Source organism: Balaenoptera ricei, chromosome 7 (genome assembly GCF_028023285.1).
Source record: "Balaenoptera ricei isolate mBalRic1 chromosome 7, mBalRic1.hap2, whole genome shotgun sequence".
NCBI classification, from domain to species: Eukaryota; Metazoa; Chordata; class Mammalia; order Artiodactyla; family Balaenopteridae; genus Balaenoptera; species Balaenoptera ricei.
The window spans coordinates 55,259,756-55,403,934 of NC_082645.1; the positions used below are offsets into that span (position 1 = coordinate 55,259,756).

At 35.9% G+C, this 144,179-nt stretch overlaps 1 protein-coding gene and 1 non-coding gene across 4 annotated transcripts; one reads left to right on the forward strand and one right to left on the reverse strand.

The window, feature by feature from the left end:
* Positions 1-36,857: 36,857 nt before the first annotated feature.
* On the reverse strand, positions 36,858-121,286 carry SCN9A (sodium voltage-gated channel alpha subunit 9). 3 transcript variants are annotated; one of them, XM_059927215.1, is made up of 26 exons: positions 121,019-121,286; positions 116,001-116,119; positions 115,563-115,652; positions 114,873-115,001; positions 113,123-113,214; positions 112,132-112,341; positions 106,139-106,202; positions 104,741-104,882; positions 102,456-102,662; positions 100,526-100,813; positions 98,643-98,981; positions 95,719-95,848; positions 94,278-94,516; positions 92,039-92,212; positions 90,934-91,290; positions 87,706-88,182; positions 70,059-70,179; positions 60,807-60,961; positions 57,262-57,435; positions 54,452-54,574; positions 50,480-50,761; positions 49,624-49,681; positions 48,570-48,703; positions 43,012-43,116; positions 41,362-41,632; positions 36,858-38,050 (listed from the first exon to the last, which is right to left on the reverse strand). In XM_059927215.1, exons 1-26 carry the CDS (start codon positions 121,274-121,276, stop codon positions 36,858-36,860), a joined length of 5,931 nt encoding a protein of 1,976 aa, XP_059783198.1. In that variant the 5' UTR covers positions 121,277-121,286. The 3 variants fall into 3 exon arrangements, with proteins under 3 accessions (XP_059783198.1, XP_059783197.1, XP_059783196.1); XM_059927214.1 differs by lacking the exon at positions 113,123-113,214 and adding an exon at positions 113,330-113,421 and having other exon boundaries at positions 48,570-48,707; positions 49,628-49,681; XM_059927213.1 differs by lacking the exon at positions 113,123-113,214 and adding an exon at positions 113,330-113,421 and having other exon boundaries at positions 48,570-48,707; positions 49,628-49,681; positions 98,610-98,981.
* Positions 43,219-43,324, forward strand: LOC132369455 (U6 spliceosomal RNA). The gene has a single exon (XR_009504430.1). It is a non-coding gene; the product is annotated as a U6 spliceosomal RNA (small nuclear RNA).
* Positions 121,287-144,179: the final 22,893 nt, after the last annotated feature.

Consider the following 144,179-nt stretch of genomic DNA (forward strand, 5'->3'; position numbering starts at 1 on the left):
CTTCACTGACTCACAGGGGTTGATATTGAAACCTCTCCCCAGTAAACTTCCTGCATGAAGACCTCAGCATTGGAGCCAATTTCCAAGAGAACCCAATATTTGGCACAAGACTCTCCTGTGGACTATTTAGCATTTTGGCCTCATATTGTATGACTTCTTCCCTTTGCACTCTATTTTTTATCTGGTCTAACCTAATTTCAGTTCTTCAACTATATAGTGCTCTTTGAGCCTTGGCACTTGTCCTTTCCTCTGAGCTCTCTCCTCCCTCATTCTTTTGGTCTTTGTTTAAGTGTCACTTCTTTCAGGAGGCTTTTCTGATCCAGATTTTAGTTAAGTGCATTTCCTTTGTGTTCTCCTGGTATTGGGTTGGCCAAAAAGTTCATTCAGGTTTTTCTGTATGCTCTTATGGAATGAACTTTTTGGCCAACCCACCATTTCCTTCCTTACAACATTCATCACTTCCACGTTGTGTTGTTACAGCCCATGACCACATCTAGTCCATATTGTTGACTGGCTATAGGCTCTGAGAGGAAAGGGAATTGTCACCATTTTATCCCAGCACATTTTACGTTAGTCTCTCAAACATTACTTAATGAGTAAAAGAACAAGGTAATGAATGAACTGCTTTAAAATTTAAGTAAATATATACACATACATATACATATATTCTTAAAAATCTGCAAGCAGGCTAACTTTTTTCCCCTAATAAGTAATTCTTAAAACAGTTTCCTTTACCTCTCAGAGACAAGGATACCATCTATTTTGGCAAAAGCGGAGAAGCCCTTTGGGATGGACAAACTTGGCCATGTGGTCTTCTCTTTTCCCCAGGTCCCACCTGCCAGAGCTAGAGCTGAGCCACATGATAGGCCCTTAGTAACAAGAGTGAGTGTCCAGCCAGTGTGAAGGCAACCAGACATTCAGCCTATCAACCATGGGCCTGGAGACTTTCATACTCTCTGGAGAGCAAAGAATTGTCCAACTACTTTCTAGTTTAGCAATTGATGTGCTAAGTTTCTCAGTCAGTATTTAGTAGCGATTTGCATGTATTTTTAGTTTGACCTACATGATCTCATTTAAAATCCTTTCTAAACTTAAAGCTAATTTTCACTTCAGATTTTTTGCCTTCTCTTCTGTCCCAAAGATACATATTTAGATGATCTTTGGTTTTAAACTACAACTGTTTGGTCAGCCTGTTAACAAACACGGGTGGTGGTTTCAGCTGCAGCCTCTTATGATTCTACATCATTAAAAACAATGTGATTATAAACAAATCAAACCTTCACTGGATCTCTCTAGAATCTGACCATTGTGTGCTTCTATCGAGTTCCTATGCTTGATGAAAAAACTATATGGTCTCTCTGTTCACCACATCTGGTCTCTATAAAGCATTGTGCTACAGGGGTGGGAAGAGTCTTTAGGAGACAAATATTGACCAGGGGCTGACAGGAGAGATGAAGGAGCTAACAGGTAGATTTCTTTTCCTTTTCCTCCTCTTATAGACAGTTCCAAAACATGGTGCTGTATATAGCCTATCCAGAGACATCCCACATGGCTGAGTGACCAGTTGTGTCTCTTGATGAAGCAGGCCACAGCCATAGTGTACCACTTGAGTTTACTCCCCTATCCTCCCAACTCACTGCCATCTCTCTCTCAGTTGCTTTTCTTTGATTCCATGATGGCCTCAGGCTGTTTTCTAGTCAACCTTGGCTAAGACTAGAGCATAATCCCTTACCTACTGCTTGATGAAATAATTATGAAACACTGTAAGTTCCAACCAACACTCCTAACTCCAGCTTAATACTTCTTTTTAGGCTTTATTGTCACTAAGAAAATAGTAGCTATAAGCAAGAGAAAAATCAGGAAGGCTTAATTGAAAAGTAGTAACAATGGTTTTCATTGGTAAGTTTATTGGAGATTTCTAGTTTCTGGTTTGTTTTCTTTTTTTTGTATATTTCTATTTTCATTTTTTTCTGAAGTGCAGGTATTTACGCAGTTAAAGGACTATTAAAAGAAAGCAAATAAAAATATTTTATATTTTATTTTAAAATACTATAGTTATTATTTTTTTAATCTACTTTTAAGTATTAGTCTAAATTCTCCAGAAAGTGGGCAGAGAGGGAACATACCTTAACACAATAAAGGCTGTATACAACAAACCCTCAGTTAACATCATCCTTAACCGCGAAAAGCTGAAAGCATTTCCTCTAAGGTCAGGAAAAAGACAAGGATGCCCACTCTTACCAATTTTATTCAACATAGTTTTAGAAGTCCTAGACACAGCAATCAGAGGAGAAAAAGAAATAAAAAGAATCCAAATTGGAAAGGAAGAAATAAAACTGTCACTGTGGATGACATGATACTATACATAGAAAATCCTAAAGATGACACCAGAAAATTACTAGAGTTCATCAATGAATTTGGTAAAGTTGCAGGATACAAAATTAATATACAAAAGTCTGTTGTGTTTCTATACACTAACAATGAACTATCAGAAAAAGAAATTAAGGAAACAATCTCATTTACCATAACAGCAAAAAGAATAAAATACCTAGGAATAAATTTACTTAAGTAGGCAAAAACCTGTACTCAGAAAACATCTAAGATGCTGATGAAAGAAATTAAAGACAACACAAACAGATGGAAAGATACACTGTGTTCTTGGATTGGAAGAATCAATATTGTTAAAATGATCATACTACCCAAGGCAATCGACAGATTCAATGCAATCCCTATCAAATTACCAATGGTATTTTTCACAGAACTAGAACTAATAATTTTAAAATTTGTATGGAAACACAAAAGACCCTGAAGAGCCAAAACAGTCTTGAGAAAGAAGAACAGAGCTGGAGGAATCACGTTCCCTGACTTCAGACTATACTACAAAATTACAGTAAGCAAAACAGTAAGGTATTTGCACAGAAACAGACACATAGATCAATGGAACAGGATAGAGAGCCCAGAAATAAACCCACACACTTATGGTCAATTAATCTATGACAAAGGAGGCAAGAATATACAATGGAGAAAAGACAGTCTGTTCAACAAGAGGTGCTGGGAAAACTGAACAGCTACTGTTCAGCTACTGAAGAGTTCTAATTAAATTAGAACATTCTCTAACACCATATACAAAAATAACTCAAAATGGATTAAAGACCAGAATGTAAGACTGGATTCTATAAAACTCCAGAGGAAAACATAGGAAGAACACTCTTTAACATAAATTGCAGCAATATTTTTTTGGATCCATCTCCTAAAGTACAGGAAATAAAAGCAAAAAAAAAAAAAAAAGAGGGGGACCTAATTAAACTTAAAAGCTTTTGCACAGCAAAGGAAACCATTGATAAAATGAAAAGACAACCTGCCAAATGGGAGAAAATATTTGCAAATGATATGACCAATAAGGGATTAATATCCAACATATATAAACACCTCATACAACTCAACATAAAAAAAGAAACCTGATTATAAATGGGCAGAAGAACTGAACAGACAATTTTCCGAAGAGGAAATGCAGATGGCCAACAGGCACATGAAAAGATGCTCAGTGTCACTAATCATCAGGGAAATATAAATCAAAACCACAATGAGGTATCATCTCACACCTGTCAGAATGGCTGTTATAAAAAAGAAAACAAATAAATGTTAGCAAGGGTGTGGAGAAAATGAGACCCCTGTACACCATTGGTGGGAATATAAATTGGTGCAGCCACTGGGGAAAACATTATGGAGGTTTCTCAAAAAACTAAAAATAGAACTATCGTATGATCCAGCAATTCCACCCTTGGGTATATAAGCCCCCCCAAAAAAACACACACTAATTTGAAAGATACATGCACCACAATGTTCATAGCAGCATTATTTACAAACGTCAAGATATGGAAGCAACCTAAGTGTCCATCAAAAGATGAATGGATAAACAAGATGTGATGTATATATTTATTGATACAATGGAATATTACTCAGCCTTAAAATAGAATAAAATTTTGCCATTGTCAGCAACATTGATGGACCTGGAGGGCATTATGCTAAGTGAACTAAGTCAGAGAAAGGCAAATACTGTATGGTATCACTTATACGTGGAATCTTAAAAATACAACAAACTAGTGAATATAAAAAAAAGAAGCAGAACACAGATATAGAGAACAAACTAGTGGTTACTACCAGGGAAAGGGGGGGGGCAATATAGGAGTAGGAGAGTAAAAGTTACAGACTTATGTATAAAATGAACTATAAGGATATATTGTACAACACGGGGAATAAAACCAGCATTTTATAACTTTAAATGGAGCATAACCTTTAAAAATCGTGAGTCACTATATTGTACACCTGTAACATATATTATAAAGCAACTACACTTCAATAAAAAAATAATGATTAAAAATAATAGTATAGGGCTATTAAGTAGCCGATACTTGAATTATTTCTAGACTTTGGTTCCAGAGTCCACGCTCAATAAATACTTGTTGAACTAAGGAATCAATAAAAGAATGAATGAATTTTTTAAAAAGTTCTTTCATCTTAGAAATGTTATTCTGAAACCTCAGGCAGCTTTAATTTGTATCCAGTGAAGGAAAAACAAGCAAATGAAATACTTCCTTGATCAGAGTGCTCCACAAAGACTTCATATTCAACTACTAATTTTGCAAAATTGGGTAAGGGATAGGAAAATCCTTAGGAAGAACTAACTGTTCACTGCTTAAAACCCTCATATTGTGTTACCACTTGCTATCCTTTTTAAAAAGTGTGTTATAATCTTTCTGAAATTTTAAAATGCATTAGTGTTTCCACATTTTTGTAGTTGATGTTTTCTGTGTCTAATAGAAGTACACAAGTCTTCAAGTTGAGATGATTCCAGTTTTGCTTTTCTTGCAGGCAAATACTTGAGGTATTTCCCTGCAGAATTTAAGACTGGGATTCCCCAAAGCAATTTCTTCTAGTTAATTGCTTCACTGTGATCTGAAAGACCTTTCTCTCCACTGCTGCTAGAATCTTGACATAATCAGATAGTGAAGCAAGAGGTACTGACAACTGAGGCCGAGTGATGGCCTCAGCCTTGTCTTGGCACCTTTGTATGAAACAGGCTCTAACTACCAGCTGACAAAGAAGTCAGAGAGGTTGCTGCCACCAGAAAGCCCTTCCTGGAGTTAAAAATCTCAGGTCAGTAATCTCCAAGAGCTTTGGAAGCTACATTGAGATTTCAGTCTCTTCTACACTCATTCCCCCAAAACACACACTTTTATGCACCCCCAAAAAGTAATATGAAAGGTATATATATGTGTGTGTGTGTGTGTATAGAACATACACACACTAATCAAAATACATCCTAGTACCACATACATCCTAGTTCATTGTCCTGGGGATAGGGTATAAGAACATTTTTCTTAGAAGAAAGGACGATATATTTTAAAAGACATCCCCATAGAACTTTATTTTTGTAACATGTTTTCATTATTTTCCTGAGGTAGAAAGGACACTGTAGAGAACCAATAAAATTGCTAACATCCACATTGGTTTAATGTCTGCAGAGGGGATTAAAAACACTTTAATGTGCCCTCCAGTGCAATGTTACCACTTCCTGGCCATGTTTAAACTGGGTTTAAGTGCTTCGATGTCTGCCAATAGCAATATCCATGTTAAACAGTGATTGTGAGGCACATAAAATGGTTCACCAATGTTTTTGTCTGAAGTCTCCCAGGCTGTCTTTATAGAGAGGAACTAAGTACAAGATATTGGATATTTTCTGTGCACAATGGATGAAATATTTAAATATAGTTGTTGCTGGGAAGGTGTAACATTCAGATGTCTTAACTGCTCTGTATTTTTCTCTTTTATTTGTACACAACTATGGTGAGCTTCACTTTGCAGTAGAACACATCTCTTAATTTCCTTTTATTTCATGGCTAATTGGTAGAAAGGAAAGGGCAGATGTGAATCGATCTCCCTATTTAATCCTTAGAGCATCATAAAAATGAAAACTTCTCAGTCTTACTTTGTAGTCCCTTTGATCCAAGAAGTAAAATAATTGCACACATTAAATCACTCCTCCACAAGTGGTTAAAAGGTATGAGTATCATTTTTTTTAGAAATCAAGCTCTAAATATTTAATAACAGATTCAAAGATGTCTCATCAGTTTAGTGATGCTATTCTCTAACTGAAGTACCATATTTACCTATGAAAAATGGGACTGATTTATTGTCTTATTTCTTGTGTTATAAAAAATATCAAGCAACTATTCACTGGTTCTTGACTCTGTTCCACATGCTAAGAAAATGAAATGTTGATTTTTCTCTTCTCTACTTCTTTATGTTCCAATCGTCCTCTTTTTCTGTCTAGGTTTATTAAACTCACTAGTAAAATAAAATATCTTGCTCAGTTCTGATAGTATGTGTGACCAGAATCATTCCTTAAAGCATGTTCATACTGAGACTAGCTCTTCTTACTCTAAATGAATCTTATTTTCTCAATGAATTTTTTTGTGTGTCCAAGAAGACACAAGAGCTTTGGGATGCACTGCTAAGAGTAGAATAATTAAAGTCATCTTAAAAGTAAGCTTTGTACTCACTATTCCTTAAGATAATAGAAGCAGTTAAAACTAATACAAATATGAGAAACACACACTGTAGAAAAATTATCCTTTTTTTAAACTTCATACAATTTGTGGTTTATTTATTCTCAGGTTTAAGGTATTATTCTTTTTCCAAGATAAAATTATTTGATAAATGTTTTGAAAATTTATGAGTACATCCAAATACTAAATGAAAAAAAAAACAAAACAGCAGTTCTAAAATCTTTGTGTTTGGAGATACCTGATGAATAAGTGGGCAGCTTTTCTCACTCACTGTCTGTGTCCTTAAATACAATTCCATGCAACCTAGATGCCACTTGGGCACTAGAGATCCGTGTCAGGTACAGCATTGCTATATTTTGTTAATTTTTCCCTTTTCCCCTTTACCGTGAAACAATTACCTTTCACATATAAAGCTCTCATTAAATGTAAACCAGTTAGAATGATTACCAACATGACCTTAAAGGAGTATCCAAGCAGACAGTGAGGCCTGGATCCTGAAAGCATCCTCACCTGGCAACTTGCCCACTCTCTGCACTGACCTGATTGAGCTTCCAATCCAAAAGCTCATACTTATACTATGGGGTCAAGTCTGCCTCAAGGTTAAAGCCTCAGTACAGTATTCCAATTTTAAATAACCTCTTTGCTCCGTGTTCATTTCACCTGCTTTATGTCGAAACTGATTATAAAATTCATTCACTAGAATGAACCTTGTTCTACAAAACCTCACCATTATATTCACTGGACTATAATGTACATCAGTTCTACCAGCTGTTCTTTATTTGGAAGCCTAGTTTCCATTTTTCTTCTTTTGGTAAGAATGCCAGGATTCACTTTGGGCAAATAACCTCTCCTCATTTTTGTGCAGTCAAGGCATCTTGTCAAGAGGAAGAGTGAATGACTCAGGTTGGGCCAACTGGGTTTTCTCTCTTTAGATTTGTAACCTTGAGCAGGCTGAACACAAGGACAGAAAAAGTAGTCAGAGTCTGTTTATTTTGGGAATGGTACTCTTATGGTACCAAAGTGGTATTTTGGCCCTTTAGAGTCTTGTTCATAGCTTTTTCTCTGAGTCCTCTTTCTTTAGCCTTCCTGTGAATTTTGAACTACAAAATATCCTTATAATACATTATTTTCTCCTTAAGTTAGCCATCGCTGATTTTGTTGCTTATAACCAAAAGCTTCTAGCTGAAATATGTTGCTTTCTTGAGTGTAAGTCTGAACTGCATCTATATTCCTTATGGATTTCATCAACATAATTATTTCTGAATGTACACTTTTGGGAAAAGTTTGACAGTTTTAGAAATGGTTTCAGAGAGGACAGGATACCAGCTTGCATTTTAGGCCTAGTTAAAGATAAGAGTAAATTAAAATATAAGATTCCTGGTCATGTAATAAGTATTTGTTTGGGTGCCTATAAAGAGCATATTTCTATGTTGGTTTAAGACGGGGATATAAAATAAGAAAAGATCCATATCTCCATACTGAAGGAAGATTTAATTTAACAGTCTAATGAGGTTGTATTAGACATAATTACAGAAAGTTAAACAAAAATGTAAAATATCTTAAATAAAAATTAAACCACAATACAAAAAATGTCATAAGGCAATCACAGGATTCATTGCCAAATGAGAGATAGAGACAACAAGTGCTGTGATGTCAGAGGAAGGTGAGATACCTATGCTTCAAGGGAGCTAAGAAAGTTTCATAGAGGCCTGGAGGAGACTGGGTTGAACTGGACGAAGAAGAATAGGGTATCCAGTAGAGGAGTATTGTTAATTCAAGGGTATCCCTCAACTCTGCAAAGCATGCCAAACCACAAGAGAGGACAGCAGTAGAGGATACATAATAATTCCCAAACTGGCCTCTGGCACACTGATACCTCACTCCTTTTACATCCTCCAGCTCAACTCTCACATTAGCTTTCTGACTTTCTGTTTGCTCAGATCATCTGACTTGGCAACTCCTTTGATCAAATCTCAGGGCCCCCCACTTTACTCGAAGGTTGAAAATTGCCTCCTTCCTCCAGTATTGATTTTGGAGTGTCCTCTTGGTGAGGCCCTTCTTCCAACTGGCTCCTCTCCTGATAGAAAACTGTCCTTTAGAGTAGCACCTCCTGGGTTCGTGCCAAGCTCCTCTCCTTTACAGTCCCCATAGGCTGTACTCAAAAACTGTGAGGAGTTGGAGAGGCTGAGGGAAAGAGACTCCAGAGTGATAAAGTACAGGCAAAATAGCATGAGGCCAAGGGCAGAGGTAGAAAAGTTTATGATGTATTCAGGGGAACAGCTCTGACTAATTGAGGTGACAGGATTGAATGGGAGAATCGTGAAAAATTAAAATGATATAACGGGTTGGAGTTGATAACGGTGATGGAACCAGAATAATCAGTATGGATTTTATCTGTAGGTAATGGGAACACACCAATTGTTTTTAAGCAGCACCATCTATATAAACATTGACTGGATTTTAGAAAGATTAATTTGGGAAGGTTATGACTGCTAGATTGAAAACAAGATACTCTTGCAATAATCTAGATATGAAGAGATGAGTCCTTGGCTTGATGGTGACAGCAGATATGGAAATAAGTGACTGACATGAGAGGCATAATAATGTTCCTAAGACCCCAAATGGTTTTTATCATGCTGGGCTTATGCAGAATAAATTACCAGTGATTATTCTACAGACTTCAGAGCAAGCCATGATAATAAGAAAAAAATGATTCTTACTATTTCATCCAGATTGGTTGTCAACAATAGACTGATCTTCAAAATTCTTCTACTTGAGAGGCACAGACATAAAATAATAAGTATTGTTACCAAAATGGTGGCCTAGGAGACCCCAGCCTCCATCCTCCCACAAAGGTCAACCATGAGACAACTATCCATGAACAAAAACAGCTTTGGGAGAGCTCAGGAGCCCACTTAAGAAACTTCAGCAACACAGTAGAACAAAAAACCTGAGAACACAAAATTGGAAAGAAGAACAGTTTTATTTTGTCTGCATTATTCCAACCCCCAGGCTGGCACTGTTCCGCACCAAGAGGGAACTCCCCAGCTAGAAAGATTTTCCTTCCCTGGGAAAGGGTGAATGGGGTGAGCGACCTGCTTCCCCAGCCTTTTGGGGCACTGCATGAAGGACCCGCATTAGTTTCATAGAAGAGACCAGTAAAGCTGAGATGTATGGAGATGGCTAGAAACAAGGAAGGAGAGCCGGGGCTATCAATGTCAGCCCTGTAATGGGAACAACCAAGGCTCCCAGTGACCTGCCCTGGAGAGGACCCTTGTAGCTTTTGCCACTGAAGAAACCAATGGCTAGCATAGGCACTGCAGATCTCCTGCAGATTTCACTAGTTTTTGTCCCACAGGTATTAGCATCTGCATACACCCGCTGCCTGAGTCCCTTCCTGTCTCCTCTTCCCTGACCCTGCTAGAGCCCAGGATCTTCCCCAGCAGCCATCCTAGGCTTCTGCATCTGTGCGAGTGCAGGATGCCAGCCTAGATCCCCCACAGCTGACTTCCACCATCATGCCCTCACTCGAGGCTAGCCTCTAGCTGGGCTCCTGCACCTCGTTGGCCTGATGCTTGTCACAGGCTGTGTTTGTCTCTGTGGTGAGACCCTGTAGCCATGGAAGTGCATACCAACAGCCAAGGCCACCAGAGCTGTGTGTGGGCTCAGTTTTGGTCTTATCTCCTATTATTGGCCTGCACCACTGAGCTCAGCCGCAGCTAGCCTATCCAGCCAGGCACCTGCATGACCCCTGCCCAAATCCTGCCATTGGCCTTCACTGCTGTGCAAGTGCCTGGGGTGAAATCCTGCAGTCACAGGAGTACACACAGATAGCCAGGGCCCCCACAGCTGCCAGTAGGCCCCCAGTGACCCTGGCTCTTGCGGCTGACCCTGGTCCCACCACTATGTGCAAGTCTGCCACCAGTCCTACTACTAGTCAGGTTCTTGCAGCTAGGCTCCACAGCTGAGTGTGTACACACCACCTGCTCCAGCCACCACCACTGATTGCCATAGTCCCTCGCCGCTGGACCTATAGGTGCTGCCGAGGACCCTGACAGTCCTAGCAAATGCTGCAGACCACCCCCCCCCCGCAGTGCTCATCAAAGACCACAAATTTGTCAAAGCTGTGGAACCCAGCAGCCTGAGCTGAGCTGATAGTAAGACATCACATCCTCCCATACTTGAAGCTGCCACATGCTCCAGCACTTGGTGCCCTGCACCTCTAGACCTGGGGTCACAGCATGCTCCAGCATGCCTCCACTTACAGGTAAAGGTCTTTTCTTACTGAAGTTAAATCCATAAAGTCTGAAAGAAATGATTTCTTCAAATGCACAGACACCCACACAAAACTATAGGGATCACAGTGAATCAAGGAAACATGACACCACCAAAGGAGTACAGTAAATTTCCAGGAACTGACACCAAACAAATGGAGATAGATGAATTGCCTGACAAAGATTTCAAAATAAAAACTGAGCCCAAATTTACCAGAAGCAGGGATATAACAAAGATCAGAGGAGAAATAAACAAAATAGAGAACAGAAAAACAATAGAAAAGATCAACAAAACTAATAAGAGTTGTTTTTTGGAAAGAAACAAAATTGACAAACCTTTAGCTAAAAAAAGGAGAGAAAGAACTCAAGTAAAATTATGAGTGAAAGCATAGACATTACAACTGATACCACAAAAAACCACAAAGAATAACTATACACCAAAAATTTGGACAGCTTGTAAGACATGGATAAATACCCAGACACATACAACCTACCAAGTCTGAATTGTGAAGAAATAGAAAATCTGAATAGACCAATAACAAGTAAGAGATTGAATCAGTAATCAAAACCCTTACAACAAAGAAAAGCCCAGGACCAGATGGTTTCACTGGTGAATTCCACTAAACACTTAAAGAAGAATTAATACCAATTCTTCTCAAACTCTTCCAAAAAATGAAAGAGGCAGGAACACTGACAATCTCACTTTTACAAGGCCAACATTACCCTAATACCAAACCCAGATAAAGGTACTAAAAGAATAGAAAGGTAAGGCCACTATCCCTGATAAATATAGGTGCAAAATTTCTCAACAAAATACTACCAAACTGAATTCAAGAGCACTTTAAAAGAGTAATACAACATAAGTAAGTGAGATTTATCCCTGGGATGCAAGGATGGTCCAACATTCACAAATCAATAAATGGGATATATCACATTAATAGAATGAAAGGCAAAAATCATATGATTATCTCAATAGATGCAGAAAACTCATTTGACAAAATTCAACATCCTTTCATGATAAAATCTCAACTAATTGGGTATAGAAGGAACATAACTAAACATAATAAAGGCCATATATTATAAATCCATAGGTAACATCATACTTAACATTGAAAGATTAAAGGTTTTCCTCTAATATCAGGAACAAAACAAGGATGCCCATTCTCATCACTCCTATTATAGTATTAGATGCCCTAGTCAGAGCAGTTAGACAAGAAAAAGAAAGAAAAGGCATCCAAATACAAAAGGAAGGAATAAAATTGTTCTGTTTGCTGATGACATGATCTTGCATATAGAAAATCCTGGACTTCACCAAAAATCTGTTGGAACTAATAAAGAATTTAGTAATGCAGGATACAAAATCAACATACAAAAATTAGTTGTATTTCTATACATTAAAAATGAACTATCTGAAGAAAAAATAAAACTCCAATAGCATCAAAAATGATACTTAGGAATAAATTTAACCAAGGAAGTGAAAAATCTATACACTGAAAATGACAAGACATTGATGAAAGAAAATGAAGACTCAAATCAATGGAAAGATATCCATGTTCACAGATCAAAAGAGTTAAAACTATTAAAATGGCTTTACTTCCCAAAGCCATCTATAGATTCAATGCATTTCTATCAAAATTTCAATGGCATTTTTCACAGAAATAGAAAGAATAATCCTAAAATTCACATGAAACCACAGAAGACCCCAAACAGACAAAACAATCTTGAGAAAGAGCAAAGCTGGAGGCATCAATATATTACAAAATTATAGTAATCAAAAGAGAATTATATTGCCTTAAAAAAGACACACAGACCAATGGAACAGAATCGAGAGCCCAGAAATAAACCCATGCACATATGGTCAACTAATATTTGACAATGGAGCCAAGGATACTGAAAGGAGAAAGGATAGTTTCTTCAATAACTGGTGCTGAGAAAACTGGGTATTCACTTGCAAAAGAATGAAATTGAATCCCTATCTTACACGACTTACATAATTGTCTTGAAATGGATTAAGGACTTAAATATAAGACCTGTAATCATAAAACTCCTAAAAGAAAATATAGGAGGTAAGCCCCTTGACATAGGTTTTGGCAATAATTTTTTGGACATGACACCAAAAGCAGAAGCAACAAAAGCATAAATCAGAAAGTAGGAGTACAGCAAACTAAAAGCCTTCTGCACAGCAAAAGAAACAATCAACAAAATGCAAAGGTAACCTACAGAATGAGAGAAAATACTTGCAAACTATGTATCTGATAAAGAGTTAATATCCAAAATATGTAAGGAACTAATAATTCAATGGCAAAAAATCCCCAAAACATCTGATTTAAAAATGGGCAGAGTATTTGGACAGACATTTTTCTAAAAAACACATGAATGACAAACAAGTATGTGAAAAGTTGCTTAACATCACTAATCATTAGGAAAATGCAATGTAAACCACAATAAGATATCACCTCATAACTGTTAGAATGGCTATTATCAAAAAGAAAAGAAAAAATGAATTCTGATGAGGATGTGGAGAAAAGGGAATACTGTTGCCTTGCTGGATGGGAATGTAAATTGGTGCAGCCCCTCTAGAAAACAGTATTGAGGTTCCTCAAAAAATTAAAAGTAAAACTCTCATATGATCCAGCAAATTCACTTCTGGGTGTATCTCCAAAGAAAATGAAATCACTATCTCAAAGAGATATCTGTACTTCCATGTTTAATGCAGCACTATTCACAACAGCCAAGACATGGAAACAACCTAAGTGTCAACTGATGGATGAATGGATAAAGAAAACATGGCAAATATATCTATAACAGAATATTATACAGCCATAAAAAGAAGGAAACCTGCCATTTACAACAGCATGGATGGACTTTGAAAGCATTATGCTAAGTGAAATGAATCAGAGAGAGAAAGACAAATACTGTATAATCTCGTGTGTGAAATCTGAAAACACTGAACTCATAGAAATTAGAATGGTGGTTGCCAAGGGCTGAGGGGTAGGGGAAATGAGAAGATGTTGGTCAAATGCTACAAGCTTTCAGTTAAAAGATGAAAAGTTCTGGTGATCTAATGTACAGTATGGCAATTATAGTTAATCATACTATATTCTATACTTAAAGGTTGCTATGAGAGTAGAGTTTTAATATTCTCACCATAAAAACAACTACAAAATGGTAATCATGTGAGGTGAAGGATGCGTTTACTAACCTTATCTGGTAAACATTTCTCAGTATACACACACACACACACACACACACGTGCGCGTATCAAATCGCCTCATTGCCCACCTAAATTTACTCATTGTTATATGTCAATTATATTTTAGTATAGCTGAGAAAAAAGAATAATCAGTACTGTAATATTATAGTAACTCACATTCTAAAGTCTACTTAATGAAGTTTTCTTCCAGACAGGAATATTTTCTCCAATTTTAATATAGTTTGAAGCATTTTCGTATAAGCCTTGGCCTCTGTAGAGGGCAGTTTGGTATTACTTTTTAATGATTAAGAATACATAGTCTTCAAGTATCTTCAGGAATGTGATATGAATCGGGTAGGATGCTACTTACCTAGTCATGTTGTAGTTTTGATTAAAGCTTTTCCAGATCCATTGATGGAGGCAAGGAAATCACGTAAGTCTCTGAAGTGAGCCTTGGAAAACAAGGTATTATTCACGTTGCTGCCATATTCAGAAAGACAAATGCCATATCATTTTCTATGAATCATTTGAATTGTTCCCGAGCAGGTGACACATGGCAAATAAGCCTTACTCCATAGGAGAGGCCTGTGTTTGCTCCTCCGTGTCCTGGTATCACCGCCCTCCACTTCCCACTTACTGGGGCATAGACACAAATGCGGCCAGGGCAAGTGCTTTGCTGAATTAATCACTTAAAACTTTTTGTTTTGTTTTATTTTTAAAATAAACTAGAAAATATCTTTTTTATGCTGATAACAGTAACTCATATTTCATTTTTTAAAAATTCAAGCTAAAGGTGAAATTCATAAAAGTACAAAAATTCAGAAAGCACATCCAAATACCAACACTTAGAGACACTAGTGTATGATGTATATGCTTCTACACATTTTTATGAATTTACACACACATGAACTTATAAGAGTTTTAAAGAGTTGAAAAATGGTTAAAATAAGTAGAAATGTTTTCAAACACACTCCCCTTTTTGGTATTTTCAAACACATACACATACACCCATTCCAACTGTGATTATAAGAACAATACATGAATAGATATGGGAGGGTGCTTATGATGAAAATTTTGACTCTCATAGGGGTCTGCCCCAGGACCAGAGGCTGATTTAGTAAATGTTTGTAACTGAAGGTTTCTATACACATTTTATTTAAAAGTGCTCCCCTAGGTAGATTAATATTTGGAAGCAAGGCTGTTGATAATTTTGTCTTTGCTACCACTAAGAAGCAGCACACAAAATCCAGCTTCAACCCTCTGTCCACTGGAGTCAAGTAAATTAAATAGTATAGCTTCCATACGTGGGAGCAAGGAGTGGGGACTCTTCACCAGCATCCGTGCCTTCACTGCTGAGAGAGAGAAAGAAAGAGAGAGAGGCATGCAGAGATAACAGAGACACAAAAGACAGAGATGGAGAGACAAAGAAAATCAGAGAAAGCTCTATAAGACGAACCAAACATAGCACTGAGCTGCCAGCTGACAGATTTAAGAAATAAATGCTCTTAGATTACTCTGTAACACATGACCCTATCCAGAATACATAAAAACACAAAAATCAACTTTACCTACATAGAAAAAAATGACTGGGAAGAAATGTATCATAATACAATAATTGTTTATTTCAAGAGACTATGACTTTACAGAAGTCCCCTACATCCGAACCTTCAAGTTGTGAACTTTCAAAGATGCTAACTTGCATTCACACGTCCAGTCACCTAAGTTAGTTCACGTGTCTGGCATACACTGTCACGTGCGTGCATCCTCTACAAGTGGTTGTGCTTTTGTGTATTTTACTGTATAGTACTGTAGAGAGTACAGTAGTACAGCATCTTTATTTCAAGCCCAGGATGTCTGGAAGCAAGCATAAAAGCAGCGGTGATGCAGCTGGTGCTGCTAAGAAGCACCAAGCAGTAACGATGGAAACAAAAGTGAAAATAAATGAGAGTGAAGCGAGGTGAAAAGATGGTAGACATCGCTCATTCTTATAACATGAATCATTCAACCATCAGCACGATTCTAAAGAACAAGGACAAGATCATGGAACATGTGAAGTCTGCTGTGCCAATGATGTCGACAACAATATTGAAGAAGTGTGGAAAAGTGATGGAGGAGATGAAGAAACTTCTCAGTGTGTGGATGCAGGATGAGCATCAGTGTCAAGTACCGCTCAGCTTAATGCTGATTCAAGAGAAAGCTAAAAGCCTTTAGGAAGTCTTTTTTTTTTTTTTTAACATCTTTATTGGAGTATAATTGCTTTACAATGGTGTGTTAGTTTCTGCTTTATAACAAAGTGAATCAGTTATACATATGTTCGCATATCTCTTCCCTCTTGTGTCTCCCTCCCTCCCACCCTCCCTATCCCACCCCTCTAAGTGGTCACAAAGCAACGAGCTGATCTCCCTGTGCTATGTGGCTGCTTCCCACTAGCTATCTGTTTTACATTTGGTAGTGTATATATGTCCATGCCACTCTCTCACTTTGTCACAGCTTACCCTTCCCTCTCCCCATATCCCCAAGTCCATTCTCTAGTAGGTCTGTGTCTTTATTCCCGCCTTGCCCCTAGGTTCTTCATGACCTTTTTTTTTTTTCTTCTTAGATTCCATATATATGTATTAGCATACAGTATTTGTTTTTCTCTTTCTGACTTACTTCACTCTGTATGACAGACTCTAGGTCCATCCACCTCACTACAAATAACTCAATTTCGTTTCTTTTTATGGCTGAGTAATATTCCATTGTATATATGTGCCACATCTTTATCCATTCATCTGTTGATGGACACATAGGTTGCTTCCATGTCCTAGCTATTGTAAATAGAGCTGCAATGAACATTGTGGTACATGACTCTGGTTTTTTAATTTTTATTTTATCAGGTTTCTAATTTCACTTTCAGATTTTTCATCATTAGTGTATAGGTATGCTAGAGATTTCTGTGCACTAATTTTGTATCCTGCTACTTTACCAAATTCATTGATTAGCTCTAGTAGTTTTCTGGTAGCATCTTTAGGATTCTCTATGTATAGTATCATGTCATCTGCAAACAGTGACAGCTTTACTTCTTTGTTTCCGATTTGGATTCCTTTTATTTCTTTTTCTTCTCTGATTGCTGTGGCTAAAACTTCCAAAACTATGTTGAATAACAGTGGTGAGAGTGGGCAACCTTGTCTTGTTCCTGATCTTAGTGGAAATGGTTTCAGTTTTTTACCATTGAGGGAGATGTTGGCTGTGGGTTTGTCATATATGGCCTTTAGAGGAAAGTTCCCCCTATGCCTACTTTCTGGAGGGTTTTTATCGTAAATGGGTGTTGAATTTTGTTGAAAGCTTTCTCTGCATCTATTGAGATGATCATATGGTTTTTCTCCTTCAATTTGTTAATATGGTGTATCACATTGATTGATCTGTGTATATTGAAGAATCCTTGCATTCCTGGGATAAACCCCACTTGATCATGGTGTATGATCCTTTTAATGTGCTGTTGGATTTTGTTTGCTAGTATTTTTTTGAGGATTTTTGCATCTATGTTCATCAGTGATATTGGCCTGTAGTTTTCTTTCTTTCTTTTTTTTAGTTTTTTTTAGTTTTCTTTCTTTGTGACATCTTTGTCTGGTTTCGGTATCAGGGTGATGGTGGTCTCGTAGAATGAGTTTGGGAGTGTTCCTCCCTCTGCTATATTTTGGAAGAGTTAGAGAAGGATAGGTGTTAGCTCTTCTCTAAATGTTTGATAGAATTCGCCTGTGAAGCCATCTGGTCCTGGGCTTTTGTTTGTTGGAAGATTTTTAATCACAGTTTCAATTTCAGTGCTTGTGATTGGTCTGTTCATATTTTCTATTTCTTCCTGGTTCAGTCTCGGAAGGTTGTGCATTTCTAAGAATTTGTCCATTTCTTCCAGGTTGTCCATTTTATTGGCATAGAGTTGCTTGTCTTAATCTCTCATGATCCTTTGTATTTCTGCAGTGTCAGTGGTTACTTCTCCTTTTTCATTTCTAATTCTATTGATTTGAGTCTTCTGCCTTTTTTTCTTGATGAGTCTGGCTAATGGTTTACCAATTTTGTTTATCTTCTCAGAGAACCAGCTTTTAGTTTTATTGATCTTTGTTATCATTTCCTTCATTTCTTTTTCATTTATTTCTGATCTGATCTTTATGATTTCTTTCCTTCTGCTAACTTTGGGGGTTTTTTGTTCTTCTTTCTCTAATTGCTTTAGGTGTAAGGTTAGGTTGTTTATTTGAGATGTTTCTTGTTTCTTAAAGTAGGATTGTATTGCTATAAACTTCCCTCTTAGAACTGCTTTTGCTACATCCCATAGGTTTTGGGTCATCGTGTTTTCATTGTAATTTGTTTCTAGGTATTTTTTTATTTCCTCTTTGATTTCTTCAGTGATCTCTTGGTTATTAAGTAGTGTATTGTTTAGCCTCCATGTGCTTGTATTTTTTACAGATTTTTTCCTGTAATTGATATCTAGTCTCATAGCATTGTGGTCAGAAAAGATACTTGATATGATTTCAGTTTTCTTAAATTTACCAAGGCTTGATTTATGACCCAAGATATGATCTATCCTGGAGAATGTTCCATGAGCATTTGAAAGAATGTGTATTCTGTTGCTTTTGGATAGAATGTCCTATAAATATCAGTTAAGTCCATCTTGTTTAATGTATCATTTAAAGCTTGTGTTTCCTTATTTATTCTCATTTTGGGTGATCTCTCCATTGGTGAAAGTGGGGTGTTAAAGTCCCCTACTATGATTGTGTTACTGTCGATTTCCCCTTTTATGGCTGTTAGTATTTGCCTTATGTATTGAGCTGCTCCTATGTTGGGTGCATAAATATTTATAATTGTTATATCTTCTTCTTGGATCGATCCCTTGATCATTATGTAGTGACCTTCTTTGTCTCTTGTAATAGTCTTTATTTTAAAGTCTATTTTGTCTGATATGAGAACTGCTACTCCAGCTTTCTTTTGATTTCCATTTGCATGGAATATCTTTTTCCATCTCCTCACTTTCAGTCTGTAGGTGTCCCTAGGTCTGAAGTGGGTCTCTTGTAGACAGCCTATATATGGGTCTTGTTTTCGTATCCATTCAGCCAGTCTATGTCTTTTGGTTGGAGCATTTAATCCATTTACATTTAAGGTAATTATCGATATGTATGTTCCTATTCCCATTTTCTTAATTGTTTTGGGTTTGTTATTGTAGGCCTTTTCCTTCTCTTGTGTTTCCTGCCTAGAGAAGTTCCTTTAGCATTTGTTGTAACGCTGGTTTGGTGGTGCTGAATTCTCTTAGCTTTTGCTTATCTGTAAAGGTTTTAATTTCTCCATCAAATCTGAATGAGATCCTTGCTGGGTAGAGTAATCTTGGTTGTAGGTTTTTCTCCTTCATCACTTTAAATATGTCCCACCACTCCCTTCTGGCTTGCAGAGTTTCTGCCGAAATATCAGCTGTTAACCTTATGAGGATTCCCTTGTATGTTATTTGTTGTTTTTCCCTTGCTGCTTTTAATATTTTTTCTTTGTATTTAATTTTTGATAGTTTGATTAATATGTTTCTTGGCATGTTTCTCCTTGGATTTATCCTGTATAGGACTCTCTGTGCTTCCTGGACTTGATTAACTATTTCCTTTCCCATATTAGGGAAGTTTTCAACTATAATCTCCTCAAATATTTTCTCAGTCCCTTTCTTTTTCTCTTCTTCTTCTGGGACCCCTATAGTTTGAATGTTGCTGCATTTAATGTTGTCCCAGAGGTCTCTGAGACTGTCCTCAGTTCTTTTCATTCCTTTTTCTTTATTCTGCTCTGCAGTAGTTATTTCCACTATTTTAATTTCCAGGTCACTTATCCGTTCTTCTGCCTCAGTTATTCTGCTATTGATCCCTTCTAGAGAATTTTTAATTCCACTTATTGTGTTGTTCATCATTGTTTGTTCGCTCTTTAGTTCTTCTAGTTCCTTGTTAAACGTTTCTTGTATTTTCTCCATTCTATTTCTAAGATTTTGGATCATCTTTACTATCATTATTCTGAATTCTTTTTCAGGTAGACTGCCTATTTCCTCTTCATTTGTTAGGTCTGGTGGGTTTTTGCCTTGCTCCTTCATCTGCTGTGTGTTTTTCTGTCTTCTCATTTTGCTTAACTTACTGTGTTTGGGGTCTCCTTTTCGCATGCTACAGGTTCATAGTTCTCGTTGTTTTTGGTGTCTGTCCCCAGTGGCTAAGGTTGGTTCAGTGGGTTGTGTAGGCTTCCTGGTCGAGGGGACTAGTGCCTGTGTTCTGGTGGATGAGGCTGGATCTTGTCTTTCTGGTGGGCGGGTTCACATCTGGTGGTGTGTTTTGGGGTGTCTGTGGCCTTATTATGATTTTAGGCAGCCTCTCTGCTAATGGATGGGGTTGTGTTCCTGTCTTGCTAGTTGTTTGGCATAGGGTGTCCAGCACTGTAGCTTGCTGGTCGTTGAGTGAAGCTGGGTCTTGGCATTGAGATGGAGATCTCTGAGAAATTTTCACCATTTGATATTACGTGGAGCTGGGAGGTCTCTTGTGGACCAGTGTCCTGAAGTTGGCTCTCCCACCTCAGAGGCACAGCCCTGACGCCTGGCTGGAGTACCAAGAACCTTTCATCCACACGGAAAAAGAGAAAAAGGTTAAAAATATATATATCTTTGCTCCCAAAGTCCACCTCCTCAATTTGGGATGATTCGTTGTCTATTCAGGTATTCCACAGATGCAGGTATATCAAGTTGATTGTGGAGATTTAATCCGCTGCTCCTGAAGCTGCTGGGAGAAATTTCCCTTTCTCTTCTTTGTTTGCACAGCTTCCGGGGTTCAGCTTTGGATTTGGACCCGCCTCTGCGTGTAGGTCGCCTGAGGGCATCTGTTCTTCGCTCAGACAGGATGGGGTTAAAGGAGCAGCTGATTCGTGGGCTCTGGCTCACTCAGGCCGGGGAGAGGGAGGGGTAGGGATGTGGGGCGAGCCTGCAGGCGGCAGAGGCCGCCATGATGTTGCCACAGCCTGAGGCGCGCCGTGCGTTCTCCCGGGGAACTTGTCCCTGGATCACGGGACCCTGGCAGTGGCGGGCTGCACAGGCTCCCGGGAGGGGCGGTGTGGAGAGTGACCTGTGCTCGCACACAGGCTTCTTGGTGGCGGCAGCAGCAGCCTTAGCGTCTCATGCCCGTCTCTGGAGCTCCTTTAAGCAGCGCTCTTAATCCCCTCTCCTCGCGCACCAGGAAACAAAGAGGCAAGAAAAAGTCTTTTGCCTCTTCGGCAGCTGCAGACCTTTTCCCGGACTCCCTCCCGGCTAGCTGTGGTGCGCTAACCCCTTCAGGCTGTGTTCACGCCGCCAACCCCAGTCCTCTCCCTGCGATCCGACCGAAGCCCGAGCCTCCCGAGCCTCAGCTCCCAGCCCCGCCCGCCCCGGCGGGGGAGCAGACAAGCCTCTCGGGCTGGTGAGTGCTGCTCGGCGCCGAGCCTCTGTGTGGGAATCTCTCCGCTTTGCCCTCCGCACCCCTGTGGCTGCGCTCTCCTCCGTGGCTCCGAAGCTTCCCGCCTCCGCCACCCGCAGTCTCCACCCGCGAAGGGGCTTCTAGTGTGTGGAAACCTTTCCTCCTTCACAGCTCCCTCCCACTAGTGCAGGCCCCGTCCCTATTCTTTTGTCTCTGTTTTTTCTTTTTCCTTTTGCCCTACCCAGGTATGTGGGGAGTTTCTTGCCTTTTGGGAGGTCTGAGGTCTTCTGCCAGCGTTCAATAGGTGTTCTGTAGGAGCTGTTCCACATGTAGATGTATTTCTGATGTATTTGTGGAGAGGAAGGTTATCTCCGCGTCTTACTCTTCCGCCATCTTGAAGCTCCTCCCCTATGAAGTCTTGAAGAAGAAAATGGCAAAGAATCAGAGGTGCATCTTTTAATGCCAGCCATGGCTGGTTTCATCGGTTCAAGGCTAGAACCAAACTTCACAACGTAAAAGTAAGTGGTGAGGCAGCAAGTGCAGATACGGTATCTGCTGGGGAATTTCCAGAAATGCTTCGAGAAATATTGATGAAGGCGTATATTTACACGAGCAGGTTTTTAATGTGGATGAGACAGGACTGTACTGGAGGAGAATGCCAGACCAAAGTTACATCAGTAAGGAGGAAAAGTTGATGCCAGGCTATAAAGCAGCAGAGGATAGGCTAACTCTGTTGTTTGGTGGCAATGCTTCCGGAGATATGAAGCTGAAGCCTCTCTTAGTTTGTCATTCAGTGAACCCAAGAGTACTTAAAAACAGCCAAGGGCTCTCTTCCTGGTGTGTGGAAGAGTAACCCCAAAGCCTGGGTTACACAGGCCATTTTCCAGAACTGTTTTTTCCACCACTTTATCCCGGAGGTAGAGAAATATTGCTTGGAGAAGGATGTCCCGTTCAATATTCTTTTGCTGCTTTACAGTGCTCCAGGCCACACCCCGTTCATGGACAACTTTCATCCCAATGTCAAAGTACTGCATCTGCCACCAAATACTATGTTGCTCATCCAACCTATGGACCAGGGAGTTATAGCGACTTTTAAGAAATATTATTTACGTCATACTTTTCATCAGGCAGTAAAGGCGAGTAATGAGTCAGGAACAACCTTGCAACTATTTTGAAAGGCATATAACATCTATAAGGCCATAAAAAACATTGACTTTGCTTGGCGTGAGGTTACGGCCATCACCATGAATAGGGTTTGGAAGAAGCTTTGCCTGCAGTTTATTCATAATTTTCGTGGATTTGAAAAGGTGGATAAGGAGTCCAAAGAGGTCTTCAGCAACTTAGTGACCCTCAGCAAGAAGCTGGAGCTAGATCTGCAAGAGGACGACTTCACTGAACTCCTTGCTGTGCAACACAAGGAGCTTACTGATGAAGACCTGATGGAATTGGAGGCCCAGAGAAGGGACGAAGAGAGACAAGAGGAAGAAGAAGTAACTGAAGAACCGAAGAGATTCACAACGTAGAAAATGGCAAGGGGATTTTGTTTATCTGAGGAGGCACTGTTAGTTTTTGAGGCACAGGACCCGAACTAGGCCAGTACACAAAGGTTGCAGCAGTCGTTCAGAATGCAATCCAGTGCTACCGTGTCATCTATGACGAGGAAAAAAGAGCTACTACCCAGACATCACTGGATCGTTTATTTCAAGAGGGTAGATAGAATTGAATCCAGCAAGGAAGGGGAACCTGTGCCGTCAACGTCAGGCGTGGGTGAAATTGCAGCTTGCCCTCTGTCTCCTATCATTGATGATCCTTCAGCTCTACCATCTCCCACCTCCTCTCCCTCCTCCAGTCAGTAACTCTTCTTGCCTGTTCACTCCATGCCAGCTCCTGTATGCCAGCTGTTGTTCTGTACTACTGTACTTTTCAAGGTACTGTACTGCAAGATTTTTAATGTTTTCTTTATTTTTGTGTTTATTTTTTATGTATTATTTGTGTGAAAAGTATTATAAACCTATTACAGTACAGTACTATATAGCTGACTATGTTAGCTGGGTACCTAGGCTAACTTTGTTGGACTTAATGAGCAAACTGGACTTACGAACACGCTCTCAGAACAGAACTCATTCATATGTAGGGGACTTACTATATTTTTTTCCTTATTTTTGGGTTTCTGTGTTTTTTCCAGTTTCTACAAAGAACATGTTATTTTTGCAATCTGAGGGGTGAAAAGATTTTAAGGAAATAATAAATGTGTATTTCTATAGTGCAATGTGTTCCCCCAGTACATCAGGCAACGCAGACCCCTTTGAAGTGACCGGCCTGGTGCAATGTGGTCAAGCAGCCTACCTGCGCTGACCAGACTACACAGAACTGGTCTGTGATCGGTGACTAGTGAATGTATACTCAGACTCAGTTCACGGTTGTTGTCATTTTAGTTTATACCAAATTAGCAGCAAGTGGTGCAAAGATTAAAAACCAAATATTAAAAAACAGACACGAATGAGTGAGTGGATGCAGCTCCCCAGAGACCTCCCCCCTTCAGAGGAACACCCAAAGAGAGCTAGCTATAAGCAGAGTGAGCAAGCTGTAAGGTCACAGGAATCCAGAGCTGTGGGCTGGCTGTCTTTCATATCTTCGGAGGCCACGTCACAGTTTAAGACTTACCTACTACCAAACAGGGCATGCCTTGCTGTCCACAAGTTCACTTTCTGGATCCATTTCTTACCATTAATCCTGCAGGGGGAGGCTTTTACAGTGATATCTATGCAACCTGTAGTTGTCTACTGAGGTGTTCCTGACCCGTTTTCCCTCACTGTTCTAGCTTGCTTGTTCCATGCCTTACTTTTCTTTTCTTAGTTCTCTTGACTCTTTGGGCCACTTAAGTGGGACCATGATATGAGGCCTATTTTAAGTATAGATCCCAATACTGTGTTAGTACTTCATAAAGATGAAACAAAATCCCCAGAAAGCTGAGTACTCCTCAGGGCTGTCCTAACAACCTGCGGTGAGGAGGAGAATCCAGGCACATGACATTTATAACAGAACCACGCTAATCCTCAGCCCCCTCCCTACCCCCAAAGCTCCTTTCTACCATATTGCTCAGAATGAACTCGGATTGTTGTGATTTTTTTTTTTTTAAACTACAAATGAGGGGAGTGAAGGATAATGAAGAAAAGACGGGGACAAGAAGAAATTTGTTATAAATATTAATTGAGGGATAAATTAGATGAATAGATCATGCAGGATCTGGTGTAATTATGCCCAACTACTACTAGCTATTGTTACTGTTGTTATTATTATTAAAGACTGAAACTGTTTTCTGTTTTGTTCACTCCTTTTTTCCCCCAGTGCCTAGAATAGTATCTAACAAAGATGGCAGTCAATAAATATCTATTGAATTAGTTATCCTACCAAAAAATCATTGGTTATTTCTTTTCCTTGTACATTTCATATCAGAGAATGTAAGACCTTATTAGTGAGTTAGTGAAAATACTGTGTCCATTGGAGGTTCACAAGAGACTCAGTGATTATTTTGCTATTAGAGCATTTAACATCTTAACCCTTTATTCTTCTTTAGTTTCTTTACTATAATTTTGAGGTAATTTTCGTATCCTTTCATTTCAATAAAACCACTTAAAATATCTCAACACTAAAGTATTAGAAGAGACTAAGTTTTTCACAAAGTTTCATATTTGTAGGATGAAACAGTAGCAGAAGTTTTATACTTCTTATAGAGCAGTTACAGAGCAAAAAGTATGGTACTTCTCCCCAACACTTTTCTTTTACTATTCAACTAACTGCTTGCACCCACTTTATCCCAAGAGACATATTAATAGACTCAATATGTGTTGGTGTAAATAATATCCTATTAGACTCAATATGTCTGGATGTGAATAATATCTACTGTGGCCCAGAACATTCCATTGCATACAAAAATAAATCACAATTTCCATAAAATAAATATAAAAAGTAAAAATATAATTTCTATTCAAGTATGTCCCTGTCTCCCTATCCTAAGAAAAGATTGTGTTCCTCTTAATAAAAAGCAAAACAACAGCTATAATGACAATAGGCTCATACTGGATTTCTAAAATACTAACCTAGCTGTGAATATTAATATTCAGTTATATTGAACCAGTAAGTTATATTTGCTAAGGCTCAGATAGACATTGAAATACAATTTAAAATGGTCTACTATTTTACTGTATTGTATTAACTAAAGAATATGGATAACTTGTGCTATATTTGCCATCAAATACACTGGGCACAGGGAGAGTAAAACATTTCCATGAGATTTATATCCAAACAGTAAGTGGGTTCATAGGGTTTTTTTTTTTTCCATTCAAGTACACATCTTTTCTATTCATTTAAAATTAATCTCACTTTTCAATAGGTCTTCATTCCTACTAAGTTAAGCCCATAAGCCCCCAAAGATCTCTTATACTTATTGGATCTAGATCTGCTATTGAGAATCTTTCTTTCTGCTAGATATTCCATCTCTAGGAACCACACTTTGTTCACGGGTCAGTTATCCATACTTTCTCATTGCTATTTTAGCATAAATTTCATACAGTTTCTTCCCAATTAGAATGAAAGGTTGGGTACAGAGCATGAAACATCAAGCCTGCCTGAAGTATCAGGGGTAGCAGCAGGACTGGGTGCCAGAAGAAGATGTACCAAGAGGGAAGGATGGGGAACAATGACGAAGGAAATCAGAGGGAAATACGCAAATACAACACCGTTCACTTTTACATAGCAGTGTTACAGAGATTGGGCTTGATTCAAACAATAAACAAAGTAAAATTCTCAAGGAAGGAATTAAATCAAGTTTGTGGAAGCTTTCTAAATAAAAAGTCACCTTATTCTTTTCCTGACTCAGACTAAACTAGTTAATTTGTGGAGCATGAAACCTGACTGCATTTTGGAGCCTGAAAACTCTTTATTTCATTGACCAGAAGATGGAGCCATTATATAAAGAATTTTTAAAACTTGCCAGCCAAAATGGAACCACAAATTCTCTCTTTACTATATTATTATTTTAAACCATTTTATGCAATCTGAGTTGGCTGAATGTCATTTTGTTCTTAACAATGGAAAGGAGGTAACATGTTTTAACCTCCCATATGCAGAGAAATAATATATTATTATATTATTATTTTCCAAGTTTTTTTTAATATACTGCTCACTATTATCTATACCTAAGAACAGGAGACAAAATAGAGAAATTAAATGTCATATTCAACTAAGTAAGGTCACACATTCAGAGACTGAGACCCAAAGGAGAGCTTCCTAACTCATAGCTCAGGCACAGTCTACTGGATCTCCCAGCTGGCACTCCAGCTTATACCAATCAACACACACTTGAAACAAGCCAGGACACTGAGGGAATGAATGCTTTTCTTATGGGTCAGTTTTAGGAGGAAACACTGAGAATCATGTGCAAAGAATATAGCATCCATGGATTAAAGTTCAGAGCAACTTCTACTGGTTTTCAAACTTAGATGTGCATTAGAATCACCTGTGGAGTTCTTAACATTCCCAGCACCAAAGCTGCACTCCAGACTAATTAAAGCAGAATCTCTGGGCTGGGACCTAGGCATTTGTTTTAAAGTCCCCAGGTGATTGCAATGTGCAGTGAAGTTTGAGAAGAAGGGATCTTTACCAGTGCTTTCCATCTGTAATGTGTACACAAATTACCGGTTATCTGAAGCATCCCGCTCTAACTGTGGTCACTGGATGAAAAACCTCAGCATCATCTGGGAACCTGTTAGAAATGCAAATTTGGGGCCCTACCTTAGATCTAGTGAATCAGAAACTGGTCGTGCAACTCAGTGATCTGTGGTGATCTGACACGTACTAACATCTGAGAATCACTGGTCTAACTTGGGACCAATCTTCTTCTCTTTTTATTCCTGACAGGTGAAGACTCAATCTCCCAAAGGGGTGGAACTCCTTCACTACCTCATTGATATTTTTACCATTGAAACTGATCCATTTTTTGTTTTTCACCAGAATTGCTAAATACATAGACACATCCTGTTACTCACTTTTTCTTTCAATGCCTGCTCCCTTGACGTTTAAGATGTTAACGTTTGGAGGAAAGGGTCAAAAAAAAAAAAAAAAAAAGAGCTAGCAAACAAAGCAAGAAAGAGGACTAGAGAGAGGGGTTCCAAGAGTTTGTTGGTGCACTGAACTCTGATTAATCTTCCACTCTAAGGATTCTCAATCACTCTAATTTTATACTCTGCATATAATTGATGCTAGCAATAAAATTTCCATCATCTGCAAGACATCCAGGATATTCAGAATATAGCCCTGATCTTAAGAAGCACCTCAACGTTTAACCAAACTCTTGTTTTGTTTATTGCTGAGGTTTTGGGTGGCTTTTTTGACTACCATTCCCTGAAACAAATGAGAGATGTGGTCTCTGGAATCAGAGAAATCTGGATTTGAACTCTCGTATTATCCTTTTCGTGATGTATAGCCATAAGCAAGTTACCTAAGTTTATGTCCTCATCTCTGACATGTGACTATCAATTTATGGGTTACTCTAAGATAGGAGAGACTGAATAGAAATTTTCCACTCTGTTCTTGGCGCATGATAGATGGCAGTGGTGTGCCGGAGCCAGCTTGGACTGGCTGGAGGGACCCGTGGTGCCCATCTCTTCCCAACTGTTTACAAAGTCCGTTGTGGACATCTCATTCCCCAGCTTCTCATTTAAAATTTTTTTTATAATCTTGTTCACGCCAACTTTTATCACTGCTGTGGGCAGATGCAATGTTAAATGATTGCGAACAACCGCAGGGTAAAGGCTCTTTGCACTGGCTGAGCTCTGAGGCAGGCCAAATAAGACAGCCGTGCAAGTGGATTTACCAGGGAACTGCCACGCAATTTTCTGGTAATGGCTTTTGGGGAGCTCCAAATCTGTTCTCCCCTCCAGTGTCTCTAGGCTGTAGGTTTTCACCGTGATTGTAGGACTGTTGGTTTTCAAAGGCTACTATGAAGTTTGCTGTTCTTACTGAGATACAGCCATTTTTCTTGAATAAATGTTCCTTTGGTTAATTTTGGTTAATTTTCAAAGTTCTGAAAAAGTTGGTTTTGACCATTTTGCTGGTGCTCCTATTCATTTATGGAGAACTGGATTTTCAGAAGTCCTTACTCTGACATATCCACTGATGTCCTGAAAGCCCAATTTAAATATATGCAGAAAATGCAAGCATATACTTCATGAAAGAGGATGTTCAATTTGGCTCCTTAAGTTTCTATTCTTACACTATCTACTCTGCTATGTGCTGGAAAGGTGAATTTCGTGACAGGTGTTTAATCGTCATATTAAGCCTTAACATACTTTTCATTGATTCGTGCAACATAGCTCTTGCATGTACTATTCCTCAAAAATTTTTTGCACTAAATGACTGATACTTTTAGTTGTGTGCCAACTTTGCAGCATTTTGTAATGCTGCTCACTTTCTCTTTCTTAATACTCTCTTGGTTCTCCTTAAAACTCTCTGTTTCATGTCTCAGCCTGCATATGCTCTTCCTGGTTCGCTTAGTCTGTCTTTAGATTCTACCATCCCTACAAAGCAATGACTCCTGGATATGTGTCTCTAACCCTGATGTCTTCATTGAACTACAGGCTATTATATTCAATTGCCTTCAGGACTTTTTTCTTTGACCTATAGTACCTCAAATTCGACACATTCAAAACTAACTCTTACTCACTTTTCAATACTCAGCTCTAGTCTACCCTGGCTAGATTTAACTCGTCTTCATCATGTTCGCATGGTACAATATGGAAGTAAAGCATTGTACTATCATTGTTGACTGATTCTTCCAAGATACAGTAGATGCTCAATATAATTTTATAGAATTTATTACTGAATCCTAAATTGAGAGATACTTCAGAAAATGCATAATAAATTGTTGCCCTTTAAAGTTTCTACCACATATTTATGTATTTTGGATCTAATGAGTGCCAGTCTCTTATAGATGAAGAAACAGGCTCAGAGAATAGAGTACATTGTTCAAGTTTATAGTCACATTGTTAGTAAGTGACAGAAAGATTTAAACTCATGATATTATGTAACAGGCTGCTGCTGTGTATATGTGTGGATATTTATATTTTTTGGCAATTCTTAAAGGCATAAGATGGTATTGCACTCTGAAAAGCAGAGCTTAGATTTCTTTAAGTGCTTTCAAAGTCATGTCCAATTTTCTTTATTGATCTTGTAAAGAGGAAGAGATTTGTTTTGTTAGTTTTAGCTCTGAAGATGACAGATACAGGGGAGAAAAAAAAGAGTTCTCTTACTCTTGAAGGAGATCACTAGACAGGAAGAAATGCCAATGGGGAAAAAATGCCAACGGCTGCCATTTTAAACTGCCAGAATGATTCCCTAGCTTTGTTCGGGTCAATGGGCTTTGTTTTTCTATAGAAGCATTGGCTTCTCAAGACCAAACTAATCATGCCCATTATAGCTCTTGGCATGAGAGTTAAGTGAAGTTTTAGCTTTATTTCAAAGGAAAAATTTTGAATATGCTTACCCACATTCACTTCTTGCCTGCAGTCATTCTTCAGATTTCTCATATAGTCTGTCGTTTAGTATCATGAAGCTAAAGTAGATCGTTTCCTTTGTTCTCCCTGGCTCCCTCCCAGATCGCTTTCTGCCCATAACCCGGCACTACACTTGGTATTCTGGCCAAGGTTTGTAGGAGGCAGACCCATTTACCTCTCAAATAAACAGACAGTGTGTGATTCCTTAGAGATAAACAACTTTTCTTTTAGTTGCAAGTGTCAGGGCCAAATTAGATGACTCTAAACCAATTTTCAATCTTTGTGGGTCGAAATGAGATGGGTAGGGAAAGATGAATTTATAAAAGAAAATACATTAGGCAGGAAAATGAAGCATGGAGGAATTCTTTTCCCACCTCTGTTTCCCCCAATTCTTCTCTTAACAGAGCTGATTTTATTGAAGGCATCAACTAGAACCAATATATCAAGACAGGCTGAGTTGTTTAGGGAGATTACAAGAAAATTCTATCTTTACTGTTTTCTTAAAGGGAGTCAAAAGGAGATATTGATATTTAGAAGTTTGGTAGTTGTGAGTTTCACAGGATTTTTAAGAAAAAAATATGTTTTCTGTGGAGCTTTGATACCTATGTCTCATTCATCTTATTTTATTACAAAATTAGTTCTTAATTTCCAGGATTGGGAAGAACATCAAGGACAATAGTAATATCCTAGCTTCAAACAGAAGCACACATTTTAACTATAAATTTTAATCTTTTCTCATTAAATATTTGGCTTGAACTGCCAAAGTGAAATAACTATTCTGTATTCTAGATTTTTAAATCACTTATTTGTAGGAGTGAGAAGTAAAATACCTACTAGGGATGAAAAGTTAGCTCCAGAGTGATTCTTCTCTGGCAAAACAGCTTATAAATTATTGGAATGAATGGCTAGAGTATTTCTACAGTTACAAAATTTGCAGTAAAAGAATCTGCACAACCTCAAGTCACTGTCTTTAAGTTATGAACCAAAATTATGAAGCTTTTGAGAGTGGAATGTCCTGATACTCTTTCAAAGTATCATAAAAGAAAATAGTATATAACATAATAATAGAAGAAATAGTAAAATATAATTTAACTCATATATACATGATTTATAATGAATGATAAATCAATATAATATTACTCTCTGATATTTATAATCATTCAGTTGTCATCATTTTTGTCTCTCCTCAAAATCTCCACGAGGGAAGGGATTTGTCTGTTTTACAGTGTCTGAAACAAGGACTGGCAGATTGAAGGTGCTCAGTAGATACTCACTGAATGAATGAACAATTCACATATGACGTTTAGTTCCTTTTGAACATAAACTGAATTTTGCTAAGTTTGACTCCCTTGAAAGTAATCAGGAGTCAGAAAAGCTTTTAATACATGGATTTGTTTCCGTAGGCTGAGGTGGAAGTGAAGGTGTCAGCAGCTCTAAAACTCTGCAGAAAGACAAAAAGTAGATGGGGTTTGCGTGACTTTTTGGGGAAGGTTGGAAAAGTTCACTTTTTTGTTGTCTGAATTTGTCAGGAGTCTTTCCCAGACCTTGTCTTTGAATTGCGTTCTTTTCCCTCAATACTTTACAGCAGTTTTCTTTGGTAGTTCTCTTTTCAATTTTGCTAGGGGTCTAATGCAGTTAAAATCAATTTTATTTTAAATTCCCTAAGGTTATGAAATCTCAGTTTGTCCTGAGTTGAAGTATTCCCATTGGTGTCACCTGCTAGTTTGTAGCGTATGTTGCCTTTTCAGACTGGTTTCTTTCACTTCGTAATACGGTTTGTCTTTGCTTTTGATTATTTTGATAGGCCCATAGAGATATCCCAAGGTGTTGCTAGTCACCTAGTGGAAATTAACTAAATAGAAGTCATATTGTCTTGTATGAATTACAACCAAAACTAGCACATGCCAGCAAATATAGCATCTGGAACAGGAGTAATTTTTCCTCAATTCCACTAGGTTTTCAAAATTGTTAACAAGCTCTGAATCATTTCTATATACTTATTGTCTATAGTTTTATCTATGACGTTTTTGCATTTAAACTGTTTATAAAAATATATATTAAACATTTGAGAATCAAGCTAAAGCACATGATACAGACATGACGCATGCCTCCTAAATCTCTTAAAACTGGCTTTCTTTTCTGGGACGGATTAATTGTTAATGTAGGTACCTAATTATACAACTCTTAGAATAATAAAGTGTAGCATGTTTGCTCTGTTGCTTGTTTATAGCTCTCAATTATTCATATTTCTCTTCCTGTATGCATTAAATGCTGTTGCAGCAAAGGTCTCCTCTGCTCTAATCAGTATGCAACTTTTCCCTCCCTTGAGAGAGATTACTACCGTGCACTCTGCAGCTCATTTTGCCTGGATTATGGTATAATGTTATCTACAGCAAGGAAGAATTGAGCTGTTCTGCTGTAGGAACTTCATGTGATTATGTGATTGCCAATCAGGTTGAGGTGATGGTACTGTTGAGGGACTATAATTTTATTCTGCAGAGTGACTATCACAACTGCCAGTACAGAGATTCCCTATGAATATTTTATACCTTTTTACACGCCACTATACTAACACACAAGGTAGAAATAGTGGCCCAGCTCAGCAGCAATTCTTTTTAGTACATCTTATTTAAAGACAAATAACAGGACTGGATGCTCACAGCTAAACTAAAATAGAGGTTTGGATTGACTATTTAGTTAATATGGGAACTACTACCTCCAAATACTCTCCTGGAAAAAGCTAAACCTTTGTAAATACAGTATGCATGTTTTCTCATTTTAGCATGTTGTTTGCATTCAAAATCTAAAAAAATAGTTCAGTTTAAAAATATTTTGGTGCACTGAATGCTCACTACATACCAACTGGATGCGTGAGACTCTTTGGGATACTATATTTACACTTATCCATATAAAACAGAAATATCATCATTTAACATTTATGGAGACTGCATTGTGCTCCTGTATGATGGAGAGGTAGCTTGGGGTCATACTTTTAGCGGCGAATTGGCTGTCACACTAACTACTATTAGTAATATAAATTCTTGATTCTGTGTTGTCAGGCACTGTTCTAATTGCTTCATGTGAATTTTCTCATTCTACCCTTATAACCATATGGCAACATAGTACTATTATCTTCATTTTACGGATGAGAAAGCTGAGGCACATAGGTTAAGTAATGTATTAAGGAAATTTGAAGAGTCCTGGCTTAACTGGTATCCAAATACAATTCTGGATCTAGAACCCAAGCCCTCGCCATTATGTATGCTATCTTACCTCTCAACACTATCACACAAAAAAGATACGCACTGTCATTGTGTGGCTAAATGTTTGTATAATTTCACTTCCTGACTCAATTTTCTTCTCCTGCACAAACTCTATTGTGGATTTCAATGAATTCCTTTGGAATTCTATAATCTTTATCCCCATCTTTCTTACCCTGGAAAACTTCTCATGGAAGACATTTGAGGCTGTCCATTTTTCAATAAAAAGAAAAAAGTTATCAGTAGCTACAACTTATTTAGGGATGCACTGAATTGATCTCCTTAAAGATTATTTTCACAAAAACAGAAAATACATGCAAACATGATTTTATTTTTTTGATGACTTTTATTTTTAGATTCTATTACAATGCGTAAGTCTCAAGTATAACTACAATATAATTTATGACAAACATTTTGAGCATTCATAGATGTATGAAATTTGTAAAGAAGTCTATGTAAACAGCATTATTATATTCATGGCTATTCACTGAATTTTATGAAGCAGTTCTTGATTATTTTCCTCAAGAATATAACATAATAAACCGCAGATATTAACAGAAATTGATGGCCTCTATACATAGGTCCTAAACCCAAGCCAATTACTTGGGCATTCTAATTTAGCTGGCCCTTTTTCATCACTCCCACTAACATTTCTCTGAAATTGCTATTTAGAACTGCTTTATTTACATATGCATTTTATCTTAACTCTTTTTAACAAAGCTATTAAAATTCTATAAAATCATGCTGAACATTTTGGGTTGAGGTTTTCAACAATCAGCATTTAGAAACAGCCCACAAATCACTTATATCTTTTGCAAACTATGTAACAGTCAAAAAGGTGAAGTGAGATTCTCCCACTTTTGTTCAAATTGTATGAATGGATTTGTGTTCAAATCTGTTCACTTCAGTTTTATTCCAATTTAAATTTTACAGTGTAACTGCCATTCTATATCATTAGGTTAAATGAGCTCAATGATTGTGTGACTTAAATATTAGCATGACAGTGCTTTCTGAGGGTGGTATCATATAATCAGTACCAAACAGTAATCTACATGAAAAGAGAAGTCTAATTTTCCTTCAAGCTTGTACTGTATTAAATGAGCTCTTGGTTCCAAATATTATTAGTAATTGATAAAAAGTCACAACTAGACATTCCTGGGAAAACATACATATACAAAACCTAACCATGTTATATTTAAAAAAAATTATAGTTCAGCATGAAATAGAAGTGTGACTTTGTAAGTTTTTCTTTTTTTGAAACGCTAAGAAGAAATTGTGTTGAGGAACCAGTTGCCAATATTTTCCTCACATAAAAATCAGGCAATGTAAAAACATTAGTAGTAAATCACACATAAACCTACCCGCTATATATCTTTTCACACTGTATTATATAAATATGCAAAGTGCAGTTATATTTATATGGATTTAAAATGATGAGGATAAACTGCATTCAAATTTAAGGTAATATTAATTTCTTAATTTAATGTATTAAAATATCTTACAAATGTAATATATTTTGTATGGTTCTCTAATTAAATTGTCAAAACCTATTTTCAACAGACTTAGCAGGGATGTGATGCAATGCTCTACACAGTCTAGGAAAACACTGCATGGTATCTTATATATTAAATAAAAAAGAGGCTCAAATAATTTAAGATGAGTGATTGAACTTAGGTGTAAAGAATCTTTGGCCCTAGGTTTAATTTCATATGTGCCTTAGGACAGATGTCTAGACGTGATAATCTCCTTCACAGATGTTGTAAAATACATCACAATTTAAAAACATTCTAGATAGGAAGTTCTGTGGAAATGTCGCTTTCTTTGTTTCTATCTGTCTTTCTCATTTCTGTTTCTTTGCCTTTCTGCCTCTCATTCTCTACCTATACTTCTTCATCTCTATAGGTATGCTTTAATCTCCTTTATTTTTAACTAGCCAGAACAACAAAAAAATTGCTTTAAGTACTTAATATAGAAATATATTTATGTTCTTTTTTCATTTAAGAAAGCAAATGAATGAAATATTGTTGTATATATTTGCTTTGAAAACTCCCAAAAAATCTTCTAAATAAAATTCTTTCTACTTACGTAACTCGATTTTTGCGTGTGCATGAATAACTTGATAGAAGAAAGATCTTATATTCCTGGAATAAACTCATAAAAAATACATCATGGCTGTTTCTTTTCAAGCCACTATTAACAAGGATTTTTAAAAAACTAGATTCATAATCCTTGGTAGAAGGACAACAGCTAAAGCAAAATGAATGTGTGCTTGGTAAACTATAAGCTCAGGATACGTTATTGATTGATACATAATATACCTCATAGTCATAGAATTTTATGGAGAAAGTGACATCTTTCTCATTTTGTAGATGAAAGCATAAAAGTTCAAGAGGATGAATGCTATTTCATCCTTTTCACACAAAAGTCTGTGTTGAACGCATGCCATGTGTTATGACTCGAAAGCTTGCCATACACACTTAGGATGGTATGCAGGAGACACAGTTAATACTGTGCCCAAGTCATTATCTGCTCAAACATGTTCCATGGTATCAAATATCTATCTGCATATCTGGAAGCACTCCACTGAAGAGAAATATCAACTTTGCTTAGTGCTAAAGAATGACTCAACACTGAATCAGAAAGCAGAAAACTGACAAAAATGACTAAGAGTTGGGTCATTATTGGTATTTTGGGGCAGCACAGTCCAGTGTTACACTGTATACATAAAAGTGAATAAAGTTTTCTTCAGTTGCTTCTTTTCTCAATTACCTTCATTTTTTTCTTTCGAGGAATGTGATACGTACTTAAAATAATTTTTTCATGTTCCACAGTTATTGTATGAACAAAGAAGGATATAGAAAAAGGCAGTCTATTAAGCACAATACTCTAAAGGTAACTCTTATCCTAGTTGGTATATGAGTCAAGATGAAAATGAAAAGCATTTGTTGAACGGACTAGCCTACGTGTTTTTAATCCCATGGCATTTAATAGGCACATATAAATTGGTTTTGATGCAATATGAATAAATTTAAGCACCTCAAAATATAGAATGACCACTGTAGATGGATAAAAGAGTCTTGCCCCCTAATAACAAGATGTTTTAACTAAACATTCATTACTAGTATTCATTCCTTCTATCAGGGCACTTCATTGCAAAGCCAAGGGAAAATACTTTTGTAGATATCCAAATGATAGATACTTGCGCGCATGCGTGCGCGTGTGTGTATTTGCATGGGAAACATGAATGTTTACAATCCTGTGAAAAGATGACAAGGTAGATGTGAACATTTTCTACATGGTCTTCTAATTTATTAAAAGTAAATAAAATTAAATCACCTTTGTTTGCTGTAATCAATAATCCCTGTACAGTTACTCTTTAGAATTCTTATAGATTCATTTACCAATGCAAAAATAGCCACTGCTAATGCTGCCCACCTATGTTAGAGAATCAGAGCTAGCGACTGCACTGACTTTGAGACTATTTTGATAAAAAGAGTTTTGGCATAGACCTCCTTAAAAGAGTCTTATTAACACAAATATATCACCTTCACAGGCTGTAAACAATATATCAAAAGTGAAGCTCTATTTTTTGCCTTCCTTGCCATCTTTTCCTTTGTCTTCCTTTTCTGTTTTGTCTTTTTCATATTTCTCTTTGTCTGGTTTTGTTACACTATCATATGAAGGTGGAGAGATGGTGGATGGAGTTCCATCTGTTTTTTCTGGACTTGAGTTCTCATTAACGTTATCAAAAACCATATCTTCTTTATTGGGCAAATCATCATCTCCGTCACCATCTTTTATGTATATACTTGATATGTTTTTGACATTTTGCCGTAAGCGATAACGTCTGTAAGCACGCTGAATGACAGTAGCAGACACATCTTCCTGTTTTCGTTTTAGTGTAGTTGTGATGGGTTCATAGGACACTTTAGAAGGATTTGCAGACATGAACCTTTCTTCCATCTGTGAACGAAGAGAGTCCATCTCTCCACTTTCACCCAAAACACGCTTTGTAAAAGCAAATAAGATGTCAAGACAATGGATCCGGTCCCCACTGACCATGGGCAGATCCATGGCAATGAGCTGGGCTTTGTTTGGTTTTGCTATGAGAAGAGGAGGATCCAGGGCAGCTGCAAAATCAGAGAGTTTGCTATATTCTATAAATTGGGTGGCATCGGGATCAAACTTCTCCCAAACCTCATAGAACATCTCAAAGTCATCCTCACTCAGCGGCTCAGTACTTTCTTCAGTGGCAACACTGAAGTTCTCCAGAATGACAGCGATGTACATGTTCACCACGACCAGAAATGATATGATGATGTAACTGACAAAATAGAATATCCCCACAGATGGGTTCCCACAGTCTCCTTCAACTGAGCTTCCAGGATGAACTTTTCTGGGGTCACAATCAGGTGGTGCACTGTTGAGAATAGGTGCTAGCAATCTATCCCAGCCACCAGAGGTGGTAATCTGGAACAGGCAGATCATGCTGTTGCCAAAGGTCTCAAAGTTGAACATGTCATTAATTCCAGCTTCCTTTTTAACATAGGCAAAGTTGGACATTCCAAAGATGGCGTAGATGAACATGACCAGGAAGAGCAGGAGGCCGATGTTAAACAACGCAGGAAGGGACATCATCAATGCAAAGAGCAGCGTGCGGATCCCCTTGGCCCCTTTGATCAGACGGAGGATTCGGCCAATCCTGGCAAGACGGATCACTCGAAACAGGGTAGGGGACACAAAATACCTTTCTATCAAATCTGCTAGAAACATACCTGGTGAAGAGGGAAGGAATACAAAGAAAATACTTAAATATCCATGCCACAGAAAATCATGACTCTAAATAGTTTTTTTTGTTTTTGTTTTTTTTAAATTTTTTATTTATTTATTTTTGGCTGCGTTGGTTCTTCGTTGCTGCGCGTGGGCTTTCTCCAGTTGTGGTGAGTGGGGGCCGCTCTTCACTGTGGTGCACAGGCTTCTCACTGCGGTGGCTTCTCTTGTAGCGGAGCACAGGCTCCAGGCTCATGGGCTTCAGTAGTTGTGGCTTGTGGACTCCAGAGCGCAGGCTCAGCAGTTGTGGCACATGGGCTTAGTTGCTCCGCAGCATGTGGAATCTTCCCGGACCAGGGCTTGAACCCGTGTCCCCTGCATTGGCAGGCGGATTCCCAACCACTGCACCACCAGGGAAGCCTCTAAATAGTTTTATGTGCCATCTTACCTCTTATGATTTCAGGATTGTCATTTTACATTGAAAGCAATTTCATAACAACCCAAGGATCGAGCAATCCCACAGGAAAATGGTTAGAATTACCACTGTGAAATTTTCTCTCCCTTACTAAGTTTGTAGATCTTATTTCTTACCTCCACAACAATTTTTTTAATTGTAAGGATAGAAAAATTAAAGCTACACAGTAAAATGCTAAAAAGAAAATATAAATCACCTGAAATAACAACCAACCATTTACTACTGTTAATATTTTGTCGAGGATCACTCCATGTTTCCATGCAAGCACACAAACATTTACAAATGTAATCATGATATAGGAGCTTTTTTATGTCATTTGTTTTAGTGTTTTAGTTACTTCATCATATGGTATGGACATATTTTCATATAAATGACAACAGAATAATTCCTTATAGTTGTATAATGTTCTGTCAAAATAACCATATATTGAAGAATTTTATGTTGTTTCCAATTGTTTTGGTTGAGACAAATATCCAAGCAGGTATATTTTCTTTTAGTTGCATGGGCATATTTTGATAATAAGAGAAGGTAGCTCAAACAGTATATTTCAAATTTTGTTATATATTGCAAATCTATCTCCAGCAAGTTTGTACAAATTCACACTCCTAATGATAGTCTATGAAAGTGTTCACACTCCACATGCTCCCCAGTGTTGTCATTCTTTATAATTTTACCAAAAAAACTTTGTGATGTTTAAAACATCTCATTATTGCAGTTTATCTGCATTTCTTTTGGGAAAAAATAATCCAAATTTTTTTTATTATTTATTGGACATTTTGTATGCTTGTTGACCATTTTCAACTTTCTCTTTTTGGCCTAGTCTAGTCCTTTGCCCATTTTTCTATTGGGAGATTTACTATTTTCTTATTGATTTATGAGGACTATTTTTCTATTACAAGTGCTAATCTTTTGTTGGCCTTAAATGTTACATTAACAATATCCCTGTTTTTAATTTGTCTTTCAACTTTTTTTTTTTTTATTTGGTGGTGGTAGTGAGTTTTCCTCCATAGAATATTTTGATTTTTATGTAGTCATATCTATTATTTTTTCTTCATGGAGTCAAGTTTGTCATGAATAGAAAGGACTATTCAAGCTCATGGTTATAAATCTATTTCTACTAGAATCCATTTTTTTAATACATTAATTTTTATACATCAATTAATTAATCTTGATCCATGAGATCTTTTAACTGAGTAACTTAGTAATTCTCTATATATTGATGTTTAATTTTGGATTATTTATTTGAATCCATTGAGTTTTTTAGTAAACACTGTTTTACTTCATCAATGTAATAATAATCTTAATATCTAGCAATGTAAGTCACCCCTCATTACTCTAATTTTTCTTCCAGGTGAATTTTAGAATCATTAGATTTATATCACCAATTTATTATCCCCACTACACAAAAAGACGCTCATGTTCTCATTGGGATAACACTGGAATTATAGATTAATCTATTAAAAAAATGGTCATGATTACAGGGAGACCCTTCTTATCCAAGTACAAGAAAAGCCTTTCAATTATTTAAACCTTCTTTTGTTTCTGTTAGTTTCCCTCATAGAAGCCTTATACATTTCTTGTTAAAGTTGTTACTAGGTATTTTACTTTATTTTTATTGGAATTGTGAATGAAATTTTTCTTTAGGCCTATTTTCTAATTTTTTGCTCCACATATAAAACAATTACTAACATTGGTACGTGCAATTTAAAATTTGCACCTTCTGAATTCTAATTGAATCCATTTTTTTCAGTTGATTCTCTTGCATTTTTAGAGTGCCATAATAAGATCTGAAAATGAAAATTTGCTCCATTGTTCAAATATATGTACCTCTCTGTTTTCTTATCTAATTGTATCAGCCAACACTGTTACAAATAGAGGTGATAGAGGGACACTCTTTTCTTCTTCCTAAGTTAACTGGAACGCTTCCACCATTTTGCTTGTTGTTGGTATGTGATTCCAACCTAAATTTTAATTTGTTTTTTTATATATTAACTTTAATGTCACCTCTGGTAATAATACTCCTTTTTCAAAAATTGATTTTGAATCCCTATTCTAACTTATACTAGTCAATATGGCAGTTTTAGGTTATGTGACTTTTAACCTTTCTTGTCCTGCCTGTTTCAGCATCTCTAAATTGAGTTTGTATTAAATAATCCCTACAGTCTCTGTCTAAAATTCATAATTATGAAAATAAATGCAATCCTAAACTACTGGGCAAGGCATGTACAAATAATAAAAAAACAAGAGGATAGAAAAACAGCTATGGTAATGAAATGAGAGGAAGTATAAAATCACATACTGTGATTCACAGATATGACTGGGGTTGGTTGAGAAATGATTACAAACTTGACAGGTATGAAGCCAAAAGGAATGAAGCTGGCATTTCTTCAGACCTTAACTTTTCACTTTGAGTTCAGGAAGAATTTTCACAAAGAGTCACCGATATTCTGGCTAGTTATATTATCATTAATCAAAGGATAGTTCTCATATGTGTAAAAACTAGAAGTGATTTCAGATTCTACATTGGTCTTCTAAGACATACCTACCTATAGACCCAGTTGCTACCTTTGTGAAGGGTAATCTTGGAAATCAAATATCAAGGAGTTTTATGTGCTTCCAACAAACAGAACATGTGTGGCTTTGAGGCTTGTTGTGTGAACCTAGGAATTCTGACACAGAGGTATTTGTTTTTTTTAGTTTTGTTTTTAAGGTTCCTTCACTCTTTCAGTGTTACTAACTTACTCAAAAGTAAGTTTACATTCAAGAATTCAGAAACTTCTCTGAGTATGTGTGATGTTTAGTTTGATTCAAAATGGAAATCTGATTAATAAATGCTCTTACCTACAATGGAGAGAATCACAACCACAAAATCAAAAATGTTCCATCCTACAGTGAAGTAGTAGCATCTGAGGGAGATCAGTTTCAGCACACATTCTCCAGTGAAAAGGATAACAAAAACCACATTGACCCAATATAAAACTTCAGTCATGTATGCACTTTGTCCCTCTTTTTCTACCATCATGGTTATCATGTTGAGGCAGATAAGAACCATGATGGCGATATCAAAAGCTTGGTTTGTTACTAGGTCAAATATACATCCTTGGAATTTGTTCTGCAAAGAAACAAAAATAATAGGAAATGTACAGTAAATTTTGCAAGTAGTATCCATAAATCATTACATTAGTAAAAAAAAAAATTTTTAAGGTATCAGTCTTCAAAACTTGCATAAATTATCCCTGGTCATAGGTTCTTGCTTTGTACAAGAAATATTATTAAATCTTAGAGTACACGAAAACTTTTTGTTGTTGTTGACTTTCAGTATACCAAGTCTTCAGCGAGCCTTGTAAACTAACATTTGCTTTTAAGCATATCCACCCCTAGTATGTTATATAGGAGTTGCCAGGATCACAAGGTAATTTTTACTAAGAAAACCTCAGCTCTACTACCTAGAGTATTTCAAGGTAATAAAATGATATCTCTAAATTTCTACTTTGTCACGTTATTTTGACTAATATGTTGGCACTGTCTTGTACTGATATTACTGCTATAATATCAGATCTATATTTTCCTATCTCTTCCATGTATAGATTATACATTTCCAAATATATCCATACTTAACACATCACCTTTCTTGTCAGTCTCACTGATAGTATTATGTTTTCCAGGAAACCCAATTTCAAAATCACTTTATTAGTTGCATAGGCAAGTTTTAAGGCACTGTATTCAAAGTCAAGTAGTGTACTGAAAAAATTAAATACCAGAGCTTTAAATTCATACATTATGATTCAGTAGGGTCTGGGTGAAACCTGGCCATGTGTCCATTTAAAAAGTGCTGGGTAATCGTCATGTAGCCAGCTGGTACGAAGTGGATTCCCATCTTTAGGATGCTCTGTCTGCAGCCATGACTTTTGGTAAGGTGTGTTATGTTGAATAGAAATTGAAAAACATGTAATGCATTTAAAATTATTTTAATTGTTAGAGGAATACAAACTATTCTTTAACTGCTAAGACTCACTATTTACATCTGAGCCTATTCTGGTCTTTGACCCTATGGTAAGATAAAGTTTAGATTCATGACCAATCCAACTGCTTCTCTGGCTATTTGTTGTAATATCAAAGATCTACAAGGTTAGTTTCACCTGACTGATAGACAGCCATCATTACATCATAAAGCCATCAAGAAAATCAAATTTCAATCAAAAGTACATTTTATTTTGATTCTCTACAGGCCATTTGTACTAATAGTAAGTTGTATAGCTAAGGTAGAGATAAAAGCATATATAATTATTTTTCATTTTTATAGAAAAAGAAATTATATGAAGGCATATTACGAGCTGTGACAGTGTTCAAAATACATATGTTCAGTTTTATAAGAATTTTTCTTCAAAATATTAAAATATATGCATTCATGTTTAAGAAATAATTATATATTAAAGATGAATTGAAAATAATTTTAAAATTTACATGCTAAATATATATATATATTTTTACCCCCGGACGAGGTATTGGCTTTTGTGGTTTCTTGGATCCCAGCTTTTTCATTGCATTATAATATTTCTTCTGTTCTTCTGTCATAAAGATATCTTGACCTCCAAGGTAAAGAAATAAAAAATAAATCTAGTTAAAACCAGAATCATTGCCTAGATCTTCCTTCAGATCATTATTCAGGTTAAAAATGTATTCATATAGAAATGAAATGTTTTCTCGTTTCAGTAGCACATATATTAAAATTGGAACCATAGAGAGATTAGCATGGCTCCTGATCTAGGATGACATGCAAATCTGTGAAGCGTTCCGTGGTTTTGGTGACAGATGGTGACAAATGGTAACTAGACTTTTATGGTAATCATTTCACAATGTATGCAAATATCAAATCATTATGTTGTATACCTGGAACTAATATACTGTTATATATCAATTACACTTCAATTTAAAGAAATGAAATGCCTTTTATTATGTGCAAGGTAGCTATAAATCAAACCTGTCTTAAAGGATTACCTACGTGTAGGCACATGACTCTCCGTACGTAATGCAGTATGCATAATACATAAAATATATGGATTACATGCAATAATGATTGGCTCAATTATCTTTTAGTAGCCTAACCTGCTATCTCATTTTATCTGTTACTTGTCTCACCAGACATTTCATTGCTAAATAACAAATATTTCAGGAAGGGTTATAAGAAATAAAAGTAGTGAATGATAATTTGGCTAACGTTTACTTATTAGCCATACTGACTCATAAAGAGTAGGGAGTAGGGGCCAAAAGTGGTAGCTAAAATAGTATTATTTTTATATTCACTTGTATTCATTTTAATATATCATATTCCCTTAGCAGAATAAATGAATATAGTATATACATGTATAGCACATATCCATAAATACTGTATACACACACACACACACACACATATATTTGGTACACATATAATAAATTTATTTATTTATTTATTTTTTAAAAAAACCTCTTTAGTTACCTCTTTAATTCCAAACAAGGAATTTCAACATAAACACTTTATTGGGTGTAAACATTACATGTAATAGAGCTGTAGATGCTGAGAAAATTACCAATAATCCAGGGTCTCTGACTTGAAGGATTTTCTAATTGAATATACAACATATAAGATTCAACAGTAAATAAACTAACATCTAAATAAAGTTTTTGTTCCTTTCTACACTGTATAAGTCTAAATCTCACAAAGGAGGCCTAGAAGCTTTGCTTATTCTTTTAAACTGTTAATTTCTTAAAACTATCTATAATTTATACAGATTCATGCATATTCCTCATCAGTCCACAATATAAACTTTTTAGTTATGGCATAAATTAGTACAATCCATGTAATTAGGAATTTATTTTGGGGAATTTACAGTTTTGAAATCCTTACTTAACTTGTGGGGTCCTGGAGCTAAGGTGATCTGTTTATGGTTTCCCTTTGGTTTTCCTGGATTGCATTTTCTTATCAAATACCTAACGATAACCAGGCTTCCCTTTCTGTCTTATGTGTTTTAATTTACATCTCCTCTAATTGATAGGCAGTCTTTGTGCAATTTTGGCATTCATCTGATCTATTGATGCATGAGAGAGAACTTTCATGCCAATGTTAAGAGAAGCCCAGACCCTTTATTCCTCAGTGATGAGGGTTGAATATCACCGCAGGTCAAGAACTTACAAGAAGCTAGGAAAACACTGGGAAGATAACTCTGAATTACAGGTAAAAATCAAAGTAGCAGGTTTTGTCTTCCCTTGATGATACCCTGGTTGTCAACATAATGAAGGATGGGATGAAGCTAAGAGGAGATTACAAAATGCTCCAGTAGAGAAACTTGTGTTGTCATTTTATTTAACTGTAGCTTATACAGACCTTGTAAAATGCACCCCGTTAAAAGTTAGGTGGCAGACATTCTGTAAGTCAGGCTGGTCTTTACACTCTATGTCAAGGCTGTATTACATAGTAGTTAAGAAGACCCCAGTTCTGGTGTAAGATCATCTTCATTCACTCCCCATCTCTGTTGCCCTTGGGCAAGTTTTTTAATCTCTTTAAGGTTATATCATCTCATCATTACAAGAGTAACTACCTCATTGGTTTGTTGTGAGGATCAATTAAGATACTGTATTCCAAACACTCAGTAATTATTTATAACTTCCGTTGTTGTTATTAACCTTCCAAACAAGGTTATAGTTACTGAAAAGGGTTGATGTTAGAATTTAGTCATATGTACCCAGGTCTGTACTAGTCATTTGTGTAAATACATTGCATACATTTCCCTTCTATAACTTGAACTCATTAATAACTTATGTTCTAATTTTCAGAAGTATATTTTCTGATGAACTATTAAAACCCAATTATCACATGGATTTGTTAAAGATGAAAACAGTGTGTATAAGAATGATGGATAGCTGGCAAACTAGTAAAGTGGGGGTGGTGATTAGAAAGAGGTATGGGAATTTGGCAGGGTCCTAAACCAAGACCAAAGTGTTGAAGTTAAAAAGCATTAAGAGGCAACATTGCATTGTGGAAAAAATAGGCTTTGCAGTCAAATAGAACTTTGGATCCTGACCACCAATGACCTACTACTTGATTTGAAACAAGTTGTTAATCTTCTCTAGGCCTCAGTTTATACACTTGTATAAAGATAGCACTTTCATTGGTTTGTTCTATGGATTAGATGAATTCATATAGAGGCCTCTAGCAGGAGACCTCCTCTGTAGTAGATTATTAATTGATCTGTTGGTCCTGTCTTCTTTCATTCTCTTAGTAGGTTGGAAAGAAACCCTAAACCATTCAGAAAGGGTCAGAAGATAAAAAGCAGCTTAGAATGCAAATGAAACACTGGAAGAATGGTAGGTGATAACTGTAGCTGTCACTGCTTTGAAATTAGTAACTTTCGCCTGACGTTACTGGTAATGGTGTCTACCCAACCCATCTTCCTGCAGTGGCAATTCTTGTTGTAAGAATAACATTCAAGAGCAAGGGGATCAAAGCAATTAGGGCTGTGGCTGTCCTGTCATGTCATACTGCTCTTTCTAGATACACCTATAATTTATTCTATACAGGGAATGCTGGAGAACCATATGTATGTGCTTATATATCACATATACACGTATATAATGACTAAAGTAGGAAAAATAAATTGGAAATTAGGGTATAATTTGTGAAATTATTTTCAAGATTAATTATTAATTATTCAAGATCCTCTGCCTAAAGGCATGAATATATGATAATGCTAGCTAAGTTTGACTGTCAGATATAAAATGTAAGAATGGAACATGGAATTTTAAAAATTCTTTGAAAAATAAACACCTGTATTTGGAAATGTAAGCATAAATAACATTTGATATTTACTACATTTTCCTTCACCTGAGAATAGTCAATCATGGCCACTGATGCCATTTTACTGCATGTACCCCTGTCTTTTCTTAGATGCTAAGCCAGTACCTGAAATCACTTCCTCCTGGTATTCCAGCACTCACCCTTCAAAGGTCTCTTTTCCTGTGGGTGGTGCTACAGCCACAGTAACTCTGTTAACTTTGAGAAAACTGAGGCTTCTTAGACATTTTTTTCTCCTGCAAATCACAAACAACACTGTAGACCCTACCCCTTAAAATCTCTTAACTGAATGAATCCCCTATTCTCTATTGCTGCAAATGACTAATTTGGAGAATTAAGTGTGGTCTAGGTGGCAGGTAAAGCAGGGTCTGACCTAGTCTTTGGTCTCTCCCCAGTCATTCTCTGCATCATTGTTAGGTTAATTTTTTAATTAAAGCTGAGTTTTCATAATCTCTGGGAAAAGAGACCCTGGAGTTATATCCATGACGAAGCTACTTCTTAGCTATCAGACCATGTGCAAGTCACACAAGCCCTCTGAAAGGTGAAGTGGGGATACTGTGCCCTGTAGACTTATAAAATGTGACGAAGATTACTGTGTAAAGTACTTTACACACGATCAGACATGTCATCAAATCTTAATAGATGTCTATGTCCTGCTTATACATTCTTCCGTACTCAAAATGACACATCAGATCCTACTGAAAAATATCTAACATGACTTTTCAGATCTGCTCTCAAGCAAATAAAGACCTCATCTTTTCTATTTCTCTTCTCAAAACTCCATCCAAACTGGATGGACTGCTATTTCTCCTGCACTGCACCTCCTTTGCCAGCATGGTGCATGTGCGCACACACTTCTCTGACCCTTCATGTGGCTTACTTATCCTTCTGCCAGCCACTTGCTTTGTGTCTTTTCATCCATCTTCCAAGGCCTGCTCAATTGTCACATATATCATAAAACTTTCTATAGCTGTATCTAGTTTCCCTCTGACTGCCCATTTACATTTTTTGTTGTTAATTTTCTTACTGCATTTATCACTATGTCATATTATAGTATTTGGGGGTACAGCATAGGAAAGGGCCTAAGTAATATACAAGGTACATGGGATCAACTACCGACTATTAAAACCCTAACACTTACCAGGTGCATAATCGTGGGTAAGTCACTCAAAATCTCTGTGCCTTTCCTCATTTATGAGACAAAGTCTATAATAATAATTCCTCTCATGGTTGATGTTAAGGATTAAACTGTGTCCAACCCCCCCCACCCCACCAAAAAAAGAAAAAAAAAAAAAGGAGATATGTTGAAGTCCTAACCTCTCGTACCTCAGAAAGACCTTATTTGGAAATAGTGTCATTGAAGATGTAATTAAAATAAGGTCATACTGGAGTAGGGTGGGCCCTTAATCCAATATGACTGGTGCCCCTATAAGGAGAGGAGAGAGACAGAAAGAGAGAGAATGTCATGTGACCACAGAGGCTGAGACTGAAGTTACGCTGCCATAAGCCAAGGAATACTTGAGCTACCAGAAGCTGGAAGATGCAAAGAAGGATCCTCCTCTAGAGACTCTGAGGAAAGCATGGCCCTACCAACACTTTGATTTTGGACTTCTAGCTTCCAGAACTGTGAAAGAAATCAACTTCTGATGTTCGAAACCACCCAGTGTGTGGTACTTTGCTATGGCAGGCCTAAGACTGATACAGTTGATGTGAACATTAATGAAACAAAGATCTCAGGGGAGTGTCTGACTTGTAAATCTTAACTTTAATTACCTGTGTCATTTCTTCTGCTATAATATAAACTCCTTGAGCTCAGGAAAGTATCTTCTGTTGTTCTCTTTAAGTACCAGCCCAATACATACCACACAGAACAGTGGCTCAGAACAGAATACAGTAACTAATTATGAAACATGTTTTGAGTAAATAATTAGTTCACTGAATTTTCTTAATCAATCCTCTACAGGGAACATTGGAAAATAAAACTGAATAGTTGAAGTATTTCTTAAAAATAATTATGACTTAGGAGATGATTATTTTCTGTGCAGAGATGAATGAGATTAAGCATATCCATCATTATATAGTAACCAATTACTTGGAAAATTAATGAAATTCTAATGAACTAATTACTAACTGACATCAAATTAAATTTCACATTGTATTTTTGGAAAAATAATTGTTCCTTTCTTTCAGTGCAATGACAAAAACTTGAAATACTTATCTTCTTTTTCTGTTGGTTGAAGTTATCTATGATGACCCCAATGAACAAGTTCAAGGTGAAGAATGACCCAAAGATGATGAAGATGACAAAATAAATATACATGTAGAGGCTGTATTCATATATGGGCTGCTTGTCTACCTATAAAATTAACAAAAGTTAGCAGTATGTTGACAATAAAATTCATCATTTTCTTTTTCACATGGTTTGACAAGGTAATTCAAACAGTGCTATCCTAGGTAAACGTGGTTTTTCAGAAGCCATAGTGTTGTCAAGGTTCAACATAATCATTCTTAAAAATTTATTCAACACTAAATAAATATTTATTACATGCTTACTATGAATATAATCTTCAAATTACTACAAAGGGCTTATCCACTGTAGTACTTATTCTCAGATTGTAGGACAATTTAGTAAGTAAATGACCTAGTGCATAATTTTTATTTCCAGAAAAAAATAGTAAAAGAGATGATATCACACTTATATAAATCTTTTTTTTTTTTTCATTTGATTACAGCAATGTCTTCTGTGGCTTTTGTGACAATATGAAATAGTCAGCAGTCTTCAAACTTTCTTAGTGTGTGACTAATTTCGCATAAACTCTTTCAAGGAACTTTAAAATATAAAAGCAGTAAAAACTGTGAATAAAATATGTTATTTCCTTTTTATTTTGATAAACAAATATTTACTGAGCACTTACTATTGCCAGGCTGTGCTAAGCGCTCTACTTAACATTTTCTAGTTGGATCCTCACTCAGAACAATCCTATGAGGTAGGCGGTGAATTATTTTCTTTTCATAGATCAATAAACAGGCTCAGAGAGATAAAGTAATTTGCTCGAAGTCATATGCAAGCTTGTCTGATATGGTACAGCCAGAATTTAAGCCAAGCTCTGTTTCCAAATGCTGCACAGGTAACCACGAGGCTACCACCAGGTGGGTGTTCTTCAGTGTGTGTGCACATACCAAGGGCTCCTTGGAGCTGCTGTTTGAAAACAGCCTAACTAAACTAAGGAACTTTTCAAAATTGTAGAGTTTAGCGTTATGTTTACCAATACTTACGTTAACAGAATCAACTGCTGCATACATAATATCCATCCATCCTTTAAATGTTGCCTGTAAATATAAAATTTATAGAATCTGAACCTCATACTTTAAAATAGTCACAAGTGAGTTTAGTGTGTTTAATGTTACAGCATTTATTAAGTAATACTAAATTAGTGAGTTTTACTATACAGTCCTCCTTCGGTATCTGCAGGGGATTGGTTCCAGGGCCCCCCTGAAGATACCAAAATCTGCCCATGCTCAAGTCCCTTGCATTAGGCAGATGCGAACCCATGGATAAGGAGAGCCCACTGTATTTCAAAATACCAATTTAACATAAGATGCTGTGTCAAGGGAAAAAAGGGGAGGGACACATTACAAAGTCACATCCTAAATCTGACTCCTAGTTAATTATTGCCAGGTTGTTACAACTGCCTGTGAGTTTTGTACATGAACTTTTCATTATTTTGCCGGTGGGGGGGGGGGGGGGGAGAATTTTATGAATAACAAAGGAAACAATTTTTCTCCATATCTTAAGGATTCTCCATACCAGTGGGAAGTCCTTCTCATTTCCCTGTAGTGTAAAAGTGCAGTCCAAAACATGACTATTCGTTTTTGGACACAGTATTCAGATGGCACAATGGCAGGGGCTCAGGTGACTCCAAAAAGGTGGATTAATAACTCTAAAATGCAACAGAACCCATGTTCTGTTCTCATGTTTATAGGCACATGTTCTAAAAAGACCAACTCTATGTTTAAAGTCACAAAGTACTTTATCTTTAATTTTTAGTTAATAATTATATAAATAATGACAGCTCCTCCATCCAGTATGCACCAAAATGTCAAGCATTCATAAAAGGGGTCACTTACAACTTGAAGCAGAGACAGGTAACCAAGTCCAACATTATCAAAGTTCACTTTCAGGTTCTTCCATCGCACATTTTGGCTAACATTCATAAGTGCAAAACACTCAGAACGATTTTCAACTTCACTTGTAGGAAACGGTGACCCATCTGTGGTGTTAACACACTGATAGAACTTGCCAGCAAACAAATTTACTCCCATGATGCTAAATATTAGCCAGAATATAAGACACACAAGTAGCACATTCATGATGGAAGGGATTGCACCTATGAGTGCATTCACGACCACCTAGCATTCAAAGGAAAGAAGAGAATGATTAGGATTAGTATGAATGTTAAATGGACAACATTAATGAAACACAATACAGAATTAAAGAAATTAGAAAAGCCACCCTTACATGTTTAAGACATAAATCAACCAACCAACACATACTTATTGAATGCCTACTGTGTGCTCATCGGGACAAAATGAGACAGGAGCCCCTCGATCAATGAGTTTACAAAAGTACATGAGGATCACACAGTGAAACTATTAGCAACAATACAGAACAAATCACTAAGATTATATGACAGTTTAAATAAATGAAAAAAAAAATAAAAAGAATAAACCAAAAACCTGATATATGTAAGGTGAAGTCATAAAATCTGCATGCTCTAGAAAAGAAAGAAATTTGTAAATTTAAACAATTAAAATAAGTAAAATGTACATTTAAAGGTTCATAGTCCTAGAATTACCAGAGCTAAGATTCTCCCATATAGAGAAACTACTAGTACATATAAGCTGGAGTTAAGATTGGGAATCTTTTCACGGTTTGAATCCCGTAGATTTAACTGGTTCTGCTAGTTGTGTGATGCGTAAACTTAATTAAGACCCTGGGACCTCTGTTTCCTCATCTACAGAACGAGAGCAATCTTTTCAAATTTATTATTCTAACTCTAAAAACACTTTATACATAAGCCCTTGGCTAAATATAGATAGTGCTGGCCTCAATTAAAACAAAAAATGCAGAATAGTTTATCTTTAATACTCCCTTTATTTCTGCTTTTCAGCATTTCCACTACTATTGATCACCAGTGCCTCTTGCCACCCAGTGCTCCTTCATGGCGACCACTGTAGCATTTATCACCCTCCAGATTTTCTTAATTACCTCATCTTTCCAAACTTACGATCTTCTTACAGTTGACCTCCACTCTGAATTTGAGTGCAAAGGTGTTAAAGAATAACTTGTTAAGTAAAGAGCACGTGCTGCCTTTTTTTTTTGCAATGTATCAAGCAGGATCCCTGACTACTTCTGAGATTGTCTAGAGCAGGAGTTGTCAAACATTTTCTTAAATATTTTTAGGTTTTGCGGATTATATGATTTCTGTTACCACTATTCCATTCTGCCCTTGCAGCGATAGATCATATATAAACAAATGGGCATGGTTGTGATCCAATAAACTTCCTTTACAAAACAGGCATCCAGCCTGTAGGCTTTGGTTGTTGACCCTTGGTCAAGAACAACAGTTATTACCCTGGGCTTCATGGGTAGACATGGACCTGTAGAGGTTCCATGGGGGAATGAAATCATATGAAGAACATTATTATGGGTATGCTTTCTTTACAGAGAAATGACTTCTACTTTTACGAGATTCTTACAACGTACATGACCCCCAGAGGGTTAGGAAGAACAGAATTAGAGAGTAGAATTCCAAGTGGTCAGCTCTTTTTCAAGCCTACATTTTCATCCTCATTTCCTGCTACCCTCCCGCTATGCTTATAACCTAGGCACACCGATCCTTATAGTCACCGCTCAAACACACCTTGCCTAGTCAACTCTGTCCTCTACCAAGTTGCATCTCTGCCTGGAATGCCCACCTGCCTGTGACTTGGGGCCCATTCTTTCAGTCATGGCTGCGAGGTCACCTCCATAGGAAGCCCCTCCCAGACCTCCCCAGGCAGCCACTTTCATCTCTACTCCCATAGCACTGTGTGCTTACTGTTTTATAGCAGATGCCACAGAATAACTACTATTCCCCTCTCTGTCTCTCCATGACCACTGTCCTGACTCACTCTTGGGGGACTGGGGTCTATTTACCATTGTACACTTTTTACAGTACAAAATTTGACACATGGTTTTGGTGCTGAAAGAATGTGCGTAATGATGAGTCTCTGAGGGAGGTGGATACATATCGTTCTGATGAGAAGCCATTTGGAAAAGTCAGTAAGTTCAAGAACCTCAAGCCTTTTTAAAGGAAGCTAACTACAAAATGCCTCATATGCCAATCATATTTCATTTATTCTTTAAAACAATCCTGCAGTTTGAAGAAACATCCCTGTTTCGCATGGCTAATAAACATAACTAAATAGACATACTTGTCCCTCCAAATATATTAAAACATTCTCCTGCATCCAATTCACCTGCATATTAGATAAACAACAGAGAGCAAACAGGGTAAAATAATGGAGTGGCTTAATCACTGAGGGATGTATTAATATCTTGATGGGGAAGGTATATTACTTGACCATGAGAATGTAGTAGACGCTCTGCTTGAGTCCAGGGATCAGTCATAAGTTCTGAATAGATCGCAACATTCTACTAATGCTCAAAAAGAAGAATTAATGTCAACTCCAATACTACCGTTCTGTATAAAATGAAACTTGTAATTTCAATTCTTACGTGACCAAAAGTACTTGACTTTTACTTATGAAAAAAAATCTTTGTATAATCATGATCTTTCATATACTTACATGGGGGCCAACATACACTGGATACACTAACAAGTAGAGGTTACAGTCATAATTAGGTCACAGTCATAATGTAATGAAGATCTGCTAGACTCAAACACATCTAACATTCATTCACCTGAGGCTTCAGATTTCTGAGTCCCATTCCAGAGTTTATTACTCAGTATATCTGGGGTGGAACCTGGGAATTTGCATTTCTAGTAAGTTTTCAGATGATGCTGACCACATTTAAGAGATGCAGTAAGCAAATTGTTCAGAGACTACTGTTAGAGAGGCAGTCGGATAAATAAATAAGTACGATGCAATATAATGAGGATGTTATGTGTCTGAACATATAGGAAGGATGCTCAATTATACCTGGTGGTGGACAGACAAGGCACATTTAAACTGAGGCTTAAAGGATGAGTAGGTATTTACTATATTGATGAGTTAGGGTTGAGATAGGGCAGGGAGAAACATTCCTGGCCAAGAGAATGGAGGCATGAGAAAGCAGGAATATATCTGGAGAAGAAGAAATTCAAGGAGAGAAGCAACAAATGAGGATATAGACTCATTAGAGAAAATAAAGAATGGATTTTATGAAGAAGTTGCTCGTTTAATACAGCCCTAAAGCTAAGTTGCTGGTAGTCATTATTTATCTCACCTTGTTTGTTTCTGCAAAATGAATCTCTTTTCAGGTACTATGCTGCCTACTGCAAATTAAGTAAAATCAGAGCTTTAGTTTTCTCAAATACAATTTGGAGCTATTTCCACTTTCACTGAGCCATGTATTTAAAGAATGAAATTAAAAGTGATGCCTGATGCTACTTCACTTCTCTGTCTTTTCTTATGCCCCACACCCAGGGTAGTTCCTTAAAAAAAAGTTTGAGCACCTGATAAAGGCAAGTCCTTCATGACTTATATATGAGAGATGCTGTCAGGACTAATAGTGTCCCCTTCACCTGAGTTTCCTAGCATAGGAAAGATTGTCATTTAGGAAGGGAAAAGTCACTTATTTGAATCACTGCCTCACAATATAATATGGAGGCATTACTGTATTTGATTTAGTCTTTGTTAGACAATAGGCACTGAAACACTGCATGTATATGGACATGTATACACACTTATATACATAAACAGCCCATATATACGTATATATATGCATGTGTGTGTAAATATAAACAGTCCATAATTCCTACATACCCATGTTTTCATATTTTACACTCCATTAAGAAATATGAATATTATATTAGAAGTTTAGTATTTTCTTACCCTCATTCCTTCAAATCTAGATAAAGCTCTCAGAGGTCTTAAAGCTCTAAGTGTCCGAAGGGATTTAATGGGGCCAAGGTCTGAGTAGCCAAGAGCGTTTGCGACCAAAGTAACCAAAGAAACCTAAAAAAGAAGAAAAATTTCATTAATCATTTCAATGAAATAATAAAGCATGAAGAGAAAAAGTCAATTTCAAAGATCACTAAGAGCAGTTCAACAAGAACAATATGATTTTATACATAAAGTTATCTACTTATTGTCTAAAAATTGGATAAGACAGATGCTTTTTAAAGGAAATAGATTTAAAGGAAAGTTAACCTAAATAAGATGAAATAATAGAAGGAAAGTAAGTTATTTCTTATATCTGAATAAAAAAAAATCACACATGCTTTTCACACTTTTGTAGTCAATGGTTTTGTACTTGCTTATTAATCCTGAACATTTAATTAAAGCAACTATCAAAATTTCAATTGGAATAAAACCCAGGGCATAACGAAGTGTGTGATTCTGAAGCTAAGTTAAAAGAGTGTGGCAATCACTCAACCAAATCTAAGTCCCAGTATAGAGCTTTTTCAAAAGCACTCTGAAGACTTATGACTTTGAGATGAGGCAAATTCCCCAGAAGATTATTCTGACCTACAGTTTCTCAGAATTGGCACCAAAGATCTTCCTATCAATAATTAGTGGGAGAAAATCTCAATTGTACTGAAGACAGCACACAAGTAGGTGATCTCACTGGCTTCACCATTAACATAGACACACAAGAACTTCGTCATGTTAGACGGACCCTCTACAATCACCATAACCAGTATCCAACAGAAATTTGTGTTCTTATCGTAAGTTATCTCAGAAGAAAGAACATGGACAGAAGTAAAATCAATACATGTTTTGGTAAGGAGCAATGAGCTCTTCAATGACCCAAGATCTGGATTGGTAAATGTATTCAGTCTTTGAATAAGTTCCATTTAAAATATCCATTGTTTCACACTGCGTGCAGCAGGAGGCAATGCCTAAGAACAATGTCTGCAATGCAGTTGATTGGAATTAAGTAATGACTGAAAGATTGAAGTTTTCCAGGGAAGATTAGGAACAACTGGAGAGTCAAGTTCCTTATGTTTAACTATTGAAGGAGTAGAAAAATTTATTGCTTGCAAGTTCACTACTGCTGCTATCAGAAACACAGTGAACTGATTTTTGAATCAGGATGTGTTGAAGTGTTTTGCTCTCATACAGTTACTTCTAAATGTCTCACTAAATGTAACATAACTCTTTGTTTTTAGGTCTTCATGCTATGTATTCAGAATTACTAACTAATCCTCAGTATCACTCTTAGATTGACCCAGTCATTCAGGTCCATTATTTCCCACTTACGTATGCTTAAAAAAATGTGTATTTTTTAATCAGAATAATAAATGTTCCTTTTTAATCAGAAAATAATAAAGGTTTAAAATGTCTATTATAATTTGAATAACCCCTAAGGAAATGGTTAACCTGATCTCCAAACCATTGTTAAATGAGTGTTATTATATTGAATATATGTAGTCTGTAACTGAGAACATATGTATATGCATATATTTATTTATCTATTTATGTATACATGTGTATGTGCATGATATATGCCCCTATTGATGAATAATGCTCAGTCAAGTAAGTTTCAACTAATCAGGAAGCTTGCAGAAATCAAACAAATCCATCCTCTGAATATCAAATCAAAAGAATATCAAATCAGGTTCTGAAACCTGAATATGTACCAGAATCATCTGGAGAGCTTATTACAAGAATTTTCTGGGTCCCAACACCAGAGTTTCTGATTTAGTAGCACTTGAGTGGGACCTGAGAATTTGTATCTACAACAAGTTCCCACCCACATTGTGCCAATGTTGTTGGTTTAGGGATTACACTCTGAGAGCAACTGTGCTAGATACATTTCTCAATTTTTGAGAAATAAAAAAAATCTCAGCTCCTCCCCAAAATCCACATGCTTAGATTTGCACCTCTATCAGCAAGAAAACTGAGTGGAGTTTTGCTCTCTCTGTTGCATTATGAAAACATTATATATATAATATAATTATATGCGTTATGTGTGTGTATATGTATATATATATACACAAACACACACACATATATATAATTTATTTAGTTTTTTCAAAATGTTAAATATTTCAAATTGAAGCTATATAACTTCCCTGAATTCTGCATATTACATACCCCTAAATACTGAGAAGCACTACTTCAGATTTTCAAATACAAAAAAATTTCATTATTAAATAGCCATATCTCTTTCTTAACTAAAAATAAATTCAACTCTACTTGTAAACTTTTTTTTTAATCTGAGAGATGAAAAGAACACTGACAATATTTTTAAAAGTTTCTGAATATCATATATTTTATAATTTTTAAAAGATGCAATCATATTTACAGGTTAAGAGAAAAGAAATAATCTACATTCCTTCTATTATTCCTTCTTCTTATTTTGGTTATCCTTTTTTTAAAACTATTGTATTACAAAAGTGTTCATCTTACCATTCATTTTTCTAGGCACTAACTATGTAACGTATATGAAAAAAAGGTGAATCAAAAAATAATCAAACATGAAATCATTAACATAAAGTATCAAAAATTAAATATCTCATAGAGGAAGTCTGAGAGAACATAGGAGATATAACGTATAGCTATGCCTGCCTTGGAAAAAAAAATCTTTTTGCATATTACCTATCTAAATATGATAATATTTAACATTAGTGAAGGTTTTTGAAAAAACTTATTTGTAAGAATAAATTTCCTTTTAAAATTTACTCAGAAGTACCTACATCGACAATTAAGAAATCCAGCCAACACCAGGCATTGGTGAAATAGGTTTTATAACCATATGCTATCCATTTTAGAAGCATTTCCAGAATAAAGATGTAAGTGAATATCTTGTCAGCATACTCCAGGATAATCTTAATGGTCTTCTTCTTTTCAATATATATATCTTCAAAAGCCTGTGAAAATAATATTCAGATTTAAATTTGCTACAACTTAAAGCTTATGATTCATGACAAAAACAGGAAATGAAATTCTGATAAAGAGACCACTGAGATATAATACTATTACAGGCCAGCTGTCTTTCTTCTGGTTTACAGTTACTGTGTAACACTTAGTTCTAGCCTTTGCACCAGTGCAGGGGGCTGATCACCAGAAGTCAAGAGAAAGAGAGTGAAAAAGAATGAAATTATTTATAGTCCCCTAAAAGAACCATGACCTCTGACACATTCAGGGATTTCCACTCATCTGACTCCCCTTTTATCCTCCTTCAAATTAGGTAAGTCCTAGTAATTTAAGACATGATTCCAGGGTCAGCCCCTTTTATAAATCTCTCTAACCCTGCACTCTACTTCGACACAGAAGTAGGATTTAAGCCCTCTCCTTCAGCTCTTATGTGCCTGTACATTCCCAGTGCCTAGCACTGTGTCAAGAACACAGCAGGAAAGGTTTGCTAAATGAATGAATGCAGTAGCTTAATAGGGCTATAGAACACAGAAGATGGTTTCTTTGAATTTTGCACCAATATTTTATCATTCATTAAAAGTTTCAGCTCTACAAATCACTGTTATATTTATTACATCAATGTGACATCTTTTAACACTTTCCAAGAAATTTTAGTAAGTGATAGACGATGATACTGTGGTCATAGCCACAAGGCCCGTGGGAAATAATTTGAATGGACTTAAAGAACTGATCTCACTGAAGCCACTGAAAATGACTGCTGACCTAAACAGGTCTAAAGTATTAGATTTTTCTCTTTCAAGTTTAAACAACATTCACTTTGTTGGAGAAAATGAAAGCAAAAGGACCTGTATCCTTGGTGGTAACACTGGACTACCTGTCCACAGTCATGGGCTTGTGCATTCTTATTCTTCTTATTCCAAGTTCTTATATCAATACTTTAAAAATGATCCTTAGCACTTTTGGAGAAATGTAATCCTCAATATTGAAGAAAACAGAGAAGTTGGAACAGAGAGAATGGACAGATCCATGAAGATGCTGAGAGAAGGTTCTACCAGCTAGCAGAGGTTCTGAAAGACAATGGAACTAAAAGGCAAGAACTGAAGTCCAGCCCTCAGGACTCTTCTGCTTCCCTTCTCTGAGTTCTGGAGGAATCGGGCAAGCTACCTAAACAAACTCTGGCAATGCCTCAGTCCTTGAAATGCGAAGACAAGGAAGGGGCTTGATAACAAAGAAGAGTACACCTTGCTCCAACCCATGGAGCCTGAAGCAGGATTCTGCCTGCAGAGATCCTACCTTCTAGAACTAATCTTGTGGATGAGGGAACAAGGAGGCAAGGAGGTCGCTGTGTGAGCTCGGCCAAATCTGAGGCATAGGCCTCCCTGTTACTTATTTCGGTCACCACTCATTTGTTTCTCCCCTTTCTGAGGACCCACAACACAGTGAAAAGATACTGTGGCTTTGAATTTAGACTTCAGTTATACCTCTGCCATTTACTAGCTTTGGGACATTAGCAACTTTTAAAACTCTGCACCCAGCTTTCTCATTGGTAAAATGAGCAAAATACTATAATCTCACAAGATGTTTGAAAATTAAAGAAGAAAACCTATATAAAGATCTTGAAACACAATAAATATGTACTCAGTTGGAGCTATTACTTTTTATTTATTTTTATTATTAATTAAGGTACTATTCATTAAGTAAGGTATTTAAAAAATCTAGCTCAGTTAGCAAACTCCCTGAGTGAAAACACCAGTTTCTTGAAATACATTTCCCTTTTCTTCCTTATATGATACATTTGAATTTCAGTTTTGAGAATGCCCCTCCCGCAAAATGTCATCTTCCTTTTTAGACAATTTGAACAAGGGATTACTGTAACCTTTTCTTTAATTTTTGGTAATCTCCTTTCTAAAAGTCTCAGTCACATATGTGACTCAACATGACTCATCAACTTCCTCAGTTATTAGGAATACAAGAAAATGTAGATGTTATCGAGACTCCTACTTGCATTCCACCAGATAAACAGAGCAGCATTTTTCTTATTACATCTTCTGTTTTCGGATAGGAAATTTGTTGGCAGAGGCAGTGCACTGTGCGCCCTGAGCATCTCTGCATGTTCCTGTTGGGCAGGCCAAGAACCCAAGGCCCTGACTGCTCCTTATCCAGGTCCTTTCTTAGGGTTGTTTTTGCCACAGGCAACCTTGAGGGATGAGGTAGCGTCTCCTTCTGGGACAAAGAGCAAGTCTGCTTATTGCTTGCTATAAAAGGATGGGTTCCCTAAGCTCAGTGCTTCTCAGCTGTGATGCGAACACACTGTATGTGTACTGTTCATTTTAGTCCCTGTTATGCCCTCACTGGACTTGGGGACAAAGGGAACCAACACACATATGCTAAAGTTCTTGCTCCTTTCTATGCCATGAGTAACAAAGTCCTTTGTCTCTGACTCGGAAGCCTCCCATCTTCCACCAGCATCCATGAAACAGTAACAGGTTAACTTTCGTAAGTGAAATCAAATCCCAGATCCATAAACCTGTCTAAGAGGAAACTTACAAAGTTCTTGAGTATTCTGTTTTTAGTAAAATGGAACGTCCAGTGGTATCTTTAGCTGGAACTGGGCTTTTCTAATGGCTCATCTATATTCGTGTCAGCAGGAGAGAAAAGCAAACAAGAAAAGGCTCAGGGAGCTTCTGACTCTCCCAGATCCCTCTCAAACCTCAGAGAAGGCACTTGGCACAAGTACAAGAATGACAGACCTATCCCATTCTCACCCTAAAACTACAGTCTATTTTCCCTTATGCAAGATGCTTCATAAGCTGACACTGCCTATCTCTGTCACAGTATCTCTGGTCACCACCCACCTGCCTGGATTTGCTCTTCCTCCCATGACACCTTCTATAGTTTGGGAACTGTTAATTTCCTGAATGTCTCATGCTATTTTATGCTTCACTCCCCTCAGGCCACCTTCCTGGCTGGAAAATTCCTATTCATCTTTCTAGATCTTGCAAAACATCATCTACCGTTCTGAAATCCCAAGCAGACAACTCTTCCTGCTCCAGAGCTTAATCATGCATATACTTCACTTACAAACATATCCCAATTCTGTATCACTTGTGCCTCTCACTTCCCTAATGCTCTCTGAGCTCCTTGAGAAAAGCACCTGGATCTTATCCAACTTTGCATTCAGGGCAGCAAGAATAATGCCAGGCATGGAGTAAATATTTACTGAGCTAAGTAAAATTTTGTCCTTGGGACTGATCAGAGGGATTAATTTTTAAGTAAAACCATCTGCCATGATATTTTTATCTTCAACTCATCTATTAAAAATAATGACTTCATTGATTTAAGCCTTAGATGTCAGATCACTTACCAGAGCACCACTGCTGAGCAGGATCATGAGAACAATGAAGCTTTCAAACCAACTGTGCTCAACTATCCGATAGCAGGTCTTCCTGATGTTCCACCAGATTTTTCCTTTCCCTGATTCTGTGTTAATTTGGCAGCATGGGAGCCTCCGCACACAACCTGGCAAGAAAGACATGCATGTAAAATCTGGATATTCAGAATACATAAAATACTTAACATACATCATTTAATGCAAAGCGCTCCTACGATAGTTCCTCAACCAAATAATTTCTAACACTTACACCTGAAGTTTCAAATAGTTTCAACTTGGATGCTGCCTTTTCTCATCTCTTAACTCTCCCTGGTGTTTTCTTAATACTTGTATCAGTAATTTCGAACTTGGGATGTATTCGTGTTTTCTGTTCTTCCCTAGTTTCTCATCAATCTCCTCTACAGTGTTTAAACCACATATTGTTCTTTTTATTACTGCAGCCCTAATGCAATCCTAATACACAATGAGCAGTAAATAATTACTGGTTAACGAATGAACTACAATCTCAAGACAAAAATGCATTTCATGGCCTTCTTGATACGAATTTAGTCTACAGTCTGGTGCTGCTTCAACTCCTCTATAAAACACCCTTTGAGAAAGAGCATTCTATGTAGTACTTTAAAAATTAGTAGAAGGTCCTATAATTCAGTTCAAAAGAAACAGATCTTGATTACAAGAATCAGATGAAACTGTTTCAAGTACTATAAGTTAAAAACAAATCTGACTTTGGAATCCCAGATGCAAAACACACTGCTATAAAAAACTGAAGAATATTTTATTTAAAGTTGTTTAGGTTAATTCATTCATATCCCCATTAAACATTTACTGATTAACCTTTTACTCAGCTGTGTACATAGTTTCTTCTCCTCAAGATATCTATTACTGGTTTTTGGTTAGGCGGCTAGATATAGAAATAAATTACTATAACTGGATAATGCAACTAAAATGACAGATATGCTGGGGTTATGTTTGATAGCTTGGAAGAAATTCACGTAACCTGGCTTATTTGTTGAGAAAGTGAGGTCAGAGGAGGTTTTCTGGAAGAGGTGGGACCTGAATTGAATCAAAGTATTAGCCAAAAAGAGTAGAGTGGAATTCCAGGCCAAGAGGCAGCAAAATGTGCTGTGTACAGGACTTACAAGTAGTTCAGAATTTTGATGAAAGCAAACTGCACAGAAAAGGGATGGATGAGAGATAAGGTAGAGAAACTGGTCAGATTATGGAAAGCATTTTCTCCCACCTTAAGGAGTTTGGCTATATCCTAAATCCTAACGAGGAGTAAGTGAAGGGTTGTAAGCAGAAAATTACATAGGAAGATTGTAATTTAAATAGATGTCGCCAGCAACTGTGGAGGATAAGTTGGAAGAGAAGAAGAAGGAGGGGTGGGGGGCAAAGAAAGACCCAGAGCTAGAAAACCAGTTAGGGTCTGGTTCAGTATCCCCAACAAGAAGGATAGATTTGGGAAGCTCTGGTTAGGAACTAGAGCAATAACAGAGTCAAGACATATTTGGCAGGTAAAATCAGCACATTTGCTGACTGATTGGATATGGGATGTAAGAGGAAGGGAGAAGCCCAGACAACTGGGTGGATGTCAGTAATGAAATGAAGACCACAGGAGCAGGAGCTGCTTGGGGTGATAATGAGTTTGAGATGCCAGTGAAACCTCTAAATACAGACATCCTGTAGATATTTGGAGGTGTGAATCTGAAGCTCAGGGGAAAAGTCTGGGCTGGAAAAGAATGTGTAGGAATCATTAGCACATATGTGTCAGCTGAGATCAGGACAGTTGTTGAGGTCACACACAAAAAAGTATTTAGGGTGAGGAGAGAAAAGGGTCGAGTCTGGAACATTCTGGGACAGCAATATTAAGAGACAGAATTCAGTGGTATGCTGGAGCCAACTCATACTGGCTCTTGACAACTTATTGTTAAATTGCCAGGAAATGTTGCTAGCCTGTTGTTAAATGCAGCTGTTATCAAAAATTAAATTGTATAAACTTAAAAATATAACTTACTTAAAAAAGGTAATAAATACTAAAATATATTACTCTAATAATTTTACTCTAAAAATATATTACTCTACATTTTACTATTATCTATGCTCTTGAGTATATTTAAGCATTCTATCTGGTTGGTAGAATATGTTATACTGTTGGGCTACAATGTATCTCTTCCCAACTCTGCATGCAGCAAAGTCACACCAGTAGTTTGAGATCAGCCATGGTGGGAATCTTTACAAAAGTCATCAAATGCTATAAATCCAGGCTTGTTGATTTTCTAGAGAAGAATTAAGAAAGTGATGGAGAAAATGTTAATAAAACTGGAAAAGTATGCCATATTGGTAGCCATTACACTGTGAATAGCACAAAAAATTGAGGAAATATTCTTTCAGTATTCGAATTCTATTATCTGATTCAGCAAAGATTTGTTCACATCACTGATGAAAGAGTCAAGTTCTGACACACAGCCTTTTCGTTTCACTCTCACCTTACTGATTAACGTAAATGAAAATACCAACCAACCTTCAGGTTAAAACTATACTTGTTCATCAGTTGCAACCACTGTTTATAAATATAAAATTTTGGCAAAATTCAACAAAAGCATTCTGTGGGAACCAATTAGCTATATGGAATGTTCAATGAAGGATGGTGATTATATTACTGCCTGTAAATTGTGTACCACATATCCTTTATATCAGTAAAATACATGGTAAACTGATGGATGTATGCATACTTTGTTTTTCTTGAAGAACTGGTTGTTAAACATTTACCTGTCCACCACTGGGAAAGGTAGAAGATGAGAAAACCCTGAAGGAGGTGACAAAGTTGGGGTGGGGAAAATGTAGAAGAGGCTGCAGTAAAAGAAAAGTCAGGGAAGAGTTTCATGAAGGACTGGTGAACACATCTATGACCAAGAGAGTCTCAGAGAGAGAATGATTGAAATTAAAAAAAAAAAATAAAGTTGATTAAAAAATAAACAATCAAAATTACTTAAAAAAAGGAAGAATTTAAAAAGAGGAACTACAGTGAATTCTTCTCTTAAAATTTTTAGATCAAAAACCTCGTTTGGAGGGAATGTAGAAGGTGGGAAAGCAAGAATGAACAGCACTTTTTAGAGGCTTGTTTTAGAAGTTTGCAAGTTTGGCACTCTAAAAATAATTTACTTGTCTATAAAACAATATATTTCATTAAAAATATTGAGCCTATCAAGTAATAACTTCATATAATCATAAGCTGTCTGTTCTGAAACAACAAAGCTATATAATTCTCTTGATGAAATACATTTTTTGGACAATGTCTTGTTATGGTTTCTTTTACGATTATGTAGCGAAATTAGTTCATTGATCCTTAATACGAGGTATCTCCTAGTACTTTAATTTCCAGTTTTATAGAAATGTAGCAAGTTATGTTTTTCTCCCAAGTCTGACATTTTTGCTAACAATTTTATGTGTTCTTGTCCTTTCTCTCTGGAAACTTCTAAGTTCCCAGAAGGCTGAACTGTGCCTGTTATGCCCTTTCTTTCTGCTCACAGTACTTACTACAATCCTCTACATAGATTCATATGCTGGGATAGTTGACTTAAAAGACATAACCCCCCAAAAAAAGAGTTCTAAAATCACCTAAGCATTAGTCATGATCTGAAGGGTCATGTCTTTGTGAATTCTAGAATTTACACAAAGTTTGGATGAAAGAGAAAAAAAAAAAAAAAAAAAAAACAACTGGGTGAAAGGAAAATATACACATGGCTTCACTTATCCAATGTTATTACAGTTTACATGACCTCAGATCTCAAAGAATTTATCTTCATTGTATCTAAAACAATTACTTTATATCTCAAATGCATTTAGTAAAGAAAGAATATTTTATAAAATGATATGAAAAAATAGTAAAAGGTAAGGCCAAAAATTGACACCAGATCATCTTTTTCGGGGCAAAAGAAAACACCAGATAGAGTGGAAAAATTTAAGATGAAATTTTTTTTTATTAACTTAATGCTTGAGACTTTAGAACTTATCTTAAAAACAAAGATCTTGTGCAGAACAGAATCTATCTGCATCAAGTATAATTACCAGAGGAGAAAGTTATCTCTTTGGTTAAGAAGATTTTACTATTTGGGATTTCTTTTTGTAGGTCTTAAGGTTGAAGAGAAATATTATTCTTATGATTGAGGCAGGAAAAGGCACTATATATTCTAATTAGAAAAGTAAGTAAACTTTTTATCTGAGATGAAGGTTCGTAAGTATTTTCCTCAGGATTTATCACACCTCAGAGAGTTTCTCTCTTATTTTGAGGCAGGAGAATAGGACCACCGCCTGTCTAGCTTTTATGCAAAGGCATATCCCAAGAGATTTCCAACCTAGCTGGTTAGCAACGTTATCACACCTTCTTTTTTAAAAGGACTATTAATTAAATGTAAACACAGCAGAGAACGTCTCAAACATTTTAATAGGTCCCCATGGGTAAATGCTATTTCTTTTGGGTGGTTTCATTAATTTGCTCTTGTGATCCATTAAGTAAAATCTCTATTGTGTTTCATCATGTTAAACTAATGCTTTCAAATAAAAAAGAAACCACAGGCCTCTTCTAAGTTTAGCCATTAATAAAAATATAACAGCATGATCAGTATAATTAATATAAAAATTTATTAGGAAAACATGTCTTTTTTTAACCACTTCTTAAAAACTTCTAAATCCTTTATAACGAGTCTTTTGTCCACATTTTCCTTCCAAAAAAAGACAAAAATAGGCACAAAGGAGTTGGTTATTGTGTTACTAAAGTTAGAATTAGTTATTAGTTATTTTATAGGAAGTGGAACTCAGAACATTTTGGGGGAAAGTTGAGTTAGCTCCTCCTACTAAATTAATAGAAAATACATTATTTTAAGGAGAAGAGTGTGTCCTTCTCACACCCTAATCTTGATTTTGTGATTTACTAATTGTATGATCCAAAAGGAGTATAATATAAAACCAAGCAAAATCAAACAGTCATGTCATGTTCATAATTATATAGATTGCAAAGACATGTAGAATTAAGGATAGTGAAGAACAGTACCAGATCTGGGAAGGTACCTGAAGTCTTGAATGATAAAGCTAATGAAACAGAACTAAGGAAAAACACAGAATAAGAGGGAGGAGAAAAAGGTGAAGAGGAACAAGATGCAAATGAATAAAGTGATAGTTATGAAGTTAAAAAGGATCAATGGATGTGAGGCTATGAACAACAAAATCATTTTAGCATTCGTCTTCACTGAAACACAACTATTCTGATTTAACTCTCCCACTTCCTTTGATTTTCCTGCTGCCTTTCAGGTAACAGAAACCTCTAGAGGCCAAATGCTGCTCTAAATTGGCATTGGTTCTAGCGCAACACTTGTCAACCAATCACGACTTGGTAAGGGTAATTTCCACTATGAGTAAACAAGTTCCCAATTTTCCATCCTGTCAAGCCCACTTATTTTGAACTCTTCATGTGGAAACCATATATTTCCAGTTTCTTGAGGCCCCAAGCTTGGTGTCTTCTTTGACTCTTCTAAAGAGAAGAAAGCTTTAACACCCAGCATCGAATCCATCAGCAAATCCCTTCAGCTTTAACTTGAAAATATACTCAGAATCTCATACTCTCACCATCCCCAATACTCTCACAGTAGTCTACACTCCCATCATCTCTCACCTGGATTACCGCAGGGACATCCAAGAGGTTTCCCAGCTTCTGCCCTTGCTATCCACCTATCTGCTCTTAAGATGGCATTTTGTGAGACTTCTCAATGAGATTCTTATGTTTTTCAATGCTCTTGAGATCTGGCCTCTACTGTGTCTCTAACCTCAACTTCTACCACCCTTTCCACCTCTCAATCTGTTCTACTCACACCGGCCTCTTGATTTGGTTTTCAAATATGCATATCGCCACTTCAGGGCATGTGCCTTCATCACTCTGCTTAAAATACTCTTCCTTCATATATTTGCGTGGTCCACTTCAATCTTCTTCAGGTCTCTGATCAAATGTTATCTTTTTAGAAAGGCCTTCTCTGACCACTCTATTTGTATGAGAGTAGGCTTCCACCCCTCAATCTTAGTATTCCCATTTTCACTTTACTTCTCCATAGCATGTATCACTTATCAGACCTACTAAATATTTATATATTTATTTGGGTAAGAAACATTGTTTTTTTTCCCTGCTCTATCTCTGTCTAGTGCTCAGGTCTGGGCCTGGCAGACAGAAGGTATTTAATGATTATTTGTTGATTGGATAAAAGAATGATTAAGTGGATAAAGGGTTGAAGGGCTCAGAAAATTGGTTGCCCTGTTTTTATCAGGCTGAGCCTCTTAGCCCAGCAGGTCCGGTAAGTATAAAGTCTCGAGTGGAGCACAGCTGCTCAAAGTGATACGACTCAGAGATGTGTGTTTGCTAGTAGATATTCCTGTCATTAAAAAATATATATTTATCTGTTTATTTAAATTTTTATTGAGAACATACATACAGTGTAGTACACATATTTTAAGTATATATATTGATATTCTCATGTAACAGCCATGTAGGTCATGATATAACATTTCCAAGCACCCAGAAATCACCCTCATGCCCTTTCCCAATCTGCACCCCCTAAAGGTAACTACTAGTCTGACTTCTATCTTTGTAGATTGATTTTGTCTATTCTTCTCCTATTTTGCCCATTTTTTCCAGCTTTACTGAGGTATAATTGACAATTAAAAATTGTATATATTTAAGGTGTACAACTTGATGATTTGATATAGGTTTATACTGTGAAATAATCACCACAATCAAGTTAATTAAATTGCCATCACCTCACGTAGTTACCAACTTCTTCTTTTTGGGTGGGTTGAGAACATTTAAGATCTACCCTCTTAGCAAATTTCAAGTACACAGCACGGTATTGTTAACTATACTCATATTGTTGTCCATTAGATTTCCAGAATGCATTCATCTTGTGCAACTGAAACTTTGGTTCTCAGTAAATTTTCAGGGGTCAAGACCACAATTCACTGAAAATGTGTTTCTATAATATCTCTTATATACTAGACTCAAATTAGAAGTTATGAATAATCTCAAAATCATTATATAAGTATTCTCATTGGTGTTTTATAGGATTAAAATAGCACCTACAGTCTGAAATAGCTTAGCATTAATACTTTCTGCAGAGGGTTTAAGTTTTTCTAAGGCCCTTCTCTGATATAGAGCCATAATTTGTTAGATAAGCCCAACTTCTTTCTGGTTATCCTAGAATTTTAAGTCAGGGTCATTCATAAAATGTGTGGAAGAAATCTTGGTAGCATCTGTACAAATTTAAGTTTACATGGTACTAGTCAATTTCATTTTATCGTGATGCTGAAATACATGATGATACTCTTAAATGCCTTTAACATGAACACTTCTAAAGAAAACTCCATGTGTTTTGCTTATAGTACTAATTTGAGTTAACACAAATTTCTATTAATTGGGTGTCACACTTTTTTGCTTCTCACACACACAAAAAATGACATTTGGCTTTTATTTAAAGAGAATTCATGCATCCATTGTAGTTTGCAGATATCTTTATTTGCTGGTCATTTTGTTTACTGCATGAGTGTTATAGGAGACTGGTTGAGAAAATCTTGAAGAATGAAAGCGAGTCAGTGATTTCTACAAAAAAACACAAATGCTGAGAGTTTAAGCCCATGAGTAGATCATGAGTCATTAGCATCAAGGCTACCACTGCTTCTAGATAAGATTGCTAACAAAATACTTTAAAAACAATAAGGAAACTAGAAGGAGATGAAAGACAGTACTGTGCTAATTAATTTATTAATGCTATCTCATTTAATCTCCTCAACATCCCTATGATATGGATGTAAAATGTACCCATTTTACAGATGAGGCGTCTGAGGTATAAGACTAAAATGTGCTCAAGGTCTCATAGAGAGTTAGCAGTAGGCCAGTTAGAACTCATATTTATCACGCTCCAAAGCTTGTACAATAAATTATTGTATTACATTGCAACCCTACTCTAGGTTTGCGTTTTTACTTAGATGACACAATACTTGCTTAGAAAACTGCATATTTTCCCAAGTCCAGTTCAAAGTTACTGCTTTGAATAAAATCCCTGAAAAATTCCAGGAGTAGTAAGAAGTTCAGTAAGGTAGAAAGTGAAAAGGAATGAAAAGAGGCACTGTTAGAAAATAAGAGCCTGAGGCCAAATGTAAAGGGCCTTACATGCCAAGTTAAGGACTTCAGGTTTCATCCTACCAATGGTTCTCAAATTTTAGTGTGCATCAGAATCTCCTGAAGGACTCGGACCCTATCTCCAGAGTTTCTGATCAACTTGTGTGTTTTGTGATCAACCTGTGGCTAGAAAGGGAGAGGTTAGGACTGACTTAAAGTCGAGCTTGAGAGGCAAGATAGATCATGACATCACTAAATGTGATAGAGACTGGAGGAAGCTGTAGATTACATGTGGAAACCCCACTGAAGTTTGTTTTGAACTTATTCAACTGTTGCTTAAAGACAACAGATGGAGATGAGCAATGGGGAGCTGTAGGCAGATCTGGAACTTGAATGAAGTCAGGGGTAAAGATAAAGATGTAAGAGCAACAACACAGAAATGGTTGCTTACACCACAGACACGGACGAAACCACTTAGGGCTACAGAATAAGAAAAGTAGATAACCAAGCATCAAAATGTGGGCAAACGTCATTATTTAAGGTTTGTGCATAAAAAATAGTCACTAAAAGAAACAGGGGAAGAAACTCAGAATTCTCAGTGATGTAAAAGAACAACAAAAATAGAGTGTGGCCTCTGAAACCAAGGGAAGGAAGAATTTTGAGACAGACTATGGTCAACTGTATCAAATGGTTTCCTGACAGAGTAGCTTCAGCTTTTGATGAAAAGGACAACAGTATCTACCCCATTAATTTGTTTACTGGTTCCATGGAGCTGGGAACGTGAATTAAGGATCTAAATGAGAATATGAACATCTTTCAGTAAGTAGAGTGCTATATAGTACAACACCGTCACCGTCATAAATTACTGTTAGTAGCATATCATAAGTGTGGAAACTGAAGCTTAGAAAGCTCCAGCAACGTGCCCTTAGTCACAGAGCCATGACTGAATCAGCATTGGAATAGAGTCTTCTGACTTTTTACTCATCAACCCCCAGTAAGTATTAGGTTTTAAGACCAAAGCCAAAACACTAATAAATGGCTGCTAACTGAGGTCTCAATTTTTCTCTTACCATCTGTAAAACAGGCCTCTGGCTCATCTGAATTTACAGGCTCAGCCTCTGCTTCCTCTCCTTCTCCTGGCACAGGGTTATCAACTGTGCTGCACTCAGAGGAACTCGATCCGTTCAGCCTCTAAAAAGAAATTCACCACCCCACCAGAGAGTTCATTTAGGGTTCATTCAAATCTTGCATTAAAACCATATTTGATAATCAGAGTCATGCAAAGTGTTATGAAAAAAGATTAACAGTATGATGGCCATAAAAACATATAAACATACATTGAGGTCAGGTCACCTTACAATGCATCTGTGCTTGATCTTTCTATCTACACATCCTGTGAAAAATACATTTCCTTATTTTTAGTATGCTAACAAGTTATGGACAGAATCAGTCTTAAGGTAATATTTTTATGTAAACTATAACATCTGCAAAGTATTGGCCACATTTTTATTTTGCTTTATGTTTAATATAAATTTGTATACACCAATAATTACTATTTTAGAACAACCAAGACCCTGATAGAAATAATATACAAGTGCCAAACTGCCAACACCTGATAATTGAAAGGTCAGATCTGACAACTGGCAGAAAAAGCTTGTTGGTACTTAAAAGTTTTAAAAAGAATAAAATCAGTGTAAAATGAAATCCAAACATATTTTTTCTATTAACGCTTGGATTTGAGAATATGTATCAGGATGATATAGATAGAAGGCCTTTCATCAAAACAAAAAAAGTCAAATACTGTATTGGAATCAAAATGTCAAAGACCATAGCAATTATCTTATCCAATACCACCTATTTCAGTGATAGAATTTCAGGATACAGTAGATCATAAATATTATTTATAATGTCAAGAGATAGTGGCTACTAAAGTGAGTACCACATGCAAACTCTGAAACAAAGATTCCATGAAATTGAACATGGCAGACCAACACATGAGAGGAATGAACTCATTGTCATTATGATCATAGAACTGATCATAACACAAATTTTTCCCACCCAGAACTTTGTGATCAAACATGATGTTTACACACATACACATACACAGAAAGTTTTAGATAAAATACATACAGCAATTGTAGCAAAACTGTGTCAATTTTCCTAATATTATTTTATAAGGGGTAGAGCAGCACATCAATGGAAGAGTTCAATTTTCATTCTCATTTGCTAAACGACATGTGAATATTGAAAACTACTAGTTATTATAGCATGTACTTCTCTTAATAAGATTACAGCTTTACTTGTTTTTTTTAAGAATAATTCAAACAAATGTAAGTGCTAAAAATGAGGAAATACTTATTTCATTTAAATTGATTCTTCAATCTATTGATTTGCATTAAGATCATAGGCCCAACCTAAAATATTAACTTTTAGAGAATGACTTTGGAAGCTAAAAGTATACTTTATGGGTACCACATTAAATTCTCAGTGCTATTATTATCACACAGTATTCAATATCGTAAAAAAGGCATTGATAAGAATTGAACATAAGGAATGATGTAAGCAAAGTGGTTTGTATAACTGAGGTAAAGAATTATGAACACTCTATTAAATTAATACTTCTAATCTACATTGGCATAGAAGTATTATTCCCACATAGTCAAAGAGTTTTAAAATATTATGTTATTAACAGTATCAATATGAAATTTCACTTAAGAAGCAGGTTATTTAAACTGATTGAATTCATCTAAAATTACTTTAAAATAAAGCAAATACAAATTAACTGTAAGACAATATCCTGTAAGACTTAAGGTTTTAAAATATATGTTACTCCAGGAAACAATGGGGAAACTTACAATTATTAATATGTCCTATTGTGCCAATTACCACAAAAACCCATTTTAAGTACCATATCTAAAAGACTACAATTATTTGATGTCCTCAATTCTTGACCTTTCAGTTGCAAGTGAACTGTCGCTAGGGAATTGAAGGACAAGGCACTATGATTCTGTGGAGATGAGACCAAACATTTCCATGCTGAAAAAAAGTTATTGGCTTGAACTTTGAGGAAAAGCAGTGGGTGAAATAGCTGATAGAATACGAAGCTCCTCCCTGCTATTAGCCAAAATACTGACAACTAGGATATAGTTATAATGATTTTCTCTCACCTTGTAACAACTTTTAAATAAAATGTTTCAAATCTGCAGAACCCTGACGTTTGTTAAATTAATGAAAGCATCTTCAACCTCAACATTTGGTTTTCTCACTCTTTGAAAGAGCATTAACAAAGCAGAATTATGCCAAGTTAATTTATAAGTAAAAATTAAGATGATTTTATGACGTGTATTCTTGCCATTGAAGCCTTTCCCCCCCATCACTTTCATGGCAATTTTTTGTCAATTAAATTCGGAGTTTGGCTCGGATTTTACATCATAAATGACAGTTATTCAAAATTATTCCTCATTGCAACAGAGATTATCAAAATATTTAATATGAACTATAATTTGTATCACAAGCCAAATTCAATGTTTAGAATGTTTTTAGGAATTCAATGTTTTCCTGGGAATGCATTAAGTATTCACAAGTAGCTATTTCAGTACTGTATATAATGTTAAATATTTATGGGCATGTCCTAGCAATATAGACAGTTTAGTTTTAATCTATTCAGCTTTTAAACTTCATACCTACTAAAGCAGAAGTTTCTTTAACAGGGTCCAAAAAGGATATTTTTAAATAGAAAGGCTAACATCTATTACAAAGGTTTTCTCTTGAAGGTAAATTCTTTTAAATCTCATAGTAGGCATTGCTAGATCTAACTACTGAATCTTCTTTTATTCTTGTTTAGTATACAGTGAAGATCAAGTCAATCATTTGTATCATTTTATATAATTAATTATATGATTATTTTCATTTATGTATACTCAATCATTTACTATTTAGTTTTCTTGTGATTTTGGAAATGGAAGAATAATTATACTATACTAAGAGCAGTGAAATAAATACTTCAGTATGAAAAAGTTCCCTTCTGGATTTATAAATAGGTCATTTTAAAATTTCACGTCGATTTTATTTTTAGTAAAATGTGAAATAGTATAGAATAGGAAATATGCTATAGTTAGCATTCCTGCCTTTTTATTAAATAATATGGTATTGACTGTAGGTACTTCCTCATTTTTTTCTTTCTTTCCTTTAAATAAAACCTATACACTTGATTCAAAAATTTCAAATGTACAATAGCATGTGATGAAAAATACAAGTCCCCTCCACTCTCGCCCTGATTCTATTTCCTTTAGGTAATTACTATACTATATATATGTACTTTTTGACATATCTTTCTATATTCTTCAATGAGCATCCATAAAACACTGAAGTAGCTTTGAAACATCCTACTCTTGATTATAAACTTATGTAGCTATGTCACTATTGAAAATATGATCAAATTAAAGCTTAATTATTCTTTATGGATCTCCTTTTGATTGTCTTGAAGGTGTGTTTTCTACAACACTGCATATAAGTAGAAACTCTGTTAAATGTAGGTGTCATATGAAAAACTGCCCTAGGCTGGTCACTTACAAACTTGTTACTGTCATTTCCTGAAATAGGCGATCTCATTGTAAGCCTATTTGATGCTAGTATGGATGGGTTAATGCTAGTTGGTCATTTATTTCGAGAGGTATGAAGTAGGATTGTCTAATAACTTGACAATCTGGCACTCAAAATCAAAAACACTATCAACATATAGCAGCACTGTAGAAAACACAGAACTCAACAAAAGCCTTATTCAAAGAGGATGGTTGGTGTTGAAAACATCCCAAAGATGTCACGTTTAAAGTACGTGCTATAAGGCTGTTTGCTTCACACAACACAAGAAAGGTATTCTTTGAGTAGCAGAGTCTAGAATAGTTATTTCACCTGAACGTCCAAACAAAAAAACCCAAAGGATAGCAAGAAGATTGAAAGAAGCAAATCAAAAGGAAGGGATGGGCATATAAGGGCAGAAAAATTATGGGAGACATTAGTGATACACTAAGCTCCACTGTATGTTAATAAACAAGAAAGACTTTTATTAGATTCAAATCAACATCACCCAACTTTTAATTTTATAGCCTAATTTTCCAACTGATATCTATAATGAGGGTTCTGAATCTATAATGAGGAGTAAAATGGTAAAGTTTAGAATAAAGGATCAAAGAACATTTACAGAGGAATTCCACAGATAGCTACTATGCTTTGTGAGAGAAGTCCAATGTTTTTCCAAGTTTACCATTCTATTATGGGATAACTTGAATTTTAAAGCCAAAATATGCTTTCCTCTCCCTTGCAATTGTTAGGCTGTTTTTTTGCCTTCTGAAGAAATGCAAACACTACCCCTTTCAACCTTTTATAAACTGGAGATTACCTATGGTATTGCCATTTGTGGGTTTTTTTTTTTTTATTTTGAGAGTAATGATATTTAGTTTCTTTACATGATTTAGCTTCTGGGCCCCTCAAAGTCCCTCAAATCCTTTTCCAGTCTCTCTGGAATTCTGCTTTCTCTCAAAATTATTTTTAAAAGGCAAATACCATATGCTAACACATATATATGGAATCTAAAAAAAAAAAAAAAAGTAGTTAAGAAGAACCTAGGGGCAGGACAGGAATAAAGACGCAGACATAGAGAATGGACTTGAGGACACCAGGAGGGGGAAGGGTAAGCTGGAACAAAGGGAAAGAGTGGCATGGACCTATATATACTACCAAATGTAAAATAGATAGCTAGTGGGAAGCAGCCGCATAGCACAGGGAGATCAGCTCGGTGCTTTGTGACCACCTAGAGGGGTGGGATAGGGAGGGTGGGAGGGAGACACAAGAGGGAGGGGATATGGGGATATATGTATACATACAGCTGATTCACTTTGTTATACAGCAGCAACTAACACAACATTGTAAAGCAATTATACTCCAATAAAGATGTTAAAAAAAAAAAGGCAATGCCCAAAGTTAAAAAGTACTCCAGATACACTTCATAAATGGAAAATTAAATATTTTTTTCCTCTCTGTGATCTAGATTTTCATTTCACTTCCATTTAAGTTAGCAGAAAATAGTTTATTTACTAGTTACAGTAAATTCTTTTCTCACATTATGGGCAACTAAAACTCCAGCACTTTTTCATATAAAGGGCAAGAAAATGGAGTTTTTCCTTTCCTAGTGTTTTGTTTATTGCTACTAGAGAAGCTGTGTAGGCTTTTTGGGAACAGTTGTTCATTCAGCAGGAAATCTACTTAACAATTCCATCACAGGGTCAAATGGTTTATAGTATTAGTTGATGGAGAAATAATGAGGTCAAATCGCAGTCACCACCAGGGAAATTCAAAATAAAGCAAAAAGTTTACTGAAAGTTCCTAGTTTTTCCAGAATCTTCTACCTAGGGTACTTTCTGTTCAATAACAGGACAATTTACAGGACTGAAAGATCAAGATCTTGCATATGAAAACAAACAAACAAATGCAACAAAGTTTGGCCACATAAGATCCAACCGGCTATAGATTTCTCAGCCAGATCCTACAGTATCATCAACTTCTTTCTAATGGAAAGGCAAATGGCATTCACCAGTAAGGTCCTGAAAGGTAAAGCAACCACTGGTATTCAAAGGCTTTGTGCACTAACACAGAACTGCTATTTGCAGAGAATAGTTATTTAAATAGCTGGAATACAGTGGGTCAAATCAGAAAGAATACCTTAAAAACTTCAGGAACGAAAACTTAAACAGTTCTACTTTTGAGGCCTGCTAGGAAACTCCAAGTAGGTAAATACGGATTGGAACACAAGCAAACATGACAGCAAAATGTGAGGTAAAAGCATATACTCTATGACTCAAGGTCACTAAATATTATTTATAATAAAAAAGGAAATGACAAAAAACAAACTACCTGTACATCTGAATGATTAATGCTATTCTCTAAAACTACCCATAATGAGGAAGCACAAGGAAAGAAATTCCAATTGGAACAATTCCAATTGGAACGATTCCAATAGTTTTTAAATACCTGGGCTTCTAATACTGCAAACACAATGTAAAATAAAATTTGGCACAGATAAAAAATATTTTTCCTAACCTTTATGTAGGTAGCTTCTGCCAAAAAAAAGTATTGTATTTCAAGTCAATTTTTTGCAACTGAATTCTTGTTTATCTGGAGAATAACCACTCCTTAATATGTACCTCATGTTTTCTAACAGTAGTTTGGTAAAAAAAAAAAAAAAAAAAGTAATAATAATTTAGGAATTAAGCACACACACACATACACACACATATATATTTCTAGAAACAGTTTCCTCAAAAATTGTGTTTTAGCTGTACATATATAGATACTATTGTATATGTGTACATCTTTACTTAGGTGCTAGGGGAAGGAAATTTACTGCATTTTGGAATAAAATGGTTCTCTAAAATATTGCCTCTAAATCACCATCAATTTGAAATAGAAAAATATGTCTTTTACCTAGGAGCACCTTTAAAATTAACTGCAAGTAAACTAGAACAATTATATGTTTCTTTTTAAATTTGAAACTCCTATCATTACTATTCTTAGAGTGTATCAATTTTAGGATAGAGTTTTGCTTTCATCATTGCAAATGGAAAACAATAATACAAACATCCTAACAACGACAGAGAAATTGAAAATATGAACTGCATTAAATATAAAAAAGGCAAGATTCTTATTAATGTGGATTTTTTTCCTTCCAAGGAATTTTAGAGTTCATTCATTCAACAGGTTATACTAAAATTAAAACAAGATATTATATCTGAGTAGTATATTTCTTTTATACGTGTTAGCCAGATACAGCAATCCATAAGTAATCTTTCTAATTTTAGGGAAAGTGTTTCATGTCTTATTGACAGGTTTAGTGTTCACTTCATAATATGTTCCCTTTAAACCTCTTATCTTTCTTGAGGCTACATGTATATCTATCTCCTCATGAAATATATTCAGTCATCCCTCGGTATCCTGGGAGGTTGGCTGCAGGGCCCCAGCAGATACCAAAATCTGCAAATGCTCAAGTCGCTTATATAAAAAGGTGTAGTATTTGCATATAGCATATGCACATCCTTCCATTCTCCCTTATACTTTAAATCATCTCTAGATTACTGATAATACCTAATACGATGTGAATGCTATGTAAATAGTTGTAAATAGAATGTAAATGCATGTAAATAGTTGCTGGTGTGCAGCAAATTCATGTTGTGGTTTTTGGAACTTTCTGGAATTTTTTTCCCCCGAATATTTTCAATCCCGATTAGTTGAAACTGCTCATGCAGGATACATGGATACAGAGGGCCAAATGTACATAATCAGAAACTTATTCTCATCAGTGTGTAAATCTGCTTCTGGAATCAAATTAATCATTTCAGGCATTTGCAACTCATTCCTTCATAGGCAGAGCCCAGTAAATTATTAATTGATACATTTTATATACTGCCAAATAAAAATCAAATATTACTGAATTAATTAAAGAAATAAAGTCCTAGTTATCATTGTGCTTAAAATAATTTCAAAACATACTCAAAGTCTGGCCTAGAAGCTGGGTACTTTGGCTCTGTCTCCAACTTTCTACATGTGTACTCAGAAACTGTATGAGTCTCAATTTCCTTACCTGTGAATACACGACTAACACTAGAAAGGTCCTTTCCTGTTACAAGAATTTTATGTTTATGCCTGAAATATTTCTCCCACAAAAATTATTTCTTGAGTTTTAATTTACTGAATTTGAATGTGACAATTTTAATTTTTTCCCCAGCTTTACTGAGATGTAATTGACATACAGCATTGTGTAAGTTTAAGGAAAACAATGTGATAATTAGATACATGTATATATTGTGAAAGTTTACCACAATAAGGTTAGTTAATACATCCTTCACCTCACATAATTACCATTTCCTTGTTGTTATTATGGTGAGAATATTAAAACTCTACTCTCATTGCAATAAACCTGACAATTTAGTATGACATACATCTATACATATACAGGTGACCCTTGAACATCATGGGGGTCAGGGCACGACCCTCCGTGAGGTCTAAAATCTGATTATAACTCGTAGTCAGCCCTCTGCACCCACCGTTCCTCAGTGCCCTCTGTTCCACATCCGTGGATTCAACCAACCACAGATCGTGTAGTACTGTATTCTTTACTACTGAAAAAATCCCAGTATTAGTGGAACCACGCAATTCAAACCCCTGTTGTTCAAGGGTCAACTGTATAGCTTAAATTAGGAGGGGAAGTTGATAGAGGTTTTTTAATTAAATGCTGCTTCAGTGGCTTCTGTTACATACTAACTTTTATAATCCAGCCAATAAAAATTTATAGATCATGCACTTGAAATCACCTAAGGACATGAGAGATGTATCAAGGAATTCATCAAGAGAGTAACAAAAAACGATGGAATTGCCCCAGTGACATGCTGTGATGTCAATTTATCTATGGAAAAATTGTATATGTTTTAACTTTCTTGCAATGGGTCAGGCAGAGAGATTTTGTAGCTGAACAGCATGCATGACACTGAAAAAAAATATCATATACATATGTATGATTTTTTTTTTTTAGGTAACCTGTGTAAAAGTGGTCACATATGTCTGTGCCTGGTTAAAAGCACAGAGCTGCATCCTTGATGGATCCAGTTTGTTTTTACCCCTGTGAGAAGTAAGAAGGTCAGGTACTGAAGTCTGTAAATGCAGCATGATGGAACAGTTTAATCAACTGATTTGAAATGTTTAAAGTCACATACCTGTAAGTAGAAATTAGTTATATTTGACAATGCATGCTATATGCTCAACGCAAAGCAATATATTTGAAACACAGTAATAAGATTAAATATAATTCAACATAGATTTAGAAATAATGAACTAAACAGTTACATAGTTCTGTTATTTAGATGAATTTAAACACTATTGATATAATGTGCGAAGGCAATCTTTTGCATTCTGCTTGCTCTTCATAACAAACATTTTAAAATAAGTGATCCTCAATATTGGAATGAGGTGAGAGTTGAGAGTATGTGGTTTTTGAAGCATATTCTAAAATTAGCATTTCTTGATTTACTTTTAATTTTGACATTTCAAACAGCATTACAGGAAAGGAATGTTTTCAAATTTATCAAAATATAAAAATTAAGAAACATTGATTTAAACGTCAGACCAAAATTTCACTGTTTTTAGACACAAGAACAAATCCAATAAAGATGAAAATAATTTCAAATAGTTTGGAACCAATCTGCAAAAAAGAAATTATCTAAGTAAAATTCTGTAGGGGTGCTTTGTTTTGTTTTTGCAAGAATCTATGCATAAAAGATAGGATCAAATGTCAGCTTCCCCCAAAGGTATAATTGAAACTAATCCCTAAATCTTGCCAAATCAAATGCATTTCTGGAGAAGATTATTATATTTTCTAAAATGCAGTAAAGAGAAGAAATCTAAACTGCCTGCAACTGCCTCTTCGTGGAAAAAACTTTATAAAAAATCTAAGGAGAGACAGACCTAACAACAATGTAATTAAAACCACCATATATTAAAAATAAATAAAATATTTAACCTTGATGACTGCAAATACTTAAACAACTTTTTATAAAATCAATAAAAGGAATGAATTTAATAACAAGTAAGCACATTTAAGTTTCTCCAAAGATGATGGCTTTCAAAAATTGAATGCTGAATAGATGAATAGGTGGATGGATAAATGAATGAGTGAATCAGATGAACAACATGAATGTTTGTTCCTCTGCCTGGGATTTCCTTCTCCACCACATTCACACAATGAAATGATCTCCATCCTTTAAGGTCTAGCTTAGGTGCCACCTCTTTTCATGTGCCTTCGACCTGATATAACCGCTTACTTAATACATCCTCAATGGACTGGTTTATTATTCTCTTACGGACTGTACTTTGCTCTACTCTATTATCAAAGTAAACTATAAGCTAATAAATTAACATTAAGGAGGATTAGACACTGAACATGAATCAGCAAATGCACAATACCATTAGAACGGAAAATTTGATCCTGAATTGCAACATTACAGAGATATAACAGAAAATAATTATATTCCTATTCACTCTCTTGCCTTTCTATGATATGTATTATGGTGGTTAAAGCTTGGAGCTCAAATTTTAAAAGACCCCTAGAAACATCAGTGACTAACCAGCATCATTTCTTAATCTTTTAGCATGTTAGTCATCTGTAAATATAGATTAATATTGTCCACTTTCCTGGGTTGTTTTAAGGAGGAAAGTTATATAGCTTATATGAAAGTGGCTAATGTATACATTTCCTCCTTGGTCTCTTTGGTGCTTTCCTGTGTCCACTTCTCATCAAGTGCTGAGTTGATCACTTGTCCTCGACCTTTCTAAGGTCCCTGTACTGCAGTGGACGCTGTGGTGCACTGCCCCAGTCCCCCTTTCAGACACGCCACTCATTCTTCCACCTGCTAGGAGTGTTGGCAGCTGAGGGCTTGCAGCTGAGTCCCTCTCTGGGAATTGAAATACAGAAGGAAGCTGCCTTACTCAAGGTTACATCCCCTCCCCTGGCCTGGAAGAGTGGAGGGAGAGCCTGTATCCAGTGACGGACTGGCGTGGACCACACAAAGTCCTGACCCCTTGCTTCAACTTGGGACTACTCCAAAGGGTCATTCCAGTGCCAGAGGTGCCTACAGGGTCAGCTGAGGCCTCTGCTGCAACTGCAGAGCATTTCAGCTTCTCCCTCTGGGCAATCATCTCGCTTCCCTCACTTCTTACAGGTGTTAGGTGCTGAACCTGAGAACACTACTCAGAGTTGGTTTCCCAGGGAACCTGACCTCAAAATTAACATACAAAATTCCCACCTGTCTACAACTCTAACTGATCTTCTTAAAACCTCCAATTACCTACTGTTCACCATCACTTAGCTATCCTGCACGTAGCTCACAATTAAGATGTCCCCAAATTAAACTCTGTCTCTATCTTACCCCCCAAGTTTTCTTCCCTCCCCCCACCCCATATATTTTTAATAGCATCAATATCCATCCAGTCGTCTAAGCCAAAACTTTTGATTATGAGTTAATTTGTATCTCCCAAAAAAGATACGTTGAAGTCCTAATGCCTGGTACCTCTGAATATGACCTTATGTGGAAATAGGGTCTTTGCAGATGTAGTCAAATTGAGAGGAATTCACTAGGGTGGGCCCTAATCTAACATAATTAGTGTCTTATTATGAAAAGACAGAGAGAGATAGGGAGAACTCCATGTGACAACAGAAGCGAAGATCAGAGTGATGCAGCTGCTACACATGGGAGGCCAAGGATGAAGTTCCACCACCAGAAGGTAGGAAGAAGCAAGGTAGGATCCTCCCTAGTGCCTGCAGAGAGCATGGCCCTGCCTACACCTCCATTACAGATTTACAGCCTCTGGAACTATCTAAGAATACAGTTCTGTTGTATAAAGCCCCAAGTTTGTGATATTCTGTTATGACAGCCACAGGAAATGAATATACCCTTTGAAACAGCTCACAACTCACATATCCAGACCCTGAGCCCTTATTTTTTAAATTGCAGTGTCTTACCATTATCCCACGTGCCACCATCACTCCCTTAGATTGAGCCCTCATCAAGTGTGCTTCGGATGGCTGCAATAGCCTTTCATCCTCTCCCCTTTATTATGCCCCCAACCAAACTTTCTTTAAAAGTAGAGGTTTGCTAACAACAAAGTATAACAGAACAAGACAGAGTTTCCTCTTTCTGTTAAATAAAAAGAAACCTATTTCAATCTCTCGCCCATGGTAAGTCAAGCCATTTACTATCTGGCTCCAATTTACCTCTGCCACTTACTACTTCCCAGCAGGCCATCCTCATGTGTATTTAATGGGCTTTTGTGCATCTGGATGCTTCCACACGTGCTAGGCCCATTACACCTACCAGAAGGGTGTCTCTGTCTCTCTCTGTCTCTGTCTCCCTCCCTTCCTCCCCCTCTCTTCCCGCTCCCTCTCTTTCATTCTCTCTCTTTCCTGATGAATTCTCTTTTTACCATAAAATCCGCTTCAAGTGCCATCTCCACTGTGAAGTATTCCAGTTTATTTTCAAGATTATTAACCATATCTTTATCCTGCTTCAATATTTTTTCTAAAAATCTGTTTTAATTCTTTTTTATATGTTTAATTATAATTTCTGATTTCCATACGTGTTTCTCCTCAAAGGCAGGGACCTTGCTTTACTCTTTATCACTTAAGACAGTGCCAGAGAGCAAGAAGACCCTGAGCCTACAGCTACTGAGGAAATGAGTACGCCAATGACATCTTTCTAGTGTCCAGCAGGCATAAGGCAAAAAGCAGGTGCTTAGGAAATGTGATTTGAAACAATGAATAGCCACAGTTTACTGAACATGTACTCATGTATTCCTTCACAATTTTTTTCTCGCACAATGATCAAAGTGAATGGACTTTACTTCCTTTAAGAACAAAAATTTTGCGTAACTGTGTTTGCAGTGTTTTAAATGACACGCTGTTGAAGGTGAGAAGTTTGATTACGTTAAATTTGAAGGTTTCATTGATTTCCTTTCTTCAAGGACCTCAGCTAGCTCCATCACAACTTGGAGACAATGTTTCAAAACACTAAAGAACTACTGAGTAAAGCTGAGTAAAGTTTCTGTATTTGACTGGAGGAGGAATGAATAGGGGATCTTTCTGTGCTGAAAATTTTACACAGGATGTTTTCCTTTCTGCTGAGTACACAACAGGAGCAAATTCACTTAAGCCAGGCTTGATAATAGATACATTTGTCAAAAGAGCAGTAAAGAAGATTTGGGGTATTAGATTCACAGGGAGTAGCTTCTCTGAAAGCTGTCAGAGTTTTAACCACTCCAAAATCACAGGAGGCTGTTACGTTTTAAAATATGTGGAGAAGTAAACTGGATAAATTTAACGTTTTTCCCCCAAATGTACATATACTTTCAAATCAACATCACAATTCTGTAAAATGGCTCTTTTTTTATCTTTAAAGAAAGAAATAAGTTATCTGTAATAACTGAAAACAAAGGGTCTCTTTAACTCTCCAAGAAAGAGCTCTCCATTTTAAAAAATTTATTAGTTTAGTTTTTTAGAACTTTCAATTTTGAGATTTGGCATGATTTAAAAAAGAGAAAAAAACTACACTTCTTAAGAATTTAGTTAAGCCAGACACCAATCACATTGAATTACTGCAGCTGGGTGAAAAAAAAAAATGTTTTTTTTTTTTTTTTCTCTAAGCAGCTGTTAGCACAGTGCCTGGAGCATAGAAGATCTCAATAAATATTTATTGAATGAATGGGTGCATTTCATGCTTCATTTGAGGCTCATAATAATGAAGCACTTCATTGTTAATGGTGAAAATCTGCAGTGTGTTAATGTTTGCCTAGGGCTTAGAGGGCTGCCTCAGGTGGAGGCTGATTCTGAGAGGGGCCATCAGTTTAGAGTGTATTCTGAGATGCAGTGACAGGAGTCTCACTCTCATGGGTCCCCTTGAGATGACAGTATGTCTTTCTCGATTCTGAGACAGACTCTATCTTCAGAGAAATGCTGATGTTCTATTGCCAATTATTGCCTCAAAACTCTTTAAGATAATTTACTCAACACCTTATTTGAACTCATCTCTTTGGTCATTTGCTGGTAAGCTGTTTGATTACAAAATATTTTGACTTCAATCTGGAGTGTATATCTGTCTATCAGAACACGGAAACCTGCCTATCTGAGAGCCGACACTAGAAGAGGACAGAAAGTCTCCATAAACTACAATGGGAAAAAAAGGATGCTAGGACATGAAAGAGAGGGTGGATTTGTTTTTTTGGATGGGGAAAGGGAAAGAGGGAAAGGTGTCAAAGGTCAAAGATATTCTTTCCCCCTGTTCAAAATGCAGATTCTTAAACAGGTAAAAGTGGAAAATACCCCAGCCTCTGAATAAAGAAAATGATTTCTCAGAAACCTGGATCAAAATAAACCAGGAATGGGACTTCCCTGGTGGTCCAGTGGTTAAGACTCCGCACTTCCACTGCAAGGGGCACAGGTTCAATCCCTGGTCAGGGAAGTTCCGCATGCCGTGCAGCGTGGCCAAAAAAAAGGAAAAAAATAAACCAGGGATGAATTTAGGTTCACTTCCTATGCAAACTCAATCCAGCACAGTGGCCCCTGGGAACCCTGCTGGTAAGGATTCTGAGGTTGCATCCAGACTTAGGCAGAGAGAGTTTGGAGGATATGGACCAGAACAGGCGTTTGTAACAAGCTCCTATGTTTGTCTTTACACACTAAAATTTAACCTGTAGCAAATAGCTACTTACAGTGTGTACATGACTACTAATCATACCCATGATAATTGTTAATTGGGCACTTATTTTCCAACAGGCACTTGTTTCTCTAAATCATTCAATCTTTATTACAATTCTGTTGCATACGAGTAAACTAGAAAAAAACAGAGGTTTTTAAAAGTTGCTCAAGATCATGGAGTTATTAGCAAATATTAAATACAGGATCTAAGGCAAGTATTCTATCTCCAGAGGATGCATTTTTCATCAAACTCCAAGGTAGTGCTTAAGACTTAAATAACTTACAAATATTCAATTGGGCATTATTTTCCATTGGATAATCATGATTTGCCTCTTTGGGCAAGGTTCATCAAGAACATGGAATCATTATTTCAAAGATATCTGAGGCATGAAAAATAAGAAAGTTACATAGGAGTTAAAAAATTGGGAACTCAAGTAAGAGCTGAAGATTAGGGGAATTAGAGCAGGGAGGTTAGCCTGGAAGGGCGTTAGAAAACACTTTAGGTGAATAAGGAAATCTGCATTTTTTTAGTGGTCCAAATTGAAAAGTAAAACCAACAAGTCATAACTAGGAACATTTAAATCTCAAGCTACTGGAGAGAAAGGCTCTAGAACAGGGTGTCACAGTTGGCAACAGCTTAATATTATCTAACAAGTTTCCTGTAGAGCTTGAAATTTCATTACTTCTCAAGTCCAGTATATAGTCAAGTAGGTTTGAATGTACTCAAGATGACACATTTTGAGATATGCCATGGAAAAATGTCTTATGAAGAAGGACAAACTTTCAAGATCCATAATTTAAAATCTGAACTTTTAGAGGCTAATAATGATGATGAATTCAGTAACAAACACAATACCTGACACTTTTTTAGGGCTTACCAACTCAAATACTGTGCTAAATGATTTAAAGAGACTAGCTTATGTATTCCTTATTACAACCTATGAGGTAGCCTCAAGCTCCTGAATATTATACCATGTAAACCACAGATATGAAATAGAAAAAGTGTATTTTTTCTCATGTAGTTATGACTATAATGTCATAAAAAAACCCAATGGTAATTAAGAATATTAAAATGTTACCATCAAACGGTCTTTGGATAACACAGTTTAAGGGCACTAAATTTCACGCTTTTTAGGAAGGATTTATGGGCTAGGTGGCAGAGTAACTTTATGGATGGTTAAAATAGTCTATTTCAGTAACCAAATGGTTTATAGACTAAATCATTAATTATAAAAGACTGCTGGATACTATGACATCACAAACTTCCTCTGGATACCACAGGGTATGTAAATTCTTCAGAAGCATGGCTCAGTATCCCAGGGGAGACAAACTGGGTATCAACCCCAATAGGAATGTGGGTTTTATCCCTGAAATAGACAAATACAGGAGAAGGAAGGTAGACTTATGAATAACAAGACTGGGATTCTTGTCTTGGCTCTGCCTTGAACCAGCTTTATAACTATAGATAAAGTCGCTTCCTCTTAATGGCTTTCTCAGTTAGGAAATGAGGTGCTAAATGGGGCAGGTCTATTATAGTCCCTTTACAATGTTATAATTCAACAGACTAAGAATATGATTTTTGCCAGCGACTAAGGAGATCCATGTAGGGATAGCCACAGGCTTTGAGCAAAGAAAAAACGACCAGGTAAGAAATGATTCCTCCCGAATATTAAGATGAAAGCAATATTTGGTAAACTCAACCAAGCTACCAAAGTGCTTTAACACCCGGAATCTCAAGCTTATTCAGAAAGTCTGCCAGGCAGCTAGGGTTTTACAACTCTAATCTTTGTAGGCAGAAAAATGGGTAATTGAATTAGTTTTCCTTTTCACATGAGACTAGACGCAGATTACTGTTCCTGAGCGGGGTATGTGAAATCTAATTTTCTACCTTCAAGCCAAAACAACCACATCTTTTGAATTTTGGATTACTTCTTCCATGTAAAGATTTTTAAAATAAAATATTTTATTCCTTACTTCGTGATCTTGGAAATAATTTTTTTGGCTACTTAAAATATATATATTCATAATTTATTTAATCATCTATTCATTCAATAAGTAAGTACTGAGCATTTACTCTGCACCTAGTACTGGTCGTATGGTGTGCATGCACACAAACACACACACATACACACACACAGAGCTGTGTATCTTTGTTCCAAAATCCACTATAAATTCATGGAGGATAGGTCTTAATATAAGGTTAAGAAGATAGAAGATGTTTGGGAAATACCTGTCAAACACTTTCAAATATGACCTAAAGAAAGGAAAAATATTTTAAAGTGATATCTTAAAACTTTAAAGAGATGCCATAAAAAATGCTTTGTGATAAACCTCACTTATGATTATTATATTCCATATTAATAAAAATACAGCTCAACAATGCTTTGAATATATGCAACCAGGTGTGGGGAAGGAGGATACAAAAAAAGTTTTAATAAAAGTTTCCCGTTTTCAATGAGTTTACAGTACCATTTGATGCATACAATAATTTCTCAAAAAAATTAAGATACAAGGCTAAATAATAAGTCTAGGAGAAGGCATAAAATTGTGTGGGGTTCAAAATGAGATCATATCTGTTTGAAGAGAAACTAGGAATGATGCAACAGCTACGACTTTTGAGTTCTGAGTACTGTTCGAAGCATACCACATGTGTTAATTCATTTAACCCTCACCTAACCCTATGCTGTAAGGCCTAATACTTTTACACACGAGGAAGCTGAGGGCTATGTCTTGAAGGACATGTTTAGGATTTTGACCGAAGAAGGAAACCCCAAGCAAAATCATGCAGGTTGTGAGTGTATGTGGCCCAGAAGAAAAATGGCTTGGTTCAGGCGCAGGAGCCCTAGCAAGTCCAGGAGAGACAGCTGGTCAGCTGGCTGGGGCCATGGTGTGAGGCTTTATGTATGGTCCACAGTTCACATCTACGTTGGGGATCAAGGATACTTCAAAGGAGAAGTATGATTAGGACTGAACCTAAGTAAAATTAATCAAACAAGTGGATTAGAGTAGATGGAAAATGGAGGCAGAGACACCAGTGGGGAATGGGAATACACGTGGAATGGTTTCGGCAAGAAGTAGACAGGGCAAAGGCAAAGGTGATGAACAGGAGCTGTGGATTCAACAGACACTGTGAAAGGAGATGGTATATGACTTTAGGATTGATAACAAACAGGGGATAAAGGAAGGGAAGACTTAAAGATACCTGGTGCTTTCAAATTTCGCTAAATGGATTATATCAGTTATGAAGAACCAGTAAGTAAAACCTTACCATTTGAACCTTCAGGAAGCTACAGTATAAATTCACATACACACAAACTACTCAGTAGTATGCAATATTAGAATAAACTTAGGACAGCAAAAATCTGAAATTTTAACTCATTTCGTACTAGTTAATAACATGAAACAAAATGCGTATAAAACAATCTTACCCCTTTGCTGTATTCACTATCTGAATCACTGCTAAGTTCCTCAGTATTCATAAATTCCAAATCAGATTCCCCAGGTGCAATTGGCACTGTCACTGTGAGGCTGGGATTATGAATAAATGATTGACAATCACTTTCTTCCACCAAGTATTTGTCCATGCTGTTTCCAAAACCACTGGTTTTATCTTTTTCTTTGTGAAAATTGTGATCCTTGCTCATTTCAGCAAGTGTGTGGTTAGAGATGTAGTTTTCCTTCTTAAAATTTAGATCTTCTTTTCGGCTTATCTCTCTGGAAATCTCTGGCTTTGTGGAAAATGCTTTTAGAATAAATTCACGTAAGGTTTGTTTCACATAATTTATTCCCTTCTTAATTCTAGCCACTGCAGTCTGGAGGTTGTTTGCATCAGTGTCTTCTTCAATTGCTGTAAGATTGTCTGAACTAAATGAGCTCAATAATAAAGCAAGAAATAGGTTGAGGACCTATGTCAGGGTGGGGATAGGGTGTGGAGAAAAAGGGAGACAGGAAATAAAAACGAAAATAAGTGCAGTTTTCTGAAATACAGGCCAAAATCCAAACCAGCAATGAAGAGCCCTGAACTTCTTCACCCATAGATAAGAACATATGATAGGTGTAGAGGAGAAGCTAGAGTCCTCATCAGTCTCTCCATGTCTGAGCTTCTGTGAACTCTGGGGAGCAGAGGTCAGCCATACCCTTAAAGGGCTAGCATGAGGAGCAAAGAGAATGTTCCCTCACCATTACCATGATGTCATTCCTAAGTTCCTTTCTACAGCAGGAATCCCTTGTCCAAATTCCCTTTTATGGGTCTAAATAGCTCTTCTAACATTACCTTTGATATTTGTTACCTGTGAGAAACAAGTAGAACAAGAAAATTGTGACTAGTGTCTATTGTGCTGAAGGTAACTTAAGCCAAGATCTGTGTTCACTTTTCCCAGGAGATAAATGTCACTTATTACAACAAATGGAACATACAACACTTGCAGAGCTCCTGTAATAAAATATTCTGTCCGAGAATTTTGCCAACTTGCAACTTAATGAGGCTTTTTTTTTTTTTGGTTGCGCTGTGTGGCATGCGGGACCTTAGTTCCCTGGCCAGGGATCAAACCCGCGCCCCCTGCAGTGGAAGCATGGAGTCCTAACCACTGGACTGCCAGGGAAGTCCCTTAATGAAGCTTTTAAAGCAAAGAAAAAGACCTGCCCGTTGAACCCAATTCAAATGAGACAATGGCATTATGATTGGGTGGCTTCACTGCCAATCATTTTGGCCCTGGACAACTCCAGGTCAAGACAACTCCTACTTGAAGCAAAGTTCTGTTTGTGTGCAAACTATTTCTGTTTTTCCTCCTGGAGGTAAGGGTCCAGGTGAACTGAACATTGTGGAAAGAAAAAAAAAAAAAGAATTCTTACAGAGGGCTAAAAATATGTAAATCATATTTTAAAAGTGTTTTACATAAAAAAAAAAAGATAATTGAAATAACCTTTCATTTAAGTCTCTTCATGGCCAAAAACATCTACCTCATATTTAAACAATCAAAATTAGACCAAACTGAGGAAAAGGGACTCACCCCTGAGTTTGGTCACACCTAAAACAATTTCTCAGAAATGTAAGTAGAAAAGCACAAGTTAAAAATGTCTGTGTTAATATGTCTAGTTTAAGAGAAGAATCCGAGAGGGAGGGGAAAGAGAAAAGCATAGAAAACAATTTGATGAATCATTAAGGAATTCTGAATTGGTTATTTTCATTTTGGTTTTTATTGTCAATGAAAAATATATTGCACTATGAAATGTATGTTTGTTTATGTATATGTTTTAATAGGAATGTTGATGGGAAGCCAAGGGCTCATTTTACACTTTAGTCTCCCTAATCAATGCAAATGTTAATAGATTTCTTTTTTTCCTTCAAATTTGTAATTACATTTCATTTTTCCAGCTTTATTGAGAGATAATTGCCATACAACACTGTGTAAGTTTAAAGTGTACAACATGTTGATTTGATATCCTTATACATTAGGGAACACCTCCATCACGTCTCATAATTACCATTATTTTTTTGTGGTGAGAACATTTAAGTCTACTCTGTTAGCAACTTTCAAGTTGGCATGTGGGCTGCAAGCCAAAAAAAATGAGCAACTTATTTTTAAGCCAGTGGGAAGTGAAGGTACTAACCATATGGCTGTTATCACAGACAACCTCCTGGGATACCTGATGAAGAGTCTGATGCTAGGTTGACCAACTAAACCAAACCAACATGGTGGCTTTGAAAACTGAACTGAGTCATTGAAGAGCATCTTATCCCAATTATCTCCTGCCTCTAAGCTTGAAAATTCCTACCAACAGGTACGTATAAGAAAGAAGGAAACAAACAGTGAAGGCGTACAAGCTAGGAAAACACTAATGGAGAAGCAGATCACTTGTAAAAGAGATGCTATAGAGCAGTGGTGGGCAAACTTTTTCTGTAAAAGGGCCAGATAATAAATTATTTAGGTTTTGTGGGACAAAGAATCTCTATGGAGACTACTCAGACCTGTTTGTGTAGAGTAAAATAGCCGAAGACAATATGTAAATGAATGAGCATGTCCGTGTTTCAATAAATTTTGCTTATGGAAACTCAAATTTGAATTTCATATAATTTCCATGTGCCAAAAAATATTTTTCTTTATATTTTTTTAACAATTTAAAAATGTAAAAAACATTTCAGTTTTGCAGGGCCATGCAAAAACAAGCAGTGTGCGGGATTTGGCCCATGGGCCATATTGTTTGCTGATAACTTGTTATAGGTGCTAGTCTTATATGTGACTTTAACAGAGCAGGACTAGTCCTTCCATTTGCCTTGTTCCATTATAACTTCATTTTTGTTATTGTTAATTTAATCATATTCTATTTACTAGTGTAGCTTCACATTTGAATCAACACTTAAGAGACATGAAAACCACAGATGTAATTCATAGGACATCACTATCAAAATGAAAGAATAGAAAACTTTCCATTAAAATAAATATTGTGAAAAATATAAATATAGCTTATCTGGCACAGAAATGTAGACAATATTTCATTTTCTTTTCTGTTCTTCACTGAATTTAAATAGTCAATATTCCATTATAATTAATAGTTTTAGATCTAATTAATCCTATAATTATAAAAGTAACTGATCATATCATCATGTAACAATTTTCTATGGAGAATTTTAAATGTATGAACATCAGATTACATACCACCAGGTTTCCAATGACCATGACCATCATGTAAACAATAAGGCACATGGCTTGACCGGCGACCTCCATGCAGTCCCACATGGTCTCTATCCACTCTCCACACAACACTCGGAACACAATCAGGAAGGAGTGGAAGAAGTCATTCATGTGCCAGCGTGGGAGTATGCAGTCTTCATTGATCTTACAGACACATTCTTTGTAGCTCTTACCAAAGAGCTGCATGCCAACCACGGCAAAAATGAAGACGATGATGGCCAACACCAAGGTGAGGTTACCCAGAGCCCCCACTGAGTTACCAATGATCTTGATCAGCATGTTCAGTGTTGGCCAAGATTTTGCCAACTTGAAAACTCGGAGCTAAAAGTAAACACAAAGCTTAATATTAATTTTTATGAAAAAGTTCTCAATGTTTCCAATCTTGAATTTTGTTCCAAAATTTAGTTCTAAAATATTGTCATTATTACCTAGCTAAAATCGATTATTTCTACTTTTCATTTTCATCTACTCTCAATATTCCTGTTATTTTGTTATACTTGCCACCATATAATTACCACACAAATTTTGAAGGAACTGTAATTTTAGTTCAGGATTGTTATAGAACCTCTATCAGATATTATATCCTTTAAATTGAAAATTTATCCTTAATTCTATTTTCTGATACTTTCATAATTTTTTTCATGCTGACATAGGGAGAAAGCCTAACATGTTAGAGGAAAAAAGCATTAGAAAGTGTTTACTTTTTAATATTTTTGATATCAGAGAACAATTTTGAGGCTATAATCTTTAATTATCAAATCCACAAAGTAATGAACATATTATAATGGTTGAAATTCTATAAACCATAAGCTTATTGCGATATAAATCATCGCGCTACCATTATACTAGCATACAACTGAATATGTCTTCAAGATGCTAAAATTAAGATAGCTGTGTGATTTTGAGCTCTAAGTGCATTTGTTACTGAATGGGCTTTATTTTACTAGATACTGAGACCTAATCTTGTCTTTTGATTCAAACCTCTAAAAGTTTTAAATAATAATAATGCAAAACCAAAGAAACACCCCTTTATATATAGAATATAATGGTAAGGTTGGTCTGTATTTACCAGTCTGAATGATCGTAGAACTGACAATCCTTCCACATCTGCTAGAAAAAGCTCCACTAAGCTTAAAGTCACAATAAGACTGTCAAAAATATTCCATCCTACTTGGAAGTACTCATATGGATCCATGGCAATTAGTTTTAAAACCATTTCAGCTGCAAAGATGCCAGTAAAGACCTACATGAAAAATATAATATTTTTCTAGTATTATTAGAAGGTATGGAATCAAGCTAATGATAATAATGACATGTTTAGCATTTACTGTGTTTCAGACAATGTGCTAGATACTTTATAAACATATTATTTCATTCAGTCCTACAAACTAAATATCACTAGTCCTATAGCTCTAATACAAGCATCGAAGGGTTATGAAGCTCTAACTCACCTATCAGCTCTCATCACCTTTAGACAGCATCATAGAAAAGCATACTAAAATTTCAGATAAATTAAACCTTTGAAAATTAACACAGGCAATCTTTGCAAAACAAGTTTTGTGGGTCAACAAGTTATCCTGGAAGATAATATAAAGGAAACAGACTGATACAAAAATTTTGAACCAGTCTTTTTTTCTGGTCTGACTACTCTTAGGGTAATAAGGAACAAGTTGACTCACTCTTTAAAGATTTATCAGTAGAAAAGGAAAAAGTATTTAATTGATACAGTAGCAGCTAAAGTAAGACTTCCAAAGCTTTGACACAAAAGTGCATCACAAAACATCATTAATTCATGACATGGCATCAAAGGACTCATTTAAAAAGGCAACAGTGAAAGACTTATGAATCATTCGGGTACAATTTGATTCAAAAAAACTGAGCAAAGAAGGTTCAAAGGGAAATAGTTAGCTCTATAACTGTGCGAGTCATTTTTAAAATAATGCAGCATCAAGAAGTCTAGCAGGGAGCACCCAGACTTGGGATTGTAGTTATAGACAAGAAACATGGTGAGTCTTTTTTGGATTCACAGTGATGCAGTCAAGTCAGTGAGAAGGTACTGATTTTCATCATCTGGACCTCTACCAACAATTAGAAACTAGATTAAATAGTCCTGCCTTTTTCCAGTGAGGAATAGAAAGAAAGAAGAATGCTAACTTAGAGCACATGAGTTTTAAACATCCTGACTGGGAATATTCATAAGAAATTTTGGAGAGATGATCAACTCAGAAACACTCTTTGACTTCAAAGATCAATTGGTTTGGGACCACGGCAAAAGTAAAATTATCTTATACAGACATTTGCAAAGACATCCAGAGTTTTTCATGATTTATGAAGAGTCATAAGTTGGGACCCTTTGGTTGTGAAATAGTACTTCTGCCTGATTCATGCAGATTGTTGGAAACTAGCACTTTCTATTTGCCATAAGGCATTAATTAACTTGAGTGTGATCAACACTGCACATTAAAGAGCATCAACTTTCCTACTAGAATCCTTCTAGTCTGCCCTTATGTCTTCTGTGTCCAGTTTAATCATTCTGGTTTCCAAATATTCTTGTTCTTAAGGCTTGTTTCTGCTGATTCATTGAAAGCATGACGGTGATGATGATGATGATGGTGATGATGATGATGATGGTGATGACAATAGGTTTGATTTGTTGAGTACTTACTATATGCCAGGCTGATAAGTAGAAAGTGTTTATTCCTCTCAATAATATGATATATAAAATATTATTATCATTATATTAAAGAATTATTATTATTATTTTATAAAGTATTATAATTACATAAATGAGAAAATTAAAGATTACAGACATTAAAACATTTTCCCAAGGTCATAAAACCAGTAAGAGGCAAAACCAGGATTCAAACTCAGGACTTTGGACCTCCAAAGGTCTAGGTTCTTTACCTATTATGTCAAAACAAAGTATCCATAGCTTTTCTGAAAACATGTAGGGTATGTACTCATAAGGAAGCTGCAGTGTAATTATAAAATGGGTAAGGAAGTATCAAATTTTCAAAGTGTTGCTGCTAAGAGACATGCCAGCAGAAAAACAGAACACACTATCATCTCCCAAGATGTGACTCGTTATGGAAATAGTATTGTTATTTATAGGCCTCAATATTACCGCAAAATTATTTAAAAATAGTAACTATCACCAGAAACTTGACTCTGTACAATGATTCATACTGTGAGTTCTGGAGATGCCTAATTACCTAGCTAAATATCCATCTGACTTCAAAAAAAGAAACGACAGTCATGACAAACAAAGAGAGCAGCTCTGGGAACATAACCCACATTAAGAGACTTACCAAATTTCCCACAGTGAGCACGTTCTTGAATTCATCAGTCATTGGGTGATGTTCCATAGCCATGAACAGTGTGTTTAAAACTATGCAAATGGTAATAGCAAGATCTACAAAAGGATCCATTACAATAAAATAGATAAGTTTTTTGAATTTTATCCAATATGGAGAGCAATTCCAGATCAAGAATGTGTGTGCAAATCTGTACCACCAAGGTGGACATTTTTGCCTGGACTCCTCGAGTTCTGGGAGAAAAAACAACAGAGAACACCAAGTCAATCATTTGCATATTGTATACTTTTTATTCCTCACCAGATACAAATCAGCAGTATACTTTAACACTGAAACACGTCTTCTGTTTAGACTTTGCAAATTTAACAGTACTGTTTCTATGAAAGCATAGCATGTTACATAAAAATCTTATATCACACATTCATTTACTAGATCAACCATAAGGAGAAGGCAGTGAAGTTAATGAATGAGAGCAGATATGGATATCTCTGAGAGAAACATATCCTTAACATATGACAGTAAACAAGAGAATTGATGTTTTCTTAATGGAGATATGTATATTTTTAAGATAAATGTATGTATACCAGTATACATACTTTCCCCTGTGTCCTTAACCCATTACAACAATAACACACTTCTACTCTATCCAGGAAAAGCTCTTGCTAGTTCACAGGTGAAAACAATCCCAGAACCAAGAGACTGAAAATAATTTATAGAGTGACTCATGCAATAGGCACTAAACACCATTAGCCCATTTCGTTCTCATCATAAATTTAGGAGGTAGGTGAAAACTTTGTCTGGGCCCATCATGGGTATGTGGGGGGACGAGGTGGTAGCCCGTGGACAAGGTAAGACCTGGGGCACACTGTGGGGAGAGAAGGTGGGAGGCAACACATTTTTTAAATTGCCACCCTTTGACCGACCACTACTATTCACATCATATTCTCTGAACTGCTTTCTCTAATTCCTTTGGATCACAATCTTAACAGATGTCATGTCACATATTTACCATTTCACCATTTTATAGAAGGTGCTCAGAGGCAGCAATTTATAAACACCTGGAAGTTTGTATTATTTTCTCACATTTTAGAAAGATAATCAATTCCAAGAGACTAGGTAAAGTTTCGAAGAATACATAGTGAGAGAACCACACAGGCCTGGGTTAACCTCCCTTTCTTCATTTAGTACCATAAAGTTATCTATCTTTGAAAGGCATATCGCCCAAAGCCTGTCTTTAATCACAAATAACTTTATCCACTTTTTAAGCACATAAAGACAATTCCTTTAGTGTCCATTGGTTAGCCTTACCATTGTTTATAACCATTTTATATTCTTTGAATTCTTTCTAAGAACTTGCTATATCTATTTAAGGCTGACTAGGACTTACCTGAATTTTGTTAAAAATCTGTATGGTAAAGAGAATATTATTCCGTACCTTCTACAGTGTTTGTTAATATGCTTGCCCTACTCATTGCCCTTTGTCTGAGATTGGGATCATTCAACATATCCTCAGAAAGGAGGTAAGAACTGGAACGTCTTTTCTTGTGTATTTGATTGTTTGTACCCTGAAAAAAAAAGATGATTAATTACAGTTTTAAGAATGGAATTCTAATAAATTGTAGGTAGAAAATAAAATCTTGCTCACATAGTTGTAGTGAGTAATTAAAAGTAGAGTCTAGATTGTTGATTTGAATCATGGCTCTGCTACTTACAGGCTGTGTATCATAGGAGAGTTACTTAACCTCTCTGTCTCCATTTCATCACTGGTAAAATGGGGGTAATCATAGCACTTGCCTTACAATCTTTCTATGAGTATTAAATGAATTAATACTTAGGAAATAAAAGATAAAATGAGCTGCTTTCATTGTTAAATTCACTATCATTATCTATCTTTCAGAGTTTCCAATTTATTCAGATAGTTTTACTATGTAAGAATCCTACGTGTAAACAGCTAAACAATTGTTAAGTGGCGTGTGCGTAAAGGAGTAGAACCTAGATTTCTAGGTTAAATTAAATTTTTGTAATTATTCTTTGTTAAGGTACAGCAATAACAGAGGCAACTGTAATGACTGTTTCTCACTGCCAAGGAAGATCTCATGAGCTGCTCTGAGGCTATGAGGAAAAATGACTCAGTTGGAAAAGGACAATTAAGACTGATGGAAACTGTAGCAAAATGGAGAATATAAGCTCCATCTAAAAGAGGTGACCACTCTCCAGCTCTAAAGGATTGCTGCTATGCTGCAGGAATATGAGCTCAGTCTTACCAGGTATACCCATTTTTATGTGAAGATGTCTTATTTCTAAATCTTAGCAACTAATTCAAAGTTAAAACACTATGCCAGTTCAGGGCAGGCCAACAATACACACACACACACAAACATGCTCACACACATATATATACATATAAACAACTATACAAGTCTACATTTATCATCTATCTATCTAGTTGTGTGTGGTATGTATGTACATGTGTATACACACAAACACACACACCATTCTACGAATATATAGATATACAGATCTAGAGTTGTAAAGTTGTACAGTTTATATTTGTGTATATATTAAAACATTGACAAACAGGCAAAAATATGTGTATGTGTGTATGTATGCATGTATGTGTATGTGCAAAGACACACACACATATCTGCAGGTGGCTTTATACAGAAATCTTTCTATAACCATGTTTTCCCTGATATACTCTCTAATTTACTGACTTTCCAGAAGCAGAGATTTCTTTTTCCCCAAGTCAAACAATCAGCTGTGTTGATTAAATAATTTGTTCTCCATGTAGACATGTCTCAGGTGTCAAGTTTATATTATTTCTCATGCAATTTTTTCATCTAAACTGTACATTATTCCACACTATTATGTTTTGCATTTCTATTGACTCTTAAAGTTTCCACTAATTACTCAAGTTTCGTAGTTTTAGTTTCAGGATTTAGAGTGCTACTGATTTTTCTGTGGGTAAAAATAAAGTATTAAATAAAACATTCCATTTAAAAATAGGAAATAATCTCCAAATCTGATACACATTATATAATCTTTTACAGGTAATACACATTGTTGAAAAGCAAAACACAACAAAGATCTGATTCTATGGAAATTTAACATGCTCGTTTGATAAGGAAAAATACCTTGACAGAGGGCTGAAGCTGTATCGTGCAAGCACAGAGGTCACAGGTGACCTAAAAGCACATGCATTCTTTCAAACCAAATGAAAATATGTGTGTGGCCATGGCTTTGATGGAACTTTATTCTCACTTGAAATACTACATTGTCTGCAACTATGAATTTATGAATCGGTAGCCCAAGTTCAAAGTCAAAGCCTTGCTGATACTGAGTAATGCAGTGTAACATAGTCAGTGGCCTTAAGAGGTAACCTAGATACTCCCTAAACCGGAAAGACTTTCAAGCCTAATCACACCCTTTTCTCAAACCACTCAATGACTCCTAAACTCTTGAAATTGTTGTTTTGGAAAGGTGTTTTGTTTTTGTCTTTATATATATATGTTTGCATTTCTGTATGTGTTTTGGATATTATGTTTTTATTCATAGATTCCAGATAAAAGAGTTTTGTTGTTTTTTAATGAAAACAGTAAGTTTCATTTATGTATGGGAAAAAGCACAGTTATTCTAAATTATTTCCAAGAAGCCTACCACACATTGGAGAGAAAGTATGGTGGTTAAAAGCACAAGCTTTGAAATAGAGGGTCTCTGTTTGAACTTTAGGACTACCATTTATTAGCTGAGTGACCTTGCACAACGTGCTTTATTTCCCTGTGCCTCAGTTTCCCTATTTGTAAAACAGGGATAATAATATATCACCTCATAGGGCTGTTGTAAATACTAATGTGTCTGCTATTATTATTACTATTATTAATTATTAACAACTCAAATAAGATCCTTGCAATAAGGTATATATTAAGTAGTGACTTGAAAAAAATAGCAGTAGGTGACAAATAATCCAAATTTCCTTAGAGACATGGGACCTATTATCAACTAATAAGATCAGCATTATCAATGCATTTTGTGCTGATACATAGATCTTTTATAAATTGTTTTCTAAGGGGATGATTCATAATCAAGTATAGTATCAGTAGATAAGTATCTTTTTTCAAAAATGGGGTTTTAAATAACTTAGAATTAGATACCTACAACAATAGTATTAGGAGTACGTTAATCAGTTAAAGGTGTGTTTCTAACATAAAAAGTATTGCAAGATGCAGAGGCATTCACAGGACCAGAGAGAAGGCCCCTCCAGCAGAGAGATTGATGGATGCAAGAGTAAGGGCCAAGCCATGCCTGAGCTATTTAAAACGTACTTACACTGTCCTCAGAAGTTGCCTTATCTATTATCACCTCTGGCAGAAGCTGTCCATTGGGGAACATGAGGGCTGAGGGTCCATCTACCAAGGAGACCACACCATTGCAGTCCACGGTGCTGTGCATCTTCCTGTTCACCGGCAGCACGGGGGGGGACCTACTGGCTTGGCTGATATTACTGCTGCGCCGCTCCCGAGGTCTGTGGGGCACGAACAGTGAGCCCCTTCTGCTCTCGTTGTCCCCGAAGATGCTATGCTCATCGTCGGCAAATTCAGTCTCAGATCCAATATCTTTTCCTCGACCTTTGAAACTAAAAAGACTTGTTCTGCTGCTTCGCCTTGCAGAAAACAAGGAGCCATGAATGCTGAGTGGTGACTGCAGAAAAAATAAGAGAGGACACGTATCTGCTGAAGCACCCAAAAACAGAAGTTTTCCCATAACTTCCACTGAGACCACTGGCCTGAGGGCAGGAGGCTCTGTACAGGTTTAAATGAAACATATTTAAAAACAAAGAAATTCAGCAAAAAGACAAATTCTTCCAAATAAGGAATGAAAAGACTGGGAAAGTTCATCCTTTCAGGACCAGGTACATTATTTGTTGCTGTACCGCTCTCTATAGTTCTGGCCTAGAGTGACCTCTCCATTCATTCTGTACCATTCATGCTGCTATAAAGAACATATCACTTAAAGAAAGAATTTGGTATTGATGCCCGTTTTTGAGCTTTTCATATATCAACCCATACATTCCATAAGTATTGAAACTTTCTTGAGGCCCAAGACCATGCTGTATGTATCTTTGCGTTCCACTGCTTGCAACTCTACCCTGCATGTTGAGGGCTCGGTTAAGGTGTGTTAAGAAAGACCTTTTGGGACTTCCCTGGTGGTCCCATGGTTAAGAATCCTCCTTTCAATGCAGGGGACATGGGTTCGATTCCTGGTCAGGGAACTAGATCCCACATGCATGCCGCAACTAAGAGTTTGCATGCCACAACTACAGAGCTGGCGAGCCGCAACTAAGACCCAGCACAACCAAATAAATAAATAAATATATTTTTTAAAAAGACCTTTTAATACTAGTGGGTTTACAAAGTCATAAAATATTAGAACTTGGAAAAGAAGCTGCCCAGTACAAAAGAGGGGAAAAAAGTCCCATTTATATGACTCATGTCCAAGATAAAACATGTGTATAAACCAAACTGCATATTCTTCGGAAGTATCTAATTGAATAAACATTAGTGCTTGCTATGTACAGGACAAGGTGGTAGGCATAGTGAATCATGGCAAATGGGTATGACAAGGTCGTTACCTTAAAACTAGCTTGGACTGCTCTTGTCATATTTCTTTTTATTGATATCACATGTATTCAAGTTCTGTCTCCCCAACCAGATTATGAAATCTTTGAAGGCAGGGACTTTTATTTTTGTATATATCTGGAAGGGTTTTACAGACTTAAGTAGTAGAAGATAGAATTTTTAAATGATGACGTAGAGAAAAAGGATAGGAATTCTGAGTGGGTAACTGAAGAGCAGATTGGGAAGAGTGGCGAGGACAGAGGAATCTTTGTGGATGGGTGGCACCTGAGCTAATGGGTAAAGAATGGGTGGTCCTATGCCAGGAGGAAAACAAGGAAGAAAATCATCCCACTTAGAGGAAACCATGTGTACCAAGTAATAAAGGAATGAAAATACTGGGCATGTAGGTGAGAGTAAACAATCATGGGGGACTGAGGGTACATGAAGGTTGAGAAAGGTAGGACTGAGGTGAAGCCAGTCCATGGCGTTGACAAGATGTGGGTCTTGTTCTGTAGTCAGTGGCTACAACAACAACTCACTCCTCTCCTGAGGTCCCTTCCCTCAGATAGAACACATTGCTCTATGATGCCACCTCTGGTGATATGCATGTGATGGTGTCAGTGGTACCTGGTTAGGGGTAGACAATCTCTTTTCACGTGCTCGCCTATGACCTTCAACACCAAGGTGGAAACTTTTTCTCCTGATGCTCTCCTCGGATTCCGATTTGGACAATTTCTCACCATCTCCCTTTTCTTCCCCAATGGAGAGTTTCTTTTGACTCTTTTTCTTTCTTCTGTTTCTTCTTTCTTTAGCACTTTTAGAGCTCAGTTTGGATGTTTCGGAAGAACTCTCGGAGAGGCCCATTATCCGGCTTCTCTCAATGCTTGTATATTCAGCTGCTGCCATTGCTATTGCCTGTTGCACCAAGAGGTCACACACACAGTGAGTCATTTCCAAAGTCTGGGAAACCCTATTATGGGGCATCTGGTTACTACAAATTCAATTACACTGTTCATGTAATCACGTCCCTTGTAAGGGAAGTAATGTCGTTTTCTTTGCACTCTGAATAGAGAGCTTACAAAATATATGTTTATTGCTTTTCCTGCATTGTAATAAAGCCATACTGTGCCTTGGAATTAAACTATTACATACTATTACTATATAGTAAAGCAATTTAAGTAGTATATGTGGAATTTTAAATTGTATATGTAAAAGTTTTAATTTTAGGTAATTCTGGGTCATAAAACACATAAACCATGTGATAATTCATTTGTATATCTTGTTCGGGTAATTAACTCAATATTATCAATAAATTCAGGTACCGCTATACTTTAATGAAGAATGAATTATTTGCAAATAAAATAAATTATTACAGAATAATATCTCAAGAAAATGAAAGAGCCTTTTAGGGGTTCTCTAGGAAATTCCTGGGATAGCCTAGTGCTACCCCTTTTATAAAAATTAAATTTTTATTATTAAAATAAAACGATCCTTGTAAAAATCTGGAAAATAAAGATATTGTGAATAAAAAACAAAAATCAGTCAGAAACCTACATCCCAGCAATAATTGGTGTTAACATTTCTCCCACTCTTTATATATATAATTTTTAAATTGTTTGTATCCTATATTCTATTTTGTATTCTACAACTTAATATATTGTTATATTAACACCTTTTCCTGTCATAATATTATTAAAACACATCATTTTATGGCCGAATAATACTCCACGACACAAACATATCATAGTCTTCTTAACCATTTTCTAATTTTTGGAAATATAAATGCTTTCTTATTTTTAATATTATTAAAATACTGTCCTGAACATCTTTCTGCTTCAAAGTTTCTCCGCATCACAGATTATTACCCTCCCCCAAATAGGTTAGGTTGCTTGAAGAGATTTGCTAGGTCAAACACGTGTGGAATATTTGAAATTTTGGTTCTCTTAGTACAAGCCTCCTCAAACTTTTCCACTGAAGTACCCCTTTGGAGGAAGGAGTAAGGAGAAATCCTCAAGAATTTGTGACTTAACCTAAAGTGGCCACAATCATAAGTATGATTTTCTTAACATCTCATACGTTATCTTAAAATCCTTGCAACACTAACCAAAACTGATGAACATTTTGCTTTCTACCTCACAGAGTATCTAACTTTAACATCAAATAATTTTCCCTAAACATTTGTGTACAATGGGGAAATACAACATATACATTTGTGTACAATGGGGAAATACAACATATATATTTTGGGACTTTGCATAATGCCATACACACAGAGGAATTGTGAGTAACAGGTTTAGGAGGAAGAGATTAGAACATTCTCCGTGCTGGAGTGAGCTGATTATGTGGGAAGGTGGAATGGGGCAGATGTCAGTTCTAACTCAATCCAGAATTGCTTCCTTTGACCACACCAGAATGAAAATTCAGTTTTCATTTATAAAAATGAAAGGAAACCAGGAAGGAAAATCTCCCCAGGGAAGGCTGAGCATAGGCCACAGGGCTTCTGCTGTTTCCTCTGCTATTCTACTTCTAGGAAGAAGTTTAAATCAAATAACAATACCTCAGCTTCCTCTTGCTCTTTTTTAAGTCGATCTAACATCTGTTGAAATTCTAACTCTTTCTGCCTAGCTTCTTCGATGTTTGCCTGGTTCTGTTCTTCATAGGCCATGGCAACCACAGCCAGGATCAAGTTTATTAGATAAAATGATCCCAGGAAAATCACCACAACAAAGAAGATCATGTAGGTTTTCCCAGCAGCACGCAGTGTCTAGGGAAAAATGGAAATTATTATTTTAATAACACAAAGGGTTTTTCTGTTAAATCATTTCAACTTGAATGGCATATTAGGTATGTAAATCATACAGTTCTGTATACTCTCATGTTATCAAAAATATAAAGGAATAAAATTGTATCTTCATCGAAAACAATCAGTATGAAAATACACACTTTTTCAGTACAAAAGATACAGCAATTAATTAAGCTTGTACCAAAATTAAGTATGATTCTTGACTATTAGTAAGCATAATAATAACCCTGGATTTTTTCTCCCCTAATCTGAAAATTACTCAAAAACTAGCTGCTTTACTCATTTTCAAATTATAGGACTAGATAATTTCCATAGTATCATTTACTGATAAAATTGTATCTTTAAGAAATATTAATGATTATGTTAATACAAGGTAGATAGCCTTATTATATGAACTTATGCATTCATCTTTTATGTATTTTTAATTAACATTTATTAAAAATTTTTAAATGTAATACATGGTAAAAAATTCAAATGGTACAAACAGATATTAAATGAAAAATAAGTCTCTTTATTCTATCTCTGATGCCTGGTAACTCAATTGCCTTTTCTATCAGTTACTGTTGTTACTGATTTCTTCTTTTGGATAAATTCTTTGTAGTGGAATTCTTAGGTCAACAGGTATATTCGTTTTAATTTTCATAGAAATTGCCATGATATCTTCTCCAGTGGTTCCCAGAAATGTGTGAGAAAGTCTACCTCCCCACATCTAGTCAGACAGTATCCCTCTTTTGATCAACTTTTTGATTTTGGTGATCCGACAGGTGAAAAGTTATATGTCACTCCAGTTTTAATTTGCAGTAAAGGTGAGTATCTTTTTGCATACTTAAAAAGTCATTTGTATTTCTTTCTTTTCCCGTGAAGTAAGATTTTTATATAATTTCTACATTCATTTATAATATTCTCAGAAATTAAATAGACATAAAACAGGCCAAAAGAAGAATCCGTAGCAATTTGAGAAGTGAGTCATTATTTTTTATAATATAGAATAATCATTTTTGGTCTCCTTCCTCTTGGGGTTGGGTACTGATAACATATAGGTGAAAAGATAGAGCCACAATCCCAAGAGGATCACATGTAAGTTAGTGAGGAGATGGTCACATGAATGAAGAATTCCAGTACAAGAGATGGATGCTATAAACTGAAGAACAGTCAAAGGGCATAGAAGTATAGAAGAAGGAACAAGTGAGTTGAGAGAGAAAAACTCAGAGACATGAATTGAGTCTTCCATTCTCATATTAGTTTGCTCAGGCTGCCATAACAAAATGCTATAAATTGGGTAACTTAAACAACAGAAATTTATTTTCTCAGTCCTAGAGGATTGAAGTTCAAGATCGAAGTATTGGCAGGTTTGGTTTCTCCTGCGGTCTCTCCCCTTGGCTTGTGGATGGCTACCTTCTCACTGAGTCCTCACAAGGTATTTTCTCTCTCTGTGTGTGTATCGCTACTCATGTCCTAATGTTTCCTTCTTATAAGGACATCAGATTGGTTTAGGACCCACCCTAATGGCCTCATTTTAACTTAGTTACCTCTTTAAAGGCCTTAACTCTAAATATAGTCATTCTAAGGTACTGGGAGTTAGGACTTCAACATATGAATTTGGGGGAGATACTATTCAGTCCAGAACAACTGTACATGGGAGTGCACAAAATAAAGAACAGTGAGCAAAGGAGAGCCTGGTGTTTAGGGCACTGCAGACAGGGAGGCAAGTGTGGAAAGCATAGCGTGTGTAGGAGTGCTGTGAGAGAACATTACAGTATATTTCTTGCTATTTACCTAGGACCCCGTGGGATGCTATATTCAGAAAGGGGGAAAGAGATCTAGAGATCCAAAACCCCAGAAGAGTAAGAAAATAATTCATGATTTAAGAACTATCCATTCTAATAGTGCTGGAAATAGAACATGTCTAATTTTAGTACTAAGACAATAGAGTTTTCTCCATTATAAATTGAATAAAACATCTCATATATAAAGCTGGTAAGGAACATACATCAGATTTTTGTGCAATGAACGCAGTGAATGTTTCTCTTGGCACTCACCTGTTGGTAAAGGTTTTCCCAGTAGTCCTGGGTCATTAGCCGAAACAAGGCTAAGAAGGCCCAACTGAAAGTATCGAAGCTCGTGTAGCCATAATCAGGGTTCCTGCCAACCTTCACACAGGTGTACCCTTCTGGACACTGACTACATGTGAAAAAGGATATCATAAGTCAGAGTACCTTCAGGATGCAAGCTAAAGGGTACTACAGAGAAGTCGGAAATTCAAGGTTTCCTTTCCAGGGGGACAATATTGAATAATGATAAAGAACACATTATTTGGAGCCAGCAAGAACTGGGTTTGAATCCCATCCTTACTTTTTACTAGTTGTTGACTTTGTCAAATTACTTAAATTCTCCAAGGCCCAGTTCCTTCTTTCTGTGAGACAAGATAATAATACCTACCTCCAAAGGTTAAGACTGTTATTAAGTTTAAAGAAGATAATGTATGCAAATTACCTAGCCTAGTTCCTGCACATAGAAAGCATTTAATAAATGGTAGCTGCTACTAGTATCATCATCATCAATCATTAAGACTTGGAAACTTTCACCAGATGTCATAAAGTAGTTCTTGTGCCCATAAAGATTGATATATAGGCCTCTAATAAAACTGTGTCTCCCCAAATTATTCTTGGGGTGAATTAGAATCAAGAACAGTCAACAGATAGCAATTGTGTAAGTGCATAGAGATTTCTAGTTTAAGACTTTTTTTCTTTTTAAAATTAGTGGATTGGTATCCATGATGTCAAATAAACACAGTGTTCTGAGGTGTCTTTAGGAGCAGCAACCTTATCTTGTTTATTTTTATGTTCCCAGTGTACACAGAGCCCCTGGGCAGGGGGGAGTGCAAGAACAAAGGCCCTGCAGCAGAAATAAAGTCGATGTGTGCGAGAAAGAGCAAAATGGGTACTTACATAAATACGACATTCTTAAAATATCTTTACCCCAGTCCATGGGATCCTTTTGTTTAGAGTGGCCAAACTGTCACTGCATTCTGTCACCTATGAACCATACTTGATGGGAGAATGAGTATAATTTGGGGATGGAAAGAAAAGTTGATTTTGTCACTCTTCTTCCCAGAAAGAAGAAAGGTTGGAAACTATCCAACCAACTTTTGGTGGGGTTTTCTGGAAGTAATTTTTTTCTACTTTCTTAGGATGTATATGATTTGTATCTTGTTTTAATTCAAGCACTACCTCAAAGTATTGCTTTCAAATGCATGGTATGCATTAACCATGAAAGTTTTAAAGTTTGGACTCACTGTGCGACAGAATGAGTGCAAAAATGCCATGAAATATATGAAAATAATATAGAATCAAAGGTTCTTATTAGCAAACTGATTGAGTTTGATTTTCCTTTTTTCCCCCAGCCTTTGGACTAAACTGAAAACAAATATTACATACCCTGAATCGGTGCTGAAACCACAAAGGAGAGCATCTTTGGATCCCTCCAAGTAATAAAAATATTCTGTTTAGGAAGAAATTGAACAATATAACATTATATTGAGTGTAAGCTTTAAGAGTGACACAGCAGGTCAGTTAATTAATATAGACACATTTACAAACATATTCAGGCCCAGTGCCAGGCAATAGGCAGTCATCTATTTATTGTATCCTTATATATTCTCCTTCAAATATTTGTTGATAACCTCTTATGGGCGAGGCAGTGAATACGATGACAAACATGATAAATAAGATAATCAATTTTATGAAGCTTTCTTTATGTTTAGGTAAGGGTGGAGGTTGGGGATGGAGAAAGACACTGAACAAGTAAATAAGTAAATATACAAGGTATTTTCTCATAGGGATAAATGCCCTAAAGAAAATAAATTAAGACAATGTGACCAAATGTGGTCAGGGAAGTCCTTTCTAAAGAGATGACATTCGAGCTGGAACCTAAATGCTACAGAGAAGCCAGCCATTCGAGGACCCTCGTGAGACATCTTGACAGAGTCAAGAGCAAAGAGCAAAACCCCAAGGTAGAAGTGAAGTTGGTATATGGAAACAAAAAAGCAAAATGGCCAGCCCAGTTATAGTGCAGTGAGTGGGGAGGATTGTGGTGTCAGAGGTGGGCCGGGGCCATGTAGCAAGGCTTTGCATGCCATGGAAAGGAGTTTGGATTGTAAGTATGATAGGAAGTAATAGAAGTAGGAAGTAGAGATGTGAGACAATAATTAACATTTTTGAATGTTGCTGTGGCTGCTCTGTGGACTATGGGCTATAGGAGGGCAAGTGTGGAAGCAGGGACACAAGCTAAGTGACTACAGTGACAGGTGACATGGCTACGATTTAGAGAGTAGCCGTGGATACGGAGAGAAGGGGATAGAATCAAGTGGACGGGATGTGTTGACGGAGTGCATGTGGGGTGTGTGGAAGAGAAGAGACACAAGGATGGATCTACTGGTCAAGAGTGGTACCAGTTACTGGGATAAGGACGAGTGGGGCAAGGAATGGCCTGAAGGACAACCAGGAGCTCCGTTTTAGCTGTGCTCCACGTGAGATGATTATTAGGTATTAAATTATATTTGTCAAGTAAGTGACTGGATTGATATGAGTCTTGAGGTCAGTGAAGGTATCAACTATGGAGATACAAAGATGGGCGTCATCGTCAGGCCATGGGACCCGATGAGTTAACCCAGAGAGAAAGTGGAGCTGGGGAAGGGGAGGGAAGGGAGGGAAAGGGAAGGAAAAGAGCCCCCAGCTCAGCCCCAAGTATTCCAGAAGGGGTACAGTTGGCAAGGCAACACTATAAGTGAAGGAAATTTATTTTCTGAAATTCTCTCATTGTTTACTCATCAATCAACATCTATTTAGGACTTACTAAGTTCTGGATGTTGAGGATACAGAACTGAAATAAATGTACATTTTCCCCTTTCACGGTACCCTTTGTGCCCATTTTCAGGTGTAAAGGAACTCATAACTCTTCCTTTATTTACTATAATGACTTATTCTTAATACAGGGGGCTGATCCAAACGTATACAGTAAAGGTATAAAGGACAAAAAGAATTTTTTTTAATAAGGGCCCAACTTCCTATTTGGCTCAAGTCAAAATAAATAAAGATGTAATTTCTAGGAGGCTCTGGAGTAACAGCAGAACGAAGACTTTGAAGTCAGATGTACTTGGATTTGAATATTGTTTCTACCCCTTCCTATGTAGGTAAATTATTTTATCACTTTAAGATTTAGCTTCTGCATCTGTAAAATGTGGATAAGAACACTTACTTTGTAGAGCTGTTGAATTAGTACTAATAGGCCATTGCATGTAAAACACTTAACACAGTGACCCACACGTTCTACATCAATGCTCAAAGAGCAGCAGCTCTTATTAGACAACTTCAGATAAGACTAACTGACTTATATGCCATCGTTTGGTCTTATGTAGAAGACACAAATCTTAGAAGACACAAATAAACCAATAAGTCCTCTTAGTTTGGGGTAAAAACTCTCACAGTGTTCATTTTTGCAAAAAATCCTGTGCCTTAGGGAGGGTAGGCATGGCAGAATGACGATGGAGGAGGTTATCATGCAATGTTTTATACATAAACCTCTGAGATATTTTTATTATGGAAGGATTACTTTAGCGTTATCCTTTAAAGAAATACCAGTTCACATTTACCAATCACTGAGGAGCTGATTTATAAAAGTGGGCTCTAGAGCTGCCTGTACGGGCATGTTGCAGGGCTAACATAGTCAATTCAATACACGAATGATGAAAGGTGAAGCCATGAGCGAGAGTGAACTACTCTGGTCTTGTAGAACACTTGAAAATAATTCCCAAACAAATAAACAGTAAATTATTAGGATAATTAGCCTCAAGAGAATTTAAGGTTAACATGTAAAGGGAAAATGTAATACCAAGAGAAGAATTCCTCTTTTGCACTCCCAGCCAATGATCCCATCTCGCACTTTTCTGTGGAAATAAAAGCCACTGGGCTTGACTTAATCCTCCTCTGATTACGCTGGAGCCTGCTTTTCCATCTTTCCTCCTGCTTCTATGGTGGATATGTCTCTCCCCTTCGCTCTCCCACTTTCTCAAGGACTTGCCCTCCCCCACTCTCCTGAATTATTAATCCATATTTTACTACTTATTCATTTCTAAAACTAGAAAAACATCCTTATCAAAATCCATCTTTTAAAAAAATGTTGGCCATTGCCCCTGTTAGTCTGATTCCCTTACAGCCAAATTTCTTGGAAGAACTGTCTACACATACTGTCTTCTCTTCTTCCTGACATCTTATTCACCCGTCACCACCTTCGTCCAACCCTGTGCTCCTACCGCTCTACTAGAATTTGCTCATGAAAGTCTCTAATGACTTCCATGTTGTTTAAGCTAACATACATTTCTCTATCCTCATCATCCTTGATCTTGATCTTAATCCTTGATCTTGCAGCATCATTCAACACAAGCACTCCCTTTTTCTCAACATACATTTTTCTCTTGGTTTTCCAACTTATACCTTTGCTTCTTGCTTTACTGGCCACTCTTTCACTGCATCTTTTTTGGGGTCCTCCTCTCTACCTGCCTTCTAGACATTAAGGTTGTAGAGATGAGCATCTTCTAAACACCAAATTTGCTTTAAACACCAGATTTCCCATTCTCTACCTACTTATAAACATCAGGGTTTTCAGAAGGATGTGTGTATGTGTGTACATATCTTTTCCCTCTGCTGATTACTTCGAAGCGTATATCTCCAAACTAGGCAGTTCCTCTGATCTCTATGTTTAAATCTCCAATTGTCTACTTTCTATCTCCACTTGGATGTCCCAATGACATCTCAATTTTAACTGGTTAATAGTGACTTTCTCCTACAAACCTGCCCACTCTTCCCTCACTTCCCATTGCCACCTATCCAGTTACTGTGCCAGAAACCTAGACGAGATCCCCAAGCCCTTCTCTCCTCTCTAATTCATCAGCGAGTTCTATAGGTGTCATTTTGAACTCACCTTTTTCACCTTCTGCCGCCACTCTAGATGAAACCACAATCTTGTCTTGTTTGGAATGATAGAAACAACATCCTAACTGGTCTTCCTTATTCCAATCTACCATCTACTCTTACCCAATCAGCTCCCCATAGGGTAAAGTGATTAAAACCACTGCATTTAAAATAAAATTCAAATTCCTTTCCATGGGCTAAGACATTCTTCATGATATGACCCCTGCCTTTTTCTCTAACTTTCTCTGTTGCCATTCTGCCTCTCCTTTGCTAAAGTCTAACCACACTGCTATTTTCCCATTCCTTAAACACATGATACTCTTTCTTGTCTCAGGGCTTTCCCACAAGTTCTTCCTTCTAATTCAAGGAACAGCCCCCATTTACACTTACACTATTTTATGGCTTCTTATCATCCTTTAGATCTCTGCTTAAATGCCACCTCCTCAGAGAGGGCTTCTCATTTAGTTGGTATCTCAGCCCCTGAGATTTATTTTCTTTGCATAGCATTTGTTATAACTTGCAATATTTCTTATTGGTCTGTTCCCCTCCTTTTACTCTTTTTACCCTAGAAGATAAGTTCTGTGGATGCAGGGGCTGAGGTTATCATACTCACTGCTACAGGTCCAGAAACTTGTACAATGCTTAGCTCAGGGAAGCACTCAATAAACCCATGTGATAAATGAATACTTGAATTAATATTGCAGTGAGACTGGGCTTCTATGACACAGAAAACAGGTGGGAAACCAAACTCGGACTTAACACAATCATCTCTGCTGTGAAACTATATTTCAGAAGAAAATCAAGAATAATGTATAGAGTTGAGGGAGAAGATTGTGGTATAAAATTTCATTGTTAGCTAAGCTGTCATTCACTCATGTGTAAATGCAATATGAAGATACACTGCAAAATCCAAGAGCTTTTTCTACTCCTTTTGAAAAAAATTGCTTGAAGCAATTCCAGAAGGTTAAAAATCACTCAAAGCATGAACTCAGGAATGAGACCAAGATTCAGAATAAAAGGACTGGTAATGATCCTAGTTAAAAAAAAGTCAAGTTTAAGTAAGTGCTGTAAACTGATTCATAAAACAGAGTACAAATGTCAGCAATTACCTGTAAGCTCTATAACTTGCATGGTACATAAATTAAGAAATAAAATCCTTTGGAAACTAGGAATAAAATTTAAGATCATATTAATAAAAATCAGAAGCTGAAAAAATAAATTAAAGAAAAGGAAAGGAAAATATGCTACATTCCTCATCAAATGCTGGTAGTAAAAAAAATATACGTTAAAAATTTTACTTTGAAAACCTTCAGTTTTCTTGTTTTAGGCTTCCTTTTCTTCAGTTTTCTTTATTTACAGTCTTTTACTATATTAGCTAGGTTTTATTTGCCTTTATATTCCTCAGTGAGTAGGAAAAAACACATTAAGTAAAAAAAAAAAAAAAAAAAAAAAAAGATGTATACGACTCTTTATTATTTAAGGAGAATTAACACCTGACCTTTATTCCCTGATCTCCTTCTATCAAAGGCACTTGCATGTCCACCTTACCTCTGGATCTAATTATTAAGGTTTATGGGTTCACGTGGGCAACATCATACAGACACACTGCAGGTGTTAGACAGAAATTACAATCTTGCTAGATTTCATTCTCACCCAAACTCATCAGCTCTGGTGAGAGAAACTGTGTTAGGGGATAACTATTTAGAAAACATGACGTTTATGCTTTCTGTAAGATACTCTAAAATACACTTGTGAATTAAGTAGACTTCTGAGACTGTGTGTACAGATCGTCTTAAATGGTATCTACAGAACTAGTTCTGATGAATTAAACTTTGATGATCATTAGCTAGATTGAGGGAAGCCATTAGAAAGAGCTGTAAAACTCATCATTGGTTATAGTATGAGGATAGTGCTGATAAAGCTGCATAAACTGTTCTGCTTATACAAATCTTTAGAAATATTATTGAGACAAACATTTTAATATGTGATAATATTATCATTATAACATGAATAACATGACTGTACAATGTTATAGTTATAAGAAAAATACAAGGGTAAAAATATAATTATATTACTATATAAAAAATTATACTATAAAATAAACATAAGTATAAATTACTCAATAAAACTACAGTATATAAATATATAACTTATGAAATTTAATGGTCAATATCATTAATTCATAGCTAAATTTATTTTTCTAGAGCAAACTTATTCTTTTTTATCTTACAGAAATTGAGAATTATGGAACTATCCCATGTTCTTAATACCAGAACCGCTAGAAAGCTTAGATTGAGGGAAATTTATGAAAATATAACATGATCCAAATTCACATTGTAGCAACTTTCTCTATATTTGAGTGATTTTGAAATAATTAAAATGAAAGCAACATTTCATTGCCAGAAGAGAACAATGCTCTTAGCCTTATTTCAACCTATTAATAACTACAGGGGCATTCTTACTTCCATAGTCTTCTTCATCGAGAGTATTCAATATGCTTTCTATTGTTTCATTATTTTCAAGTGGAGTCCGCACACATTTTTGCTTCAGGTTGCCCATAAAGAGCTGCAGCCCAATCAGTGCAAACACGCTCAGACAGAACACAGTCAGGATCATGACGTCAGAAAGCTTCTTCACAGACTGGATCAGGGCCCCTACGATGGTCTTCAGGCCTGAATACGGGGAGGAGAAATAGGTGTTCAAAATGAAATAAAGCCTCTGAATGAGAAACGAAAACAAAACACAAGCTTTCCTAGAAATGCATGCATTTTATCAAATCAATGATCTTAAATAACCTAGTTGGAAAAAAGTCTACCAGCTCAAAAGGGTGGACTTGCTGTTTTATATATTTTGTTTCTGTATATTACAGCAAGTGATTAAAAACTTTAAAATATTTCAAGAGAATAACCAAACTGTCAAAATGAATAATTTGGTTGCTCAAACCATATCCACACTCACTTGAAAAAATAATTTTTAAAAAGTGTCAATTCAGTGAATGTTTGTCAGACAAAACATCTCTTTATAATGACACCAAAACAAAAAAGAGGCTGAATTGCAGCACATAGTGACAACTTACTAATTTTCAGTTAAGAAATGGTTTGTTGAGGAAAGAAAAAAACATTATGTCATGCAATCCTCCCCATGCTGATATTTTACATCTCTTTTCTTAACCATATGAAAAGCAATAAAACAAATTGAAATTTTCATTCCTGGATAAGCAAAATGGAAAATGAACTGTTAGACAGGAGGGAAAATTTCAAGTTGAGATGTGAACCAAATGGCCATCTTCATCGTCTAAGACTCATGCAACTGATTAAACTCAAAGGCTGACTTTTAATAACGACTGTGAAAACCATAAGAGATCAAATTTAATTAAAATTGCATAAGAGAAAGTTTTTCTTGTTTTTCCTTCAAAAGATCAAAGTCAGCCCCGGTGTTTAACCCCACTCTCACCTGGAATGACTGAAATTGTTTTCAAAGCTCGGAGAACTCTGAATGTTCTCAACGCTGAGACATTGCCCAGGTCCACAAACTCTGTCACATATCTGTAATAGGGGAGTTTACACACAAACACGGTAACAACACACACACAAACAAAGAACAACTCCCAAATAGTTGGAGTTATGAGTGGCCTAATGCTTCACACCAATTACTTCTTACCTGGGATTACAGAAATAGTTTTCAAAGCTCTCAACACTCTGAAAGTTCGAAGAGCTGAAACATTGCCTAGGTTTACAAATTCTGTTAAATACCTGTAGAATTAAATCAGAGTTATTCAGAATTTAGATAAAGTCTATGATACTTACCTGTGCCTTTAGTCAAGGTGTTTCCTACGTTTGGAACTTCTTATTTAAATTTATAGTTCTGCAAGTCTTTTGTTTCTATCATTACTAATTTAATTTGATTTGATTTGAGTCATTTGATGTGAGCAAAATACAAACGTATTATTAAAATGGTTTCATACACATAAATGCCTAAATAAACAATTAAATGCTTCAATTACTAAACTTCAATATTATGATAATATAGATATTTAATATTCTATAAAATATCAGCAGCAAACCTTGACAACTGTATGCTAATTAACAGAAGCCAGACACAAAAAGGCCACATATTGCATGATTCCATTCATGTGAAATGTCTAGAACAGGCAAATCCACAGAGACAGAACACAGTTGAGTGGTTTCCAGGGACTGGGGGGGAGAAGGGAATGGAAGTGACTGCTTTCTGGGGTGACGAAAATATTCTGGAATTAGAGAGTGGTGATGGTTGCACAACTTTGTGAACATACTACAAAACACTGAATTTTATACTTTAAAAATGGTAAAGTTTATGGCACATAAATTTAAAAAAGGAGACCCCTGAGAAGATCCAGCCTTCTTTGACACAGTGTTGTCTTAGCAGGTGGTGGGTGGCACTACAGCAGTCTTATATGACCACAAAAAGAGCCAGCCTGAAGGACAAAGAGGTGGGGCAGGTGTGCGGGAATTGGAGACTAGAAATCTCAAGACCCTTCTGTACTGTCTAAATCCCTCCAATGAACATGTATTACTTTTACAATTCAAAATGACAGAGGGAAAATACTGTATCTAGGTTTGAGATTTAAAAAATAAAGAAATGTTTCTGACAAATATATTTAGGAAAAGGGCAGCAATATGAATAAATTAAAATTATATCTTAATGTGATACTTTTCCCTTGAAAATAAACTGTGGTTGCCTATGTAATGCATACACAATGCATTAATGTTAGGTTTAGTATGCAGTGACAGCCCTTATAAAAAGATTTATTTCTATATTTTAATATACTTATTAGCTTTTGAATAATATAGGTTAATAAAAAAAAAGAGCACCGTACTTATAATAAATGCCTGAGTTTTTTTCTGTTTTTCTTATAGGTTTTACCAGATTTTAAATAAGAACTTGGAAAAAGTGTGACCCTAACTGGCACCACATATATTATCTATCCAAGTACTGAGCATGGAGGAAGATCATCTATCTTAATGATGTCATACACTTTTGAGTAGAAAATCCTCTATCTGAAAAAATATTAATATTTTTTTGATGACTAACTTTCATACAGTATCCTTTAAATGCAACCATTATATGCAGGAAAAGTCAAACCCCAAAAGTCTGTTCTTACTGGAATACTGTGCTGTCTGAGACTTTCATGAGTCTGGCATTTCAAAAAACTGAAAGTACTTACGCAAAAACGATGACAATAAAATCAAGCCAGTTCCAAGGGTCACGAAGGAAGGTGAATTCTCCCACACAGAAGCCTCTTGCAAGGATTTTTACAAGTGATTCAAAAGTATATATTCCAGTAAAAGTGTACCTAGGCACAAGAATCCATTGGGATATTAAGTGCGAAAAGAATACAATACCATGTGAATCTTTATAATTAATTTTTTCTGATTAACCAAAGGAAGGCATCTATTGGAGTATGGCCGTTGGTTTATGGACCCATTCTAACTATTAGAATAAACTACAGTAAAGGGCTTTCCAGAAAATCTTAAAATGTACATATCAGAAACACTCTCAGAAAGTAGAGGTATTTAAAAATTACTAAGAACACAGGTATTAGATCTGCCTAGAAAATTCCTGTATTGTTCCTATCAGAAATATACCCAAGGACAAGAGATATGTGACATGTCTAAGAACAAAGCAGGGTATCTGATAAGTTCTTTTTTCTAGAAAAGACTGTAGCATGTATTATTCTATTCTAATATTAGCAGGTTAATATTGTAGGGGAGAAAAAATTGAAAGAAAAGCAACTATGTAACATGGGAAGATAAACACCACAACTTTTATAGATGCAATAACTTCCTGGTATAAAAAGGAAAGGATAAAAATGACCATACTAAGACTATATTAAAATGTACTTAAACCCACTTACTCTACATTCTTGGTCCAATCTGGAGGGTTACTCATGGTCATAAATATGCAATTCGTCAGAATAGTGCACATGATAAGCATGCTGAATGCGGTAGCTTAGAATCAAGGAATATGATAAAAGACCACGGTAGGAACTTTGAATATTCGGTAAAGACATTTGTTGAAATGCTAACAATATTTCCTTAGAAAAAAATTCTAAGCACGTCTATAGACTTAAAAAAAAATCTCTTTGAACAAGGTAGTAACAGACAAAAGCAATTTTTCCTAAAATACTAAAATTGCCATTCTCCCAATCTACTCACAGATCTACACCAAATTATATTGAGATTGGTAAACCAGAGTCTTTTCAGGTACAAAAGGACTAAAATCTATATTTTAAAAAAATAACAAAAACTGCATTTTAAAGAACCATTGTAAGTAAGCATTTTAAAAAGGATATGAGTGTACTAAAATCTTAATAGATATTCTTCTGAGAGGACTGAAAGGAGAGAGCATGTACAAAGCAGGTGTGGCATTGAAACGGAAGATTGCTTTCCCTTTGTTCAACACTATGAAAGTCTGCAAGAGCAAAAAGAAAACAGTATGAATTGAGACTCCAAAATTTCAATGTAATAGATTAATATCTGCAATTTACCTCTCCACGTGGTAGGGTCATATTAAAGAAACACTGCCATCAGACTCGAGCAATGTGGTTCCAATACCATTGATGCAGCTATTCACGTCATGTTGGCCAATGAACTCCAAGTCCATTGTCCATTTCTTCAGTAAAATAAGAAGTGAGCCATTTATGAGCATGTATTATTTAGACCTTTCAAAATACAGTTTTCACTTTTTCATATCCCTTCAACACCCAAATTAGTAACAATAACTTGTGGCCACTGGAAATATTTTAAAATACAACTTCCTTCTTTCATTACATTGTATTTTATGCAAACCAAATAGAAACTAGCTATCCTTGATTTTTATCATATCACTTAGAGAATTTTAATACTTCTTGGCTATTGTCAGGTTTAGTAGCAAATGTTCCAAAATATGAGTTTTCAAAAATATTTTCATAAATTTAAGGAATATTAGAGTTGAAAGAATCCTACTACTCAGTATGATTTTCCTATTTTAGATGTTAATACCAATAACAGCTAAAATAAAAGAACATAAATTAAAGGACTTGCTTGCTACTATCCATGGCAATTTTTTGAAATAATATGAATAGAACCAAACATTTAAGAAATATGTTATGTAACCATTGCATAATGAATGACATTTTCCATGTCTCTGGTATTTAGTTGAAAAATTTGAAACCCAAACAAACAAACAGCAATAACAACAAAACATTAAAACAACCGAAGGAATTGGCTTGGAAATCAGAAAGACCAAGTTCAAATCCTTGTTTTATTTTTCTGTGGTTGGCAAACAAATTCCTTGTGTTATCTAGAAGACACTGATTTGGTCTTTTTGTTGTTGATTATGAATTCTATATAAGTTTATAAGAGAGCTTCTGGTAATAAATATTTTTCACCAAATTGGAGATGTAACTAGGGGTAATCTTGCTTTTGTATGTGGCAGAGCCCCTGAGAAAACAAACAGATTCTATTATTTTCAGATGCCCTTTTATATTCCTGGTCCCTTTTACTATACCAGTTATCTCTAAACATAATTTACCATAAAGTTCACTTTTACATTGAAAATTAAGTTTTAAAATTAATATCTCACCTTTGAGTACAACTATTGGTTTCTTAAATCTCAATACACTGTGCTTTTTAAAATTCATTCAGCCATTATACTCTACAATTGTGCAGTGAGCAACTATGGCATAAGAGGCAATGAAAGGAATTTGAACATAAATGAGGCATGAGTTTTGCATTCAAGGAGCTTCCTAGAAAAGTGATAAGAACACAATAACTCTAATACAAGGCAAGATGTGACAGGTAGCATACAGAGAAATACAAATGGCAGAGTATGAGAGTAAAGAGTGGGCATGGTCACATGTCTGTCAGAATAATCAGGGGACTTCATGAACCAGAGGTCATCTGAACTAATGTGAAAATCATATTACTGCCCCAACTTGGCAAGATCAAGTTACCCTGTACTTGAAATTTAAAAAAAAGAACTGGTTTACTATTTTTAAATTCAGATTCCCAATTTTTCATTTTCATTAATAACTTCTTTAGGATTGTCTGGGTTTATAAACAACCAGGAGTTAATTACAGGTGGGAAAAATAGATATGCCTATGAAATTTTGGGTAGCAGAATAAGTCTCTTTAGCAAAGTCTAAAATCCTACTGGAAATGCATAGATGTCAAGGTCTGAATAATTTTTTTTAATATTGCTCACTTATTTAATAACTTATTGAACATAAAATTAGAGAATTAAGGTACTTAAAGAGTATAAGCGTTGGAGCTGGACAGATAGGATTCTAAGTACCTGATCTACCATTTCACAACTTGAGAGGTAGCACTTCAAGTCTGTGAAGCTTTTAAGTTCTGGTATATTGTAAATTCTTAGTAAATGGTGGGAAGAGCTGCTGATATTTTGGGCAACATATAAGGCACCAATGATATGAAGATAATAAGACATTGTACCTGTCCTCTTAATACTCACAGCAGAGGGTAATTGGTAATTTATTCTTTCTTAAAGACACAAACTTTCATCTATAATAAAGGCACTGCATAAAACTATTCAAAAGCACTTAATATATTCATCACACATGAAAACGAAGCCCTAATTTCTATCATTAGTTTATTAAGTGTCCTTTTTTTAACAAAGCATTGATAATTACACTCAAATATAAGTTAAAATCTGAACCCAGGTCAAATCAGGAGTCATTTAGATTTTTAATCCAAGCAGTGATTATAATGTAGCAGAAATAAAGTTCTTGTCAATTAGTGTGAATAACCCGAAACATTAAGGAAGCAATCCACACAGAAGTCAATCCTGAAGTTGCAAGTGGAAGTCAAAACTACTTTAATCAAGAATGATTGAAGGGCTAGGACATGGTACAAAAAGCTGATCATCTAAAGCTCGAAACCAAAAAAAAATAAAATAAAAAGACTCGGTAATCCCTGTGGGTATTTATTCATCTGTTAATAGAGGACCATGAAAAATAGATTACTTCATTTGACCTAGCTCTACCCAAGTATACTGATGCAGATGTGCATTAGTCTTTTAATGTGGTTGGCGTCATATTTGAAAGGAGCTGGGGCCAAGGTGAGGGATTGGAGTCCCACCCCTAAAGATTCTCCATTAAAGTTGTCTGCCACATACCTAAAATGATTCCATTAGTTAATCCTCCATTCAAATACAAACATTTTCTCCTTACCTCCCAATTCACTTTAAGCCAATATTAGTTTATATCTCTGAATTGGGATTTATTTCAGAAAGATTCCTTTCCTCCTTCAGGGCTTCCTGGTTAAGTAACATCCAGGGCCCCTTGAGAAATGGGAAATGCAGGAGGTATCCATGAAGAGCCAGGCATTTTTCAGGATGAAGTAGTAAGTAAAATGAGAAAGTACTTTTTATATTGCCGGTTTCATTATTTACCCATTCATTCTTCCATTCATTTTTGTAAAGCTGTGAGCATGGTGATTGCTATACAACAGAAATTAAACTAAGAGATGTTATACAAGAGAATATTTCAGTAGGGAGTCAAATCAACCTGAACTAAAAAATTTGTGACAAAACTTACTAGCATGTAGCATTTTGTAAGTTACTTATTTTCCCCAGGTCCTTTGTTACTTCCTGTCTTACCAAGTTATAGTAAATATGTGTGCTAATTTGTATAAAAAGTCTAGTGCCTGACGCAGAGATCCTGGATACGTGTTAACATTCTTCCTTCCTGTGTCAGAATACTGATTGGTTAATTGGAATGCTGGGTAGTATCTCAAAGGCTTCTCAGGTATTCTGCTTTCTCCTTCTGTGCTGTCAGCTTGCTGAGATGCTGGCTTTAATGTGAAGCAAAATATTACATATTGCTATTCATAGCAACTACCCCGAAGAAGATGTGTTTCTACCATCAAAATTAAATTCATCACATTTTCTATTTCTTAAGACATTTCAGTGCCCTTTATTTTATTTGCTAGATGTGTTATCAATAAATAATCTCTTTTATTTACATCTTAAGTCAAAATAATTTTTTTTAATGGACTTTATCCTGCCTTTCTTGACCTCTTAGAGATAACTCTGCAGTTGCCATGCAGCAAAGCATTGTTGGAGAAAGTTATGGAACCTGCTGATCTAATCCTTTACTGTCACCTCTTTGTCAAGTTCAATCTGGTTGTATCTGCTACTGTCTCAGAAATGATTGTAATCCCCTTCTCATTTTCTTGGTAGAATAACCTTTACAGCAGTTGTTTCAAACTCTCCCATTTCCTTAATGCAATCAACACCTTCTCAGATCTGCTGCTCTCAAGATGGACTCTCAAAGGACAATTTCCACTCCTGTAGTACGGAAAATATTGATATGATTTAACATGCATTTCCTCAGATGTGCCTACCTTTACTTCAACATATCAGGACTCAAATTCATCCTCCTATTTGCCCTTCAGGGCTCACACAGTAAGGCTTCGCTCCATTTTTCTAATGCAAATACAAGCTGACCTGTGGTTTATCCCTTGTCTGTTAACATCATCAACTAGCTACTTACTCGACCCTCTGTATTTTTCTCTGAGAATAATTTTTCTCCACTTTCAAACGTGCTACTTATACCCTACGTTGAAAAGGTTTTCAATTTATTCGTTGCCTCAAGTGACCATCTTTCTGGTGGAAATTTCTCAAATTTTTCAGCATGCATCGACCTCCACCCACTTCCTCTTTTTACTAGCTATCCACCACTATCTTGCTTTGATTTCCATCACCTAACACAAACTGCTTCCAAAAAGTTACCAACTCATCCTCCTTGTTCATTCCAATAGCCTTTCTCCAGCCTCAACTTTCTGGATAATTTTATGAGACACTCTCTTCCCTTTTTTGTTTTTGAATAATGGAAAACTTTCTGATTTACAATGTCTTGCCTCTCTGACCATCTCAGGCTCTTTCTCTCCAACCCCCTAAATGAGTGACTCTCTAAATCCCATTATTAGTTGAGTGATTTTATATATTCCCATGGATTCAACTGTCACCTCCATGCAAATGCATTCTGGACGTATCCCCAGGTCTTACTTCTCAAACTGACAATTATTTTGTTCCTACCAGGATGCACTTATGTTATGTCCCAAAAGGCAGAACATTATACTGAACACTATTAAATTTTAAAAAAATCAAAATAGTATGCCAGTGACAGAACCAGTTTTGATGAAAAATTAGTAAAAGTACATATTCTGAAAGAGCCTACATATGTATTTAACTAAACATTTTTGTCATGATGTGGCTTTTCACTAAATTCTACTTAATCTCAATTTAAAATATCTTTCTGTACAAAAGAGGTAAACAGAGACCGCACCATTGCAGGCACAATAAACTCACTTTTTTGTCTGCATAGTAAGGATCCAGGTCCTCCAGGGGCTCTGAAACCATGCCCTGAGGGATGTCCCCATAGATGAAGGGCAGCTGTTTGCCGGCTTCCAAGTCACTGCTTGGCTTTGGCCCTTCTTCATCATCGTCTTTCTTTTCTTCTTTGGGTTCCTTTGTTTTTCCTTCAGCAATACGTTGTTCAATGAGGGCAAGAGACTGTTTTGTGAAGAAGACAAAGCTCTGAGGTCCTGGGGGAGGCAACATTGCCATCTTTTCATCCTGTATATTTTATTTCCCCTTTAGCTCCTTACATAAGAGGCCTAAGGAGAAACAAACAAAGCCTTAAGTGGTTGCCAGCCAGGGACAGCACTTTAAAAAAATAATAATAGTAATAATAAAACAGATTTTGGCTTCAACTACAAGAAGTACTGTGTTCACAGAATTATCATCATGTTGAATGAGCACTTATTAAGTGACTACTATGTACATGACTTATTTTCTATGCTCTCTAATGATCTTTATTTAAGAATTTGAACTTAACACTTCACAGATCTTAAGGTGACAACTTAATGAAAAATATGTTTAATTCCCTTTATTTTTCATCTGTATTTACTCTTAGTGCAATTCAATTCAACTTTCCTTGTTTAAAAATCTTTATGACAGTGCTTCTGATAGCACCACTCTCCAGGTTCCCTTCTTGCCTCTCTGGTCACCTGATCCTCTTCTGTCTGACATCTCACAATATACTCACACCCTCTGCTTCTCTTTCTTGAGGAAACTCATCTCTGTGAAGTGAGGTGGTGGAAGATTGTTTTACTCTATTTTACACATTTAGATTTTCTTACAATAAATACATATACCTTTATGAATCAGAAAAAAATATATTTCCATTTTGAATTAAAAACAATTTAGGCAAATGTTTCAGAAGAACAAAGAAGATAAAAGGAATTTGGGAAAGGTTTGGGATAGATTCCATTTAAAAAGTAAAAAAAAAAACACTATAATAGGCATTCAAATTATGACTTCCCTAATTAACTTACATGTGTAAGTAAATTGGGACACACCAACTTCTAGTATGTCAACCCACTGTGAACAACTTGAAAGGTTGTATATTAAGTGATATCATGACACACAGAGGGAGGATAAGCTAAGAGAAGCCATGGTCTGTTCTTTTATTTTCCAATGCGAAACATAAAAATTAAGCAAATCACAATAGTGACAACACAGGTTATACAGATTCAGAAAAAGTAGTGAAAAGAAGCTGAAACTAATTATTCTTTTACAGATTTCTCCTATTCCTATGTCAAACAAAATTTACTTCAATTATGTTTAGAGCAAAATGGATGACTTTTCCCCTTAGTCATTTGGGCAAGGTATAAGAATAACCCTTATCAGAAATCTATGTATTTTTTTTAAGGTGGAAAACCAGTTTAAAAACAACAGAAAATCATTTTGCAATGTAAAATTATAAAAAGGCTTATAATGCAAATTTAGCTTTTCTGGAAAATGCATTTTTATGTTTTTATCACATAATTGAGTCTGGTTTTTGCCATGGTATGTATCATCATATTTCTTTTTAAATCTGCTAACCCATATTCATTTTAAATGTTTTTACCAAAGAGTTAATCTGGGCATGTTCCTATATCAGATATTTAAAGCTGTGAGAGTAAGGAGAAAACACAGTTTTTGTCATTAAGGACCTTACATTCTAAAAAGGAATACCAATCATATCAAATCATACAGCAAAGACAAGCCTGGTTTGGCCATACTACAGGAGAATACAATCAGCTTAAATAACTCACAGCCTTCTTTTGTACCCTGATGTAGACACAGAGATAGAGATATAGGCATGCGCCAGGAGAGAGGGTACCATAGGTAACAGGAAGTGGCGAGTTCCTGCGATTTAAGTACAAAATTTCTAACATTTCTGACATAAATTGCAGGACTCTTTTAGGAGCCTCTCCAAACGTGGAGAACTCAAAACGTCTTATAAATAGTAGATATATAGCAATAGTTCATGGGAGAGAATTTGCTGAAAGCCATGCAATGGCATATTTGGAAATAAGAACACATCTCTACCTATGGATTCAGAATTATGGAATTTTATAATTATGAAAAAGAAGAGCAAAGTCAGTTCACTCTGCTGGCCACAAGCAGCTAAAATTATTACTTTTGAACAAAATTCGGACAGTTAATTGACTATGCGTCTGCTGGTTTGCCCTGGGTTTTAAAGTATTTGACTAAGATTATTTATTCTGTTATTTCTATAAATTCAAACCAGTAAAAAGAGACATATATTTTGATGGAAATGAAAGTTGAGATGAGTTTCGAAGAATGTAGTGAAAAATAAGGGACACTTCATGTGTACATTCAAAAGCAGGATAGAGTGACTCATGAAAGAATGAATCGTGACTCAGCATTCCACTACTAGGTAAATACTCAATAGAAATGAAAACATGTCCCCGCCAAACTTGTACCTGAATGTTCATAGCAGCATTATTCTTAATAGCCAAAAAGTGGAAACAATCCAAATGTCCGTCAACTGACAAAATGGGGCGTATCCACACAACAGAATACGACAATAAAAATAAGTAAAATACAGATACATGTTACAACATGGATGAACTCTGAAAACCCCATGAAGGTGGCCAGACCCAAAAGGTCACATACTGGATGATTCCATCTGTATGAAATGTCCAGAACAGGCATACCCTCAGAGACAAAAAGTACATTGCTATTGCCAGAGGTTGGGGGGAGGGGGTAGTGAGGAGAGACCATTAATGGTTATGGGGTTAATGGTTAATAGGAATGAAGTTTCTCGGGGAGGTGATAAAAAGTTCTAAAATTAGATAATGGCAATGATTGCACAACTCTATGAATATGCTATAAACCACTGAATTTACACTTTAAAGGATGATTTTTATGGTATGTGAGCTACACCTCAATAAAATTATTATAAAAGCTTTCTAAGAAAATTGAATCATGAAATCTGTGAAAACTGCCCTGAGCTGAGAAGAGAGGTTTAGGAAAATGGAAACAAATGCACATACTCAACACCAATCACTGTATAAGTCTCTGTAGGCTCAGTATAAACATGGGATTGCTCTTGGTGTAAGATTAATTCAGGAGAAGCTAAGGTTTAGTTCTAGCACTTGAAGGCCAAGCCTGGTACAGGTTTTAAAACTGTGGTCACAAATCAATCTAAGAAACAAGGCAGTGAGTGTAGTTGCCACTTGGGCTTAGGAGATTCCTCAACACTTTTGGAAATCACAAAGGCGAGGAGGGGTTACTTGTGTCAACTGACTTTCAGTGTACACATACATGGCCTCCTGCAGGAAGAGATGGCTGAAGAACTGGTATTTTTGTACATCTTACATTCGAATGAAGGTGTCACCTCTTTCAAGAATTATTTGACAGAAATCCAGGTAAGCAGATGTCATGAACTCAGATGTCCAGTCACCAGCTCCACTCTTTCAATATTCCTATTCTCTTTTTCCCTCTTTTTCTTCTCCTTGCTCATGCACATTCTCAATATACAGTTTCTGAATCACTAAAGTATATGGAAATAGCAGGGATGGTGGGTGATTCAAGTCAGTGGTACCACTGGGACATATCTTCCTCAGGCTAAATTGAAGGAAGACACTAAGCACCTGCTTAACATCAGGGCCTTGAAAAGTTAAGTTGAAGAGACTCCGGTCAGATTCCATAATCATCCTCTAGTTTGGAGGGGAAATCACTGCCTCCTGTCTGTATGATGGGAAAAATAATGTGTACCAAATTTTGAGGGTAATTTTGCAATATCTATCAAAAGCCTCAAATATGTTGATTCATTTTTATGGCCAAATAACCTCCCTTCTAGGAATGTAACCAAAAGCAATAATCTCAGATGTCCTCAAACATTTATGAAGATGTTTACTGCAATGTTTTTATAATATTGAAAATTGTAATCAATCCAAAAGTCTAACAGTCAGGGTTTCATTAAATGAAAATAAACATACAATGAAAAACTGAGTGGCATTTAAAGAGTGCTTTTAAAGACTATTTAATAAATTTAAAAAATCTTATAAAGGATAATTAATAGAATACAGGGTACATGTACACAAACATATATTTATATTCATCTTAATTTTTAAAAATGTACAGAAAGAAACTCTGAAATTAAATACACTATATATTTAATGAAGGTCATTCCTAGCTGAGGGATTATGAGTTATTTTTATTAATTTATTTATACTTATTTTTCAAATTTTACGAATAAAAATGTCATGCTTTTTTATCCAAAAAAAGGTACTTTAAAAAGAAGCACTTAAATTTATTTGACCTGATTTAATATATTTAATGAAATCAGCCACTGTTTATTCTTTCCATGTTTAGTTTACAATTTTGAAAATTACCATGTTTCCACTTGTTAATATCACCATGACTGCATCTTCTTCAGAGTAAGATCACAATATTGCACATGAAGACAATATTTTTGTGTTCTCATGACTATTTTGCCAACCTACAATTAATCTCATAATAGAAGATACTTAACTTCTGAAAATAAAAACTGAAGGTATTATCCTTGTACCTAGGATTTCTTACAATTATAATAGGTATGAAAATATTTATTCTGAACTCTTCTTATTTTCTAGCTATTACCTATGTATGTATGCATTTCTCTCTCTCTCTCTCTCTATCATCTACCTATTTTTATCTCATACACCTTTCCAGTCAAAGCAATGTCAGCTTCCAGTTCATGACAATGGTCTTGACCCATGTGTTTACCACCCCTTGGCCTCCAAATTCCCATTGCACTGAAAACAAAGATGCACAGTAGGGAACAGTTTCATGACATCACTGAACACCAAAAAAGACACTAAACAGTTTTCACAAATCTGAAGAAGAGATAGCAGATGGGGTTACCCCAGTGAAGAGATCAGAGCAGAAGACACAGCCTAAAACACTCATCTGAGAATGTCAGAACAGAGAAAGAAATACTTCTTCCCAGCACAGAAGTCATAGAGTTGGCACACAGGGCAAGTATGTCAGAAAACAAGTTGACTAACCCAAGGATTATCGATTTAACAACTTGCAGGTCACATTTCCCACTACTCCCTCTATATTCAAGCATAAAGCAGCAGAATTTATCCCCAGGCTAAAAGCAAAAAGTTAATCTCTGAATGAATTGAGATAAGACCCCTAGGGTGTCCATTTCCATTTTAGCTGAAAGCAGAGTGGAGACTGGGGAAAGGTGGACTCTTCTTCTTGCCCATACATCCTAAAAGGAAGCCAGCCTATCAACACGCCAGACACATACAGAGAGCTTGCTGTCATCCCTCTCTTTCAAGGCAGTATTTGTTTGGAAAACAGGCCTACATAAAGGCAGAAGATATCCTGACCAACAACAGCATAGCTTTTCATTTATAACTATTAATAGATAATTAAGGATAAATTGGTAATCAAAGGCTACCAAACATAAAACTGAAGGACTAAGATGAACAGACCAAACTCCTAACTCTAGAAGAAAGGAAAAAGCAAACATAGGGGAATATTGAGTTTAAAATTAGTATTCCCAGAGAAATCTGAGAGGATAGAGAATCTATTACAGAAAAGAATAGGCTACAAAAAAAAAAAAAGAGGTATCAAAACAACAAAAGTTCCTGATAATTAGAGGCATGATGGTCAAAATAAAAATTTCAATAGAATGTTTGCTGAAAAGAACTAGAAGCCAGAATTTTAGTTACCTTTCAAGGGTACTTTATCAGGAAGGGGCATAAGTGAGCATTCTAAGGTGTGGAAATGTTCTGTATCTTGATCTGTGTGATGGTCGCATGGGTATGTACATATGTAAAAATTAATGGAGTTCTATACTTTGGATTTGTGTCAAAAAATTCCCCTAAAATGTAGTGCAAAAGAGCAAAGGAAAGCTCAAAATAAAATTCAGGAGATATAGAATAATCCAGGGAGTCCCAACATCAGTCTCATTTGAGCTTCCAAAAGAGGGAGCAGCAAATGGAAAAGAGAAAATAATAATTAAGAAAAGATAGAAGAAAATTAATCAAGAGTCATCAGGCTGAAAATACAAAAGAGGTTCAATTAAAAAGGTAGATTCTAGTGAAAATTTAGAATTCCAATAAGAAAGACAAGATTTTGAAAAAAATCCATATATTAGATCCATTGTTTTTATCTCTTTAGGGTAAATTGGAGACAATCTGAAATTTATTTTATTAATATCTTCCTTTCAAGGGACCAATGTGTCACACTGCAAACTCCCACAGGGTAAGGAATGTCTCTTCTACTTTCTTTGCTTAGATGAATACAGAAAGCTTTATTAGGTGCCACCTATGGTTGGCTTGCTGAATGTATGATTTCCAATGGTATCAATTTTCATTGAATCTCACACCAATTCTTCCATAACTAGGTATGGATACTGGTATCATGTTAAACAATATCAAGAACCCATATTATAAAATTAATGAGTCTTATTCCCTACTCTTTTCTTAAATACTACTATTTTAAAAGCTCTTTTCACTTAGGTAACAGTAAAAAGGCGGCTAAGGACTTCCCTGGTGGCGCAGTGGTTAAGAGTCCGCCTGCCAATGCAAGGGACATGGATTCGATCCCTGGTCCAGGAAGATCCCACATGCCGCAGAGCAGCTAAGCCCGGGAGCCACAACTACTGAGCCTGCGCTCTAGAGCCCATGCACCACAACTACTGAGCCCGCGTGCCACAACTACTGAAGCCCGCGCGCCTAGAGCCCGTGCTCCACAACAAGAGAAGCCGCCTCAATGAGAAGCCCACACACCACAACGAAGAGTAGCCCCCTCTCGCTGCAGCGAGAGAGCCCGCACACAGCAACAAAGACCCAATGCAGCCAAAAAAAAAAAAAAAAAAAAAGGCAGCTAAGTGTCATTTTTCCCTATTGCTGCCAAAAAATGTATGTCAGAATGAAGGTATACTCTGTTTTGGTTCCCAACGTGGGTGTATAAAAGAATCATCTGCATAACTTAAAAACTACAGCTGCCAGGGCTTATCCAAGTAATGCTGAAATAAAAATTTTTGAGGGAGGGTTTAAGTTTATCTACTTTAAAAAAGCATAAAATATTGATGTGACTCCCCTTTTAAGAACCATTTTTAAAGCAACAAATGCACTAAATCAAAAACATCAGATGAATACATATAAATTAATGACCAGGTTTTATTATTCAATAAGAGAAAACAAATGCAATTAAAAGCACACAAAAGTTTTTGGATTTTGTTTTATTTGAAGAGTATGTAGTAGGAATGTAAAATATGAAAGTTTAAAGTCTCCATTTTAAAATTGAAAAGATAAACATAAATTCCATTCAATAAAAACAACAAATTTTTTGAACTCTGAATCTATATTATGCTCAGTTAAAGAAAGAAGATTTGGAATGAGGGGGGAAAAGGAGGACATGAAAAAGGTTGAAAGAGAGAAGGAAGATGATAAACAAACTAAACAGGAAAGGAGAGTGTAATAGGGGGAAAGGGAGAGGGTCTAACAAAAATACCCTAGATCCCTTAGCTCCCTTCCAGCTACAAAGTCCAAGACAATAAAAAAAAAAAAAAAGCAAGTTCTTCACCATATTAATTTTTATTTTTAATTCTCAACATTTTAAGCATCATTCATGTCGTATTACTCATATTACTTCATCTCTATTAAGCCTGGAACCCCAAATATCAAATTATTATGTTGTACATCTGAAATTAATATAATGTTATATGTCAATTATTCCTCAATTAAAAAAAGCTGATCGTTCAACTTTTAGGAATAAATGACAACACTGCAAAAAAAGGCGACAAAGATATTAAAAGAAACATGTTTATCAGCTTAAGAACTAAAGGTATGTATTAATTTATGAATGCTAAATATTTAGCAATGTACACACTTTAAAAAAATTTTTTTCACTTTACATAAGTTTCTCCAGTTTCCCTTCAAATTTGAGTTTCTGCAAGACATTGAAAATATGGCTCAATTTCCAAAAATGTAAAATGGACAAAATCCTTCATAATATATATCATGAAGTGCACTTGTATTCAACACAGAAAAACTCAAACTGGTTTCAGTAGCTCACAGATCAGTCATCATCTTGACCTTTCCCATCACAATCCATGTTCCACATTTTATAGCTATTGACGCTTTACAGATGACAAGTTCTCTAAGCCTCAGTTTCCTAGTTTGAAAATGGGGTTAATAATCACTGCCTCCAAGAGTGGTTAGGGTTGGCATGGTTAAGTGTATATAAAGTGTTTAGGAGAGTTTTACACATAGTAACCATAAATGGTGCCGTTAATATTATTAACTTGTCTCATCTTTCCATTTGAATTCCTTGCTTTGGTCATTTACATCATACATTTGTAATTAAGATCTACTAATTACAATAAACTTGAGGATATTTCAATTTATAGAAATTTATTAGCCTTTTAAACAAGAAACATAGTTCACATATATGTATAACACAAGCAGAGATTTGATTTAGAGACATGATTCAAGTGCAAGTTCAAGAGCCAGAAATCCTAGAGTTTGAATCCTGGGTTTACTAGTTACTAGCTATGTGATCTTGTATATCCAAGTTATGCAACCTATCTGAGCCTAAAAGACACTGAAGCATTTACAATAGAACCAGTTACTTTGTAAAACATAATGTTAAACACCACAAGTATCCCTAGAATGAATCTTCATTGCTCAGAGATTTAGATTGCTGCTGAGTTTCCTTTGTTTAAGTAAATTCCCATTATTTTGCCTTTGTTGCCTTGAACTTTATATGAACATTTGTGAGATAATTTTTTATTTAGACGAAATTATGTGGTTCAAGAACTATCATTAAGATTTTTTTTCTTTTTTTTCTTTTTTTTAATTGAAGTGGTATTTCTGTACAGGCTCAAAAGGAAGTGAATTCTACCACTTGGTTCACCTTCTGAGAAGCATTTAAGTATCATTAATGGAGTCTCTGAACAGAGTACAGGAATGATCCTTTCATTCAAACAAAGAAATATCACAGTCTCTAGAGAGTTTTAGGGACTCTGGGTACCTTCTATGGCTCTGAACATACTGTTCCAAAAATTGTATTCTTTTTTTTTTTTTTTAATTATTTTATTTATTTATTTATTTTTGGCTGCGTTGGGTCTTCGTTGCTGCGTGCGGGCTTTCTCTAGTTGTGGCGAGCGGCGGCTACTCTTCTTTGCGGTGAGCAGGCTTCTCATTGCGGTGGCTTTTCTTGTTGCAGAGCACAGGCTCTAGGCGTATGGGCTTCAGTAGTTGTGGCACGCGGGCTCAGTAGTTGTGGCTCACGGGCTCTAGAGCATAGGCTCAGAAGTTGTGGTGCACGGGCTTAGTTGCTCTGTGGCATGTGGGATCTTCCCGTACCAGGGCTCGAATCCGTGTCCCCTGCATTGGCAGGCGGATTCTTAACCACTGAGCCACCAGGGAAGCCCCCAAAATTGTATTCTTGTAGTCATGTATCAGCAGCAGCCATGACAAAGCTGCTTTGGGGGATTCCTTTAGTCCTCAGGGTCCTATGAAGCCCCTCACATAGGGATAATCTCTGAGAGTGAGATGGGTGTGGGTTCCCTTAGATGTGTACAGTCCTAACTAAGAATCTCCCAGAAATCAGTGAAGTGAACCCCAACACCAGTTTTTACTTAAATGTGGAAAAGGGAAAAAATGTGGTCTGTGCCCATTATCTTATTCTGGTAAAGGTCTCAGTGGCCTCTGTTACCTTAGCCCCACAGCAGGTGCCTAATACTGGAACTCTAAATGGCAGTTCCCAATTGATTTATTAATGCCAGAGTGTCAACTCTATTGTGGTTCAGGTAGGATATGTGTATATCATGTCCAAATAACTTTGTAATAAGAAATGGGCTTTTGTAATGATTATCAGCATACTTTGTCTTACCCATGTAATATATATTTAAAAATAGAATTATTCTCTTAAAATATTTCCTATGGAATTACTTTAGCAGCTAGTTTCATTTGACAAGTTTCAACATTTCTTGTAGAAATCAGGTAATATTTGAATTTCTTATTTCTTTGTGATTAGACAATTAAAGATATGATATTTCCTTATTTCAAGGAGCAGAAGAATAATTACATGTTTATAATTCTATAATAAACTAAACTCAGGCTCTGTTTTATATTCCATCACTGAGTCTCTTACCTATAGCTAACTTGAATTTATATAAAATTAAAATAGGTCCAATAAACCATTTTGAAGTTCTGCCAAAATCTGAATCAACTTTGGTCAAATCTAAATTATTTAAGACAGTGGACAAATGTAAAAATAAGTAAAATAGGATGTTATATTGATCTCACTGTTGTCAAATGAAAAATTGCTTTGAAAATGTCACTTGTCTGGAAACAGATAGTGATATTTTCTCACAGGTAAAATTTTAGCTGGAGTACCATTCATTTTTAAAGCCTTCTCAAGGCACCAGGGAATCCATATACAAGCATTTTAAAGGGCAATTTAAAATAAATCATACCTCACATCAACAGTGATAACTCATGTTGATGATATGTTCTCTTGATATATGATGAGAATGGTGCTTTACTTGTATAGTCGTCCTCCCCAAAATTCAAAACTTTGATCCTAATCATGAGAAAAACATCAGAAAACCCTAAGTCAGGGACATTCTACAAAAATACCTGACCAGTACTCCTTCAAATCATCAAAGTTATCAAAAACAAGGAAAGTCTGAGGAACTGTGACAGCCTATAGATGTCTAAGGAGACACGATGGCTAAATGTAATCCTGGTATCCTGGGCAGGATCTTGGATGAGAAAAAAAGACAGTGGGGAAAACCTAGGGCAATCTGAGTAAAGTATTATTACTTAATAATAATAACGTATCATTATGGTTTCATTAATTGCAACATATATACCATAAAAATGTAAATTGTTATTAATAGGGGAAACTGGGTATGGAGTACATGGGAACTCTCTGTACTACCTGCATAATTTTTCCATAAATCTAAAACAATTCCAAGATAAAAAGTTCATTTAAAAAAAAAGAGACATCACAGGTATAAAATTACACTAATATTATGTAAAGTTAACAATGTATCAGTAATTTTATTTTATCAGGTAAATACATTGCCATTATTTAGAATGTACCTAAGTGATAATAGACCTACAAAACTGAGCTACTTTAATTAAAATGGGTTATAATTAATACATAAAAATAATTTGCATAGTAAAAAACAGCATCGCTTTGATAAACAGGAGATCCATTAGAAATGCTGAACAATTTTTAAGTTATTATGCTTGGGAGGGTAATTTTTATAAATGTGCCCTCTTGGGTAAGGAATAAGCTTACAACTTATAAACATAGAACTAGACTGGAGTCACAATGTCTGAGTCCTAATTATACTTGAGATCATTATGACTAAGTAGGCTAAAAAATTCATCTATAAAGGATTCATGTGTGTTTTCTTTTAGAATAAGGGTAATTTAGCTCACTCGGTAGTGTTAAGCATACCAAGTATTTTTTAAGTTGTTAAATTAATGCTTTATTATATGTCTGTCATGATTATGCAGTTAAGCTATAAAAGGCTCTCTTTTGGTTTCTGTATTACTTTAGAAACTGTGGGGTAACACTGCAATGAAGGAAATCTGACTCAGAAATTCTCATTTTACTGACTTCTAAACACCTGATAATAGTCAGGGATACACTTAATTAACCATTTCTTATAACCAAAGTCCTCTGTTGCCACCATAGCATTTTAAAACCCTCACCTATGTTCAGTGGCATCCCCTTTACAATTTTTCTACTCATAAAATCTAAAATCCCATGATAAAAGAGAAAGTCATCATCAGGAGATGGGAGAAGCAACCTTTAGTTCCAGTATGAACTGTTATGATATAAGCTCTCTTTCATCAGAACTGCAAAACTTCAGATGAGTCTGGAAGCTCTGCTCTACATCTTGGCACCAAAGGAAACACCTGGATCCTTCCTATACCCAGCTGCAGTACATGAGAGGAATACCTAGATCATACAAATCCTATCTGTCAACGACAAGGAAGATGAAGCTGAAACTCTCAAAGATAAGAGGAAGTGTACGTTAATCATCCAGTAGCTCTACTATTTAGATAAGAAACTGAAAGCTGCTGGAGGACTGAATCTGGAGGGTATAGGGAAAAAAACAGTAACTAAACCAGGTTTGAGTCCATTCCTGGCTGCTCCCTGAATTGTAATTAGAAGGCCTCTCAATAGTCGTTCATTTTGCTGATACGTGAACACCTGATAACATCACTGGAGGAAGGCAATAGACAGATATGCCCTGGCTGTACAAATTTTGTTCCATCCTTGGCAGGATGACCATGGCATTTATGCTGCGAAGAAAGATTTTTTGTCAAGAATAAATGCTACATCACATCAGACACCAAGACATAAATTGGGACTGTTCTGGGCAAACTTCGATATATGCTTATCTTACTTTTGAGACATCCTAGAAGTTACCAAAAAGGACCTAAGATCCTTAACAAGGCATTCCTTTGTAATATTTTCCTTTTTATGGGAGCATATAAGACTAACTGTCTTGATCATTATTTGTCTAGGTGTACCACAGCTACTGTGTGCTTTGCTGAAAGACAGACGTTATGGCCGCACAGCAGTACCAAAATAAACATAGGCAGAACTTAAATCTTAAATTCGTAAGATTTCATCATAATGACATTCCTACTCTTTGGAAATCCTACACCTTGCTTAAATGGCATCCCAGGGAGTCTTCCAGCCTGGGACCTCAGATAACTGAAGATTCCCAGCTTCAGGTGCAGGCTGGAAGCACCATGGGTTATATTCAAATACTGCTTGGCATTGCATTTCATATGCAGTAAAAGGTCTATAAAACCCCTTGACTAATCTTTTAATTTGCTGGCTTGATATATCTGTCTAATTTTGATCAAAATAAATACATAATTTTAGCTCTAATTTGGGCAGACCCTCTAACACTTCCTGAGTATCAGTTTATCATTTTTGAAAATTGTACAAATTTTCAAATTGTCAATTGTTCTACCTCTGATGCTTTATCTTACCCTTTGCCATATCACGGTTCAGTAAAACCAGTGGTTGTAATCCATTATGTTTAGGGATTTAGGTGATGGCCATATTATTTGTTTCGTTACCTGAAATTTAAAAATTAACCAAAATTTTTTCACTTAAGTAGGCAGTAAGGAGACTAGAATTAAGACAGCCTTTATGAATCTATATGCAATCCTCTATTTCCTCAATTTGCTTTTAACTTTATATAATTTCTTACAATGTCATCAGTAGTCACTAAATATAGTACACTTTATCATTTAATTGCCTATCTTCATTGTGGATTTATCCTGTGCATATCCTAGTCATTCCTCATGTCTAGCCGGTACTAAGGAGCCTTCCCTTACAAGATGGGTTAGATGAACTAAGATGTGTCATCATCGAACTATAGCCCATAAATATATAGCTTCACTTGACTGATTGTTAGAATTAGGTGTCTCTAGGAATCTCTAAGATTATGTGATCCTAGAGAGCAGTGTATCCTTAGCCTGTAATTGTGCTTAGAACAAAGTAGACCTGCCACTTGGTTTTGTAGTCTCGTGGTCACTGACAATCCAGAACACTAGAAGGTATAAAAAATATCCTTCTAGAGTGAGCAGTTCTGTGTTTTTACCCCATTGCTGGTTGAATGGTTTGTTTAGTTTGGAGGAATTCATGGAACTATATATTTAGGATATATGTATTTTTCTGTAAGTATATTGTACTTCATGCAAAGTTTAAAAAGATGAATGCGAAATTTAAAAACTTTTTTCAGAAAACACAAACTGAGAGAATTCATCACCATACGAAAATATACATTAAACATTAAAGGAAGTTTCTAGGCAGAAGGAAAAGATCCTAAGGGAAGAAGAGTGGAAATACAGAGAGAAATGAAGAACATCGGAATGGGTATGTGTCTGTGTATATAAAAGGAAAAACTGACTCTACAAAAATGAATGACTATACAAAGCAATAATAGTTCTATATCATGGATTTTAAGACTATGTAGAATAAAATGCATGAATGAATTCCAGTTTATATATTTTCTTGAATCCATCATTATATATACAAACTAGATTTCCTTTAATCTTATTTAATTTTTACTTATTTCAGCCTGTAACATTTGAGTTTTATTATTAAGGTAATTGTTCTCAGGTTTCAAAAAAAGAAGATGGAATTTTTTTCTCTGTTGTGTAGAAAACACTGTCCATGAAGCCCCTTAGTGTATACTGTTGTATAAATACTACTATTTTCAAAGTAGCCTTATTTTGAAAGAGCCTTCAATAACTGAAAATTAGAAAATGAATCTTAAATGACCAGCCATCAGTTAAATTATTTTCAACATTATTATTTGTATTAAAATTTATTTTTAAATGTCATCACAATAAACTGTCAGCAGAATTAACAGGATGTGCTTTGGGGATTTTTCTTTATTAAGCTACAAAAGACTAAAGCAAGAAGACCTAAATATTGGTCTTCTTGACCAATTCAAGGAATTCAAGAAGACCTGAATTCCTTATTGTTCAAATTATTAAGACAAACTGAAGGCAATCCTGATTTTAAGATCACCTCCCAATAGTTTATACAAATAATAATTGTTACATGTGTGAAATCATATGATGTTAATATTCCTTTAATATGTCCATTCCATTTTACTTACTGTTCAACAAATATTTTTAAACTGATTACTAAGTGTCAGACACAATGCCAGGTTCTGGGGACACAAATACAAAATAGGCGGCCTTGGTCCTTGTCCTCTGGGACCTACAGTCTACTGGGGAATATGGGAAAGCAAACAATTGCAATCCACCTATCATATGAAAGTAATGAGAATATATGGAAAAGGCACCTGACCTGGACTCTGGAAGGAAGATTTTGGTCAAGGAGGGAAGATGAGTAGAGGTTGGGTGGTCTGTACTATGACTTGTATCCCCGATAAGTCCTCTGCCTTGGCACTCTTTATTCGTAAGATTGTTAAGTGCCTGCTATGGTCCAGGAGCTGTCTTTGTCTTTTTTTAAGTTTGTCCCTAGCCTGATCGTCTTCTCCACACTCAGCTTTTCTAAACAATAAAAATCATCTCTGGTTTTGTCCTTCCATGGACTCTGAAATGTATAACTTCATAAGCTCTTTAGATTCTATTCCTGGATTTATCTAATCTCAGGCTATTCTAATTTAAATTTTTTAAAAGTTTGCACAAAGATTAAATCATAATTTAGCTGTATTGTAGATAATATCAACCATCACTGCATTCCATAGATTTTTTGTTTTAACCTCAGGTTTGGAGAGTTAATCTCCCCAGATCATGCCCGTCATCACCACTGGCCATGCAAAGCCTCTCTTTATTATTATTTTTTTCTTTTTTCAGCCCGGTATGCCAGTCCTGTTTACTCCAGCCCCTTCCCATTCCTATTCTCATCCATACGCAACCATCCTAATGGGTTTACTGTGCATCTTTGTTATGTTTTCTTAAAAATTGAATATTACCTTGGATGCATGTATCTTAAATTTTTATAAATTTTGTGTTATACACCTTATTCCGTTTCTATTTTCTTTAAACTAAGCACTATGATTATAAGATCCATCCGTGTTACAATAAGTACATCTAATATGTGCTTCTAACTACTTCTAATATTCCAATGTATATTATCAGACATTTTACCTATCTGCTCTCTTAGTGAGAACACCTGGGTGCCATCTAGGGCCCCCTACCTCTCTGGGGACCCAGAGACAGATCCAGGTTATTTAAGCCTGTAGCCTATACAATTTTTTAGCAGGAGGATTGAGGGAAAAAATGCAAATTACAAATACAAATTAGATACAGAAATTAAATGTATTTCCATTTAGAAAAAACTAACCAATACCACAAACACCATAAATTCCAAAATTTAATGAATTAACTCCCTAGTACACCTTTTTTAATACTTTTCCTCCATTTTTGGCTTCATTCTCATTGACCATCTCTACACAGGGTAACAATTTTGTAATGAGGGAAATAGAGGCAATTTAGTCTTTCCTTTAGTATAACTAATTGGAATGTTTCTTGGTAATGGCATGTACATTTTTAGTATTACTGTTAAATTTGGGAAAACCTCCATCAAGTTCCTTTCATACATGAGCTCTAAGATACCAGAGCATTTGAGTGTCCTTGTTCAACGGCTAATTTTATATACTCTGAATTGACAACACTCATTAACCACTTTGTCATCAATGTCCTCAATGTAGTGATACACAATGAATATCATGTTATCTCATGTGTTTGGGTATTTCATGGCCAACCGGCAAGAAATTTAAGTATTTTTTCCCCAACATATTTATATGATTCACTTTTCTTTAACTGGATTATCAAACAATCCAAGAGCCTATTTAATACTTCTATTAGAAATTCACCTCTTCCTTTTAGTGAAATACTGTTTCTTACTTTTGCTTCTGATATGACAAAATGCTTTGCTATATTTCATTGTTCAATGTTAATATAATGATTTCCTTGCTTTTTACAATTTTTGTTTCATATTCCACTAATTTTATATCTAAATTTTCTCTCAGTACTTTAATACAAAAAGTTAAAGATGAAAAAGAAAGTGCCTTTCATATATATACCTATATTATATATATTTAATGTGTAATTTTTAACTTAGAGTATTCTTATGTATCTATCTAAATTGCAATTAAACTGTCATATTTGAGCTTTATTGTATTTGTGGATAAATATCTTGTACCTCATTTGTAATTGGGTTTCTCAAGAAACCCAAAATATATATTAAGGATATATTTTGCAATATATATTTTTCATTGTATCTATTTCATGTAGTTGGTGAAGCTTTATATTAGGCAGAGTAAATAAAAGAAAATTCCAAGTTGGCATCTGTGTTTAAAATATGCCATCTATGAAATGTGACCAGTAAAAAAAAAAAACCAAAACGTGTAACTGTTGAAAAATACCAAAGTAATCACGATTTCAGTTACTGGGAAGCTTCTCTGGCAAGGTTAAAGAGCTGAACATGGCACCTATTCTATATATTTAGTGTTTTTATAAGAGTGTGTGTGATAAATATACATGGAAGTAACTGTAAACCCCATAAATAAACTCAAATGAAATGTATCTCCAACTCAACTCCTCTTTGCTACAAACCAGATATGGTCATGGCTACTCCAACACTACTTGATAGGAGGGAAAATCATGGTAATATCGATAGTTAAAATATCTTACTTTTGTAAATCTTACCAAAATAGGTAACATGTGAAAACATTGCTAAAGCTCCTCCTAGCTTAAACTTTATTATTTCCTCAGTAAACTCACTTCTCTCACCACCACAAAATAACATTGTCATGAACAACTTTGTATGTGTCCCTTTATGGAGCTGTGTAAGAATTCTTTGGCAATGCTCCCGAGGTAGGGAGCATAATTGTTGGGTCCTAGGGTACATACATACTTAATTGGACTAAGTAATGCCAAGTTCCTCTCCAGAATGGCTGCACTTTTCTATTCTCCCACCAGAGAAGGTTCTACATCTCTACATCCACACCAACATATGGCATTATTCAGTTTTTTAACTTTTATCAGGCTAAGAGATGAAAAACCTATCACTTTTTAAACTGAGTTAGCATGGCTCTGGTCTATAATGATGTTGAGCATCTCTTTGTATGCCTACTCACTTTCTGGGTTTCTTACATGAATTCTTTGTTCTTATCCTTTTTCCAATTTTTCTATTATGATTGTTGTCTTTTATTCGTTGATTAGCAGGTGTTCCCGTATATACTAGACTGTAATACCTCAGTTTCAGAATTGCAAGTATCTTTTATTCTATCATTAACTTTTTCAGTGGTATCTTTTCTTCATTGAACAGGTATCTTTAATTGGCCTTATTTTAATGTTCTGAAAGTCTTGCTTCATATAGGCTTCTTCACCTCTCCTCCCACAAAGATTTCTTATAGTATGTTTTCATCCATATTGAGACATGTCCTCTCCTTTTCTCTCTACTTGAGGTTAACTTACCTATACATGATCGTTTAGTCTTTTACTTTATCAATTTCTCCAAAAAGCCAATTGACACATTGAATAATTTATGAAGGATTTATACCTTTATAATATTTGTCTTCCCATCTGAAGAGGTTAGATAATTTTATATGTCCCTTATTAGAGTTTAAATTTTTCTACATAAGGATTTGTATATCACTACTTAAATTAATGAATTAATTCTAGACACCGTCTAGTTTTATGTTGCTATTGTAAATGAGGTCCTATTTTAAAAACACATAAATTCTAGTTGGTAATTGCTACTGATTGGACTTCATATCCTGTGATCTTTAATTTTCATTTCTAATAGTTTGTCAATTATATTTTCTGAATAGATGATCATATCTTCTGGAAATAATGACAATTTTTTCTCCTTTTATTTCTTTTTCTTTTCTTGGAGCACCAATATAGAGTATGAATAACCACTTTATGTCAGATACCGCATAAGATCTGGGAATTCAATGATAAAAGAGACAAAATGCCATGCCCTCAACTTTAACTGCTTCTTTTTAATATAGCTTACTTTTAGTGCATTACCTTTCACACTTATGTTATCTCTTCATAATATACTACTTCATAGTTCACTTATCAAATTAGAGAATAGGCATAGTTGGGTATAAATCACTTGGGAATTCTCTGAACTATAGAATGATAAATTCACAAATTAGAAAAGCACCACAAGTTATCTATTACCTTGGGGAGGAGGGACATCCACTGCCACCAGATGACTTAAACTCAAATGTAAAATGATACTTTATTTAATCGTTATACTACTTGAGGTAAAATGCCTTCCTTTGCTTCAAGTATATAAGGTATATCCATTCTAACCATTCAGTCACTCAATGTCTGATTGCACATACCTGATCAATCTTGCATAATCAGATATTAATCTGCTTCATTTTTAAACCCCAAAGCAAATTATAGGTGTGTCTATGCATATGTGTGTACATGTATATATATTTATATTTATATCCAGCAGCCAATCTTCCTTCTTAACTGGGGTGAACAAGGATCTCCCCTTGGGAGTAGTGGTGATGGAACTCGAGCCCTACGTCTTGCTGTGGAAATCTAAGGTGAATTATCCTTCCTTTCTACTCTTTTTTTTTTTTTTTTTTTTCTACTCTTGTTAGTATGGCAAGGCCGCATCTCCTAAGCTAATCCAAATGGATTAACTTTCCCTTTACTTGGGTCCTGGAATGAGTGAAGCCAAAATGAAGGAAGGTCTAGTTGGAATTCCTTTGCGCTGGAGTCTTTGTGCAACTACAGTAGAGTCCAATTCCAGCAGAATCATCCAGCAGTTCCGTCCTGGCCAGATGAGTCTGCCAGACAGCCTCTAGCCCTCCCACTGGTCTGCTCATTTCCCCAGCCAGCTCATCCAGATACCCAAAGCCTTCCAGTGACTGTGTGAGGATCCAGAATCTTTCAATAAATCTCCCTTTGGCTTGAGATAGCCAACGCTTATTTCTCTTGCTGTCAATCAATATTCTTGTTTAATAAGGGAAAATTACTTCTTACTCACTGTGTGGAAACTAGGTTATGATAAGAACAGGCTAATTTTAGACAGGGCAGTTTTGCTAAGTGATTAAAATACTTCAAAATTAAATTTTCTTTTAAAGTTACATTTTTAATACATTTCAAAATAAAATATTTGTAGTTTTTCATCCTCAGGAAAGTCTGGGACATACAGGAATATTGTGATTATGAGAAATATAAAGACTAATAATCAAGTAATTTAAATAATCATAAGAATGCTATATTATTTGATCTTGGCCTAAATTAGTGGTTCTCTCAACAGGGCAATTCTTCCCTATTCAACTCTCAGATAGGGTTCTCAAAGTTAGGAAATAAAAAATCACAACATTCAGTTAAATTTAAATTATTTCTAATTGCCTATGCACATTTTGAGATAAATAAAACATATACACAGAGCATACTTATTCTAAAACTTCATTCATTGTTTATCGGAAATAAATTATCAGTATCTAAACTATATATATATCTTTCCTGAATATCTGATGATTTGGCTTTCATTAACAGCTCCTTGTTTTGCAGAATTTTCTCATAAAATTTCTTGCAGTTAGAGTCTATGTTCCATTTCCACTGTAACATATCTGCCATAGTGGTCACATCCACTTATTTCATTCTTTTGTCCACTGAACATTCATTAATGAGAAAACATGGTCAATATTAGCCTTACAAGCTGGGATACTGAACACATATGTATATAAAGTTAGAAACAGCAAGGCTCAGAGTTGTTATCTTTCATGACATAACTTGCTTTTGTATTTTTCAGGACTAAGTTGTATCTCTTGATCTACAACTTTTTAAAATGTTGCCTACTGACAAACAAGAGCAATGTCGTGAATTTTTATTCTCTTCTTTGACTACACATGATTCCAATTATTCCCATTCTGGAAGAGTATTTAGCAGTATTCATATACAAGAATCAAATTCTTCAACAGGTAGAATCCATTTCAAAATACAGTCATGAAAACTGTTGTAAAAATCATTCACTTCTAATGGATTTTTTTCCCCATGTGTTCCTAAGTAATGTTGTCCCTTTTAAAAACAGCCTTGGCATTTAATGAATAACATTTTCACTCATTTTTTTCATTCAATAAGTTCTTTAAAGCAGTGGAGTACTTCGATAATACTTTCTACTCTTCTTTCAAACAGTATAATCCTACTGTAAAGAGAAATTGAAAACCATAAACAGGAAATACGTAGGCTTCACACAATGAGCTATTTAAAAAGTCAGCAAGAATTTGTAGGGCCTTTTCAGAATTAATGTATGATTTCAGTGCTTCAATAGTCGAGGATTCTCTCCGCCTCATTTGTTAGAGAGCCACTAACTTTTAGAATGCAAGAGAACTGAAGAATAATGAATGCAAACAAAAACACAAAAATCCTCTAATCATTCTGTTTGAACAGAATCCTAAAATAAGAAAACAATTTCATGACAATTACTTTACTATCAATATAAAGGACACCAGATGTTGTTCATCATGTACAATATGGCAGAAGAGCCAACACCACCCAGAGGCTCATTTATACTTTGCTTCAACTTTGAATAAACAACACACCTTTAGACAAACATTCACCAAATTATATTTGTACTGTCTCCACCAAAAGAAGTACAGTTTTTTTTAAACATCTTTATTGGAATATAATTGCTTTACAACGGTGTGTCAGTTTCTGCTTTAGAAGTACAGTTTTTATGATTAACTCCTAACTCAATAAGAGGGAGGAGTGTTTGTTATGGACATCTGGTAGGAAGATCTAGGAAGGCTGCTAACAGGAAAGCCTCCTACAGCAAAGAATTATATGGCCCAAATGTCAACCTTGCTGAGTTGAGAAACCTACGCTTAAACCACAATTTCATCTGTAGGCCTCTCTGATTTAGCCCTGACCAGGGTTCTTAGGAACTTACTTGCTAATTTGGCTCTAATTGATTTTTACATTATCTACTTGCTGTTTACATTGTAAACACCCCAAGCAGATGGCTGTTTTTAGTTCTCTGTCTCCTGAAGGGTATTGTAGGCTGTCAATAAATCCAAAGGCTCCACCGTTTTCATTTATAATCATTACATTGTCATTAGCTTTGGTCCAACCTTTGGTACTCCTATTGTAGTACTCTCTATAGAGAATATCTGTGCAGAGCTATAGACCCTAGACACTGACACTAATTCACTTGGGAAATATTCACCATTTCCATTATATTTAAAGGAACTATGTCCTTGAAAAAATAAAGTGGAGAGAAAGGGGGCTGGAGAAGAAGGTAGATGCAATGACTGTGAATTGATTTAAGCAGGAAAATGATCAAATCTGTATTTTATAAAGCTCAGGTCTCCCACTGTGCAGAGGGTGAATTTACGACACAGAGATCAGCTAGCAAATGAATGTGAAACTGTAGCATATCATGATGTAGAGGTGTGGTCATATTTGAGAGATAATGAAAAGTTAGAATTGACACTGGAATGTGGGACCCTAGGAAAGAGATGAGAATCAAGGATTACTTTCAGGTATCTGACTTGGTCAACCAAGAAATGCTTTCATAATTTCTTATGGTAGGAAAACTAGGAGGATGAGGCTTAAACAAGGGAGGAAAAATGATGGTTCCTGTTTTGGTCATGATGCGTCTGAGATGCCTGGAGACATAAAGTATACAGGTCCAATATATAGTTAGCCATGTTGTTCTAGAACTCAATCCATGAACCTGGGTTGGAAATAGTAACTTTGGAGTCACCAGCACAAAGAACTATTTGACCCTGACCAGGAAAATTTCTACTCTTAATAGGTTAATAGCCTTTAAGACTTATATGCAAATTACCATAATACAAGGGAATGATATAATTACTTGAATGGAAGTATTTCAAAAGTACTTTAGAAACACAAGGAAGTAGAAGTGGGTTTGAGCTAGTACAGGAAAGATAAGTCAGAATTCTGCAGAAGTACATGGCTGAATGTGTATTTCTCAAGGCTGGACTGTCTGAGCCAGGATACCTTCTTTTTAATCCTGACTTCAAGACTTAGAAGCTATGTCACCTTGGTCAAATTACTTAATTGGGCATTTCAACTTACTCGTCTGTAAGATGAGTATGAAAAGGATGATGGAGAATTAAATTAATCAACAAATATAAACTCTTCAGAACTGTATCTGAAACACTAAGACCTTAATAAATGCCTATGATGATTGCTGTTATTATCATGATTAATCAGGCAGAGGGAACAAAATGAACCAGGGCATTGATGCATCAAAACATGCAGAGCAAGTTAAGGAAATGATGAGAGGTCTATGGAGTACTTGGTAGCCCTAAACCCAGGAATAGATGATATGAACCAGAATTTGCTAGCAGCAGAGTAGTGGTGACAGGCATTCCCCTTCTAAGGGAATCTTTTCAGCAATTTTTATGCCATCATGTAGTAGGAAGAGTACTAGTAGGAACCTTAAGAAACCTATATTTCTGTCCTGGCTCTTACTCTTGTCACTTATGAGACCCTGAGTAGGTCACTCAGCTTACCCTGGCGTCAGTTATCCCACCTAGAAAACACAGAATTTAGATGGTGATCTTTAAGTTCTTTTCTGGTCTAAAAAGTTAATTTAAATAGCTTTTCTGAACTAGTAATACTACCAGAAT

Excerpts from the sequence above, each read along its gene's own strand:
- SCN9A (XM_059927213.1), bottom strand. The coding sequence starts at position 121,276 with ATGGCAATGTTGCCTCCCCCAGGACCTCAGAGCTTTGTCTTCTTCACA. Across the intron at positions 94,517-95,718 it reads ATTAACAAACACTGTAGAAG|AACTCGAGGAGTCCAGGCAA; the intron begins GTACGGAATAAT and ends TTTTTCTCCCAG. Across the intron at positions 88,183-90,933 it reads TGGTCATTGGAAACCTGGTG|GTCCTCAACCTATTTCTTGC; the intron begins GTATGTAATCTG and ends ACCCTGACATAG.